At 40.4% G+C, this 116,758-nt stretch overlaps 6 protein-coding genes across 9 annotated transcripts; 5 read left to right on the top strand and 1 right to left on the bottom strand.

Moving 5' to 3' along the window:
• The first annotated feature begins 15,069 nt into the window (after window positions 1–15,069).
• LOC115012404 (prostaglandin E2 receptor EP1 subtype-like) lies at window positions 15,070–20,080 on the top strand. The gene is made up of 3 exons (XM_029438011.1): window positions 15,070–15,280; window positions 16,491–17,413; window positions 19,266–20,080. Exons 2-3 carry the CDS (start codon window positions 16,538–16,540, stop codon window positions 19,539–19,541), a joined length of 1,152 nt encoding a protein of 383 aa, XP_029293871.1. The 5' UTR covers window positions 15,070–15,280; window positions 16,491–16,537; the 3' UTR covers window positions 19,542–20,080.
• A 715-nt stretch (window positions 20,081–20,795) lies between these two features.
• Window positions 20,796–36,635, top strand: LOC115012043 (interleukin enhancer-binding factor 3 homolog). Its single transcript, XM_029437460.1, is given in 19 exon segments — window positions 20,796–20,914; window positions 22,617–22,711; window positions 24,317–24,508; window positions 24,510–24,541; window positions 26,035–26,209; window positions 26,942–27,089; window positions 28,465–28,556; window positions 29,622–29,717; window positions 30,494–30,605; window positions 30,687–30,784; window positions 30,861–30,972; window positions 31,095–31,208; window positions 31,434–31,639; window positions 31,772–31,948; window positions 32,036–32,317; window positions 32,735–32,858; window positions 32,983–33,030; window positions 34,547–34,969; window positions 35,711–36,635. Coding segments are annotated over 18 exon segments (2,661 nt in total). The 5' UTR covers window positions 20,796–20,914; window positions 22,617–22,708; the 3' UTR covers window positions 35,938–36,635.
• A 525-nt stretch (window positions 36,636–37,160) lies between these two features.
• farsa (phenylalanyl-tRNA synthetase subunit alpha) lies at window positions 37,161–46,217 on the top strand. The gene is made up of 13 exons (XM_029438598.1): window positions 37,161–37,368; window positions 37,611–37,748; window positions 39,826–39,924; window positions 40,021–40,139; window positions 41,680–41,772; window positions 42,528–42,656; window positions 42,740–42,855; window positions 42,970–43,054; window positions 43,135–43,231; window positions 43,916–44,084; window positions 44,257–44,334; window positions 44,798–44,912; window positions 45,774–46,217. The coding sequence occupies exons 1-13, from the start codon at window positions 37,222–37,224 to the stop codon at window positions 45,877–45,879; spliced, it is 1,491 nt and encodes a 496-aa protein (XP_029294458.1). The 5' UTR covers window positions 37,161–37,221; the 3' UTR covers window positions 45,880–46,217.
• A 5,489-nt stretch (window positions 46,218–51,706) lies between these two features.
• Window positions 51,707–56,725, bottom strand: LOC115012461 (glutaryl-CoA dehydrogenase, mitochondrial-like). Its single transcript, XM_029438086.1, has 10 exons — window positions 56,601–56,725; window positions 55,913–56,028; window positions 55,114–55,146; window positions 54,877–55,017; window positions 54,566–54,628; window positions 54,011–54,181; window positions 53,748–53,877; window positions 52,701–52,918; window positions 52,406–52,509; window positions 51,707–51,839 (listed from the first exon to the last, which is right to left on the bottom strand). The coding sequence occupies exons 2-10, from the start codon at window positions 56,013–56,015 to the stop codon at window positions 51,717–51,719; spliced, it is 1,086 nt and encodes a 361-aa protein (XP_029293946.1). The 5' UTR covers window positions 56,016–56,028; window positions 56,601–56,725; the 3' UTR covers window positions 51,707–51,716.
• A 1,937-nt stretch (window positions 56,726–58,662) lies between these two features.
• Window positions 58,663–80,783, top strand: LOC115012345 (choline transporter-like protein 2). Of its 3 annotated transcripts, none has more exons than XM_029437916.1 (22): window positions 58,663–58,818; window positions 68,890–68,938; window positions 69,032–69,105; window positions 69,219–69,303; window positions 70,504–70,588; window positions 70,751–70,864; window positions 70,997–71,057; window positions 71,166–71,289; window positions 71,420–71,503; window positions 71,612–71,724; window positions 72,827–72,958; window positions 73,051–73,150; window positions 73,370–73,462; window positions 74,431–74,515; window positions 74,628–74,890; window positions 74,969–75,063; window positions 75,329–75,432; window positions 75,518–75,591; window positions 75,696–75,766; window positions 76,273–76,361; window positions 77,185–77,269; window positions 77,740–78,353. In XM_029437916.1, exons 1-22 carry the CDS (start codon window positions 58,791–58,793, stop codon window positions 77,916–77,918), a joined length of 2,187 nt encoding a protein of 728 aa, XP_029293776.1. In that variant the 5' UTR covers window positions 58,663–58,790; the 3' UTR covers window positions 77,919–78,353. The 3 variants fall into 3 exon arrangements, with proteins under 3 accessions (XP_029293776.1, XP_029293775.1, XP_029293777.1); XM_029437915.1 differs by lacking the exon at window positions 58,663–58,818 and adding an exon at window positions 66,641–67,002; XM_029437917.1 differs by lacking the exons at window positions 58,663–58,818; window positions 77,740–78,353 and adding exons at window positions 66,671–67,002; window positions 80,042–80,783.
• Window positions 80,784–89,341: 8,558 nt separating this feature from the next.
• Window positions 89,342–107,426, top strand: LOC115012491 (ral guanine nucleotide dissociation stimulator-like 1). 2 transcript variants are annotated; one of them, XM_029438126.1, is made up of 17 exons: window positions 89,342–89,713; window positions 92,389–92,678; window positions 93,694–93,738; window positions 93,865–94,064; window positions 94,176–94,333; window positions 94,423–94,671; window positions 94,825–94,928; window positions 95,297–95,381; window positions 99,187–99,258; window positions 99,859–99,945; window positions 101,821–101,853; window positions 102,111–102,232; window positions 103,423–103,512; window positions 104,081–104,210; window positions 104,684–105,016; window positions 105,188–105,302; window positions 105,389–107,426. In XM_029438126.1, the coding sequence occupies exons 1-17, from the start codon at window positions 89,690–89,692 to the stop codon at window positions 105,526–105,528; spliced, it is 2,277 nt and encodes a 758-aa protein (XP_029293986.1). In that variant the 5' UTR covers window positions 89,342–89,689; the 3' UTR covers window positions 105,529–107,426. The 2 variants fall into 2 exon arrangements, with proteins under 2 accessions (XP_029293986.1, XP_029293987.1); XM_029438127.1 differs by lacking the exon at window positions 89,342–89,713 and having other exon boundaries at window positions 92,543–92,678; window positions 93,887–94,064.
• Window positions 107,427–116,758: the final 9,332 nt, after the last annotated feature.

Consider the following 116,758-nt stretch of genomic DNA (forward strand, 5'->3'; position numbering starts at 1 on the left):
TGGGTGGATGTGCTTATTTGTCATTTGATGCTAAAACATGTTGAGGCTACAACCGATTACTTTTTGGGACGAGAAGCAGCTAATACCATGACACATATTTTTCAGATTGAGTTTGTCTCAGTTCAAATCAAATCAAATCAAATCAAATGTATTTGTATAGCCCAATATCACAAATTATACATTTGTCTCAGTGTGCTTTACAGACTGTACAGGTTACGACATCCTCTGTCCTTAGACCCTCACATCGCACAAGGAAAAACTTCCTAAAAGAAACCCCAAAATTAAAGGGGAAAAAATGGAAGAAACCTCAGGGAGACACAATTTCTTTGGAAAATGGAAATTTTTTATCGTGGGAGCTAATCAAAAATACATTGGCTCCCACGATTGGCTCCCCGATGTAATCAAGAGAGTCACTAATTTATATACAACTTCGATTCTTAAAGGGATATCATGTTTTTAGCCATGCAAACTCTGAGGCTCTATGGATGGCAATGTCGGTCGGTCCAGCACTTTGGTCCAGACTGAAATATCTCAACAACTATTGGATGCATTGCCATGACGTTTTGTAAATTCCTGGTCCCCAGAGGATTCATCCTAATGACTTTGGTGATCCCTGACTGCTATCAGCATGTTGACACACACAACTATTGCATGGGTTGGCATGAAATTTGGTTCAGACCTTCATGATCCCCTCAGGATGAATGCAAAACCTTTGGTGATCACTTAAAGGTCCCATGTTGTAAAAACTGAGATTTAAATGTCTTTTTTGATGATAGTAGGTGCTATATAAATATTGTGAAATAGCGTTTAGCTCAAAGCACCACTGTGCATATATGGCCTCAAGAGCTGCTAGCACAACTACCCTTAGCCTACCTTAGCCTTGTGAAATAATTCAACAAGAGTACATATTCTGATACACACTCGAAGCTGCTGCTGTGTTAATGATCTGAAGGGACCCAAGTGTTAAATGACATCCTTGTGAGGTGCAGAAGCTTTTGGCACTATATTGCAAACCTGAATCTGAGCCAAGGGGAAACAACTTATCAGTTGATAGAATGCAATTATCCATTTGCCAATACACGGATAGTGATGTACTTTATGGTGTGTTTTTATCCTCACACATACAAAGCTGCGTTGTTTGGTCATTCACATCTGCGCTGCAAGGTTAAACATCTTAAAACATTATGAGTGACAAATGAAATCCCTGCAGCTGCGGACAACCTTGTATCCTAAACTGGAACAACAATTGCTCAGTCTGTGAGTATGTGAGCTCTGAGCTACTCTTACGGGTGCATTATAGATCAAGAGATACTAACAGAGCAACGAGAGAGAACAGAGCTCGTCCTCTTCTCTCATGCTATTTTGATCAGCCTTCTGTAAATAAAACTATGCAAATAGGACATACGGGAAGTGTCTCAGTATGTTGCGTGGACCACGGTACTCAAATATTAGAGCACCCCCTGAGGAGGGCCTATTATATTTGGAGGTCAAGAGGATATCGCAGCAAATACTTAGATGAATGATACAGAAATAAGTGATCACAAATCAAACTGTTTGACATTTCAAGGAGAGATTGTGGTATTGTATTATTTTGTGTCAGCGGGGACTTTGTGCCAGATATGGACAAACAATGGCCGCACGTCACACCAGCTATTTGTCATGTGAGTTTCACAAACTGGCCTTCATAATGCACATAATGTATACCATTTCATAAGTGTGATAAAGTACTACGTTCATCACCTGTCATGCACAAATATTCGTATTGCATTTTATATACGCACTTGATCTATGGCCTGTGTTAGAATATTTGCTGTGCATTATTTATTGTGGTTCCAGATGTGTGGTCAACTCATGCAGTACAAAGAGGATTGTTTGTGGGTACGTTAAATCCTTCAATTACATATTTCAGTAGTAAGGGTCTCTTACTTTGATCAAATTGTGCCAAGACATATTGATGTTAACCCAAGTGCACTTAAGAGTTGGGCAAAGAGATCCACAATGAAACTGAAAATCTTAAAAGTGTATATAAATGTTTAATTACCTCCAGACACAATCTTGTACAACTCCAAAAACAGATTACACAAGAGGACATCCACACATTCTCTCTGGACATGTCAGAAAGTGTTGACTTACTGGAAGAGTGTATTTGAATGTTTCTCTAAAGCCTTAGAGAAGGACTGGAAACCAAACCCACTAGTCATTGTCTTATGTGCCATGAGTGTGCTACCTGTGGCAAAACAAATATGAAACTCAAGCCATTTCATTTGGTATGGTATATACAAATTCTACTTATCTGGAAGTCAGACTGCACACGTACATAAGATAGTTGATGTATATGTTGCACTAAGAAAGGTTGAGTTTCTCTAATAAGATCAAGACTCAAATATTTGTCAGAATTTGAAGGCCTGTACTCAAGGGGAGTGGACTGACGATGTTAAAGTGTACCATCTATCACAGGGGTGGGGAACCTTTTTCCTATCAAGGGCCAATTTTTTTTTACAACATCCTTCGAGGGCCATACTAATTATTGAACTCATAACCCGTCAATCTAAGCCTATAGCAGCTTAACTAGGGGCTTAGATCAAGGCAAGCCTGAGCCAGCCCTAACTATAAGCTTTATTATTATTTTCTTGTCTTTGTATTTGTGAAGATAATTGTTGCTGAGTTGCTCAAATGATGTACTGAGTGTTTGTGTCGTATTAAAAATCAGAGATAAAGATTTAAAATGTATATACAGTATGTTTCAGCCGGTCTATATCTGTTATTGTTATTAGTTAGTTGTGCAAGGTTAAGTTTGGTGATGGGACACAACCATTGAAATGATTCAGATCACAGAATGGCTTGAAATATTATCAAAAATGATTATTCAAAACACATTAGGAATATAACATTGGACTCAAATTGGGTTATTAAACTTAGCAAATTTGGCACAGCAAGTCAACCTTTGGATTTTTCCACGGATGAACCGAGGTAGTATGAGCAATGTTCCAGATATAAAAAGTGTGTTTTCTCTTTTGCCCTTCCCAAAACCAAAAATACAAGTACAAGCATAAGGCATAGAATGAACAGTGTGTTGTGCCAACAAGTCTTGTTTTCAATGCAGCATATCTGGACCAAATCTGATTTCTTAACTCAAGTAAGGTGAAATGCAAAAGTTCATCCGAGTCTTCAACTACACCAGGAAGTGAGAGAAGTGATTGAGGCTGTGTTGGGCTGATGTACTGCAGAGGGAAAAAGCATCTGGTCTCAATCTGGAAAGCCACAGGCAGGACCATTACTCTCTGGCTGGCACGTTGTGAATGAGGCCTTTATGAGAGGTTTGAACACGACTCTTTGAACCAAAAAAAACAGCCAGTTCAAGCCACACTGACATTTAAATTAGCTTTTGGACTAGAACATGTAATGCTGCCACACATACACACATTTAGGTAGGTAAGTGAGTGTGGCTTTAAAAAAAACATTCCAGTGTATATTTAGTGAAGAACCTACCATTCGTCCCTTGAACATCGGTAAACATGCTGAATCAGCAGGCTGGCACTGAATGTGTGATTATATTTAATTACTAGCCGGTTTTCTTTTTACACCCCTTGCTGTTTCAGCAAAGAGTTGTGTCACAGATAGAATACATTCATGCAACGAAGAGAATTATTTTTTTGAAAAGTAAAAAAAAATGAATAAAGTCAGAATTTTGAGAACTTACTAAATCATAATTATTTGATCATCCAAAATAAACTATGCTATATTATAATTGTATGATATATATATATATATATATAAAATGTAAATTATAATAATATTAGCTTTGACTTTCAGGTCAAAATTAATTAATTGTGGAGTTTTTAAGTCATTATGGAATCATAATTCAAAACATATTAGGTCATTTTTATGAGAAATTAAGTCAAATATTAGTTATTAAATTGGAATTATTCAACACCAAGCCATTCTTAAAAGATACAAATTCTAAATGTTGACATTTTAGGTTTAAAAAATATATTTTTAAAGTCATAATTTTGTAATTATGTCTAATTTTGTCTTTTTGGGTCAAAATCATGACTTCTTCTTACCATACAGATGGTGCTGTCATAACATGCTATACATGGTCAAATGATTCACTAGAAGTTTTCTTTTTTGACAGATCTGAACCAGTAGCTTTGCTCTGTAACTACTCACGCTCGTCGCTGTGTGTGCTCTTCATCAGTGTGTTTGTACATTTGAACATATTTCACAGTTTGAAGGAGTGACACACATTTCAGATGAAGAGGTGTGGTGTCTGAGTCCCTGTTTTGTGGGGAAATTATTAGGAAGCTCCCTCAGGGTGAACACTGTAAATGGCTCACAGTGAGAACCTTCTACAGTATATAATCATACAGCATTTCAATGAGGACACCAATAAAAGCACGCACTTGTATACACGTTGCTGCCTGGGGGTGTTTGCATGAAATTCACTGGATATTTATCTAGGGGCATAAACACATGAGCTAATATTATGGAATTTATAGACTAACTGTAAACCAGATAATTACACAAAATTGACTTCATTAGCTTGATTTATGGTGCAGGGTAGACAAACGGGCTGACTTTGGAGGAATAAGCATACCTTTCCTGTTTCCTACAATTCACATATACTGTATATTATGTTACTGCTGTCTGCTGTCCAAATCATGCTACAGTAATTGTGTTCCTTCTGACTTCCAGGCAGCAATTGTGGTATGAAAATCAACTTTTAATACAAACCAAAGACGACCAGGGAGGTATTCAGGAAAGTTTTTCAAAAATCCAAAACACTGATATGTTTGGAAAACGGCCGGCAGGATTGTTAAGTATATGTGATATGTGGCCTTTAAACATTCACAAACACTCAGTCACAAATTTAACTGTTTAACAAACATGCAATGCATCTGCTTGTGAGTTAAAGGTATGAATTCAGTTTATGATACAAAATAATTTGTTGTAAATTTTCCCATTAAGTGTAATGAAATGGGACAAAGAGGAGGCGGATTCACATTTTTCCAAGACATTCTAATCTTAGTCAAAACAAACAATTTAAGAGTTGATAAGCAGAACAAGCACTGCAGCTTTTTGCAAAAACTCTGTGTCCACCTCACTGGGCGAGGTTTACTCTACGGGACACGCTAAGTGTGTTTCCATCAACTATGAAAGACCAGATTGATCTCAAGACCAGATTTCAACAAAGGAACCTTTAGCGCTCAGAGAACATGTTGTTCAGGAGTCATATGTACAGTTTGTTAGATTAACAGGGGCTCACACTAACACACACATTTGCAGTGACACAAGGCAAAGATACCAACATATGAAGAAAAATGTAATGTAACCAAAATGGCTTTTTATAAACAAGATTTCTGATTTATAAATGACTCATTTCATTTTCAGTTTGGATAAAACAAATAAAAAAAATTAGATTCTAAGAAATTGTGCTGAATAACTTGTATGACTTTTCATAGACGATCTCTAAACATGTCGGGCTAACACAGACGGTAATTGGGTATTACATAATGTAACACCTTGTCCAAAGACCATTTTACCAAACTTTCCCCTGCGTGTCCTGAGCAACTCGTAGCACGCTTTGCCTCTATGTTGACTTGTGTTGGCGAGCTCCGGGGCGCTGAAAGGTTTCTGTGTTCAGAGAAAAAAACGATTTGGACTTCACACTCCAGTGAAAGTCTTCCCATGACTTCCTAAAGGTCTCTTTTCAGCTGTGATGGCAAGTTGTCACGACGCTGGATTTGCGTTTCCTGTTTTATTTTGAAATGTTCTCTTCTCCTTGTGTCATGTCTTGTATTACTTTCTGCCCTTGGGTTTTTGCCTTTCTCCCCCAGGTGTGTCTCTCCCTCATTTAGTGTCTGTGTAAATATCCCTGTCTGTCTCAGTGTTCTTTGTCGGTTCGTCTTTCTCGTTACACCCATGTTGTCTTGTGCTACTCGTGCAGTCTTGCGCTTCCCTCGTGTATCATCGTGCCTCTTTGTGCTATCTCTTGTCAACCCTGGTTCATGTTTTTGACATTTATTGTTGCCTTGATTTTGTATTTGATTAGCTTTTTAGAATAAAGCTCTTTTTTTGTTAAACCTCATCTGGCATTCTGCATTTGGGTCCACCTTTTCACCTAGTCGTAACACAAGTCTGATGAAAAATGGCGGCATAATCGGAGGATCTGATGTTGAGATGTAGAAGCTAATATGCTTTATGGAGCATGTTTCTTTTTCTGTTTTGTTTCACGTTTCTCACGTTTAACACTGGTGCAGTGTCTGTTCAGAACGGGCCGATTGCTGGTCCTTCTGTGTTGCCTCTAGCAGTTTTGTGGAGAACCGCTCATCCAAAGAACTTCACACTTGAATAACATTCAGGTACATTTATTACACATATTACAAGTAGTTAACCGACCAAGTCATGATGTCCTATGATTTGATTGATTATGAAAGAGCTCTGGTAATTAAAAGTTGCTTTCCTGGCGGAGTCGACCTCCATTCATAACCGAGGAGACGCTGAGCGAAATGAACCATCCAGCGCCTCACATTCAGTACAATGTGAAGTTAAGGGCAAGGACAAGTAGAAACAAGATTAATGTAGCTGCCTAGAGCAGAGACTGAAAATGGGACCAGCAGGGAAGTTTAAAATAGCTCAGACTCACCACATGTTGTAGAATTGGAAAAGAAAGCTGTTAGAAAACCCAGTGAAGGAAAAATGTTCCTTTAAAAGAGTAAAAATACTGATGACTCCACCAGCGAGCTTTTATTGTGAAGCTTTGTAATAGCATGTGATAATTCTAACAATGTCTTAAAAGTGTAATATGTAACATTTCGGCATTAAAATGTCTATAAATAACTACACCTATGAAATATATTTTGTTGAGTTATGTTCTTATATTATCCCAAATGTTTCCAACAATTTTATAACCTAGAGAAATCTTTAAATGTAATCATGGTCATTTTGGTGTGTAAAGACGTTCTTCCCCCTCAGCGATGTAGCTGTCTGCCAGAAGCAAACATTTACTTTTCATCCAGTTTTAAGCCACTTTTTTAAAATACATACATTACAATACTTGGCCGTTTTAATTATATATTTTAAGGATTTTAGTCGTCGGGCATGTGAAACTTAAATTATCAAAGAAACAAGCTGAACAAACGTTAGCGTACGCTCGCAGCGCGATGGTTACCCGCAGGAAACACTGATTTCTAATGTAAAACTGCTTTAATCAGTGTTTTAAGCACTTCTTTTGTTTGTTATGGAAAGGAGGAAACCTCTACGGATAATTCGTCTCTCAGGTAAAAACCTGAATGATGAACACTGAAGGAATCCTAACCGGCAGAAGCTGACTGCATGAAATTCCGTCTTTTGTTATTGTTTTGAATGAGAGACGCCTAGTGGGAGAAAATTACATATTCTGCGTTTGAATAAATAAAGAATCCATCCATAAGGTAATATTTTTCAAGAACTAACTATTTCTCAGTAAACTTGAACTTTGTGTGTCAGAGTAGGACATTTAGGAGTCATTCCCTTTGATGATGCACATGTCCTACAGGCTAACATTACATAACACACACATCACCAGTATCTCCCTCAACCAACTTTATTTATCACTGCAGAAGGAAATCAGACAGGCTGATGGAGTAATGCATCTGCAATGGTGACTTGTCTCTTTGTGCGTCTGACCTGTTCAGACTGATGTGGTCTCTCTCACACACTCGATGGAGCCTTTTTTTAAAATACATATTCAGTACTGGAGATTTATACAGTAACTGAATGATAAGCAGCCTCTTCTCCTACGCTATTTCACACTTCAGTGAGTCAAGGAAGCGGCCATTTATTAAGTACGCCTGATGAAAGACAGGAATGTTAATGTGTGCAGCTCAGTGAACTGTTCATTCAAACAGCAGAGATTATATTGGCACAGCCAGGCAGACACGGGTGGACAGGAAACAGAACAGAAGTCATAAGAGTGTGTTCGAATGTGTACACGCTTTGATAACAAACCAAATATGCCAATTTATATTTATATGGCAAGTGTGTCACCATGCAATGAATAATGGTGGAGGTTTAATTCTGCAATGACTATGGCAGTGATGCATGTAGCACCCTGAGGAGCCTAAATCCACTCCCCGAGTGCCTGAGCGAGACATCTCTTCTTCCAAAGGAGTTTCTCTCCAGCCTGCAACCCCCTGGGTGACCAACTTTGCTGCTTGTGTCACGTATTTCAGAGGGACTCTTGTGTATGTGGTTTCTGTATTCAGGAATACATTGCAATTGAAGCCATTAATCATTACGACAGTTTGACTTTTCTGGGAAAACAGGCGGGTTAGGGTGGGAAGGTCTTGGAAGTTAAATGTTTTTTTTAATCCTAAATTGATATTTTATTTTAGCCCCTCTTTGATATTGGTAACACTTACGTAAATGCAGTAGATACACCAAGGTTATGGTACTCAGGCATTGTGTGTACTCGCTGCTTCCGTTGTTTGTATTTGTGTTATATCACTTGACTGAAGCAGGTATTATGTGGCGCTCAATAACAAGCATACGGTGCAGACATGCAGCAGTATGCCAGTATTCGATTTTCTCATAAACTGGACAAGGGCTTATCTCCATCCAACCATCCATCGTCTACCGCTTATCCGGGGTCGGGTCGCGGGGGAAGCAGCTCCAGTAAGGAACCCCAAACTTCCCTTCTTCGAGCCACATCCGCCAGCTCCAACTGGGGGATCCTGAGGCGTTCCCAGGCCAGTGAGGAGATATAATCTCTCCACCGAGTCCTGGGTCTTCCCTGGGGTCTCTTCCCAGCTGGACGTGCCTGGAACACCTCCCTAGGGAGGCGGCCAGGTGGCATCCTTACTAGATGCCCGAACCACCTCAACTGGCAAAGGAGCAGCAGCTCTACTCGGAGTCTCTCACCCTATCTCTAAGGGAGACGCCAGCCACCCGTCTGAGAAAACCCATTTTGGCCGCTTGTACCCGTGATCTCGTTCTATCGGTCATGACCCAGCCTTCATGACCATAGGTCAGGGCAGGAACGAAGATCGCCTGGAAGATCGAGAGCTTTGCCTTCTGGCTCAGCTCTCTTTTCGTCACAACGGTGCGGTAAAGCGAATGTAATACCGCCCCCGCTGCTCCGATTCTCCGGCCAATCTCCGAGGTACTTGAACTCCTTCACTTGGGGTAAGGGCTCATTCCCTACCCGGAGTAGGCAATCCACCGGTTTCCTGCTGAGAGCCATGGCCTCAGATTTTGAGGTACTGATCCTCATCCCAACCGCTTCACTCGGCTGCGAACCGATCCAGTGACTGCTGAAGGTCACAGACCGATGACGCCATCAGGACCACATCATCTGCAAAGAGCAGCGATGAGATCCTCAGGCCACCAAACTGCAAGCCCTCTCCTCCACGACTGCGCCTCGATATCCTGTCCATGAAAATTACAAACAGGATTGGTGATAAAGCGCAGCCCTGGCGGAGGCCAACATTCACTGGGAACGAGTCCGACTTACTGCCGAGTATCCGGACACAACTCTCGCTTTGGGTGTACAGGGATTGGATGGCCCTCAGAAGTGACCCCCTCACCCCATACTCCCACAGCACCTCCCACAATATCACCCAGTGGACCCGGTCATACGCCTTCTCCAGATCCACAAAACACATGTAGACCAGTTGGGCGTACTCCCAGGCCCCCTCCAGGATCCTTGCGAGAGTGAAGAGTTGGTCCGTTGTTCCACGACCAGGACGGAATCCGCATTGTTCCTCTTCAATCAGAGGTTCGACTATCGGCCGAACCCTCCTTTCCAGCACCTTGGAGTAGACTTTACCAGAGAGGCTGAGAAGTGTGATACCCCTGTAGTTGGCACACACTCTCTGGTCCCCCTTTTTGAATAGGGGAACCACCACCCCGGTCTGCCACCCCCTAGGCACTGTCCCAGACTTCCACGCAATGTTGACGAGGCGTGTCAACCAAGACAGCCCCTCAACACCCAAAGCCTTCAGCATTTCTGGACGGATCTCATCAACCCCTGCGGCTTTGCCACTGTGGAGTTGTTTGACTACCTCAGTGACTTCAGTCAGGGAAATTGACGATGGTCCCCCATCAGCTTCCAGCTCTGCCTCTAGAGGGCGTGTTAGTCGGATTCAGGAGTTCCTCAAAGTGCTCCTTCCGCCGCCTGATAACCTTCTCAGTCGAAGTCAGCAGGTTCCCACCCTTGCTGTGCACAGCTTGGATGGTTCCCCGCTTCCCCCTCCTGAGGTTCCGGACAGTTTTTCCAGTAGCACCTTGGTGCCGACCGAAAATCCTTCTCCATAGCTTCTCCGAACTTCTGTCACACACGGACCTTGAGACCACAGCTCCTCACTGCAGCTTCAGCAATAGAGGTTTTGAACATTGCCCACTCAGGTTCAATGCCCTCAACCTCCACATGGATATCTGAAAAGCTCCGCCGGAGGTGTGAGTTGAAGATCTCCCGAACAGGGTCTTCCTCCAGACGTTCCCAGTTAACCCGCACTACCCGTTTGGGTTTACCAGGTCCGTCCAGAGTCTTCCCCACCCCTTGATCCACCTCACCACCAGATGGTGATCAGTTGACAGCTCCGCCCCTCTCTTCACCCGAGTGTCCAAAACATGCGGCCTCAGATCAGATGATACGATCACAAAATCGATCATTAACCTTTGGCCTAGGGTGCTCTGGTACCACGTACACTTATGAGCATCCTTATGTTCGAACATAGTGTTTGTTATGGCCATTCCATGACTAGCACAGAAGTCCAACAACAAACAACCGTAAGGGCTTATCTGGGATTCTGAAATCTGCATATGGTGCTTATGTGCTCAAACATATAAACAGGATACTTCAAAAACCCTCTTTATCCAATAATGCATAAGAGAAGCTGGAATATTCCCCATCTTCTTATGTTTGCATTAATCTGGTGGCTATTGTTATTGTTCCAAAGAGGTTTAAATTGAGGTAACAATTAAAACTGTTGTGCCAGTGCTGCTGAGATATTGTTGGGAGGGTGTAAGTCAAGGGAAGAGTCCAAAGAAAATATTAATAATGCTGGGGAGGGTCTTGCTTTGTGAAACATGAGGTCCAGCTCCCCTCCACACTCCAGTTATCTGTGTACAGTCCCTTCTTAACCCACATGCATTTTAGTTATTATTTTTAATGACATACAGTTTATCAGATAAATTAGTTTAGTTTGAAAAAACTAAAAAGTTAAGCGTCGCCATGTAAGTTTATCTTACCAATGATGATAATCACTGTTGGAATACTAAAAAAGAGCAACAAAAAATGCCTTAACTTTTCTCATCTCCTCTACATTTATGTGTCAAGTCCTGCTTTACGTATGGTTTCCCCATCCAAATATACACAGCACAATTTGTTTTCTTCTAAGACACGCGAGTCTTGAAAACGTCACACAAATCCAGCTCATAAAGATAGAACATTCAAGACGAATGCCGGAGACTTTAGAACAAGAGGTAATCTCATATCATTAGCACCTACTTTAATTTTCCCTGAGACAGTTAACAATTGACCCTAAATAAAAACCAACGACATGCATAATTATACAAAAATGTCTGGACTAAATGCCCGGTAATTATGAGGTTTTCAACAAATGAATCCTAGGAATATTTTGTGGCAGTTTTCCTTATTTTATTTTTTTTACAGAAATGCAGAGAATGGTGCGACAAACAAACTGCAGCCAGCCATATCTGAGCAGGCGGCCGTGATCTGCTGCTGCTTACTTAGTCTTAGACAAACATTATGACTCAGTCTAAAGTGAAAATTTAAGATGGCTTTTCCTGCAAACCCAGTGTCTTTGTATAGTTCTGTTTTTACTGAGAAAAGGGCAGTGCCATTCAGCCAGCAGATTCCTGTGTAACGAAGTGAAGCATTCACAGTCCGAAGCACAACCTCGGACAGTGTGCTGCTACTCACGTCTGATGCCTCTCGGTCAGTTTGGGGTGGTTGTCAGAAAAGTAAGAATCATTGTTGAATTGATGTTTGTTGTTGAATTGATGCAGCGTACAACATTAAACTTCTCTTCCAGACTTATTTACAGCTTGTTTTGCCGTGTGGTTTCCTGTTTTATGGGGTGTCCCTTTGGTGCAAATAAATATATGCAATTAACACGGCTGCACAAGTAAATAGCATCCATGTGGAGTTAAGATGCAGCAGCAAAGACTGAACATCTCAAAAAGACACTTTTTCTCTGCCACACTGTGTGAGTGAGCTGTTGATTCTGTCTACAGACAAACGATGGCCCACACAGAAGCGGGAGAAGTTCTTCAAAGCCAAGTGAATCAGATGTTATAAAACCCTTAAACAAATATATGAAACATATTTCACCTTTTACATTGATTTAAACGAGCTGGTTTTGGAGTCTCTCCTGTGTTTACGACTCAAATACTACAAGGAGCTTTTATTTTGGGTGGATTTTGGTGGCCAGTGTGGACAGAAGCGGTAGTGTTTCTACCAGAGTGCCGGAGCTGAAGGAGTTTCTGGTGAACCTGCCAAAATCCGACCCGGTGGTGCCGATGACAGGCATTAAGAATAAATATATAGATAGAAATAGTCAATGTTCTCCCTGATGGTCTTGTTTACTTATGTAGCTCGTATAGAGGAATCGGTTTACATTGAGACTTTAACAGGTGAAAAGCTACTCTTTTTTTTGTCAGAATAATTATTTCAGTTTGGAGTCCGGTGTTCCACCCTCTTTACACTTTTGTTTGGGCATTCATGCCCTAATTCTTTGAACTTTTCAATTTCTGTGTGCACATGGCCCTGGAGTCTCACACCGCTTTATGTGGAACGAACAATTCTGCAGTTTAAGAACATGCCATGAATCTGACGTAGACCTTTCTAAGTACCTTTCTCAAGAACACATTTCAGAACAATCTTGGGTAGATTTTGGTGATGTGGCCCAATATTTTGCTCTATTGTGTTTTATAAAATGGCCCATGATAAGCATGCCTGCCCATCTTGCTTTGCTTTTTTGCAGAGCAGACTTGCTTCCTGCCTCCTCATCCTAATGGCCTGTCCTCTGAGTAGATCACTCTCCTGTGCTGTCTCCTTCCCATTCATGGTGAGTTCTTCCATTTAGCCATCTCAGGTGTTAATCACAGGTTTTATAGGACAGCAGACGGACACGGACGCATTAACCCCGGCTTATACTGTTGCAGCTGCACCTGTCTCTAATGGCGTGCTGTCTGAGTGTTTGGCAGGCCTGACCTGCACAGACAGGCACAGGCGATGTGCTATTCAGACTCAGACTGTGCTTTTAAAACACAATATTAAAGCAACTGTCTATTAAAATGTACTGGCACACGTTTGTCATGCCGCACTGCCTGCCAAAGAGGACATTTTCTCCACACACAGCTGCAGTTTGTGTATGAACAAGGAGCTGTATTTTGTACATTAGCACATCAGTTTAAAGCAGGGTCCTTCTACTGTTTTGACACAAGGTGACAGTGGCACAAGGTAGACCTCTCGCTGGAGGAGGAATTTCAGATGTGTGCAAAGATATGCCTGACTGGTGATGATGGGAATCTGAGAAGCAAAAAAGCAAAGAAGCAAAGCAGAAATGTATTTCTCTCCTTTCCTCCGCTCTGTCTAGGAAATGTGAATGCGCAAAGCAAAAAAGCAAAATATATATATAAAAAAAAAATAATAATAATAATAATAAATTGCTTTATCTACAAACTATTTTGCGACCCCCTGCAGTACCTCCGCGGACCCCCTGTACAACTGAATGCTGAACAAGAAATTTGTAGGCCACCAAAATATTACAATTAACTTTCATGAACAGGAAACACTATGAAAGGGTTAAAGGTCTAAGACAAAACCACCAGACAACACTGTTCTAAAATGAACATCATGCTGTTTTGAAGAAGACTTGTAACTAACGATTAAGACCATAAACTTATCGGGAAAATGTTTACTGAGGTAATAAATCAAGTGAGAAGTAGGGTAATTTCCTCATAGACTTATATACAATCTGACTGTATTTTGCAACCAGTGGAGTCCCCCCCTGCTGGCCATTAATGCAGGTTTAAGTCACTTCAGCATTGGTTTCACTTGTCAGACCCGGAGGATGCCGCTAGGGATGAACTGATTAGATATTGGTGGTCAAAGGTCTCTGTGACCTCACGTCCATCTCAATCTGTAACACCTTGAGGGACTTTATAGAAATTTGACACTTGGATTCAAGGATGAACTGGTTAGAATTTGGTGGTCAAAGGCCAAGTGTCACTGTAAACCTCACAAAAATCGTTTTTGGCCATAAAATGTCTAATTGGACGATATGATGTAATTTGACATTTTGACAACTTGACTGGACTGGTTAGCGGAGGCATACAACAACCGTGACAAGGTAATTATAGTTCCTCCCTAGGGTGAGGCTCAGAGCATTAAATCCTCACGTCCCCAGCAGCCTGGCCAGTCTCCTGGAGAACTGGGAAACCATTTGCAGTCACAGCTGCAGCAACAGATTCTGACATTGCTGTTTGTAGAGAGGCGAGCACAGCTGGTTTGCATTGATGAGAGCTGACCACAGGGATGTTGAGGTTGTTCAGATGAGGCTCGGTAGAGCACGGGAGTGTTCTAATTTCTGTAGAATTAACAAACAAGTCTCTGAAGCTGCAACAGCAAGTCATGCAGGTTCTACCTGAAATCAATACAGCCAGTTTTTACTTTCAAGAGTCTAATCTGGCATGAATTCGATTTTTGTTTAAACTGCTGTGATATGAAGTCATGTTTCTTTTAGTGAAAAACTACATTACTGCTTATAAAAGTGATACTTGAAAGGAGATTTTTCCTGCAGCCTCAGGCAGGTCTACAATTCTTCAGGTTGTTGTTGTCGTCGTTGTAGAATTAAGCCTCATCATTTTCTGGAGAGGTGGAGTGAGGAGTGAGTCAGCTGTAAATATTCATATATGTCTTTGAGATTTCTCTGAGTGGCCAATTCATTCTGTCCGCTGCAGGGAGTCACTGCTGGGTTTTAACCGACTGAGACACCCAGAGGCGATGTGAGCATGGTGCAGAGCCGCCGTATAAAAGCAGCCAGCGGCAGTTGGAGTAACAGAAGACATGCTTGTGCAACGTTACAGGGAGGCTGCTTGTTCTGAGATGTTGTTCAGAATGAGGAAACACTTCAGGTGAGGAAGTCCACTGACTTTGCAACAACACAAGAAGATATCAAGAACAACCTGGATTAATTTCTTTTAAATTGCTTCAGTTATGAGTAATTGTCAAAATCAGAGTTATCATCTCCATGGATTTATTATTTCAAAGGTAGGTTACATTTATTTCATGTAAAGGACAAATGGTATGCACTGAGGCTGATATTTCAATTTCAATTTGTTTTATCGTGTTAAAATGTTTGGTTGAAAAAAATAAAAATCATATTTTACAGCAACATTCAGTTTGGATGTATTAAAACTATTTAGAGGACGTCCACTTTAAAACAAAAAATCAACTGTTGGAAGGGAAGCTCCTTTAAGCTGTAACGGCTGTAACCATTATGCGTGTATCATCATGTATTATCATCAATTTGTGCATTTCTTTGGTAATTACAAATAACAGTTCTAAGCTGCATAACGTATGGACTCAATGATCTAATGCAGTGACAGTGTTATTACTGCGGCTGCATGATAACTGCACTTTTAAAGGAATGTGTGCAGGAGTTCTTCGTGTCAACAAAAAGTGCCAGAACTTGTTCAGACTTCCCGGGTTGCGATCGTGTGTAAAGAGAAAAATGCTTTTTGCAGAGTGTGCTGAGAACTAATTTGTTGTGTGTTAAAGTTGAGTCACTTTGCCTTGAGGAAATGTGCTTGTCATAGAGACAACAGTTTTGAAATACCTTATTCAAAGTTATCCCCCAGTGCGACGTTGATATAATATTTGAAAACCTATAAGGGATTTCATGACAATTATGAGGGTGCGAAAGGGAGGCATAAAGGGGGGAGTGTGTTTTAAAAGGGATATGGGCTGTAGTCTGTCTTCTCTCAATATAATGCAACTAGATGCACTCGGCTTGTGGTGCTTAACGTCAAACAAATACATTTGAAAACCTCAACAGCAATGTCTCTTCATAGAAATCATGACCCGGTTACTCAAGATAATCCACAGATCTTGTTGTGAGCAGTTTCATGAAGGAACTATTTTCTTTATACCGAACTACACCTGTAAACCATTGAACAGATGTAATCATTAATGTGTTTCTCCTCGACTCAGATGTAACATTAGCTAGTTTAGGAGAGCCTTGAGAAGATGCACGCTTCCTTCTGTGTGGTGATACGGTTAGCAGGTGTAGGTTGGTAGAAAAAAAATAGTTCCTACATGAAACTTCTGCCATTTAGTTCCATTATATTGGAGAAAAGGCAGGCAGCCGATATCTCACACCGAAACAATCTAGATTGATAAATAGCACTACATGTATTTTTCATTTTTAGCTGTCCCTTTAAGTTTCAACATACTGACCCACATTGGTTTTTCTTTTCAGCATCTTCTCAACCAGAGGAACCACATCAGGCCCACAGCTAAGCGGTGATGCTGGCCATGCAACATTACAACTCCTCAGGCGTTATTGCCCCCTTTCCCCTCTCTAACCACAACCCCACGGTGCAGGAGCCTGAGGTGGAGACTGTAGCACATAATGTCACCCATCCACCAAACAATCCCACAGCCGCCGGCCTTACCATGACTCTGGGCATCCTGTTCAACGTGGTGGCCCTCGCCATTCTCGCCAAGGCTTACAATCGCTTCCGGCGGAGGTCAAAGGCCACTTTTCTGCTCTTTGCCAGCTCCCTGGTGGCGACAGATCTGGCTGGACATGTTATCCCTGGAGCTCTCGTACTGAGGAGGTACTCAGTGCACACTGGGTCCACAGCTGATTCTGTCTCCAGCTTTCGAGGTGACCCGGCAAATCCGGACGCGTCTTGTCTGTTTCTGGGAGGTTGCATGGTGTTCTTTGGCCTATGCCCTCTCTTCCTGGGCTGTGCGATGGCTGCTGAGCGCTGCCTGGGCGTCACCAGGCCTTTGCTACACGCTCGTCTGGTGACCACAGCACGGACAAAGATGGCACTGGCCCTGATCTGGCTGCTGGCTTTATCTGTGGCCCTTCTACCTTACTTCAGACTGGGTGCCTACACCTACCAGTACCCGGGGACGTGGTGCTTCATCAGGGTGACGGAGGAAACTCAAGTGACAGATCTGGCCTTTGTGATGTTGTTCTCCGGACTGGCGTTGAGCTCTCTGGCCTCGGCCTTTGTGTGCAACACCATCAGTGGGATCACACTGGTGAGAGCCCGGCTAAAGAAAAGGTCCTGCTCCCAGCGCAGCTCAGCAGGGTCCCAGGACACGGAGATGGTGGTCCAGCTGGTTGGCATCATGGTTACTTCCTGCATCTGCTGGAGCCCTCTCCTGGTGAGTGTCGGTTAAATCATTTTCATTCAATCTTAAAGAGGCAGATTTGTATATGGCTAAATGTCATTATGTTGACATGGGTCTGATTTATCAAAGGTTGCATGGGGGGGGGGGGGGAACACAACACGAGCGGAACGTGTCATCACGTGGTCATCACGTGGTCACGTCATGTCAAAAAACTTAGATTTTAAACGAGACTGTCGTTGACATCAGTGAACGCAGCATGGCGAGTGTAAAACAGAGAAAGCTGGATGCAGAATGTCGCACTTTCCAGGAGAAATGGACGAACGAATATTTCTCTGTGGAAGTAAAAGGCCAGTGTGTCTAGTTTGTGTGGACACGCTTGCGGTGATGAAAAATAATCTCTAGTGTCATTATTGCACGAAACATGCCGAACTGCACGAGCTGAAAGAACGAGTGAGTGTGGATAAAGTTAACGCTCTTCGGCGGAGTTTGGCCCAACAAGCAGCTCTCTGCAGAGCGTAACATACAAACATAGACAGATAGAGAGGTAGACCACCACACCAAGAACAGACTGTTCCACCACTGCTGTGCAGTTATCACTGCCATTTACAATACTCACTTTATTTTCTATCAACCACTTGGTACTTACATTATTTTTTATTCTATTTAATTATTGTTTACTGCCTTTTTACTTCATATGTTCTTTTGCTGTGACAAGATAAATGTCCTCGTTGTGGGACTAATAAAGGATTGTTTTCTGATCAAACAGAAAGATACATGGATAAAAAAAGTAGCTTTTTTTCACAGCATAAAAGAAAAGTGAAATGAATGGCTGCGTCTTAAAAACATTTGCAGAGGTCATGAGTTCAATAATTAGTGTGGCCCTCGAAGGATGTTGTAAAAAACAAAATGGCCCTTGATAGGAAAAAGGTTCCCCACCCCTGATTTAGCAGCTGCACGAGAAATCATTTTTAAATAATTTTTAAACTGAACAATATTTTAAAACTCTTTAACATAAACCCTTTTCGATTCCCCTATCATCTGTATGGTCAGAAAAATCACGTTATTCCACACTGTCTCATATTTGTATATTTGGTATCTTTTTCTTTTTTTAATCTGAGCTATATGATGTATATATTTATTCTACATGTTTGTGCATCATTTTATTCTCATTTCCACAAATTTCAGGCTGTCACATAGGGGACTTTATTAAATAGATAATGTAAAGTTCAAGACTTGATGAGAGGATTTACAGATTGCACTTTCATCTATTATTGTGACACTAAAAGAGAGTGACATGTGAATGTAAATGCAATAGACTGGGGGCGATGTCTTGCTTATGCAATTTAAATATTGTCCACCAGCAGTTTAAGTCTTTGAAAATGAAATGTCAAATTTTGTTGGCATTTTAAATTGTAAGAAAATTGCATTTCCTTTTTTACATAAATATTGCTTGCATAAATTGATAATCAGGGTACATTGTTTACATTGCATTTTCATTTTCTAATTTTTATTCACATTCAAATATTGTCCATTCAAATTAAGGGTCCACTTTTTAATTTTAATTTGAACGTCTTCATAAAATACAAGTATGTGAAAATGAGAATGCGAAATTGGAATTAGAATTTTTATTCAAATAACACAACATTTCTATTGTAGAATAAAACATTTTAGGTTTACATTATTATTTAAATAAAGTCCCCAATGGGCTTGGATCGCCACCAAGGTTTGAACAATGTTAGGCTGCACTGTAACTGTTGTAATGACTGTAACTGTAATGAATGATGAGGTGTAGAAGCTATTATCGTGTTTCAACACATGTAAGATCTTAGTAAGAGTTTATTAGATGGTACAAGATGAGCCTAAACTTGTTTTTGTTTTTTTGTAGGTTTTTGGCCTGATGTCAGCCACACAGTCCTACAGTGGCTTCATGGACAGTGATAGAGACACTTATAAGCGGCTGATGGTGACGGGTGTCAGGATGGCAACCTGTAACCAGATCCTTGACCCATGGGTCTACATCCTGCTGCGACGCGCTGTCCTCAGAAAAATCTACCGCATCACCAAAAGAAGCGCCAGTTTCAGGCGCAGCAAATTTCGCTCTGTTCGCTGGGATGTCAGCTCCTTTCAGAACTCAGAAAAAAACAGTGTTAATAACATTTAAATGGACTTACAGAGGAAGAAAGAGGATCCGTCATCGATCACTTTTTAATGGATGAGCTGTTTCGTATGGCCCATAAACAGAACATGTTTGCATGGCAGCCTGTCCTCTACAAAAACAGACAAAGTAAATAAATAAAGATTTTGTGGGTTGGAGTAGAATGTGTTAACTTTTTGCTGAAGTGAAGACTGTATGTAGTTTTAAAGCAGACATCTCAACTCAAAGGTTTTCATTCGTTATGTTCTCTGACACAATGTAAAGTCAATGACTTGTATAGATGCTCACATAAGAGCCAAAGAAAATGCTGTGCTTTTACCTCAGCTTGAAGATGTGAAAAACACCATGTGTGTGTGTGTCCAATGTTGTGCTGTGACATGAATGTGAATGTGTTTCTGTTTCTATCGTGTGTTTGTTAATGTGTGTGAAGTATTTTCCCCAAGTGTCTGGGGACTGAAGTGAAGCTATGTGTTACAAAAGCTAATTGAATGTGATATTGTTATCAAAAAGGAATGTAAATTTGGATAATAAATGGTTACTTGTTACTGTGTGATGATCATCTGGTTCATAAGTGATTGACATATTTTGTTTCCTATATTCTATTCTGACTGAGTAATAAAGCGAAGCACTTATACTATGGAAGCCCCTTTCCGCCAATGTCATGGAAAAAAATGATACTGTAAGACATTATACCCAGAAACTTTCTCAAAATTAATTAATTAATACACAAATTACTGATACATTTCACTAGATACACTAATTGTTCTTTATTTTAAGTTTTAGTAATTCTGATTTATGTTAGTTATTTGCAGCTCCCTCAAAACCAAACAAATAATGTTAGTTATGCCATCATATTATGCTTTTACGTTCTGGATCAGGATAAGAATCTGAGTCTTTTCTCTCTCTCAAGACTCACATTTAATTGCCAGTGATTTTCATTGAACCCAAAGCAAATGGTCAATCAACTGTGGGTTAAAACGTCCAGTAGCCTATACATATTCTAGGGGGCCACACTGGAGAACTCCCACAGTAATGCTCAAAACGTGTGGGAAATCAGAATAGACTGATATAATACAATAGTTACACCTGTGTCGTGATCGTGTTTTAATCGATATGATCATCAAGGCAGGCCCAAAAGAACATTGACTGAATCAACCAGCTGTTGTGGTTAAACAATTCAGTTCAAAGCCATCCGTACTAGCCACGCCCCTCGCTTTATACTTCCTTTTCCCCAATTGGCTACAATCGGAGTCCGGTGTAATTTCTGTCCAATGAGCATCCTCACTTTTCAGATCGTGGGCGTTTCCGTGTCCACTCCTCCTGCCGACACCGGGAGCTAGCGTGTGCAGCAGCCGTCCATTAGCAGTAACGCCACCACGGTAAGTAAGGAAAATAACTAATTTCCACCCTTAACACAGACGGGATTAGGTGTTGGTCAACGCCAAGAAAACCAACGAAGCGTGTTACTGTATTCTAAGGTGTTTGTTTAAACGCGCTTCCGAAAGCGATACCTTTGGCTTTGTTCGGCTAAGCTATCCTGCTACATGCTAACTGTGGCTGAGCATTCAATGGGGTCTCGACCATTTTGGTGTCTGATAGGCAACAGACTAATATCCAAACACAATTTCACATTACGTGTTTGTACTGCTATTTAGTCATTCAGTTGACAAACACAATATGTAGTTGATGTTTTTTGTGGTTCAGTGAGCTTGTCGTCACGTCGCAGCTTTAATCGATAGGTGATCTGGTTTGTGTGGGGGTTGATAGCTAGCTGCCGTCGCCAGTCAGGCTCTGCACTGAGTTAAAATGGCGTCTGTTTTTAAATTCCCTGATGGAGCTGCGGGTTCTGGGTCCAATAACTGCTGCGCTCCTTCTTCACAACGCACTCTTCCTCCTGTAGTAAAACATGTGCGGCAATGCAGGTTTAACAAGTGCAACATTAGCTTGTAAGTCGTGTGCCACACGTCAGTAACTTGTTGACACTAAAATAGGGGCAATGTTTAAGCACGTTACAGTTTCACCTCATTTGCTTAAATTGGAAACTAAATCATCCCTGTAATGCTGTAAATTATCCCAAAACGAGTTTGCATGTGAGCACTGTCGGTGTGTCACGATAAATAAATGTCCTGCCTGCACACTTCACCACATGTATCCCACTATAGCACCATGATGGTGATAACCTAGTGGTCTGGTGGTACGCCTTCCAAACCAGAAGGTTGTGAGTTCAATACCAGTGCTGCCACCATTGTACCCCTGAGCAGGGAGTCCCTGTAAGTCTCTCTGGATAGCGTCTGCTAAATTACCTTTAATGTAATGAGCACATCATCTCATTGTTGTCACACTCGTCATTTGGATCATCCGTGAACTACGCTTGACCTCTACTCAAAGAGCAATCAATACCTTCTATCAGCACTGCCCATTTAGAAAACCACACCTATTTTATGATCTAGGTCATCGTCGCCTCCTAGACTAAGGTTTCTCAATTCGGTTTTTATTGTGCTATTTCATGCTGAATTACTTATTTCCAAGACATTTATGAGCACTCCTCTGGTAAACAAACAATTTCAAGTGTTTTTGTTTTTTGCATGATCCTGTGGAGAAACCCAGTTTTACGATCAGTCGATTAATTCAACTAATCCTTTTGTACACAAAATCGATGTTAGTTGACCAATAATTTCTTTAGTCAAGGACAGCCCTATTAAAATCCTGTCCCTGCCTGCTGGAAATGTCTGCGCCTTGCGCACATGAAGTAGCGTGTTTTTGAGTGTGATCATTACTATGAACTGCATTTCATCCTGGGAAAGTAAGACATTTAATCCCGAGGCACCAACATTTCTCTTTAGTTGCTACAGTTGTTACCAACTTTATTTTACTGATAGATAAGAGAGAAACTCCTTCAGTGCAATGTGTTTTACCCTGTTCAGTGTTATTGTGCTCAGGAATACTTCTTCTGTCAACAGAAATGTATTTGACAATGTGCCATCCATCTATTCTTAGTGGCTCAATGTTTTTCCCTCTGACATTTGAGTAACTCCCTATAAAGTTATGTTAAAACGTGTGCATGTTTCCCCCCTTGTACAGACGGACTGCAACATTGTCATTGCTGCCGTGAAGACATTTCTCAGCTCGGTCATTCACTGGATATAGGAGTCACCACGGCATCTGGAACAACAATGGTAATGACTCTATTTCAGTCTTTATTTAATCTAAAGTTACGCATCGCTGTATCATTTGTTTTTATCTCTTGCAATAGGCAGGCAGCCAAAGCACAGGACGCACTGGCCTTTTCGTAATGAAATATTACTCCTAATGTGAGGAATAAATGTGTCTCGTCTAATTTAAGTCACACGACTGGTGCCAGCGCTCACTCCAGTCTGCCCGAGGCTTTACGAACACATGCTGCAGCTTCCACATCACCGCTCCCTCTAAATTGGCTCTGGCTGCCTGTGCAGCACTCTGCTTGTGTAATCACTGGTGCTAGAAGCTTGGCCTACACATGAGACCGTGTTACGCAATAAAAATTTGGATTCAGATTTATGGTTCACCTGGGCTCTGTGTGTGTGTGTGTGTGTGTGTGTGTGTGTGTAACCTGCACAATCAAGTATTATACATCTTATTTTCAGGAGCAACTAGGCTATCAGAATATGTATCTTACAGGGATGCCACATTAATGTATAAATGGTTATATGACCATAAAGAAAAAACTAAACAGAAATTGAAACTCACTTAAATGTATTCGAACCAAACAAAGGACAATAAGTTCCCAAACTTTGGGCTTCAGAACATTTTCTCAAGTCTTGGGAACCATGGAGGGGGAAACATTCTAACTAACGCACGTCAAAAACAATGTCATATTTTACACATAACATTCCTGTCGTGCTCTCATCTGTTTTCTACAAGAAGTTAAAGTAGATCCGGTCTGCTACGAGACAGACACTCTGTTCACAGTTCAAATATTTTGTTTATTTCTGTAGATAATTTTGAGATGGAATAATTGTTTGGAATAACTTCTTTACACCTTGATAAAATCCTAAAAGTCACACTGGCTCACTACGTCCTGGGAACAAGCCTTGCAGTAATGTAGTGTGCATAACCTACACACTCAGAAGACTTTGCATCATGGGACGCATATTTAGCTAACGACAACTAAATCTGTCGACACAGATAAATGATCATGGAAGACGCCCATAGGCAGATATATAAGCTTTATGAAGTCTCTAAACGCACTGTTGTTCCAAGGAAAAGGGTGCAGCCACGGTTCACCCTATATAAGAAAGTCATGGCGCTGATGCAAAAGAGGCAGAGAGGGAGTCACTAGCCCGCACATATATTTTGGAAGTGGTAGAGAGGGTATTTTATCAACCTCCAAGGGAGACGAGTACAAAGTGAGACCAAATAAGGTTCTTTTTTAATCTTGATAAATGCATTTTCCATGTTGGCCAAGAGCCTGTCCCATTAAACAGGATTAATGAAGTTAGTTGAATAATTGTTCTGAATAAAACCTGGAACATTTTCAAGCTGCTCTGTTTTATTTTGTCCAGTTATTCCGGTCCAATTTAGTAATCCTGCTTTTGTGAGACGGGTCTCTCTGTATAATCTCTCTCTAAATATAATGTTCTGTTCATGCATTATCAAAAGTAGATGTCACAGTCTTGCTGTGCACTATAACCAAGTAAATAACTTCCTTCCTGGAAGTGTCTTCCTACAATAAATGAGTCTTTGCTAACCCAGTCACAGCGTGAACCTCCTTTATTAATGCTCTGGTGTCTTCTCACCCGTAGCCTCCTCCAATGCGCCACCGGTCCATGCGCGTCTTCATGAACGATGACCGCCATGTCATGGCCAAACACTCTGTCATCTACCCGACGCAGGAGGAACTGGAGAGTGTACAGAACATGGTATCCCACACAGAACGGGCCCTCAAGGCTGTCTCTGACTGGCTGGATAAGCAGGAGAAGGGAACGTCCAAGTCCTGACTCTGATAGCGCGGACACCGATAAGGAAAGGTGAGGAGACGTCGGGGATTTCATTCCTCATGTTCAGTTAGTAAGAAATGCTTCAATTCCTCTTTAACCACGGTTCACTTTTTTTCTGCCACATATCTGCCCGTGTAGGAAATAAAATAAAAAATGTCGGAGGCAACTTTGTCCCCACTGTCTAACAGATTGGTGTAGCAGCAACATTATGTGCGGGAGCCTGTACAGCGAAGCCGCTTGTTATTGTGGAATGAGCCCTTGGGGTTCATTCCACAATAATGATCCGCTTATTACACGGCTACTTACTTAATTAAATAATAATTTAATTAATTCATGCAAAAAATAGACCTATTACATGCGAGTTAAGCCATCCCACGTGATGCTACTCAGCCAATCAAATCTGTGCATTCCAATCGGCAAACACTGAGACTCTGAATACAAACAGATGAGAGGCGAGTGACAGACTGAAAGAGGAGTTAGCATACAGGGAGAGAAGACGAAGAAAGGGAGAGAAACACAGACGAAGAGGCGAGTGAGCGGCAGACAGGGAGAGAAAAAATAACTACTCATGGCGCTCTCCAAGAAGAGAAAAGTCAACAGAGCTTTCAACCCAGAATGGACTCATTCATGTTCATCCTTCCCACTGGAGCACAACACCAGCGTCTCATATGCTCAGAGACCGTGGTGCTCAGAGCCCAATATGTTTTTGATTTGTGACAAAATAAAGCAAATAGTCCACCTGTCAGCATCATCAGCCACAGAGAACAGTTTAACCCAGGATGTGCTAGTCGGGGTTAAACTGTTCAATTGTTAAAATGTGTTGAGACTGATTTATTCTAACATTGGTTGAGAGTTAAATCAAGATGTGAAACAGTTAAAGAAAAAGGGAAACTCAAGCTGCTGCTACACTTTATTCTATTCTTCTAAGATTAAGCACTTTATTTTAAGATGCACAATTTTTCAAAAGCTATTTTATTTTCTCAATTGTATTTTTAAATGAGAAGACCATTATACATATCTACAGTAATATATATATATATATATATATATATATATATATATATATATATATATATATATATATATATATATATATATATATATATATATATATATATATATATATATATATATATATCTATCTATCTATCTATATCTGTATAGTTCAATGTTAAGTGACAATAAATATTGTCTAAATGTTTTTAATGGTACTTTCTTTATTAGATTTGACAGTCAGTTGTTGATGACGTGCAGACGTTGATACAGCTACTAGGCTACTTCAATATATATCACACTAATTCATAAAGTTAGACGTTATGATGCTCCGGACCTTTGCTCGTGGAAATTTTCTCTAACTGGACCTCTTAGAATTTTAGTTGAATACCCCTGCTGTAGACTGTTAAATATAAAACATTTAAACCTGGAGTTTAACATTTCTTTCCATTCTGAGCTTTCTTGGGTCATTTTTGTCCTTTGCCTGCTTCTTATTTCTGACACTCATATCTTCTGTGTCTTTTCGATAGTGAGCACAGAGATCAGGCCACCCGCTCTCTGCGTGGCGTAATGAGGGTGGGCCTGGTTGCCAAAGGTCTGCTGCTGAAGGGGGACCTGGACCTGGAGCTGGTGCTCCTCTGTAAGGAGAAGCCGACCACCAATCTGCTGAAGAAAGTGTCTGAAAACCTTCTTGCGCAGCTCAAGGTGAGAACATGGCACAGCTAATTCAGTGCACTCATGATGTGATTACACTTTCATTAGTGCCCAACTGATTTTTTTTAATACAGATATTTATATTTGAGAGTATGAAAAACTATATTTTCAGACACTTCCTGTCTGGTCTAATGGCACATTCTGTTTCTATATAAGCAGGAAACCATCAGTGATGTGTGTATTTACTTCAGTAAACAATACTCGATGCAATAAAACTGTGATGGGATAATGTGCCTGCTCATTTATCTGTCTGGCTTCAACCACAGTCTCTTATATTACACCAGATCTAATATAAATATATTTCCACTCCATTGAAAGCAGTTGCAGTAATCTTGACCGTGACCACTTTTAATGGCATGACGGTGGTTGTTGCATTAATTTATGAAAAGTAAATTATTCTCTTAAATCATGTATCATGCATCTTCTTGACTTAGAGCAGTATTAATGGCCGGTTAAGCTCGAGGGTTCAAGTTCAAATATCTCATCTGAATATCAAACAACCAGTTTAATGTAAATCATTTTTACTTTGCATTGTATCGTTAAATGGTGCTGTTGACATAACATGAGTTTATTAATAAGCGATTTGTGTATGCCAATTTTGGTCTTGGGAACCATGAAGGGAATTTTCCACAATTGTTACTACAACAGGTTATAGGCACAACAATTAATACATTTTAATTGAGTCTTCTAATAAAGAGTCTTAAACACTTTGCACGCTCACAGGTGATCACAGAAGACAAGTATGTGGTGACCCAGCACATCTGTGAGGCCAGCATTGTCATCAAGAACACCAAGGAGCCCCCTCTCACCCTCACCATTCACCTGACCTCCCCTTTGGTTCGTGAGGAGATCGAGAGGGCCGCTACTGGAGGTAAGCTCCGACCCGAGGGCCTCAGTGTTTTTTAGCGCCGTCCCTCCTCCAACAGGGAGGCCAGGCTGACAACCAGGCTAGATAGATATTGTTTATTGGGCCTTCAATGGAGCGACGGGACAAGAATGCACTGTCATATAATGAAGCTGCTATGTTTATAGCTCTCTAGACTCTCAAAGTTCCATGTAATGTAATTGTACATTTTTGATGGCCCAATATACAGTATAGGGCAGGTAGTTTACTGACTGCTGAAGACATGGCTTTCTCTTCCCCCTTTTTTAATGATGAAGGTCACCAAAGAAATGAAGGCTTACTGAGAATTTAACCAAAAAGAGAGACCACTTTGTTTGCATGTGTTTTATCATTGATGATGAACGGTTTGCATTGCAGCAAAAATGAGTAGCAAAACGTGGTGAAACTGTCCTTGGACGTTAGACCCAACAGTGAGCTTTTGACTGTCTCTGATGTTCATTAGCAGGGAAGGCTCGGGGTTACAGATGATGTCAAGGGACACTTGGATTCTGCATGTATGTTCAACCAACCAAAATCCTGAGGATCGGCCCCAGTAGTTGGGCAGCGATTGACAAAGGAATCATGAAATGTTTATATAATATAATCGACGAAGCTTTCCAATAGTTGACTTTCTTTTTGAGAGCACCCAACAGTAGTGAGCATCTCAGTTTTAGCAGGTGTTGAACCTTGACCTGATCTGTAGCCCCATGCTCACAGTGATGCCCAGTTTGGGTCTCCTTTTTATTTTATTCATTTTCAAGCCATCAGTTTTGCTGCAGTGTGGACTTGTTTTGATACCCACTTTTTGTGCATCTGATAACTTCTGCCTGTGGTTCCAATTCTGATTCTCTCTGTCAAGCCTTCTAGTTTGTCAATTTTTAGGGACGCTGGACCTTTGACCAACTGGCCGCTCTCTGTCTCGGAAGGGGCAAAGTGCAGTGTACCCAGTATATGGGCAAAGGGGAGGGGCTCTACCTCCTGTTAAGGGCAGAAAAGAAAAGCAGACCTTTTTTAATTAAGCACTAAGTTAAAGTAACAATGGAGAGACAACCTCCCATTTTATACAACCAATTAGCACCTAATAATAAATGCACTTTTATTATGACGGGGATTTTTACTTTTTAAATGAGCACAACCCACTTCACAAGACTGTCGTTCTTGTGGGTTTTAAGTCTAATCATTGTTTGCAAAACTCTATTTACTGGGAGGTTGAGAGTGTTTGGTGGTTCTGCAATGGAGGGGTCCCCCTCCCCTTCCCCCTCCTGCCTGTGGTCTGGGAAAGCTGCCTGTGTTCCCCCTGGCCGGCTGACAGAACTCCCCTTGGTCAAACTGTACCTTGTCTTCTTATTCCACCTGCCAATAGAATCGCATTCAGTCAACGATCCCCCGGAAGTTCTGGACAGGCAGAAATGCCTAACTGCCTTGGCGTCTCTCCGCCACGCTAAGTGGTTCCAGGTTTGGATCTTGTCTTTATTTGTCTCTAAAACAGAAGTAGTTTTGAGTTTGGTTTTATGCTGTTTGTTCTTTTGTCTTTTTATTTGGGCGTTCCATGTGTTTTTTTCTTTATTTACTCTTTTGAAGTGTACTTCCTGTAGTAATACTTGACGATCTGAATGCTTGTTTCTTAGGAAACCTTTGTCATTACACTGTTGTAGAGTTGCTTTGCTCACTTAACAGGTTCTACTGCGGTGCCCGTTTTAATTTTTTAAGAAGTTCAATGCTGCTTTTTAGTCCCTGAGTTCCTTAGTCTCCCTCACAGCTGCTTAACTCAATCAGCAGAAACAAATGTGGGACTAATGCACCATGTATCCAGGTGCAATATTTCTATAATGTTGGTGTGAGTGAGTTGTTGTTTTCACATTTATGCAAGCTCCTTGTAGTTTTGGAGAGAAATGTTTTTGTTGTAGTGAACCATGTTGATAATAACTCATTATAGTACTGTGGCGTGTCATCTTTGGCTTTCACACGATAACAATCATCTCTGCAGCTTTTGTAGAGTATGTAGTCTCAACTTTTCCTGCTCTCTGGCTTTTCTGTCACTCTGTGCCACAAATCAACAGGAATATTGCACCTCGAGTAGTTTTCTTTTTTTCTACCGTCACTGACTTAACCACCCCCACTTTCAATGACGGCACACGTAAGCACTCCCTTTTGTAAATAGTTCTCCTGCTTCTCACGTTAAAGCTGGTTTTGACCTTTTTGAGGTGGCTTTGTTTACACTTTGAACACAAACAAATGTCATATCTGATAACCACACCATCAACCACGTTGGCTATATTGACTTACAGCCATGAATGTGAATGATCATGAGAAGGGATGTGAACAAAGTGATCAAACATTTTTCTATTATCCAATATTTCCATAATGACAAAGCTAAGCTGTAGTCTGTGTGGCTTCATTTCTATTTACTTTGATTTATTTGGACTTTTATGTTGCTTTATGCCTCACATATTCTTCCGCTTTGACTAAGGCTACTTGTCCTCCTCATGCCCCCCCCCCCCCCCCTGCTTGTGTCCCCAGGCCAGAGCTAACGGGCTGCGCTCCTGCGTCATCGTCATCCGGACCCTAAGGGACCTCTGCGCTCGCGTCCCCACATGGGCCCCGCTTCGTGGCTGGGTGAGTGAAAGCCTCCGGTCTACAGCCTTAATTTACCAAAGCGAGGCTTCTGAGAACTGTTGAATATGTAGGAGGTCGGGCTGCACAATGTTTGGCCGCCCACAATTAAATAAACACAATCGACTGCGTTATTGACGTTTTTAAAAACTCATACAAAACTTGCAGCTTATTTAAATCCAGTGCTTCCTAACAGCAAGCCGGCAATCGGGATGTTTTGGTATAACTCTTAAGGAGCTGTCATCCCGCTGCGAGTGCTCCCTGCAGCGGAAACACTTCCCTGAATGTTGTGGCTGCAGTCCACAGTAGACGAGTAAAGACTTGTCAAATGAAAATGTACTGACTTCAGGTGAAGAAGAACCTTATTTTGATGCAAACATTTAAAATCGGCAGGAATGCACAACGTGGAAGTAAAAGCCGTGCTTTTTATTTTAAATGTGAAAGTGCAATTAAAATATTTTGCCCCTAAAAACAATGAATAATCGTGATCTCAATATCTATCAAATGATCCTGATTATCATTTTGACCATAACCATGCAGCCCGAGTAGAAAGTATTTTATTTTTCTAAGGCTGAGATGGCTGCTCAAAACCCCAAAGCTCTTTCCTTTTGATAAAGCTTTGTCCGCCTGGATACAAAAAAAAAAGACGTCACCATCACAGGTGTTAAATACTCAGAGATCCTATTTAAGGCAGTGACCCAAAGTCTCTGTTACTGCCCGAACTTAAAATAGCATCCTCATATCCTCAATGGTCTCCCTCTCTCTCTCCTGCTTTGCAGCCACTGGAGTTGATCTGTGAAAAAGCCATCGGCACAGGGAACCGGCCCATGGGGGCAGGAGAAGCTCTGCGGAGAGTTTTAGAGTGTCTGGCTTCAGGAATCCTCATGTCTGGTATGTATGCATGTTATTTAACTGAGCTTTAAATTGCACTTTTCATTTTGAGAGCCATTCAGTCATTGCCTTGTGTTGTAGAAGGTGCTGGAATTTCCGATCCATGTGAGAAAGAGCCCACAGATGCTATCGGTCACTTGGACCACCAGCAGAGAGAAGACATCACAGCGAGTGCACAAGTGAGTGAGAGAATTCTGTGTGTGCTTATTCCCATGTTAGTGGATGTGTAATTCACACTACTTCTTGTATCTTCAGCATGCCTTAAGGCTGTCAGCTTTCGGACAGCTTCACAAAGTGCTTGGAATGGATCCCCTTCCCTCAAAGATGCCCAAGAAACCTCGTAGTGAGACTCCTATTGATTACACAGGTAAACCACGCCAGCGTACAGTAGAGACTGTTGGTTATTTCATTTATGGGATCTTTCTTTATAGATGCAATGACATAAGCTTCCTTGCACGTTCGTATGTTATAACTTTTGTGTGTGTGCAGTGCAAATCCCACCCAGTACGGCGTACGCCCCACCAATGAAGAGGCCCATTGAGGAAGAGGAGGGAATCGATGACAAGAGTCCAAATAAGAAGAAGAAAAAGCTGCAGAAGAAATGTCAGTGCTCTTTAAGCTCCTGTATTTGTTAAACGCAGGTTATCAATCATTCCTGCATCGAAAGCAACCTGATAATGTGCATGATCAAAACAAGTTTTGATCATGCATCAATCATTGTAAATGTAAACCTTTTTTTATGGTTTTGGTATTTTGAAAATGTCATCTCTTCAGAACTTATTGACTCTGGATGAGATGTGTTTCTTACTGTATGTCCTGCTGTTGCAGCTCCAGAGGAGAAGGCCGAGCCTCCCCAGGCTATGAACGCTCTGATGAGGCTAAATCAGCTGAAGCCTGGTCTCCAGTACAAACTGGTTTCTCAGACCGGCCCAGTTCATGTCCCAGTCTTCACTATGGCTGTAGAAGTGGATGGCAAGACCTTTGAGGCTTCTGGTCCATCCAAACGCACTGCCAAGCTGCACGTAGCTGTAAAGGTGAGCACAGCAAACTTCTTAAAGAAGAAAAAAATAAAACATTTTGATAACTCATCATACCGTTTTATATTTGGCATTTCTTTGAGTTTTAATTTATTTTTTAAACTACAATGAATGTGTGGACAATTGCAGGTCCTCCAGGACATGGGCCTGCCCACAGGAGTGGAACTGAAGACTGCTGAGATGATAAAATCGGAGGAGGCGGTCGTAGCTGTCACTGTGGAAGAATTGAAGCCAGTCATAGCGCCCATTGAAACGACCACCACTGCCACAGGAGCAGCCAATGCAGACATCAGTGATGCTGTAGAGGTACACCATTTGTGTGCATGAAGATGGGCTTTTTTTGGGGGTGGGGGGGTTGCACATTTTTTACTGACCATGTCTCTAAACTGTCAGACTGCTCGCCAACAGGGACCAATACTGACTAAACATGGCAAAAACCCCGTGATGGAGCTGAACGAGAAGCGCCGCGGCCTGAAGTACGAGCTCATCTCGGAGACCGGCGGCAGCCACGACAAACGCTTTGTCATGGAGGTGGAGATCGACGGTCAGAAGTTTCAGGGGACAGGATCCAATAAGAAGGTGGCCAAGGCTTACGCTGCACTGGCTGCACTGGAGCGACTCTTCCCTGAGGGCTCTATGGTCGAGGCCCCGAAGAAGAAGAAAGGACCACCCATGGTAAGCACCCAGTAAAAGTAATAAGATATCATTTATTGTGACATCATATTAAGAAGGTGTGTATCATGTGATACGGTAGGTAATTGAAGTAGTGGGGAGTAAATGATAACTATACAACCAGAGACGTGCACTCAGTGGAGTCCAGACCTCCGCAGGCGTCTCCCTCCGATAGCGAAAACGGGAATTCAAAAAATATCAGTTGAGATCAATAAATGTGGAATGTATAATAAAAAAAACTATGCAAAGCAAAAGAATAAAAGTTCCTTTTCTTTATGACAAGTTTCAATAATCACTTCAGTGTTAAGGGTTTAATTTTGTGATCATTATTTAATGTGACATGGTTAAATGTTGGTCCTCAGGGAGAGGAGATGGCTGTTCAGTGATAAAGTACAAACCAAATATTTGTTTCCTCTTTAGCACACTCAAGGCTTCGGCATGATGGGAGCCGGAGACTCTGCGCCGTCCAGGGGCCGAGGGAGAGGAGGGCGAGGTCGTGGAAGGGGCAGGAGCTTCAATAATGGAGGAGGCTATGGCCAAGGAGGTAAAAGGCACTTTTACTTTAGCAGACATACTCTGCTGTATGTACCGGTGACAAGTTAGTAAGTAGTATTGAGAATATTGACAGGGTGTCAAATCAGCATATTAAATGTGTTTCATCCCGCCAGGTGGCTTCGGAACATATGGTTACGGGAACAATGCTAACTCCGGATACAGTGAGTATTCAGTTATAATCCTGGTTGTCTTGGCTGCAGTTAGGTTTTTATTTACCAGGTAAAACAATAAGAGTTGTTGTATCCTGGGGCAGGATGGTGCATCTGACCAGGACTGTGGAAAAACAACTTTTACCTGTGTTTATATCAACTCAACTAGGAAATGTGGACAATTATAGAAAACATTTTCACTCCAGCAAACAAGACCATATATTGATAAACGTGTGGGGATGTTCCCAGTTCAATGATTTTACATTTCTCTGCTTTAAGCCACAGGATTGAATCTGTTCTTTTGACAAGCCCCCTCTTATGAGAAGCCCTTTTCTTCCCTCTGGCAGCCTGTTCTGAGGACTGACCTACCTGAGCGTGACAGGAGCAGAGAAATCTAAAAAAAATAAAAATAAAAAAAAACTCAGTTTAAACGCAATCTGACCAAATGAATCATTCAACTGCCTCCTTTACGGCAGATAAAAAAACCAAAACAGATAAACAAATCTAATTTTGATATTTTTCCCCCCTTCTCTGCCCTGTCTCACTCTTTAGGTGACTTTGTCTCAGACTGCTATGGCTACCACGAGTTTGCGACATAGATCTTCCCCAGTCTTAGAAAGTCAAAAACAGTCCTGTAGAGAGCATAAACAAATGGACAAAAGTAGTGTTCCAGCAGCATCATGAACTCCCTTCACCATCAAGTCCGCAACCCTGGGATTAAAGTGACAACAACCCCCTCCGCCCTGTTTTGCCAATCCACTTGTCATGTCCTGACACCTTGGGGAGACGATCTGACACTGCATGCATGTAGCCATAAGTCACCTTCTGTGGATGTACCTGAGCGGCCGGACCTCCCCAAACCGCAGGGCTGAGTAATTGTTGATGGCCTCCATGCGTCGGCCCGGGGACGGGGCTTTTGTGTCTTTTTATTTGGATCATGATTAAGTGAAGGCCTGTGGGAGCTGGACAACAAACTGCCTTTTGGATTATTGTCAAGACTGCAACAGTCTGGTCTCTCTCTGTCTACTTACTGTTTACTTAGATGAGGATACTGAGATAATCTTAACATTTTTTTTTTTAATTCTGTTTTGCTTTTGAAAAATGTCCACATTGTTTTATATATAATCTGCTGTTTCTGTGTTCTATCAGCAACACTGTTGTCATGGCTACACTGAATGCATGATGGTCTTACTTTGGGCAGTGTTTGGTAGTTGCAGTATCCCCTCTGTAACTGTTGGGCATTGATGAACTGAGGCTGTTGGCACGAAGTTTGCACACACAGACTGTTGCTGATTTTAGGAAATCTGATGAATGTTTGAGAAGGGAAGACTTCTTGCTCCAGCTGTTTTTTTTTATTTTATATGTTTTGTTTTTTTAAATAAATGTGACGTCACCATTACCATTACTGTGTTACTCCCAGGGTCTGATTTAAATTTCTGATTGCATGACAATGATGTGTTGCACAGCCTATCTTACAATGTATCAAGTTGTGCCCATTTTAAGATTGTGCCATGCTGTTATTTCCCAGATTACTACAACAATGGTGGCACAAATGGAGGAGCCGGGGCCTCAAGCAGCCCATCCGGAGGCCCTCCAGCATGCACAGCGCCAGGATCCTCTCAGAGCTCCTATGGTTCATACTACCATAATGATGGAGCCTACACTGCCCCTTCTGCTCCGAAACTCCTCAAAAAGAAACCCCCCATGCACAAGGCAGGGAATATAATATTTCCAGGTCCACCATGCGCGAACATTGGATCTGCAGACGGGTACCAGCAGTCCAGCAGCCCCCCAGGGCTGGGCTCCTATAACCCGTATGGCCAGGGCTATGGGCAGGTAAAGAAGAGTTTCAACCTGAACCAGGGAGGGGCAGGTGGATACCCGTACAGCACTGCTTATCCAAGCCAGGTGACGGGGGGTGCTGGAGGTAGCCAGGACTACAGTTATGAAGGTGAGTTAAGGTGTGATTAGGTTCCTTGACAAAAATGTCCTTGTAAATTTGTGACTTTAATCTCAGAGAATTTCTGAGTTGTTTCTCACAAATGTACGATTTTAATAATCTCAGAACATTCAAAGTTTCTTTCTCGTAAATGTACCACTTCAATCTCAGAGATTATCCGTGCTTTCTTCTTTTTAAATGTACAACTTTCATCTAGGATTTTTTTCTCTCAAAAATATTAGCTCCAGCTGACTCAGTAATATTGTTTTATTTATTTTTTACCTACCCTGGCCGTTGTAGTTTTGAAACCCTGTTTTATAAAGAATTAGATTTTTACATTTCTTGTATTAAATGTTTTGGCATTCTGTCGCTGCTACATGACAAATATTCTCAGTTTTTTGTTAAAATGCATTTCCCGTTGGAACAGGAGATTTTCCTCTGGTATTACACAAAACCAATGTATCATTAAAACAAACTTTTAAAACCTTTCATGCTAATATGTTATAACAATTTTACATTGCGCTGAAATGAGAACTCAAGAAAAGACTCTTCACTTCACTACAGCCACCATGACTTGAGATGTGTTCACTTCTCTTGTTACAACAGATCACAAAGTGGCCCAAAAAAATATTTATTGCCGTTTTAAATTCTATAACATAGAATAAAGAAACTTTTTTTTTTATTTAAATATTAAATTATATAAAACTTATGTTGGAACATAGTTTCACTAACTATCGCACACTTTCCTTGTAGGTTTCAACAACCAGTCGAATTACAACTCACCGGGATGTGGCGGTGGTGGTGGAGGAGGAGGAGGAGGAGGAGGTGGTGGTGGTGGTGGTGGTATTGGTATTGGAGGAGGCGGCGGCGGTGGCAACAACAACAATAACAACCAGGGCTTTGGCACCAACAACTCTCAGTACCACAACCCAGTGGGCTACGGCAGGGGAGACTGCAGCATGAATTACCAGTACAGATAAACTCTATCACTCGGTCTGTGAATCATCGGCACTAAGCACCCTGCATCAGTGTCTCGAGCCTTCTCCAAAGAAAGTGATTGACGGCTTGCCTGTGCTCTCGGCCTTTTCCATGTTTGCTTCTAATGTGCTTTTGGATTTATATGTAGCACATGTGGGCACAAATTGAGTTGTCTGGACTCTGTAAGTGTCAGAGCAGAGTTGCGGCTAAATTTAGTGGTCTGTTTCGGTGGTCTGGTCAGTGCTTAGTCTTGTGTTTTTTAGTTCTTTTATTTTATTTTTATTTATGCTACCAGTCCTCATCACTAAATGGGAAGGCTGATTCTCGCTCACTAACTCTGACTTGATTTCCCTTCTTATGAAGAGTTGTGTGGCGACAGCCTTTTTTTCTTCTTTTTTCTTCTTCCAGTAACATCTTGTGGTTTTAAACTACGAAGGTTGTTGTATTTTTTGTAATGATTGAATAGACCCGACTAGCTTGTTTTCTGCATTGCTTGTAATTTCGGCTTATTTTGTAATTTACCTAATGTGATGTAGTTATTTTAATAAATGGTTTTGGAGGTTACTGGAAAACACCCTTACATTCTGATGTTAAATCCACATTTCTGCTCAATGTAGCTTTATCATTGGGTGAGATTTGGTCCTGTTAATGTATAACAAAGTGTGTTTGTATTAATAAATGATTTTTATTTTGAATGGAATTCTTTTATTAGAGTTTTGACTTAACATACTTGTACAATTGATACCATTTATAGAAAGTGGGAAATGCATCACCTATTAATGACCTGCTTAAGTAGTCATTATTTGACTATTAAGGGCTCAACAGTGAGATTTCTTTTCACAAAACTTTCATTCTAAGTAATGGCCAATAATTGATCTTTAAAGCATGGGTAAAGTTTTTTTATTTTTTTTTAAAGCATTAATTAATTTCATTACAAAGAATAAAACATTTTTACAGTTAAAATAGGGAGGAGCAATAACAAATACAAGTCATTGCATTTTTATTTATACATAAATGATCAATGTACTCGTCATTTCATATTTCACTGTATATTTGCATTTATGAATAAAATATTTTTCAAATTTAATCGAAAGATCCGAAATGTACAGGTGAAAACTGAAATTATTATATTCTAAAGATACTAAAGTACATTTCCAATCTAAAACTAAAAGGGTACTACAGTATTTACGGTACTCCTCCTTTAGGCGTGACGCTACTCCAGTACATTCGGTCTTTGGGAACGTGCCGTCACATCCGGTCTCTTTTGAGCTTCCCAGGGCACCAGCATGGCGGACACCGGTGTGGTGGAGACGCTCCTACGGCGGATTGAGAAGGTGGACGATGGTGTGGACAGCCTTGAAGCGGCGAGCAGCCTCGGGGTGGACCACCAGGTCCTCGTCGGAGCCGTGAAGAGTCTGCAGGCTCTCGGTGATGTGAGTTTCCCGGGCTGAGTAGCAGCGGAAGTCAGACTGCCACCGTCAACATTGTTTTATTGTGACTGATGCAACATAAGAGGACTGTCAGTCAGCGCGGTTTGGACAGACCGCTTTAGTAAACTCAGCTCTGTGTGACATACAGTAAAGTACATCACGGTCCATTTGGCTAGTTAGGTTGAATAGTTGCTGTAAAAGTGTCACTCAAATGATCTGACACATGTTTGTTCCCCGCTGTCCAGTTAATCTCAGCCGAGCTGCGCTCCTCCAAGCACTGGGAGCTGTCGGCTGAGGGCACGGAGATAGCCGAGCAGGGCAGCCATGAAGCCCGGGTCTTCAGCGCCATCCCGCCGGAGGGTCTGGCACAGAGTGAGCTCATGGTACGTGGACTGGTCAAGTCGACCACAGTGGGAGTTACACATCACCTGCAGGGCTGAACCCGGTGGGGGACATCCAGCCTGATTTAGGTTCAGATGTATACACAAAGAGGAAAGACAACTTCTAGTCCTAAGTATTTAGCAGACCTCTTATGTAGCCTAATGAGGAATGGCAGCATTAATACAATGTCTATGCTCTTGGAAATCCTGCACTTAAGGGATGTTTCCTGAACTCTATCAAAAGAGAATAATTGATGACCTGCTGCAATTTCTACAGTCAATTAATCAATTGTCAGATGATTAATCGGCAACTATTTTGATAATCAAATAATTGTTTTAGACAGCAATGAGTTGTTTCTAGCTTCTTAAATGTGAGGATTCTTTTTCATAGTATCAGTGGCGGGCCGTGCATTTCACACCTAGGCCTTCAGTGATGTCCTACACAGTCCTACCTGAATTATTCCACCTCTTAATACCATCATTATGACGCCATGGCTCTAGAAACTATACATTTAGACAGAAACGCAGTATAACCGGGCGTTGCATCACCCTAACAACAGAGTTATATTAATATTTACGAAACATTTAGTTGTAAATAGCAGGCATTCCCAGCAGTACAATGTGCAGTGCCTCTCGGAGGCTGTGAGCCGGGGGCACCGCTCGTAGTTAGTGATTTGAAAGTGGCGGACAAACCCGGCGAAGGTCGTCCTCTTCTCACGATGTCTATCTTGTCTTGAAAATGGCGTTGTAATTATATCTGCGACCAAATTGATCTCTTCTCCTCCTTCAGCCATAGTGGGTTGAAAAAAAACAGCTTGTAGAAATCTACACAAATTAGCTCGTTCAAAGTTTGCTAGCTCTGCATAGCTCTGCCTCTCAATAGTGCGTATCCAATCAAAAGACGTGCACGTGCTGAGGTTATCGTACGCCTGCTAGCTGGCCCCGGTGTCCCCAACTCGACATCTGATTGGTTAACGACACAGTTTTGTCTCCGTTCACTTTAAGCTACAGGCGCCCGCACTGTTGATTCTGAAGGCCTCAGGGCAGATCTCTTGGACCCTGGCAACACATCATGGCTGAAATATGATTGGATAAAAGCTCTAACATAAAGGCCAGACCTCCAAATCTCCATCTGAGGCTGGAAGCAGCGCAACCAAGAGGAAAGCTATGAAATGAAGAGAATAGACTATGGGGAATAATTGAATACATATTTGTGGGAAAAATATATCAAAATGAAATGTATATTCTGATGATGTTTAGGCCAGCAGAGAAGGCCTTGCTGGCCCTGACGGCCCACCACTGCATAGTATACTAAATATATTTGGATTTGGGAACGTTGGTCAGACAAAACAAGACATTTGAAGAATTCACCTCAATCTGTGGGAAATTATAACAGGACTTTTTTGCTGTTTTCTGGCATTTTATAGGCAAAAAGGATTAATCAGAATAAATAATCTGCAGATTATTTGATAATGAAAATAATTTTAAATGGCAGCCCTGATTATATGTCCACTTTGCTCCAGATTAATCTTACCCTCCTATGATTCATCAGAAAGTACAAGACTAGCATGGATTTATGACACTGGAGAAGAAACATTAAAGGCAAAGTGGAAACATATGTTTACAGTCACAAGTTTAACTATTTATACCAGGTTCAAATTTTTACAATACGAGAGTTTAATGTGAGTCTATCACTCCACTCCAACTTTGAAAAGATGTGGACATGTTACATTACAGTTCATTTAGCTGACGCTTTTGTCCAAAGCAAAAAGTGCAAACAATCATGAGGATACAACTCCGAACAGCAAGATTCTTGCAAGTACATCAGCTTCAAATAGGTGAAATCCTTTAAATGCAGAACAAAAGCTTCAAATAAGACAAATAAAAGTGCAACATACAGAAACAATAGAATACAAATTCAACCATTAGCTACAAATAAACCAAATCAATGTAAGTGCTACACACAAAGAACATAGTATTTTTTTTATTTTGTCATTTTACTTGTATAAACATTGTAATTGTTGTCAGTGTTTTATTTTCTCAGTGATATTGTTGTACCTCTGTGTCTGTCCCCGAGCAGAAACTGTCCTTTGGGAAGATCGGCTTCAGCAAGGCCATGTCCAACAAGTGGATCAGAGTGGACAAGACACACGAGGGCGGCCCGAGGATATTCAAGGCTGTAAGTTTATATCTACTCTGATGTCGTGGCCTTTTATGATCGGTAGTCCCCATTTTGAACAAAGGCGTGTATGTGTGGTTGTGTGTCGGTCCCCAGGTGGAGAGCATAGAGGACCAGGTCAGAGAGAAGCTGCTTTTTGTACAGAAAGGCAACACTGCTCAGCTGGAAGAGAAGGAGAAAAATGAGCTGAAGAAGAGGAAACTGCTCTCTGAAGTGTAAGTCCTCCACACCTTTATACACAAGTGGTGAGTGTGCACCTTCACGTCTGCCAGTATGTGGCAGTAGAAGGTTTGTTGTGGCTCAGTGGCTGCGTTCCACATCTCAGCATGAGGTTGGGATCATGTTGGAAACAGCAATTAAACTAACAACAGTGTGTTGGTGGGAACAGAGAAGTGATTGTAAGTCGTTTGATACGTCCATACGGGATTACTTCTTGTCCTCTGCGAGCGCTGTGGCTCACCATCAATTCATCAGACGCTTTGTGAATTTACATTGTAACCCTTCCAGTTATATTTATACTCAATCAGTAAAATAGTTTTTGTTGTTGAGAGAAGCAGATACACTGGGACAATGCAGAGAGTAAGATGATCAACTGGATAGTTAGTGTTGCTCAAGACGGGATTTAGTGAGATACTGAAATATTAATACATTTTAATAGTTCAACAGGTTTGAAACTGTCCTTTTGTGCGTCTTTCCCCCCGTTCACTAACCAGGGAGATGTCCACATTAAGGCTCAGGGCAGAGCCATAGTGATAAACCTGACGTAACACTTCGTCCCAATAGTCAAAAGCTCCTCAGAGACCTCAGCTTGTCATTTTAGAGTGAATGTGAAAGTAGAAAGATGTAGATGATGTTATGATGTGTTTGTGGCGCTCAGGGGAAGCTATAGTCTTTGTCATTAAAGACGAAACCATTAGTTCATTAATCGATTAGTAGGTCGTCACATAACGAATCGGCAACTAATTTGATAATCGAGTAATCCTTTCAGTCACGCAAAACCTGTGAGTTCAGCTTCTCAAATGTGAGGACGTTTGTTGTTAATAACAAACGTTTGTTTTAGATTGTTGGTCAGACTAAACAAACGATGGAAACAAAGGAAGATTGGGATATTTTTATATCGGATTGGACCGTTTGGCGGGCCGGTTTTGGTGCACGGTCCGCATGTTTGACACCCCTGTCTTTAGAGTATAATTTAATTTGGCAGAGTATCTGTGTGCATTTCAAATGTATTTATAAAGCCTAATATCACAAATGACACATTTGTCTCAGGGGGCTTCACAGACTGTACAGCAGACGACCCCCTCTGTCCTCAGACCCTCGCACCGCACAAGGAAAAACTCCCCAAAAGAAACCTCAGAGAGAGACTAAGGAAGACATCCCTCTCCCAGGACGGACAGACGTCGTGTGTTGAGAACATAGTGACAGAAATGATGATGTGATTGTATATGGAAAAAGATGGATCCAGGAGGATGGGTGCCTCTTACTCAGAAAGCAATCTCTTATACAGATGTTCTAACCTCGTGTAACTAAGCGTCCTTCTCCTGAGAGGAAATATTGACCACTGAGAATAAACCAAATCCGGTTAAAGTTTGTGATACATTAGGAAGGACAACGGGCTTATTGCACTTCAATACAAACTCTTCTCTGCAGTTGAGTCATTTGTCTTTCTGGTCCCTCACAGGCGATCACTTCTAATATTAAGCCACCCACATTATCTTAAGTGTCTTTATGGTTGATTTGTATTTCTGTGTTCAGGACGGTGAAGTCGTACTGGATCACTAAGGGCAGCTCCTTCAGCACCACCATCACCAAACAGGAGACGGAGCTCACTCCGGAGATGATCGCCAAGTGAGTCCAGTTGACATTTATTTAGTCTGATGACGTTTTCTGGAAAATGTGTCCCGTCTGCCCTCCTCTGTGTGTCAGTGACAGTGTGCAGGGCCTCAGACAGGGACACAGAGAAACCTCAGCCCATAACAGGGGACAAGTCCAAAGATGTGGACTTTGTCCTAAAGGCCGGGCAGGACAAAATGATTGCGACCAAAAAACTGAATCGAATGATTTATTTCGACACACAAGGCTGATTTCCTGGAAAATGTTAATTATCTCTGAAATTCTGTTATTTAAATTCAAGTTTCTTAATGTTCTCGGGACTGTTGAACATTATCTTTCTCTCTTTTTTAGATGCTTTTAATTGCTAATATTCTTTTCATTGACAAAGCTGGCCTTATTTTCCATTATATATTGGCATCCAATGATGTCACTATGTATGTTAATTAAACTTTTGGGCAACCTGAAATGTTTCTGAAATAAAGGAATTAAGGAGACATCCATAATGGACTTGTTTATAATAGAATCTTGTAGTATTTGAGGCATTAAAATGTTTGCAGAATGAGATTTTTTACATGAAATCATATCATAGAGGGGATTTAGCTAAAAGCAGCTTCCAGATGTTCGTTCTTCCCCTGCCCAAATATTTCCAATGAAAGCTGCTTGCACTTCTCTGTTATGTATTGTTACGTAATACAGTCAGGGATGCTGTAGTTCATTAAAGCGACAGTCCGTCCGGGCTCTTCTTCACTCTTGCGCGTGCTGTGTTGCAGTGGCAGCTGGAAAGAGAAGGACTTTAAGCCCTACAACTTCGAGGCCATGGGCGTGGCCCCCGACTGTGGCCACCTGCACCCACTGATGAAGGTGCGAACACAGTTCAGGCAGATCTTCCTGGAGATGGGGTGAGTAAATTATCACAGTGGGGGGGGGGGGAACAAAAACATTTCACACACCCATAAAAACAGACCAAATGTTCTTCCTGTAGCTTCACGGAGATGCCGACAAACAACTTCATCGAGAGCTCTTTCTGGAACTTTGACTGCCTGTTCCAGCCCCAGCAGCACCCGGCCAGAGACCAGCACGACACCTTCTTCCTGTCTGGTGAGGCCGCGAGCGAGCGAGTGTGTGTCGTACATGTCTTGCTCGGAGTCCTGTCGCACTGAGCTGTAACCAAGTCACTTTTGGTGATCATTGACTCTAAACTTTATGTTCCAGACCCAGCACTCGCCCATGAGTTCCCGCAGGACTACCTGGAGAGAGTGAAGAAGGTGCACTCAGAGGGGGGCTTTGGCTCGCAAGGGTGAGACATCATCACAAGTCAAATGAATCAGCTTTCAACAAAGCCTGTGACTAGATCATCTGATATCCGGCTGTGTTTAGGTACAAATATGACTGGAAGATAGAGGAGGCTCAGAAGAACATCCTCCGCACTCACACTACAGCAGTCAGCGCACGCATGCTGTATAAACTGGCACAGGTGAGTTGCACATGTCGTACACACACTTGTTCAAATGTTGAGGAACTAACGGTGGATAAACCAGAGCCACTGCTGTTGCGACAATAACTATCCGAGGCTGGTAACCCTTCCTCGCATACACGGCTTGGCAAGTTCCCAAACTGCAATAAGACGACCCAGTCAGTGTTTGTGGACTACCTCGCTCAGAAAACATTCAACAAGCCGCTCAGATTTGGCTCCTCTTCCCATGTCACATGCAGGCTCGTTAGAAAACACCGGATCCCCATCTGAGTATCGGGGGGGCTTAAAGAGACAGGAGCGTTTGAGACACATGTGAATACAGGAATATTCAGACAGTATGAGAAAAATAAAATAAAGCATGTAAACATGATCTTATAGAAACACAAAATACAAATATGAACCTGAAAATGAGCGTCATATGTCCCCTTTAAAAGACAACATCCACCCCAGCAGCAGCCCGTTCACCCGGCTGCTGTAGAGTAAGAGATGCAGAAGTAAATCCCTGCAGCCATGTTCAAAGTCGTATTAAAAGCCTTCCTATAAGAGTGGAGGCTGTTACAGAAGCAGACTCCTTTGGACTGAGACATCATTCACATGGGTGTACTTTTGACCATGTACACCAGTGTATGTACTGCACATGTGTTGTTAGTAACCAGGAATCTCTTCTTCCCCCCCCCCCCCCAGGAGAAGTTCACCCCCGTCAAGTATTTCTCCATCGACCGGGTGTTCAGGAACGAGACTTTAGACGCCACCCATCTGGCCGAGTTCCACCAGATAGAGGGCGTGGTGGCCGACTACGGACTCACTCTGGGAGACCTCATGGGCATCCTGCATCAGTTCTTCACTAAACTAGGTCAGCAGGGCCAAAGCTACGTGTGAAGAACGCAGATGATGGGCCTTATAAGTGTTGTCAGTGTTGCCGCACACTAGATTAGTTTACCAGAGGCACGAAACACCGATGGTGAAAATGTGCAGTGTTTTATTTCTGACCTCACAAATCTGACCTTTTCTTGGTTCTTTTCTAGGAATTACCAAACTACGCTTCAAGCCGGCCTACAACCCTTACACGGAGCCCAGCATGGAAATCTTCAGCTACCACGAAGGTAAAGTGCAAACCCTCGAGATGATCTACTCCCACTGACGCTCTTTGTTTAACTGGCTGCACACTACAGAACATACATAATGTATAATCTTTGATCTACTTTTTTATGCGGTAGCTACAGAATGAATGAAATAACTGTACGGGTGGCATGCCCAATGTTTATTTTAATAAAACATGTTTTCTGCTCTACAAAGACAAACGGCAGTAACTACTTCAAACATAGTAGATGGACAGAAGGAGATCTAGCCCAACAGAACTACATGTAATCCCTATAAACTATGGACTCTGTCATCAATATATATTTATTTTCTCCAACACAAGTTGCATGCACAAGAGAGCTGGAACATATTTCAGTTATTTGGTGTGTTTGAATAATCAACCTAAAGAAGAGCCAAGATGCAGATATTACAACTGTTTTGTGGTTTTTGTAGTTCACTGTGTGTATTTGGTGTCCGTGCGTACAGGACTAAAAAAGTGGGTGGAAGTGGGAAACTCGGGCGTGTTCAGACCGGAGATGCTGCTGCCCATGGGTCTCCCTGAGGACGTGTCCGTCATCGCCTGGGGACTGTCTCTGGAAAGGTGAAAACACTAACCTGAACATGAAATACTCAGAGAATACAAACTGACATTTTATTTTACAGCAGTGCAAACTACTTTGTTAATCTCTTTCCATTTACGGATTAAAGGTGTGTGACTGAGTCGGTCTATAGACGTCATCAGGCCTCTCTCACACTGAGCTCACATCTGACCCACATTTTAGATTTTTAGTTTTATTGTCCCAAGAGGATTATCCCTCTTTAGAAATTATTTTAAGGTACTGTAGCCTTAGATCCCAGTGCTCTTAAGGCTTCTGAGTCGTGTGATCCAAACGCCTGCAAAACTCCGTCGTTTCACTCACTTTTGCAGCCAGCCTCAAGTGGTCATTCAAGGAACTGCAGTTTTGCCACATCCTTGTTTCAGCACCGGAGGTTGTCGCCTGGGTCTAACAGAAATTCGCTCCACGTGAAAAACAACCCCTATTGCCTGTAAACGATATATAATAAATTAAAATATATTTACATGATCACAATAACATTCTAACATTGACAAGACGTATAAATGTTTTAGATATATATTCACCAGGCATTTTGTTTTACTTTACTTCCACAAAACTCCCAAGTTTTGTTCTCAGTTTTCTTTTTTTAAGTAAACCTCACCATAGAGGTCATTGATGTGGTCACATTACTGAATACTTTGGGTTTAAATGTAGTTATATTTGAGTTTTAACTGACTGTCATAGCTGATGGCTGTAAAGCAAGTGAGCTGGATTTATAATCCTCCTTTTTCCTCCCAACGCTGTGTTGTTTTGGAATAGACGCACAAACACTTTGCCCTCAGTTCTGGCTGCATTCTGCTCCACAACAACTTCTGCTCACTCAGCGTTCTCCTCTGACCCCGCAGGCCCACCATGATTAAATACGGCATCAACAACATCAGAGAGCTGGTGGGACACAAGGTGAACCTGCAGATGGTCTACGACGGCCCCATATGTCGACTGGAGTCCTGAGGTCCACCCAACCTTCATCTTCTCCCTCACCTTCACCCTGGGACACCTCCTTTCTACTAAATATGTTTCTCACTCTACTTATTCTTGCTAGGCCGAGGTTGGCTGGTAAAACCAGTTGGTCTGAAAGCGACTGTAGCAAAAAATAAGAGGGTCTGCTTCTCTCCTTACACCTCTTCAGACAGAGCACAGGAGCACAGGAGCTGCCTCTGGATGAACTCAGTACCCTGTCTTTACATCACCCTGGCCTAGTTACTACACAAAATGAAATGCTGTACAGGAAAACTTTTGGACTGTGGCAAATGTTCAATAAAAAGCTTTTTTTCCAGGTGCCAATACAACCTGACTTGTGTTTGTCGTAAACATGACTCATTATAACCTAAGGTTTTATCTGACACTGATATTGATAAATTAAGATTTTAATGCATTAATAGCCCTAAAATGCCAAATCTTCAAACTCCTAACTTGCTCCTGAAAACCTCATAATTGTACCGGTGCCGACTCAGTGTTTTTTAAATCTTGTTTGAGCTTGGTGAAAAGCAAATGTCTGCGATGATAGATGGATAGTTTGCTCAATTTTCTTTCACAGATTATACTAATATCTGTTCGCATAATTAATATTGTTCTATAGCTTTTTCCAGGCAGACATGTTGACCCAGGTGCGTTTAATAAAGTTAATGATGTATTCCACTTCATGGAGGTCCTGGTCTTGTCCATGCGACTGGAAGATCTCACTGAGACACTTGAGATCAGACTTCGGTAATGTTACCTGTTCAAACACTGTTCAGTATGATGAGGACAAATGCCACAACACTTGTTACAACCAGAGGAAGTATAATCGCTAAGTCGGGAAACATTTCTTTGTTTTGAATTATTTAGTAAGTAATAGTTTAACTTGAAAATATAATTTTATTATTAGTGAAATATTTGATGCAACCACATTTTAGATTAAAGCATGTTTCTAGTTCTATCAACAAAACTCAATTCAATAATATGATGGGACTTATATATTTAGATTATCTTTAAGCTACTTTATATCTAAGATGTTAAACTTTTGAACCTCAAAACCAGTCAGATCAAAGGTACATTTGTATATCCTGTTGGGCTGTAGAGGTAATCCGCTGCGGCTGTTTGTAATTTAAAGTGGATTACGTTGGACCTGTGAAGACGTTTCTAAGATTGCGTGGCACCTTAAAATAAAGATATGTTAAAAAAAATACTTTAGTTGTATTTGATTTGCTGTAATGACTAATTTTAACGAAACGTACCAATCTCATCTTAAAACACGTTAAATATAGTTTATCTCATATCCAATGAAAGCACTCGGTGAAGCTTTGCTTTTAATGTCCCTGCTCCAGACGCAGATTCAGACAGGTCAGTGATTCATTTAACCCACTAAGCTCTTGCTGCGACAACTGACCACATGACATTGCTTAGACAAGAGTTGTAAATGAAACGTTTTATTGGATCTTTTTTACTTCACTTTTGTTCTTCCCAACAGTGTGGGCAAAACATACTGAATGCAAGTAGAACGCTGACAGTTTTAGATTTTGAATAATTTATGATTTCAAACGTTATTTATTAAGAACATGTTGTCTAAGAATAAAAGCTGCTGTGCGCTGGTATTAAAGGAAAACTTAGCTGACTTTCCCAGCATGCTACACACTTACACACACTTTTATGCTATAAACTGCGCTTGTATAGGCTCTGCTTTACCACACGGGGAATCCACAAGTGCATGTGACACCTGCAGTAAAGGCTGCAGGATTAAGTTGTGTTGTGTACATGTTGAGCATTGCTGGAACTCTGTTAAGTCTTCTTCTTAAGATAATCCCTCCGTGTCTTGAAATAACATTTAGCTAAAGTGTGCGGCACAGCCAGCTGGTTTGCAGGTTGGAAGCAGCTTTGTTGACTACAAATACTGTAGTAACCTCCACCAAGAGTCTGATCTCCAGTTTGCAGAACATTTAGTGCAACAACAAAACAGAAACACCACCAGTGAGTTCCACTAATAAGACACACTTTATAGTCAGAAAGGAACAACAATGTCTTGCTGCCAGTACAAACATCAGTCCCTCACACTGAACATACAGTAGCTCCACTTTCATACTGTCACACTTGTTAGGCTTTATTAACGAAGACAATATCCAGTGAACTTCTCCAGTAATTCCTTTTGTCCTTGGGTTCCCCTTCTCAGGGATTTTCCGTATATATGATGTGTGAAGGGCACAGCGTTCAACACAAGACTGGGTTTCTACACGTATGACAACCATCTCTTCATTGATACGCAACACAAATCTGCATGTGTCTTGTGTGTGCTGGTGTCCTAACACTTGGTTACCAAGTCATCAAGGCTGATCATGATCATGGTCTTTGTGAAACATCAGGTCTCCCTCGGGATGTTGATCACTCTGGTTGTTACTGGGCTGTTGGAAAAAGCCAGAGAGCAGTGACTTGTTGGGCTGTGTGAGTGTGGGAAGAACGAGGGGATGTAGGGGATGGTAGCCATCAGCAGCGGGCTGCTCAGGGAGCTCTCTTCGTGGGGCAGAGAGATGACCACCTCGTCCTGGTCCCACACATGGAAGGCATTGTGGGCAAATGGATGCACAGCAGGGGGATGGCTGGCGGCCACGTGCTGCTGGTTGTTTTCCCTGTCCTTCTCTTCATCACTAGTCGGACCCAACAAACACTCTAAACAAGGGAGACAGGGGTTAGACATTTAATACCACCAATAATAACAGGATATGAGGTCAGTGGCTGCTGAAGCGTAATATTCTAAAGCTAATGAAACCAATATATTTGAAAAATAAAAAGCATATATTGATATATTGAGTCAGCTGTAACACCTGAACACCACTGGTTACGATTGATATTGGTGAAAAACAATTAGCAAGCTAACATAACAATCTAAACAGTTAGTTAGCTAAAAGTAATGAACAAATGGTTGAAATAGTATAAAAGTATTAAGTGTATAAAGTATAAAATGAACGGTGGAGTAGCTCAAATTGAAAAGCTGAATAGTTAGCTAACAATCAATGAATAAACCGTTAACGTTAGTAGGTTAGGATAACGCTAGCCAAACGATGAAATACCGTTACCGTTAGAAATGGATAAAGAGTTGACATAGTTAAGGATAGCTACTGTAAAGGTAACAGATAAATGCTTCTACCACTAGACCCAGTAGTACACATGCAAACACAAAGCAACCTAAACACTGGCAGGTCAATTCTATCAATAAATATTGTAACAATATCCACCTAAAACAATGTAACACAATTGTTCCTTTATGCAAGCAATATTTAGGTAAACATTTGAATGCAATTTTCTAAATATTTGAAAGAAATAATTTAAATGGAATTTGACTTTTTTTTTTACTTTAAAACTTTAACTTTAGACTTAACCTGATGTACAGTGGACAATTTTGTTTTTCACTTGACTTAAATATTGTTTGCATAAATAAATACAAATCAGGTTATATTGTTTATATTGCATTTTAATTTTCAAATTTCAATTAACATTTTAATAGTGTCAACTGTACAGGAGGGTACGGCTTTTAAAATGAAATGTTAGCTTTAACCTTTTCATCATAGGACATGTTAATGTTTCTATTGTGGAATTACATTTAAATTTTCAAGTGTAAATTATCATTTTAATAAAGTCCTCAATGGGCTTCCATACATTCGCCTTGCCATGACATTATTATGCAGCCAGGTTAGCATCATTTGTCTCATTGACCACCAACAATTTACTACTGAAGTTCCGTATAGAGATATTAGCATGATAATCCATACATTTTGCTCTACATATGTTTGTTAAATAATAGTTGGTTGACTCAAATTAAACTGTAAACTTAACATTTTTAGAAGGCAATACCTGCAATGTCAATGGCCAGATCCTTGATGAGATGTCCAACAATAGCATAGGCAACTCCAACAACTACCAGGACAGCCATGAGCAGGTACAACACTGCCTTTGGCAGGGGCACGAGGTCCCTCGGGAGGGGCTTGTACTGCCTGTACAGAGGGTCCTCTGTGGGCGGTGAATACGGGTGAGTTTTGTTTCCTCTGTTGATATTATTCACATTCATGATGAGGGTCTTATTATTCCAACTGAGAGTGAATTCTTCTTTTAGACTTCTTCCTCCTTACTCAGAACTGGACATAACAGGGATATTCCTCATGTGACGCAAAATCCCAAGTAACTGAAAAGAGCAAGAAAATTCTGCAAAGAAAAAAAGCAAGTTTAAGGAAAAACGTGCATTTATTACAAAACAGCATTTATTATTGAGCATTTCACTTCCAACCTTAGTTTGAAGCTCCAAATCCATCCAAGTGTTTGAGTGAATAATTCCTCTTGATTAACAGAATCACACAAGTTCAGCAGAGCAATTGCTCGCGTCCTTCCTCTCTGTCCTTGGTGCTGAAATGAAGCGCTCCCGCTGCCAGCAGGTAGACACTAAACTCTCCGGTCCGCCCACTTGGGCCGCTCGTTTCCACTCACCCACGCAGGCTTACGTATGACGCTGTGTCGTCGTGTTCACATAATTCCCTCAAGTTACCGAGAAGTCCCTTCGTAGGAAATCAATCAAGCACTCTCCGATTCGTAGAAGGTTATTAGCGCTGAACCAAGGTGCTGCTGGGGAGAGGTATAACAGGAATACACTGCTTTATAAAGATAATATAATAGTCAAGTATAACCACACCAAACACTACTTCAGGTATAACTCAATTGATCGTGAGCATGTGACGTCACGCTTATTTCCCAACTCGGAGAATAGAAATACCTGGCATTGAAGGTGACGCAAACGCACCTTGTCTTAAAGGTGCAGGTGTCAAAAATAGATTCTTGACCCCGACGACCATGAAGAGCAATTTAACAGCAAATATTGTGTCTGCTGATCTCCTTAGTCTTGATTATGAACTTATTTTGCTTTATCATTTAAATTTCATTTTTGTGAGTTAATGCATATAGCATACATTTTGGGAATTGTGTGAGGCTTTCTTCTCCGACTTTCTTTTATTAACCCCCAGCCATTACAGCATACAATCATGCTTTTTATTAAATCAGGCTTTTAATCTTATTCTATTTTCTCATGTTTGCTCTATGCGGAAAATACATACTATTTCCCTGGTTTACTGCACACAAAAAAAATACATGCAAATGAATGTTGCAAATCATTAACATATCACAGACCAAAAAGGTTTTTTCTCTCATAAAACACAACAGTGGCATTACATAAACTAGCTGGCATGTAAATGGTAAACATTCTGAATTAATATTTGGTCAGGACTGTTGTTTTTTGACACAGACATTTTTGTCTTCTAATGACATCAGAGTATTTTTTCACAAGGCTTGAAGGTGCATTGTGGAGTTATATTTACATTCAGTATTTATCACCAAAAAACCTTGCGTGTATCTTTGAGGCCTAAAATATGCTTTGACGTTGTTTGCAGTTGGACGTGCCGAATCAAAAGTTACATTTATTTAGTCTCTTTTATTATGGAAACCTGTTAGAACGAAAGGGATTGTTTTCATTGCTGTTGGTTCCTGGGACAAAAGGCAGCGATACATCCAGGAATTGTTTTTATTTGGACTTGAAAGCATCATGCCAGCCTCCATTACCCCCAAACAGAGAGGACACAAAACAAACAATTACTCACACTAAGTCATATCTTCACATGCACGACAGATGAAAGGAAATAATGTAAAAGCAATTTCCTTATGTAAGCGCTGTGTAGACCGCGTCTGGGCTTCGTGTACGGCCAGGGATTTGCCAGTTCTCTAATTCCCTCCACTTCAAAGTAGCCGTCTAATACACTTTGTGAAGTTGTCTTTACCTTTTAGCATCGATTAGTCTCCCCAGCTGCAGACAGGACTGGAGGCCGATGGTGATCTCTGTCAGCATGTCGGCCATTTTCTTCTGCATCAGCTGATTCCTTGCTAGTGGCACGCCAAACTGGAATCTGTTAAAACAACAACAACATGGTGTTATACTCAGGTTTATCAAAACATTCTTCTTTTTAATTTTCAACATGTGTCAGCGCTATCTGAGAGAAACAATTTGTGAGGATTAACACAAAATATCACCATATTACAGTCGAAGGAGTTCATTTATGGAACCAAGGAAAAGAAAACATGTAGAAACTTTAACAGGTTCAAACGATTATTAAAAACAATATGTTGAATGGATATGAGATGGATGAACTGTTCTTAAAAGGCGTTTGTGTCGAAAACTGGGGCGGAAAGTTGGAATCTTTACGTTACATATGTTACATTAAGTGCATTAATGTAAATAAATGATAAGATATAAAAATGGGGCAGGACTTGATAAGTATTCACTTCTTCCTACTACTTGTTTTGTTTTCTTAGTAATAGTTTTATTATTTTCGAACTAAATGATTACTTAACTTAATTCACGCAACACCTATGCAAAGAGCATAATGCTCATATAATTCCAAATCTAGCACCGAGCATAGCAATGACACAACACACATTTAAGTTAAGACATTAGACAACCGGGACGTCTGACCTGTCCAGCGTGTACTGTCGAGCTGCATGGAAACAGAACTCTGCAGCACCCAGAGCGCCCCACGCAATACCGTAACGAGCGTTGTTCAAGCAGCCAAAAGGACCCTGAAGGCAGCAGAAGGAGTGTGAATTTAAAACACTGAGTCTCACGCTGTAACTTCACATGAAGCTACAACCTTATTAGAAAGTGCACAATAACAAAGTCTGAGTCACAAACTGTATTTCATTACGAGTGTAACACAGGTTCCTTTAAATGTCTTGCTGTTTTTTTATGTTCCTGGTTTCAGTCCACTCACCGCGAGGGCCGGAGACGTTAGGCAGCAGGTTCTCCTCAGGAACCTCCACCTCGTCCATGACGATCATTCCGGTGGCCGAAGCTCTCAGGGAGAACTTTCCCTCAATCTTAGGCGTCGAGAGGCCCTTCATGCCACGCTCCAAGATGAAGCCGCGCACCTTCCCATCGTCACATTTGGCCCAAACTATAGCAATATCTGCCACTGGGGAGTTGGTGATCCTGAGGGTGCAAGCAAAGGGAACGTCAGGGAGACGCACTGGGAGGCCTAATGTTTACTATAAAGAGTAAACAACATAGATCTGAACTGTATCTATGCAGTATGATGTGGGTACTTTTATGGTGCACTGTAATATAACTTGTATTGCCTTGGATCAATAATAATAATAAAAAGTGTACACATCGATTCATTCAAATGTGGCCCGAGATAACCCCAGAAACATCTCTGAGTTTCATACGGAGCTTTAACTATGAAGAGCTCCACCATGTGGACAACTAATGTCATGTCGAGCCCTGTGCCGCAACAAAAACATTTATCTTGGGCTAAAAGAAACTGGGCTCACACACATATTTCTGCTCTTGCAGTGAAGTGTAATAAATAGATTTATAATCCTTCATGGCTTTTCTAAAAACATAAGCTTTGGTGTTAATATTACTAAAGTCATCAGAGTCTGTAGTGGGTTAACAGACAAACCAGGGGGAAAGCAACACACTGGAATATATATCTTTGTATTTATTATTTTAATAGAGTAGTTAGGATAAGTGCAAAATATAAACCCTCAAATGATTCAATCTGTCTCTGATTGTTGCTGAGAACTTTACTTCAAGGAGCACTTTACCCCAAAATCAAAAATACATATTTACCTGTCGCGCTATTTATAAATCTAGATTGTTTTGGTGTGAGTTACGCGTTTCAAATGGGTTTTTTTTGTCGCTTTGACACCACAAGCCAAGTGCCATCTAGTTCCAATAGATTGAAGAGAAGGCAGACATCTCTACGGCCGATTATTATTACTTATTGTATATATTTTTTCACATATGCACTACTCACCAGGTCTTTGAGCCAGTGACCGTGTAGGTGCGACTGGATGGATTAAACTTGGCTCTGGTTTCCATGCCGCTTGGGTCACTGCCATGGTTAGGCTCCGTCAAGCCAAAGCAACCCAGGATCTCTCCCCGAGCTGGGAGTGACAGAGCTCAGTCACTCATTCTTGTTTTGTTTTATGGTTAATGCATTAAGATCCTCACTGTGAGCCATTAAAAGAATTCCACCCATCTATTGTTGATAGCTGAGCCGACAGAAAATAAACTTACCCAGTTTGGGGAGATATTTCTGTTTCTGCTCCTCTGTGCCATATGCATTAATGGGGTGCATGACCAGTGACGACTGCACACTCATGACTGAGCGATAGCCGCTGTCCACTCTCTCTACTTCTCTGGCGATCAAACCATAAGCCACATAGCTCGTCCCAGCACAGCCAAAACCTTGATATCAAACACAGGAAGAGGAGTTATTGTCAGTGTTATTAAAAAGTATAATGTAAAGTGTCAAATTAATTAAAGTTAGGAAATAAAGTAGGGTTTAATGGGCTAAAACTATTTTTCCATTGACATACTTCTCAAAAACAAACAAAACCCACAGGTCCAGTGTACACATGGCCAAAGTCCATTTCGGACATTTTATTAGAGAGAAATTTGAAGTACAATTATGGTGAAACTGTATAGTTCACATTGAAATGCTACAATGAACACACATCTTTGGTCCATTCTGTCAAGGACATGAGAATATAAAGGGTACACACTGTACGTGGGTTTGCCTCTGTAACAAACATACTGCGTGTAGTGAACTGTCAAATCAAGCAGACTCACCTTTAATGGTCGGGCCCAGCACACCCATCTCTCCCATCTCGGACACAATTTCTCTGTGGAACACTGGATGAAAATGACACAACCAGCTGTCACATGACACGAGGTGTTAGAGCAGCTACGCTCCTTAACAATCAAAACAAAGTGCCAATATTGCTGCAAACATTACACATCACGAGCTCATTAAGAGTCTGTGTTCAGCATAAACACTAGCGGACATTATGCATGTGAAGGCAACATGGGAACTTATTAGAGCTGAATTAAAAACAAGTAATGAAGACTCATGCATGTAGACAAATGAATGAGTCTCTCACCTTCATTTCGGTTTGCCATAACGATGCGAGGCATGAGTTTCTCTTGGCAGTAAGTCCGGAAGGAGTCTCTGATCATGATCTCCTCCTCCGTCAGCTGGCCCTCCAGGTCCAGGGCATCACGCCAGTTGAACTGAACCTTTGCTGTCAGACATTTAGAAGAGGAACTATTCAAAAACCTTAAAACCATAGTTAAACATATGTTCTGGTGAGAGCCTCACATTCAAAGTTTACACCTACGTGCTTTAGACTTCTGCTCAGTCTTCTCTGCATCTGTGGAAAATTCAAACCAGAAAAATGATTGATATTATGCAAGAAGCGAAAGAACACTGTTTTAATCTAAATAGTTAGAGGAAAACACAAGTGTCAGTTTGAATAATTAAAGCACATTTACTAATATCTAAGGTGAATTTAGTTACACTTCCTTTATCTTTTTCAATTAACTATTGAAATAAAGCTTCAACTGAAATGCTACCATTGGTCTCCTTGTGTATATGTATGTAAAACAAATATTTAAACCACATGAGCCTCTTTCAAAATATACGCAACTTCGAAAATATCTTATTGTGAACGGCTTCCTCCTTCTGCATTAATATAAAACAGCTGGTACATCAGCAGAAAACGGTTGTCACATCTTTTGCTATGAGTAACCTCCTCATCATAATTGAGAAATTGCTGTTCAGTTTTTGAGATGTTCTGAACACCACACACAGATGTCACTTCTCTGATGTCTGCTATTTTATCTGCTATTTTAGACTATTTTATTTCTGCTATTTTTATAATGGTACTTCAGACTCATTTACATCAACACTGTGATTGTAGTGTAAATGCTCTTATTCTGTCTAATCTTGTACTAATTGTTATGTTTTAGCTGTGAAGCACTTTGGGCTGCAATTCTTGTATGAAAGGTGCTATACAAATAAAACTTATTATTATTATTATTATTATTATTATTACTTACTCTGCAAATGACACTGAAACCAAGACCAAGATTCAACAGTGGGTGGTGAAACATCCCTTTAAACAATGCTATCATTACCCCAACTGGCAGCTGCTGCAGTTCCTTGTGCCCTGGAAGCTGCGATGATGGCACATCTGTGAGGGTTGAACAAGAGACGGCACACAGCGCTTCTCAAAGCCATGACGGAGATGAGCCTATAAAATAAACAGTGTTGTACATTTAGTTCTCATTCATTAAAGTTTCACTTAAATTGCAATGTACTAAAGATTCAACCATGTAGCTTGCAGTGAAAGTAATGGCAGTAACGTTAACAACTGTCATCCTAAACTGAGAATTAAGAGCAACAAGAGTTAAATCTATTAACCCTGAAACAGTGCGTACATCAGAACCCTTTTATACATAGAAATGCAGTTTAATGAACGCAGGGCTTAAGTTACAGCTGTGGGTGAGAAATTATAATATTAGCTGCTGTAGCTAACTATCAGAAATTAAAGTATAATAGCGGTTTGATTCTCTCTGACCTATTCTTCACTGCAATGTCTAATGAAGCAATCTGTCACAGTGCCAAACTATACTAGCTCAGTTCTGTGGCCTTAAGTGACCTTATTGTAGCTACGAGCTAACAGCGCTAGCTTACGATAGCTAGCGAGTTACTTGGGTGTTAACAACATCATTTACAAATGACAATGGTAACAACGTAGAGTACGGGTGCTGTGTGTTCAGAAAAGCAGTAAAAACGGTAGGTAGTTGTATAAGGAGCATTTACCTGTGTTAAGTGGGACAACAATCCTTATTCTGCTTTCCCTTTTCTGCCACTGAGAATGATGGCGCGCAGTGACAAGTCAAAACACAACTCAACGTCATCACGTAAAGCACGCCAAACTGGACGTGCCATGAGCGTGGCGTCATCATTGAAACGTTTGTCAGAGATTATACCATGATCAACTTTTCTTTTACAAAATCAATAATTTTGACTGTGTGAAGACAGTACAGTCTGAGACCAAGACAAACATAAGAAGGAACTCTGTGTTTGTGGCCATCCATTGTCATCGAAGATGGCAGCCTTTAGGGGACAGTTCATCAACCGCAAACAACTCTGATTGGCCCATTAGCAGAGGCGTGGATGTTGGAGGAGTGGATATCTGTGGCTGTAGTCATATTTCAGTTCCCAGAATAACAGTAGCTCAGTAGCCATTTCCCAATGGGTTCAGCCCTCTCTACTCCTGAGAGCAGACACAAGAAGCAGGCTACTTCATTTGTTCTCATAGCAGTACTCCTGCTGCTCAGTGACGTGACCTACACATTCTTTAGATTATCATGAACAGAGCTACTCATGGACAAGTTGTCTGAGAGTTTTTAAAAGTCAGGAGCAGGAGGCCAGTAAAATTATTTAATTTGAATGAGATTTGAATGTAACAATTTTCCATAACTGCAATCATGACATACTAGTACCAGAAGAGTGCAGCCTTGAATATAATAAACCTGCTTTAGTAGCCGACACCTTTGCTTTTTTAATTATTACTACTATATAGGCAGCTATATGATAAGACAGCATGTCAGGTGTGCAGCATTTAAGTCCAAGACAAATGACAAAGTCCATTGTATCTTATTGTAAAACAATGGTCAAAATCAAAGCAGCAGAGCCTTGACTTTTAGTGTCAAATATTGGTCAAGCCCAAAAAACACTGGATCCTACATTTCCAATAATGCAACAACCCAAAATATTTTTTTGTTACACACCTACTACCTGGTAAATGCTTATGTCTTTCAAGCTCCATGACCTAAGTTTGTAACAGCTTAAACTTTTGTCGTCTCCAAGCCCACTCCAAAATCATCAGGGTAACAGTCCTGCGACATCCACAGATACCGGATTTTATTATTTGTTTTGTTATAGGATTTTATATTTTGATTGCTGTTGGGATGCAAAGAGTATTTTCTTTCTCAAATACATTACCCAGCCTAGCATAAAAGATGAATTTAAATGATAGCATTATTTATTTTTAAATGTTCTATACATATCGTGATAATATCCTTATTGTAAATTATTTTATCCACAATAATTTTGTAATAAAAATCTGATATTGTGACAGCCCCACTGTGAAATATTGGTGTATTGCCCCTTTAATGCACTACATAAACCTGTAATCATCTGAAAGGGTCCATCCTGCATTGCGAATGATTTTACTTTATGTTACATTTTGCTCATCATAGTATGTATTATAACTATTGAGTAAGATTTAGATTTGTACTTGTGATGGAATATTTTTTGCATCTTGGAACAATGTTTCTTATTTTACTTGTCTACATTTGGGTCTTACCCCTTCAACCTCTGCAGCCGACTAGCAGCTGTCGTGACTCACAGAGTGCAGTCAGACCAGGCAATGTTGAAGCAGTAAGTTGAATTATGAATGAATAGATTGCTTTTTATAATTAATGCAGTCTTGAATTCCATCAGACGAATAAAAGTTATGCTATGCCATTGATTTGCTGGCACTCTTGGCTGATGAAGACACATTTTCGCTGTGAATGTGTCACGATGGACAAACACAAGTGACGTAGACCTCGTTATATTTGATTAAATATTGAGATGAAATGTTTTCAGTGAATTGCCACTGCTTATTAGACATTTATATAGAAACTAATTGGACTGCTACGTCTGTGTTCAGTTAACGGTAATAGAAACGAAACCAGTCCCGGACTATAAACTCCCGCCTTCGCTCAGTGATTGGTTTAGCACCTTATCAATCACGGGGTGCTGTGTTTTCATTGGCCAGTGCTCTGCTCTAAGGAATACCCCTTTAAATGTTTGCAGGACCGTCAAGATTTTGGAACGGATTTCTACTGAAGTGTTGAAACTGACAGAAGCGCCACACTATAACCTCTCAAAGGCTGGGAATATGCTGTAGTTAGTCGTCGCCTGTAAGCACCTTTGGTCCAGAAGAAACTCTCTGTAGTCATGGAACTGGAGGAGAAACCGAAATATGGTAATAATTATTTAAAGTCCAACACGGGCACGCTTCACTTCATTTTGCCACTCAATTGAACGTTAGCCACAACTATAAACAAGGTTTGCTAGGTTTGTTTTGGCGCAATAATACAATTTGTGATACGGTAAATAGTTCTTGAAATGGTTTCGGTATTTACAATAAGACGTGTTTTTATGTTTTGCTTGTTACTTTTTTAAATTGTTTTATTAGCTAGTACTTGTGGACAACTTTATCTTGTGAACTTAAATATTAACTTGTAACGTTACTTAACATTGCGGGTTCACTTTGTACATACAGATACACTGCATGCAGACACACCTTTTTAGTGTTTTAGATAAAGCCCCGGTCGCATGTGAGTAAGCTGGTGGTACAGTATATTGTCAGGGTGTACAATGCCCCAGTTTATCTTCTGCTTGTCCAGTTGCTGCCACATTCCTCAGACTGGTATGGCAGGCAGGCAACAGGACCCGAGCTGACGCCCGGCTATGGATAGAGCTCATTAGAAAATACCTCAAACATGTGAAGAGGGTCTCTGTTTGTCAACTACATGCCTTCAGTCTTGGTGGTGTCATATTATAAATATTATGCCCAGTTTCACATGCTGGGTGTGATATGCAGCTCTTTGCTTCTTACAAGGGAAGTGCATTTCACAGAGAGAAGTAAAGCTATAAATGTTTAGGAAGCATGTTTACACTTGAATGGACACTTTTAGTTTTGAAAAAGAGATTTTGCTATTCACATGTTGAGCATATTTACCTTTTGCAGGGTGTTAACAAGTAGGAATAAAAACAATGACAGACACTTCTTCTGTCTGCTGGCTTTCATGATGTCACTTTAAGTAGTGTTTTCCTCCTCTTCTCTGAACACACCCTTTTCCCCTCTGCTTGCCACACGATGGCTAATTGACTCACATTACCAACCAAGAAGGCAGAACCTTATGTTTTGTGCTGTAATAACTAGAATACTTAAGAGTGTGACTTAGAAACTGAACTTGGCTGCAAATTCACTTAAGAAATGACTGTGGTTTGAGATAACAGCCTCAAGAAACCCACATTAATATTTATCAGTGCATCTCAAGACTTTAGGAAAACCAGCTAAAAAAAGGAGACGAGAACAATATTCTAAACATGCCATTTCACAGCATACTGTAGGATCCACTATAGTTTCACATGTTGAGTAATTTTAGGCTGAGATATAACAAGAAACCTCAATGACAGGATTTGAAGCAGCCAGGCAGCCGAACCCTGCTGCAGATTAGATGTAATTATAAGCCATATTTAGGAGAGTGGTTTGAAACCCGATGCTAAGCTTCTCTGGTCTCTCTTTCATGTTCGAGTAGTTTTGTTAAATCTTGCTTGAGCTACATTTGCAGATTTAGTCTTATTTCAGTTGTAAGTTCAGTTCCTGTATGCTACAGTATTTCCTCCCTACTATAAACAAAAAGTCGAAAACATCTCTGTCATTGAAGCCACCCACTTCCACTTAAATGTGCTTCATCCCACCGCAACAACCCTAACCAGATCATGTGACTCCGCTAACTGTGTAGTGGTTCTGCCAACGTGCCTACATTCTAAATTACAAAGGCATGTTCAGAGCAGTGGGAGACTGGTTATTAGGCTCTGGGAAAATGAGTTTCGGGGAGAGGAAGAGCAACAGCGCAGAGATATTTGGATGTGGAAGTGGGACCACCCCAGTGAGCTGTGTTTATCGGCTGCCTTAGTCAGTTTCTTCTACCATCAGTAGGAGTGTTTGTTGGTCTTGGCTGATCGCGCTGACCCTCCTTATTGATGAGGAATGTTTCTCTTTGTTAATAGAAAAGCAACACATTTGTTAGAACAACTTTAAAAGCTATTATTTTCCTTAAATGTTCCTTGAAATGTCTCTTATACTGTAGTCAGGACTGTGCATAAGGAATGTGGTCACATTAAGATAATATTTAGACTAGAAAATGTATTTTTGTCTTTTCCTCTGTTTTGCAACTTGGATCTTGGTTTCACTTTCTGTCATCTGTGTGAGTTACAGAAATAGCATTATGATTTCAGTTGAAATGGAAGCAGGTGTTTCACCCAGACACTGTTGTGTGGTCAGTAGGGTCACACGTGACGACACAGGAAAGGCAGGTGAGAGAGGGAGAGTTAGTACAGCTAAGGGAATGGAATTGAACCCGGGCCGCTGCAGTAAGGACTCAGCCTCGATACATGGTGACAGATGACACATTTTAAAGGTTAACTTTGTTAGAGGATTATTTAGGAGAAGAGGTTAGAGATCAAGTGCAGATAAAATACTGTTCCATATTCCTGCTGTTGTGGGATAATATGAGAAGGGTCTAACTGCAGAGCTCCAGGCTTGGACCCACCTCCTCAGATGGAGCCTTTCGTTATTTATTGATAAGAAATGATTTTCAACCTTAAGAGACGTTATTACATTACAGTTCATTTAGCTGACGCTTTTGTCCAAAGCGACTTAAGATAAGTGCAAACAATCATGAGGATACAACTCCGAACAGCAAGAATCTTGCAAGTACATTAGCTTCAAATAGGTGAAATCCTTTAAGTGCAGAACACTAGCTTCAAATAAGACAAACAAAACACCGAACGTTAGAATGGTACAGAAGTACCTCGAATTCAGAGCCCATTTCCTTACACAGCTTTTTGAAGATGCAGTGCTTCATAGCACTATTTCGCACATAGTTCACACATTCAACTATAATTATAATAATACTTCTGCCAGTTTTGGAGGCAAGGTTTTTGTTGCCAACGCATGCCTGTGCAGAACACAGTGCGTAACGATGATGTGTGGTGCATCGGATTTCACCAGCGCTCCAAAACCAGAGTGTCGTCCCAGCATGGCTGGAGCTCCGGCCGAACAAACTGCAGAAACCATATTCCACGAAAGATCGTTGTCTCTGAAGAAGTCATCCACGAGTTTCTTCACATCGAGTGCCTTGGTTGTTGTTGTAAGAGGCTTACAAAATAAAAGAATCTTCCTTTATCACGTCGTCTTTCACATCGCGCACGAATACAACAAGCTGGCTTAGATTGGAAACGTCGGTGGTCTCGTCGAGTTGGAGGCTGAATTTTGCTGGGCTTGAAATCAGATCTGCAACTACTTGAGCCAAGATGTCAGTCGCTCATGTCGTCTATTCTGCTGCTGATAGTGTCATTTGAAAGAGGAATTTGGGATAACTTATCTTCAGCAGCTTGTGCCAGCATGATATTCGGCATCTTCAACGCAGCTGGTTTTACGAGTGTTTCACCAATGGTGTGTGGTTTGCCCTGCTTTGCGATCAGGTACGCAACTTCGTACGATGCTGTGAGGATCGGTTTCTCGATGGGTACAAAGCCGAGAACAGGCAGAGTAGCCTTTTCATCGAATCTGGCTCTCTTCACCTTGAATTCAGCGAGCGTTCTTGTTCTTGTATTTCCCATGCAGCTTTAGGAAGTGTTCCTTTAGTTTTGCCGGTGCTAGACTAGAATTGCTCAACTATTGCAAATCATGCATTGAGGACGCTGACTCCCATCACGTTCCTTTATACACGTGAATCCATATTATACGTATTCGCCCAACCACTTTCTTTTTTTGCTCGACATAGTTAGTATGAAGGGATTCAAAGATTAAAAGAAAATCACAAATGACGTACAATCACAACAGCCACAAGTCGACAACTGTCTTTGGGGGGTGTTTGTGTGTACGGCCCGCGAGGTAATTCATAAACATACACAAAAAATCTACTCCAAAATGTTTTATCCAAATCTAGTCAGATATAGAATATAACCGGCGTTTACTGTTTTTCCTGGCCAAGGTCAGGGTCCTTGAACACAACACGAGTGGAACGTGTCATCAAGTGGTCACATCATGTCAAAAACTTCAATATTAAACGAGACGGTCATTGACATCAGCGAACGCAGCAGGTGGATGCGGAATGTTCCAGGAGAAATGGACGAACGATTATTTCTTTGTGGAAGTAAAAGGCCAGTGTTTGTGTGGACGCGCTTGCGGTCATGAAAAAGGCTCTTGAGCTGCATTACAGCACGAAACATGCCAAACTGCACAAGCTGAAATGATGAGTCGAGTGCGTTTGAATAAAGTTAACATTGTGTGTTTTTAGACTTTTATTTTGCTGAGCGATAAAGTGCTGCTTGAAAAACAAGCGCCGTCCCCTCAGCCACCACTGCTCGAAAGCATTAATGTTAGTCCAAAGATACACCATGAATAAAACTAATCTGAATTAATGATAAAACACTAACCCTCTGGTCGGGACTTGGACTAGCAGCAGACGAGCTGCACTCTGGCTGCTCGTAGTAGCAGAGCTAACACCAGCAGAGCTAACATCTGCATCACTGCCTCAGACTTGTTGCTTTGTGCTCGTTTATCGTTGGATCACTTAAGAGTGCAAATTGTTTCACATTTCTGAGGCTGCTGTGTTTAACACCGGTTGCAGTTTGAATGTCTGACCCGTCTGATTGGCTGCAGTCTATGACACAGCTTAAAGTTTGAATCTTCTTAATTAGAATAATACAAACAGAATAATAATCAACATTAGAATTCAGGGGAGAGAAACAGGAAGCCTACATTTTATTTGATGGGGGGCGGTAAGGGACCTGGATAATGGATAGGGGGGCGCTGGCCCAAAAAAGGTTGAGAACCACTGGTTTAGATAGAGCCATTGGATATCTAGAATTGCTTTCTTTAGCTATTCTTAGCTATTTATTTTTTACCTTTACTTGACAGCTACATCAGTATAAATGCTTTACAGCCTCGCCAGTTTGTTACAGCAGACACGTTGACCTGTCAAACACAAGTGTAACAAATAACATCATTAATTGCTGCAGTGCAGTAATTCCCTGGATGGTGTCATCGTTAACATTATAATGCTGCGTTCCAGACAACTCGGAGGTCGAAATTTTCCCTGTTTCCAACGTCCAGGTGCACGACGCAACATGTAAACAAAAAACATGTCTGACTGACAAACTAAAGTTTCTTTGGCAGGTGTACACACAATTGAACTCTCAGCAGTACGCCTTCACGTTTCTTTTTTGGCATTTGTAACGTTTTCCGAATAGTTTTTGTGCAGATAAGATACAGTAGTTGTTCAGAAATGGTTTACTGTAACCAGCTACCTAATAACATTGGAAAATCAGTTTACATGCAGAACAGGTTTTACTACATGATAGTATGCAGTTATTTTAAAAATACAGTCCAATATACTTTTTAATTGATGATTTACCATTTACGATGTGCGCTTGCTTTGCTGTGTAACTGCAGACAACTGCTTCACAAGTAGGAACTCCTACTGAGCGGCGCTTCCTTGTACTTTCATTAGTCACAGCTGTGCTTTTCTTGCTTTGATAGATCACAATGTCTGCGGTTAAATAAGTATTGTTATTGTTGTATAAAATGCCACTTGTTACTAGCATACCCAATATTGTTACTATTATTGCTAAAAATATAATAAAGTTTACGCATCTAGGGGCGTGACAAAAAAAGTATAAAACATTTAGGAACCATGGGGCTAGATTCTGTTTAGTGTGCTTTACAATATGCAAAATAATTTTTCACAGCAGATAATCACATTTTGACTTGTCATAGTAGGAAAAGCACAGGTGTTACTAATAAAAACGATGATGATCTATTCAAGCGTCCCATTAAGCCGTGAGAGACTGAGAGCCAGCATGAACCCTGAAACTGAAGCAGCTAAATGGAATTCAGTTTTGGTTTTGTTTCTGTGAAAACAGAACTCTCCTATGAACTATGATAACCCAGGTGTTATTTGAAAGTTTGTGTTTTTCTTCCTTTCTAATAGTGATTAATTGTAATCATTAATGTATATATTCAATGTGTAAATAAATAACACAATGAATATATACATTAATACTTTACATCAAAACACACACAAGCACAATACGAAGACGATGTAGACGGGTGCCCTTGTAAAGATTTGTGTGGCATTTCATAATTAAATCAAAGCTCTTACACATGTAGCAAATGCCATTTGTATTTTTTTAATGATTTTAGTGAATGCTCAAGGGTTGTCTGGTTGCACAGTGGTCGCTCATTGGAATTAGATTAGATCCCTTGGAGAGCTTTTAACAGATTAAAACAGTTGCTCAATGCCACCAAAGAAAAAAGATTAACAATAATTAATTTAAGCCTGTGTAAAAAACAGGACGTTGGTTCGCATACATACGTCCCTCAATGCTCTGTCCCACATGTCAAACTAGCTGTCAGCCAGTCCAAGCTACAGGCTCTGGATTATTGCACATGGATGTTAAACCTGTAGCATCACTTGCCAAAGTTAAATAGTGAAAGGACAATAGACGGAAGCAAGTACTATTTTTGTTCCTGGTATCGTCATCCAAGAAATCAAATTCCCCAGAAACTTATGACCTCTGTTTCAGAGGCACTTGTTCAGAGAGCGTTTTTGTTATGGAAATTGCAGCGAGGCCGGCGCTCCTTAAGGGAATCTCCATGAGCAGTAACATTGGCCTTAAAAACAAGAACAGTGGATGGAAACTTTCAGTCGTTTCAGCTGAAATGAAAGTTTCTGTCAGCTTCCATTAAAAACATCTGCGGCATTTAGTCAGTCTGTGGACTCTTTGTTAGAACCATGAACTTTTCTAATACTCTGATCGCCTTTGGCGGTTGAATACCGAACAAAGAGCCATCCAACATTTTTTACTGAATGAAAAAACTGGATTTGTGTTTGCTCTCATTTGGTCTTAGTGCAATACTTCCGTGTCCCCACAAGATGGGAGAAAACACAGGTTGGAGTGGATTGAGCTGCTTCACCAGGAAGTTTAATGTACAGATGGGTCAATGATACCAAAGCTCGTTTCTCTCCTGTGAAGCGCACTGTTTCAATACATTGTGCTGGAGCTTGTGTCAAGGGAGGAACAACACGTGACTGATGACGTCCAACACTTCTGTCACTGCTGCTTCAGAAAGCGCCTCATTCAGCTTTATAAGTCTTGCAGCTAAACTTTGTGACACATATCAGTGTGACAAGAAGAGAGGAGAATAACTGAGAACTATGGCGGTGTACACTAGACATAATCATAAGTATGAGAACATTTCCAAGTAATAGTGTTATAAATAATGACATCACATTGCAACTCATATGAAATGTTACATAAAGATCAACCAGGAAGTTAAACAGAGTCTGCAGTGGACACTGGGCCTCCATTACACCAATAAGGTACATTAAGGTTTTGTGTCAGTAATAATATTGTTTATGTAGGATTTTTGAATTAGTAATTAATTATATTTACAGATACAGATTTAATAATACACGCAGGCTTGTTGAACTTTTGTTGCACACATGAGACTAAAACCATTAAAAACAAAGAAGTTGTTGTGCTCTGGCCCGTCTTTAAGGGATTTTATATATTTTGAAAACGATGTCACTGTGTTTACTGCATCTCAGGCCCCGAAGCTTAAAATCTTTTTTGGCACAAATAGAAAGAAAGCCCCAAAGCTTCATAAGGCGTCAATCACCCATCACTAGTTTAATGGCAATTATTCAATATCACACAATGATGGATCCTTGAGCTTAATATTGTCACTTTAATTGCCCAAAATATCCCGCACACCTGAATCTAATCATGCCTCTTCCTCTGCAGCGACATTAAAACACCACTGGGGGCAATGGTGCAGGCGGAATTTCCCCTTGTTGTCTCCAAACACATGGTTTTGATAACATCTAAGCAACAAACTTGTACAACAAACAGCCCTCACACGTCCATGCCTCTTCTTTGTCACTCGCAGCCTCCCTGTGGATTAGTTAATTTGTTTGGTCGGATGGCTTTTTGTAGGCAGAACCAAAAAAAAAGAGGTCTTTTGGAAGTGGGAGGAGATTTAGGGAGATGCACAGGTGGTGCACAGATTGGGAAGTGGCAGTTGTTTTAGAATAAACACAGAGGGAAGTCTGAGGTGAGGTGGAGCGTTGCTGGCTGCACAGACTCACTGCTATTCAGGGACAGGTTGGACTGGTTTCTCCCTCCACCATACCCGTGTTTCCCCCGCTCTCTCGCTCATTTATACCAGCACAGAGGGAGGAAGAAGTGACCCAGATAAAGTGGCTGTGGAAAGAGTAAAAGGGTTCTCTGTACATTTCAACATTTGGCCCAGAGAGGAATTACAACATGCCTGAGGAAGGAGAAGGAGAATTTTATGGAAAGAATGGTAACTTTTCTCTTTTTGCTTCAGTTGTTTGTTTGTTTTTACTGATTCTCAACTCTTTGTATTCTGTATTCATCTAAGAAAAGTCAAATGACCGGAGGATTATCGGTTAATCTTTAAACCATGCTTTTCTTACTGCTTAAAAAATGAATCTCATGAAGTGTCTAAATCGTGTTGAGTGAAACTTGAGCGGCGGTATCAGCATGTCAACATTGTGGGGAAGGACTGGGTGTGTGCTTGTGTGGAACCTTGTACTGCTGATTGTGTGAGTGTGAGTGTGAGTGTGAGAGTGAGTGTGAGAGTCAGAGTCAGAGTGAGAAAAGAGAAGTAATTCAAACACTGGTACCTACAGCTACATAATGAAGTTAACAAGTCCTCCCTTTTCTTTGTTGAGTCTGTAATAGTTGTGATTATATGAAAAAATGACTGCTCAGGTAATGCGATTTATATTATGGCAGTTTAACTTGTCTGTGAAATTTGTTAACAAATGCCACCTGCACCATGTACATGAAGTGCAGCGCTCATGCTCATCCAAACAGGAAGCTGTGGCTTCTCTAAGAGCTCGTCTGGTAAATGCTTGCAGCAGCATTATCCTCCACACTACATGCATAATTAATATGCAAAGACTCCACGGAAAATATCATACCCCATGTCTAGACTCAAGATCCATACATAATATACATGCTGTGGTAGTTTGGGATTGATGACAGGACTTTCAGAGATTTAAAGTCGTAACAATGTCAAAACATGATTTTTGTGTTAATCTGTATCTTTTAATTGATGCTTTGTGTTTTGATCTTAATAATGTGGAACATTGCTTTCTGGAGCCCTGCTAAGTGAAGCTAATGTTACCTGATGATTTTACTTTAGAGCCGCAACATGAATTTGCTTAGATAATAGATGCTCTGCCTCCTGCTTCTGACATGCTGGCCTCAGATAACCTGCTGCAAACATAACTAAATGCCTGAGTCTGCAATAATGATCAGAACCCATAGAACATCTGTTGATCGCTCAGAATCTCTGATGACATCCAGGCATGGCTGTTCTGATGGTAAACTATTCGTATCAACGCTTCAAAGTCATGCATTGCACTCGCATGGATGCATCTTGGACTATTAAATGTGTTTTGCTTTGCCCGTGGCAGTCCATTTGGAAGAAGTCTTGTTATTTTCACATCCCAAACTAGGAGAGTGCACACCTCTGCCAAGGCTGTTTCCATAAGTGAAAAATAATGTGTGTATCTGCTCCATGATTCGGATCTGCTCCACAACGTAATGGGTTCTTCCTTGGCCCATGCTGCACGCTTCCACTGAAGGGTTTCATGAAAATCATGTTTATAGTTTTTCCGTAATCCTGACAAACAAACCGAAGCAAAAACGTAACCTGCTTGGCGAAGGTAATAATAACACAATTATTTACAGAAAACAAAAGTGACACCGTCTCATTCTGAGAGATTTATTGATTGGACGAAGTTGCTTTAAATTCAAGGTTTACCTTTTAAAAAGTGTGCACAATTAAAATAATTCTTGGTTTTGGCATAACTGGTATCACCAGGACATTATTGCCTTGTATAAATAATGAACTGCAATAAATGATTTAGGCCCCCTCTCGTGGCTCTACAAGTTATGTTGGCTCTGTCTTTCTCGTGGGTTTGCTTCTGCTTAGTCACCAGGGAGGAATTTGTTGTGTTGCCAGGCGTGTCTGCCTGGAGGGAAAAGTCATCTGAATGGGAGGAAGAGGAGGTGGGAGGGCGGGAGCAGTCTGGGTACAAGGTTCATCTGTTTTTAACATGTTATATTACACGTACGGTTGTAGACTTCTCACCATGTCATGCCCTCAGTATTAAAAATCCTAACGGTGATAAATGCACTTCTTTTTTCTTCTACGTAGGCGAGCCCAGGAAGTATGACCCGACCTTCAAGGGCCCGATCCACAAAAGGTGAGATAGATGTGATTTTACTTCTGGTTTTTACTGTGTAAGTTGCTAAAAATACTTTTCTTTCAACCCTTCAATCGTCCTCTCCCTCCCCAGGGGCTGCACAGACATTGTGTGCTGCATCCTCTTTGTTATTGCCATACTGGGTTATATTGCAGTGGGAATACTGGGTAAGGAAACGGCTCTGCAATTTTGGTATAGCTATAAAAACACAATCTAAAACTTACCAATAAAAATACAAACTGATTTTGTTTGAACCTTGTACCTATTTTTGTGCTTCCAGCCTGGTCCCAGGGTGACCCCAGGAAGGTGATCTACCCCACAGACAGTCGAGGCCAATTCTGTGGGCAGATGGGCACCCCACTTGCGTGAGTTGCTTTCCAATTATAGATTATAAATAGTGTGTGTGTGTGGGTGTGGATTTTTGTCAACGCGATAGCATCACAACAAGATGCTGTCACAAAACTTTACAGGTGTGTCGTTGATGACGTTGATATCGAAATGAAGGCCGAGTTCGAAGATAGGTGTGGTCCGAGCAAGGGCGCGGGAAGTGGGGATGGGGTTATTGGGTGTGTGAGATGACACGCATAGGCGACTGTTTGTGCAAAACAACAATGAACTATCTCTGTTTCCCTGGTGGTCTGATGTCCTAATATAAGGACAGGTGGGATGAGGGAGAAAAACTAAACGAACAATAACTCTCCTCCCACATGGAACAGGCTCACTCCCAATGGGTCTGTTCAGGATGGGCAAAGGGGCGGCAGAATCAGACCTCCGACAGTCAGCTGCCTCCTCACGGCGGCTAAAGGAGGGTAACCTCCGCCTCATGAAGCAAAGCAAATCTGGGAATGGGCAAAAAGGAAAGCGAGAAAAAAACAGACTCTAATACATAAACTGAAAAGAACAGTTGAACCAAGGGATGAGCCACTGCACCCTCGGTAATGCTCATACCCCGAACCATAAGATCGAACACTTGACGTATTAGTTTGTTTTGCCCTGTCATGTTAATCCTGTCACTTTACCCAATGTATTAAGCTATGTCTTGAACTCTTGAACTCGCTGTTGCGTCTGTCAGGGAGTGACAGCCAATGAGAACACGGGTTGAGGGGAAACCTGGTGGAGGGGTCGTCTGTAACTGCGTGCTCTTTTGTGTCGCACCGACCAAAGATGTTAAGGCACCTGGGTGCTGAACACAGAGACTTGTGGAAACAGGCTATTTGTGAACATGTTTGTGTCAACGACAACATCCAAAAGCATGACTGCCTGTGTCACTTCTTGCGTTTTCGTGACAAAACGTAGTTTGGAGACCAGACGTACTCATCGGGGATTCCTCTTGGTGAAAGATCTTGTAGTGTGTGACCCACTGTCAGACGTATAGTGTGAAAAACACTCAATGTCTGATTTTCAAGACAGCAAGTTGTATAATGTGAACAGTACAGCGACGTGACGATTTTTAAAGTTGTGAACTTGGCCATTGAAATGCTCAGATCTTACATTAACCCCTTCTTTCATGCACTTTCTGTAAGTGTTGTCTTCCTCTGACCATTCTGAACGTGTGTTTTTAACAGAACCAAACCACTGCTGTTCTACTTCAACATCATGAAGTGTGCCAGCCCCATGGTGCTGCTGGAGTTCCAGTGTCCCACCACACAGGTGTGAAATCCTCTTCTCTCATCATGTGTTCTTCTCTGGTGATTGCAAAAAAATCATCAAGTTTGTCTTGGTATTTTATCCTCCAGCTGTGCGGCATTTTCTATCCACAATCCTGATGAGTAAATGCTTCTTCCTGCTCTAAATGTTGCTCCTCCTTCTCAGATGTGTGTTGCGAAGTGCCCCGAAAAGTTCATGACGTTAATCAAAGCCTACAGCAACAAAGGGGACTTTAACTACTACAAGACCTTCTGCAAGGAAGGCGTGACTAATACGATGGTGAGTATAACGCCATGTTGTCGAGTCTCTGAGTTTAATCTTCGTCCCAATGCCACTCTGTACTGCCTCAATTATTTAGATTGTCCAAAGGTTTCCACACGCCTTATCTGTTTTGGATATACTGTGTTTCAGGGTATACCAGAAATCCTTAGGTTAGGTCTCTGTCCTGCCATGCTGACCCCCAGCAGACCCTGTGAGTTGGATCCAAAATATATTATATTATGTATAACATTTTGCATACATCCAGAGAGCCAGTCTTTTTTATTTTTAATTGACCAGCCTTTCGTCTACTCTCTTTCAGTCACTCAAAGGTGTTTCCCTGCTCTGGGCGAGAAAGGAGGGTTGATAACTGTGGGGAACAACTCTCACTTTGATGACGGAAGCGGAAAAATGAGAGATGCCAAGGATCTTATTGATGGAGTCAAGTGAGTACATCGCAGGATGGTTACCGCTCTGTCATCGCTCAGTCCCAACCTGCCACATTACATTACAAACAGTACCCGACATGAGGTCCATAGTGGTTAAACAGATAAACACACAGGAATCTCCCCACAGGAACGCCACTGTGGTTATTGAGGCTCGTCAGGTGGTCATGAAAATCTTTGAGGATTACACAAAGTCCTGGTACTGGATCCTGCTGTAAGTCATACATTTGTAAATCTGCTTCTCTTTTGATCCCATGTGTTTACAAAGAATGAAACCGCTCGCTCACTCTCTGTGTTTACCTTCCCTCCTCACACCACACAGAGGGTTGGTTATTGCTATGCTCACCAGCCTGCTCTTCATCGTCCTCCTGCGCTTCCTGGCGGGGATCATGGTCTGGGTCATGATTGTCCTGGTGATACTGGTCATAGCATATGGTAAGAGCCGAAGCACATGCGATTTAAACATTAGTCATTATGTTTGTCTCTCCTCAAACTTCACTTGACTTCAGGGGCTTGTTTCAGGAAGCAGGTTTAACAAACTGACTAACGTGGTGATCGGAGTTCGTTAAATAAACTTGAAGCCAACTCTGATGCTGTGTCCCAATCCAATAGTGCATACTAGCTGTAAACAGGTTATACTATATACTAATCTCTGTATGTCCTGCTTTGGCAGTTTGCATATGAAGAGCATCTACATGTTACTGTTCCATACAAAAAGGAAATGATTCATTACTTCAGCAGCTCCTTCTGTAAATGTGCCGTCATGTCTGAATCAAGCCGTAGGGAACATTTAAAGCCATCATTTTTAACGGATATATATATATGAAGCTGAATATATATGTCTGAAAAGGACTCGAGTCAAAGATCGTGGATAAAAGGAACTTGAGTAAAGATGGTGACGAGAAACAGCCAGCAAGCAGGTTACTGTAGGGTGTAGGCTGTAGGCTGTAGCCTCGGGTTAATGTCTGTGTTTTAGGTTTCTACTAGAACATGTTTACATGCTTTAATGTTCAAAAACCTCTGTCTGAATATAACTGTCTATCCAGTCAGTGTTTCTGGGTCTTCCACATCCGCGGGGAGTCTGCACCGTCATATAGTATAGCTGTGACATCACAACCTTCCAGAAGTCTAGGCGGCTCTGTAAAGGTGCAGTTTCTGAATAAGGGCTGTGTGCATTTCTCAGTTGATTAAGCGTATGAGACTGTCACAGTATTTATTTAACACCTTTCATATATGCTTTTATAATCAAAAAAGACATGGAAATCTCAGTTGTTGTTTTTTTACAATAGTGGACTCTTCATAACAACTCAAGAGTTTTCACTGAATTTGCTCACTGGAAAAGAGCCCGTCTTCTTCCAGCGACACCCCTGATGTTTGCTGTCTATTTTATATATTTGAGGTGTTTTTATCCCTCAAGCATACACATTAGAATTCCTGTTACTTCTCTTTTCTTCTGTTTGGATCGCACACTGCTTCCATTATTATTGTTTTGTTAAGAAATCCAGTTGCTTACTATTTCCATTTATTTGCTGTTTAGGTATCTTCCACTGCTACATGGAGTACGCTGCTCTGAAAGGAGAAGCCGGCTCTGATGTGACCTTCCAGCAGCTGGGCTTCCAGACAGACTTCGCAGTCTACCTGCAGATTCGACAGACCTGGCTGGCCTTCAGTCAGTACACCTGATCTACATGTTCATAGACTCTGACTTGTTGCTCTGAAGTGGGGACACTCGTATGACCCTCTGCTACCCTTCTCCTTTAGTGATTATCCTGGCCATTGTGGAGGTCATTATCATCCTACTGCTCATCTTCCTCAGGAAGAGGATCCTCATCGCCATTGCTCTCATCAAAGAAGCCAGCAGGTCAGACTTCACGTTGGAGCTGTGGGCACTTTTAGAGGAGAGGATGACAGGAGTGGGGAAAAGATCCGTGGCTGTTAGGATGTTAAATTGTTGTTGTACATAATAATGTATGAAAGTGTCAGACTAATGGCACAGGCACCGTTGAAGTCATAACTCATAGTGATGCTCGTTGTTGTTCTTGGCTTGGTTGTGATGTTGTTGTTGTTGTTGTGTTTACAGAACCATCGGGCATGTGATGTGTTCCCTTCTCTACCCTCTGTTCACTTTCGTCCTCCTGGCCATGGTCATCGCCTACTGGGCAGTTACTGCTGTGTATCCTTTCAGAAGGTCCCCTTCCTTAAACTGCTACAGAAATACTATAATATTATTTTCCACTTTAAACCGAGTTACATTTCATAATCATCACTAGTCCTAAACTACCAAATATTCATTAAGTTTCGATATTATTTTCTGTATACTGAAAGCTAGGGAGATGTTTTTTCAGTCTGACGTACGTCAGTGATTGAAGTGCGTTTTAATGGAGACATGTTTGTCCTTCAGGCTCTGAGTGTCTGTATTTGGGCTAAACAGTTTACAGTAAGAGCTGAGGTTTTTTACATTTGTATAAAACGCCCTTGCCAAAATGTACGTAATTGCTTTCAAAGAAAATAACTTTGTGTCCATAGATTATTTCAAATAGCTCATTAAAGATAAGTAGCAGCTTGAACTTTTGATATTTGAGACATTTTGTAACACAGAGGCACATCTGCAACAATACAGATGAACATTGATCACTGCCTTGGCAAACCACAGTATAGTATGTGTATATAGTATATAGTATGTGGTAACTGGAAGCTCCATTTGAGTAATTAAAAATGTTTTCAGGCTAACGATTGAGGGAGAGAGAGAGAGAGAGAGAGAGCGAGAGAGACAGAGAGAGAGAGCGAGCGAGAGTGAGGAGCAGCAGCAGCAACAACAACAGCAAATGGCTGCAGGTCAGATTTGAATCCCAGGCTGCTGCGGTAAGGACTCAGCCTGAGTGCATGCCCCTTGTGAACTTGATGAGCGTTGCATTTGAACAGGTTGCAGCACTTCCCTGGAACACGCCTGTGTGGTGAAGTCCAGACATTTTGACTCTGCCTTAGTTTTCCTCGACGTGTGTGTGACACTGTGTTAAGCAGACATCAATTTAAAAAGCTTAGGTGGTAATGTTGACAAAAGTGTGCCAAATTGAATGTGATGTCATAATAGTGTGACGTTGATGGGATTTGTAGTCATTTGTCCTTCATAAAACTGATCAGCTTCCTGTCTACCTCTAATGAACCCATCTACAAAGTTTTCAATGAGACAGCATGCGACCACTCAAGAAAAACCTGCGAACCCGCAGTAAGTTATCCTTATGTTAACCTTTTGAACGGTAAATGTGTTTTTATATAGTTCCATGACATAAACCAAAGTGTGTTCACGACGTCTCTATATAACCCGTTTCTGTGCTCAGAACTACACGACCAGTCTTGAGAAAGCGCAGTGCCCTGACTCCGAGTGCCTTTTCGCCTTCTACGGCGGAGAGACTGTTTACCACAAGTACCTGATCGGCCTGCAGTTCTACAACGTCTTCCTCTTCTTCTGGTGTGCCAACTTTGTCACGGCGCTGGGACAGATGACGCTGGCCGGGGCCTTTGCCTCGTATTACTGGGCCTTCGTCAAGCCGGACGACATGCCCGCCTTCCCCATCTTTTCTTCCCTCGGGAGATCTCTCAGGTGCGTGTGGAGGAAGTTTCAAGTTTGACGCATGCTATTTTTGTAGCTAGCTTTAAAGTCACTTGTCTCTTGTTTTAGGTATCACACAGGGACTCTGGCGTTCGGCTCCCTTATCCTCTCAGTCATTCAGCTCATCAGGGTTTTGCTGGAGTATCTGGACCACAAGCTGAAAGGTCGGCTCCTGTTTTTGACTACGATTTTAGATGTTAGCTGGAGGCAACAATCCATAGTTTGTACAGCACACAGTCCTCAATCGAGATATAAGCTTTGATCAAACTAGCTTACAGGAAGTCGAATGATTTACCTGGGAAGTAATGTCGGTGCTGTAGAAGTGTATAGTTTGTTGCCCAGTATATTTCTACTCTGTATTCAAGTACATTACCATAACCTGTCTGTTTTAGATGTTTACTCATCTGTCAATCATGATGTCATTCACAGATGCCCAAAATAAGTTTGCCAAGTTCCTGTTTTGCTGTCTGAAGTGTTGCTTCTGGTGTCTGGAGAAATGTGTCAAGTTCATTAACAGAAACGCCTACATTATGGTATTAGTTAATTTCACTGTTAAAATGGAAACTTATTATTGTGATGTTGAAGTATGTGAATGTAATGACTGTGTTTGGCCTCTAGACGGCGATTTATGGCAACAACTTTTGCACCTCTGCCAAAAATGCCTTCTTCCTCCTCATGAGGAACATGATCAGGTGAGCGGACGTGGGGTCTGACATTGTATCTTTTTTAATCTTAATTCCAAATGATTGGCAGTCTCTGGTTATGATAAATATAATTGCTTCTCTTTAATCCCCAGGGTGGCTGTCTTGGACAAAGTGACAGATTTCCTCCTGTTTTTGGGCAAACTGCTCATTGTTGGACTCGTGGGTGAGTCCTAATTTCACCCTTATTAATTTTTCATTCAGTATTTTATTCTGGAGATGTATTTCCTGAATGTGTGTGTGTGTGTGTGTGATGTATCTGCACATCGATGCTGATTGGCATGCTCTTTGGATTTATAATCATACTTTATAATATGAAAACACAGTGAGCTCTGAAACATGTTGGCATACCTCATGTTACAGTTTAACTCAACTGTGCAGATCATCATAATGAGCTTATTCACAGTACAAAGGTTCTGCATTACAAATGCAGTGGGACTGAATAGGCTTTCACATAAATCCAAAATGTAACTCGTAAATGATTAATGCCTTCATAATGAACTTATTTGCATTTGATCAGTGGGAAAAACTCTGCTTGAATACCAAAAATTTGGTGTGTGTGTGTCAGAGCATTTTAAAGATAATAATATGGTAATATAATGTCAATACAATGGCGGTCTTTGTGGATTGTAACTCATCAAAGTGACTTTATGGTCTTTTTCTCTTCCGCAGGGATCTTTGCCTTCTTTTTCTTCTCTGGGAGAGTGAAGGCCTTTGAGGATACCGCTCCACATCTGCACTACTACTGGGTTCCCATCCTGGTGAGTGTGCTGCTCCTTCCTTTTTCCAGGAAGAACATTGTTAGTTAATCAAAAACTCAGCGCTGTAATCAAACAGTTCAAAGCTTTATTCATAACGTTGATATTCAAATTCCAAATAAACATTTGAATACTGCGCAGCTTTTTTCTTTTCTCTTTTGCACGTCTATTCATTGTGTTTAAAGCCGCTGTTTCTGCACAGTTGTAGATACAGATCAGACTACACTAATATTATTAGTATTATTATACTATTTGAAAAATTAGATTCCAGTGGTGGCTGTGAAGGATTGTTTCAGACTCGTGTGATCCAAACATTTCCAATAACTCCAGAGCGTTGTAAAGTCTAAATTTAGTGAAACGAGCAAATTCACAACATCTGCGACCTCGTACGTGTATGAATCCACACGCACACACACACAGAAATCTTTATGTACCGACTGACGCAGCTCGCTGGTCGCAGCTAAAGAAATGGATGTAATCATTTCCTAAACTCACAACATGTTTCTAGCTAATGAAATATTTAGATTCAATCCATATTTGTTGGTGGTCTTTCAAAAACAACATTTTGCTCTCCCTCCTGGGAGGAACGCAGCTGTATTAACGGGGCGGTCTAACGGCACCATTAATTACATTTATACTTGACTACAATAACGAAATCCCAAAAATGTTTTTGCGTGATGAGAACAGACATTCAAAGCCTTAAACAGAAGTTTCAAATGTAAAAGAAAATTCATCAGGTATTATTTTTTAGAATATAGGTTCTGATCCTTGACGTTTGTGTGTTGTGAATGAAATGTGTATTTGTGCTTCTTGTTGTCCTCCGCAGACGGTGGTGGTCGGCTCCTACCTCATTGCACATGGGTTCTTCAGTGTGTACGCCATGTGTGTGGACACTCTTTTCCTCTGTTTCTGTAAGTAGCACCTCCTCGCTCATTGTTGCTTTTTATGTATTCGATTGTCCAGTGTCAGATGAAAGAGACCAGCATTGTAGAGGTGTTGTTTAATTATCAGCTGAATCCAAACGTTCCTCACTTTCTTCAACATTGCTTTTGGTGTTGAGCTGTCACTAATTCTAAATTGCATGAATATGGTGTGCCACACTTTAAAACATTTCACCATTTCTGTGGCTGTGGCTTACAGTCTGTTAATCTGAAATGTGCTGCTGCTGGTGTTGGAACTGTTAACTTTCAAAATCTGAAATGCCTGTGGGTACCTTTTGCTTGCTTGCTGTTTGACTTTCTTTCTCTTTTTGTCTCCTTCCCCTTCCTACTGGCCCTATAAACACCTCTTTTTTTTGTTCCCCCTTGATTTCAATACTAATTCCCTGTTCCACTCATTAACACATGCAAATACACACGCATACATACACACACACTATAAGGTGAAGACCTGGAGCGCAATGACGGTTCAGCCTCAAGGCCTTATTACATGTCCTCAACCCTTCATGAGATTCTGTGGAAGGACAAGGCTGAGGATCCGTCTTCGTCTTCTGCTCAGCAACCGGACGATGAAGACGTCCAGTTGAAACAGCAGCAGGCTCAGGAGGAGGAAGCTGCTTAGAGAAGAGGCGTTCTGTGGGCAAAGATGCTGAACCATGGACATAACAAAACCAATGCAACACTTTTGAATTATTAAAGTTAAAGACTATCTTAAATTGTAATGGCAAGGAGCTGAAACTTTGTTGTTGCCCATCGGGAAATTCTCCTCAGCACTTTACCCGCTCCTCTCACAGAGGCAGATTGTAGTGCAGCTACAGAACACCACGCCTTAAGTGGTTCAGTGTTTCCTTTATTAACAGCTGACTGGTGCGTATTTCCTTTGCTCTATCGATCCTTCAACACAAGGAAACAAGATGTGAAAGATTTGATTTCTTAAAGGTTCAATGTGTAAGATCTGGCAGAATTTAACATTAAAACAATGAACTAACATTATCAACATAATGTGAAGAGGTAACTGTGTTGACGTTATGTCAAAGTGTTGTGTCGCAGAGATATCTACTGAAGTTAGCATGCTAACAGCTAGCTGCGCTCCGTCCAGTCTGTAATACCACTTGTTCCTCTAGAGGTGATAGTGAGTCACTGTAGCTCCAGTCTGCCTCAGTACAGAGGGAGAAGAAGAACAGCTGTCTGCCCCTGGGTGTATTGTGCCTGTCTCGACCCCTTTTAGAGGTGAAATACTGCCCCCTATTTTCTTTGGCTAAAACCCTGATTGATTGTCCAATTATAGATTGGTAACCTCATTTCTCATTTAAGTTTAGGATATGTCATCAGATGGATGGAGCTGTTGTTGGCTTAATTAGCTAGCTAGCTACAGCTGATTCAAATTTGCCAGTGATTAGTCATTTCAGACGGGAAATTGTCTAGAAAGCAAAAGCCTGCTTCTGTCTTCCTGTCAGAAATCAAGGTCCCAAGGAAAGCTAAACAGGCTCGGGCTGCGGTCGAATAGTCCTTTTCTCTTGGGAATGTACATAACTGATTGAAATGACCCTGAAGTATCTAAGACTTAGTTCCTTTAGCAAAGGGAACACTGGACCATCCTTTACCAAAGTAAAGGAGATAATGCCGTCCCACAATTCCTTGAGGCAGTAACATTTAAAGCGATAGGACAAATTGAAAACATCTTTCTTAGGAGGAGTGATTGCGTTTGGGAGAAGAATCCGCATTTGAATTGTACAGCATTGAGTTTCTAACTAATTTTCTATGCGTTTTATAAATAATTTTGCTAAAAAACAATCATCTGTCCGCTGCCGTGTAAGTGCAGTAGGATTCTCTTAGCACCGCGGTTGTCGTTTCCTAATTTCTAATGAGTTCATCTTTTACATCTTTCCTTGACTTCATGACAATTTCCATCGAGGTCAAGAAAAAGTTGTTGGAAGACACGGGACGTTTTTTTTCTATTCGACCGCAGCTATAGCATATGTAGCAAAAGGGGCGGGGCTTAGCAAGGGGTCAATTGAACATCAAGCATCAGTCTCTAGGAATGAGTGCTTTTAAAATGTGGGTAATTTGTTGCATGGTCTCATTGGTGGTGATGAGATTTAGTTTAGAAAGCTTCTCTTGTTAACAGACAGGTCGTCCTCACTTTTAATGATGTGGTGTGTGAAATGTTTGAAGTTGGTTTCTGGTACATTTGAACGTGTTTAGAAGCGCTGCCCAACTGAATGTCTGGAAATTATGTAAATGACTTACTCTGGGGTAAACTGACATGATAAAACAGTTTTAGCCTCCTACTGCAGCTGGACAATAGAAACTTAAAGCAGTTTTTGTGCCTAATTTATAGTATTAACTTAAGTCTTCACACCTTTTTGACTTACATTTTTAAGGATATCTAATTGTTTACAGTTTATGCAATCAGAAACACATGATATTCAGTGTTGCTTCTTTAGTATGCTGCACTATCCATGCACTTTAAGTTCTGTTCACAGTACGTCTTAATATGTGCTTGCCAGTAAAGTTGGTTTAATAAACAGTATTTAAGTATTTTTGTCTCAAACAAAGTCATTTTAAACTATTGCAATGGATGCATACTGTTGGTTATTGATCAATTAATCCGAACTATATACGTTTTTGTTTTTTTTAACTTCTTCAGATTTGTTAGTGATGAATATTAATTGTGAAGCTTGACCCTCATTTTAAAGTTCCAAAGACTTTAGTTTAATGTCATGTTATTGAATCTCTTTCCAGTGGAGGATCTTGAGAGGAACGATGGCAGTGCAGAGAGACCCTACCTGATGCCCGAGAGCCTCCGCAAAGTCCTGAATAAGAAGAACAAGACGGAGCCGGCTCAGTGACCGTCGAGTCCTGAGTGAGGCTGAACTGGACTGTGTGTTTTGTTCAGTAGAAAACAGACTTGGACAAAAAGACCTAATGCCATCAGTCACCAGGAGCCTGCAGGTGACTTCAGTCATCCTTTGTATTTTGTTACTACCAAATGTGTAACTCCCGCGTTCCTCATGGATCCGACACTTTCTCATGATGTCTGCGATACAATTCAGAGCGTTGTGGATTTTAAACATCCAAACACATTTGTCTGTTGTAAACATTTGTTATCGAAGCCTTATTTGAGCATGCTTTGCTTTTTTAATATTTGTTATATGAACGTCTGCTTAAATGTAATCTACTAAAGTTGTTTGATATGTCTCTGCACGTTTTATCATTGAGTAATCTTATGTTATATTTGAATACATATTTAACCTTGTTACCAAAGCCGTTGCACTGCCACTCGTGCATATTGAAGGTCATTTCCATCTCTTGCATCAAGCACCTGATGCTGTCGTGCAACTTCTATCACCATGTGTATGGAGAGAAATATATTAAAGCTCAATTCATATTGTAAGTGATGTATAGAGTTATCCTTTGCTATTCATTTCATTATTGTGGAGTTTAATTGAGAACATTTTTGAAATAAACATAGTTTTGTACATAATTGTATGAGACCGCCTCTTCTTTTAACCAACTTTTCGTTTCCTTCTCATGCTTGTGCATCATAATATTTGCTGATTGGGTAACTTTCAGTCTGCTTTGTTTCCTTGAGATGGTCATGTGTATACGTATAATCCATGTCTTTAAGTTTGGAAAAAAGCTCCTCTTGATGCCCCTGGATTGCTTCTCTACCATGTCAAGTAATCCCCTTGTTGAAAACTAATGTTTTAAAAAAGCTGAACTAATGACCTTCAAGGAGCCCCTGCTCGCTCTGAAGGTCGTGTCTGGCAGGGTCAACCCTTTACTTTTAATCCAGTAACAGTCTCAGAGGTGCATAAAGCCCTTAAGGTTTAGACACAAGAAAATCAGCAGGTCTGGACAACCTGGAGCCATACTTTTTAAAGTTAGCAGCTGAGTTCCTCGCCTCGCCCCTGCCTTATCTTTTCAATCTGTCCCTGGAGACAAACAAAATTCCCCTTATTTGGAAATCTGCTTTTGTTCTCCTACTGTTGAAAAGGGGTGACCCCACTCTCCTAAAGAATTACAGACCCATCTACAAATTGTCTGTCTTAAATAAAGTGCTGGAATCATTGATAAGTCAACAACTACTTTTTAACGACTAATAATATTTTATCTGACCTTCAATCTGGTTTTACAAAAACACAACACTACAACGATCGCCTTAAAAGTAGTAAATGATTTTATACATTTCTTAGACAATAGAGAACATTGTGCAGCACTTTTTATTGACTTATTAAAGGCTTTTGATACAGTGGATCATGCCTTATTGTCACAAAGACTCTACAGTATAGGTCTCTCAGATTGGTTTGAAAACTATTTATCAGGCAGATCACTGTGTGTGCGGGCAGAAGGTATAACTTCTAGTTCTCTTAATGTATCCAAGGGTGTACCACAGGGATCGGTTGTAGGACCATTGTTGTTTATCATTTATATAAATAATCTTAATCACAATGTTTTAAATGCAAATTTCCATCTTTATGCTGATGACACAGTAATTTACTGCTCTGCGGCCTCCCCACATCAGGCTCTTTAACATTGTACAATGTAACTTGTGTGATTTGAAACTTGTTTTAAATGCTGGAAAGATGAAGCTCATGATGATCTCGAAAGCAAAAACCAAACACTTGAACCTCCCTCCTTCACCACTTCACAGGGTTCCCAGATTGAATCTGTGTCTCAGTTCAAGTATCTTGTTATTATCATTGACGATTCTTTCTTTTAAACCTCACATTTTAGAACTTTTGAAAAAAAAAAGAATAAAATGAGGTTTTTACTTTAGAAACAAGTCCTGTTTTTCTTTGGAGGCCAGAAAGAGATGAGTCTCTGCAACGTTTCTGTCTGCTGGACTTTGGAGATGTTGTTTATATGAATGCATCGTCTCAGTGCCTCAGCTCTCTGGATACCGTCGACCACGGGGCACTGAGTCATAACAAACCTCAAAACCCTGACGCACCACTGCACCCTATATGCTCGTGTTGGATGGTCTTCCCTGACCACCCGTAGACTGAAACACTGGCACATCCTTATGTATAAAGCTATTCTTGGTGCTCTTCCTCCATTCTTAAGGATCTACATTAGGAGGAAATGTAGTGGACAGTATCGGCTTCGCTCCGAGGACTTGTTTCTTCTAACTGTCCCAAAAGTCCGTACTGAACTGGCTTTTAGTTACGCTGCTCCGGCTGCCTGGAACCAGCTGCAGAATGAGCTGAAACTCAGAGAGCTGGTCTCTCTGAACAGACTTAAAGCAACTCTTAAAGACATTGAAGCAGACCGCTGTGTCTGTAAAGGTTTTAATTAATGTTGTGATTGTGATTATTGTTTTTTGTCTGGAACTGTGCTGCTGCCTATCTTGGCCAGGACACTCTTGAAAAAGAGATTTTTAATCTCATCCTGGTAAAATAAAGGTTATAAATAGATGAGTTTATACGTCGAGCCCTGTGAGTTGGAGCTGAATCTACCCTGCTGGAAGTAGTGGTTTGAAGCTCTGACCTACTAAAACCTGCAACATTAGATTTCACAAAGATGTAATTGTGATTTAATTACTACTAATGTGCTTAAAATGGTCACAGAAACTTTTGGGATCAATTACTTATTACTTTTGTTTGTATAACGGACCAAAGTGTAATTTATTTTCCTTATATAGGTTTATAGGTTCCTTATAACTATGTTTACAGATGGAGATACTGATCTGTTGACATTTGTTTGTATGTGTGTGTTATTGTTTGAGTGCTGTAATTTATGCCCAATAAGCCACCGATCGATTACATTTTTCCAAATCGATAAATATATTGACTCAAAAATGTTCCGAACCGTGACCCCAAAATTGAGGTAAATTCCAAAACTGGATTTTGTGTATCGATAAACAGAATGATGACTACCATCCGCTGGATTACAAGGCTCTGCATCGTAACCATATAGAAAGTTTGACTCCAGAGTGTGAATAAAAAGTGACCTCCCTGCTCCTTATATTAATGTTTTAAACCCAGATTATTTTCAGTTACTCCCACAGCTGCAGTACGATCCATTGCTTAACACACATATTGCATACACAGGTGCACACATCTACCTCGACAAGGCACACTAACTTTTAACAGTCATAAAACGCTACCTGCTGTTCTATTATTGCCCATGAGATGGAGTGTGTAATCTATATAACGTGTTCAGTTTGTCCCGATCCATTCAGGTCAGCTCTTATCTCCGGAGTGGCTGGCAGTCACCTGACGGCTGCAGGAAAGTGCTGCCCTGCTTAGATTAAAAACTATAAAAACAGTGACAGTGGAACATGAGTTTCACACACACACAGACACACACAGCACAACAGAAAACCAGAAGCCAAATGTGACAAACTACCATCTGCGGATTATGAGACCCCTGTGCACAGACATGCAAAAGACCCCACCACTTCTCCTACATAGGAGCAGGACACACACACTTTATGGTTGTTTAGCTGCTTTTTATCAGCCGTGATGTGTTTTCACCTTGTGAGTGTGTGTGTGTGTGTGTGTGTGTCATCATGGCAAAATGTGCTGCTGGAGACACCTGCTGGAGCAGGAACTAGCACAGAGTAGTTTAAGTACTTTGTTTTGCATCTTATTCTACCTACTTTGTGTCTCTTTATGTTGTTTGTAGCTGTTTTGCATCTCCTTGTAGTCTTGTTGTGTCTCTTTGTAGTCATTTTATATTTCTTTGTGTTCTTTTTGAGACTCTTTCTAATGTCTTTGAGTGACATTTTGCAGGTGAAAGCCAGGGGCCCCTGACACTTTGGGCCCCTGTGCCCAGTAGGCCCTATCAGTTACCAATCCATGCATTGCGCTCTAAATCAAAAAATACCACAACACTTTCGACCTTGAAAGCTGACGGGTTTGTTCTATATTTTGTGGTCCAACTCTACTCTTCGTGAACAAAATTGAGAGATTATTTTTCAGTAACATTACCCACTTTCATTGTGTTTTTCTGGACCTAGAAATAATCTCTTTTGTGTATCTTTAGAAAGAACGACTTGATTTGTTTTGCTTTTCATCACATTATGCCACACCTCACCTCTCTCATTCAGCGTAGGTTTTTAACCTTTGCACAATAAACTTCATCGACATAGTAAGCACACACGGTAATTGATCCTTGAATTACAGCCAACTCGTGGGCATCATCGGTGTCCCCAGGCAGTACGACTTCATTTCACTTTGTTTGCAGTCAAACAGTGAGCAATATTTCAGCCGCTGAGTCACAATAGATGCTGTTTTCTTAGCAGTTGCGTCAAAGCACCTGAGTGGTTGACAGGCTTGTCGGCCAGTGAAGGGTTTCTTTCATTGCTGTCTCCATGGAGATCACCTGAACAGCCTGAGTGGTTGACTCATTAGGAGTGGTGGCGTTCTTGAGAGTGCCCGCCCGGTATGCACTTGATATGTGCCACTGTGGCCCTGGCAACCCTATAAAATGTGAAACAGCCTTTTGGTAATCCCTCCGTGTCTTTCCACTTCAAGCATCTTTATGGTAAATAAAGGTTGGTAACGATAAGGTCATGTTTCACCACTTTGCTTTCTTCTGGAGAGTTTTACACTTGGGGAGAGCCAAAGGAAGCCCAAATCCAGAAACGTCTGCTACCACATGTTTTAGCTCGTATAACAGCAATCTAAAGAGGACAGAATCTGATTACGGCCTGTGACAAAAAGTGTTTCATTTCCTTTGCTTAAAGCTGCTTTAATAGTTGTTGTTGTTTAGCTTATTACGTGCATGTAACATTTAAAACATGGCTGCGTAGAACACATTGTTTTGTTTCACTTTAATGTGCGATGAACAAAGTGTCGATGGCAATTCTTTCACGTTTATGCTTTGCCCTAAAGACTCATGCCCCAAAGCCATGAGACTCACGCACGCTAAAGAGGTTTCAAAAGGTATTTGTCTCTTGGGCTGTGTTGATAAAGAACTATCTGTCTGCATTCCTCAGCACTGCTGTAACCACTGTGCGTCAGCCTTCCTCTGAAGTCTTTGAATTCCTAAATCCAAAGACTAAATTCTCTGAATTGAGTTTGTATTCCTTTCTTTTGGGACAAGGGACTCATGTCCCACACTTCTTTGTCCTTCTCATTATTTGATGTCAGATACCAGCTGGAGTCTGTCAGACAATATTTTTGATCATAAATGCTCCTCTTTGGCCCCAATCACTGCAATCATCAGTAGTGGAGATTGTAATGCCTGATGTTCACATGGCACAAATATTCAGTGGACTGCTGCTCAAGTACACAATTTGATCAAAGAGACACCATGAAGAGTTGGGAGTGTGTTCAACACATTGTTTAGTACATAGCCGTTTTGTTTTAGCTATGCTAGTGGCTTAGCATAGAGTGATCCACCACTTTGGTCCAGACTGAAATATCTCACAAACTATTGGATGAAATGTTCACATTCATGGCCCCCAGAGGATGAATCCTACTGACTTTGGTATTCCCCTGATTTTCCTCAAGCGCCACCATGATGTTGACATTTTTTGTTTTATGGGAAATGTTTTAACTATTTGATAGATTGCCATGACCTTTGGTGCAGACATTCACGATCATGACACTCAGTCTCAGCTGTATCTTGTGTTTAGGGCTAATTATAAAAATGTTAGCATGCTAACATGTTAAACTAAGATGGTGAACAAAGTAAACATTGTACCTGCTAAACATCAGCTTGTTAGCATTGTCACATGTTTGCATGCTTACATTAGTATTTAGCTCAAAGCACAGTTGTGCCTCGTACAGCGGGCCTAAAGCCTCACAGAGCCGCTAGCGTGACTGTAACAGATTCTTAGTCGTGTTCATGTGATGTCTAAGTTCTCCTTCAACTCGACTGATAACGTTTTAACGTGGTGGTTAACATTGTAAATTGAAGAGAACATTTTTTATTTGGCTTTGTTTGGTCAAAACAACTAAAAGAGTCACCATTGACGTTGGTGTCACATGGGACCTGAACAGCAGTGTCCTGGAGGGTGAAAGTCCCGATCCACCCCGACCTCCTCCATACACGGACTCCCGGACTTAGATTGCAGATGTATTTTTGATACGTCAAAAACAAACGTGATCTGTGAGAAAATACCCACATTGTATGGTATCAAATTTGTGTTGGCTTATATATGATACCAAAGCTATCAACAATAAAAGGGGGGGAAGAACCGCACCTAAAGGTGTCAAAGCAGCCTTTTAACTGTTCTGGATGGATAGCCTAACGGAAACTAAATATCTGTCGGGATTTGAGGTAATGAGGGACATGAACATGAACGTCACTTGTTTCACTGATATTGTGAATACAAAAGATTTTAAATGTGACCCCGTGGTGTATGATGCATGAGTATACAATACATTACTAACGTTTGACGTTAGTCGTACAACTTTCTTATGTGGGTCAGTGGTTCAGTAATTCACTGAGTGAGACAAGCACATCCATGTCTTTATTTAATAAAGAGCATTTGATGTTTTTGTTTATGTGTTGCATTTAGATAGGAAGGCAAGGACTACACAGCTGGCAGAATATAACATATAGGGAAATGCCACATTCAGGAAATAACAGCCTGCTTTCATAGAAAAGATAAGCATGTCTTCACTTTCTTGGAAAAGCCGGCATCATGTAGGTCAGATTGTGAACACACACGCACGCACACACACACACACACACACACACACACACACACACACACACACACACACACACACACACACACACACACACACACACACACACACACACACACACACACACTAGTACAAGATGCGAGCGAAAACCTGAGCAGTCTAGTGACACACAATTGAAGGGCTACTCCAGTGATTTAGTGCTGCAATTTCTTAAACTTGTGGGACATGTGAGAGACAGATTTGGGATTATCACAGAAAATAAGCTCTGATGCAAACAAAGATTTATGATACTTCCACATTTTGTTAAGCAAGATAATCTTCACAAATGAGCACCACTTTTATGATTTTTGCCAGAAGTAAAAGCTAAACAATATATAAGACTATAAACTACACCATGGTCGCATGACTTCAACACCAACACTAAGCTTCCAACGTTTGCGTGCTTACTTTACCTGTTCAACCACAGCTTTCCTCTTAGCGTGACCTGATCTAGCTTGTGATCATGGCTGTGTCAATTGCCAGTCTCAAATCTATTTTCGAAAACGATAAAAAAAAAAGTAGAATAGAGTTTTTTGTTACTTCACTTGGATGTTTGAGCTTCACTGTGCAGATGTATGTGCAGAATTTGACACTACAGGATTGTTTTCACACTAATCTATTGAAGGATTAAAGTTTCCCTTTGTTCTCTTCAAATTTCAGTTTAGGACTTGTACCTACAAGCATGATTTTATGACTATCTAGCTTGGAAGCTAATATGAAAGCTAAAGCTGATGTGGAAACTCATACTGAGAATGGACTTTTCAGTGAAGTAGAAAACATCTTGTGTCTAGTACAGTGGTGGAAAAAGTATTCAGATAATTGAATTAAGTATAAGGAGCAATACTAGTCCATAAGAAAACTCTATTACAAGTAGAAATCCTGCATTACATTTTTACAAGTACAGAAGTATAGGCAATAATATTTACTTAGCATCAAAAGTAAAAACTCAATATGTTGAATTTCCACTTTCAGTTTTATATTATTACATCAAACTTTAATGTTGCACATGAGGTGGAGAAATGTTTTACCGCCTATAGTTTTGGGTAACGTTTGTTTAATCTAACAATGTGTAGCCTACGCTATATAGGAAGCTACAGCTAGCCGCTAACTAGCATAGCTTGTCAAAAAAAGTGAATCTCTGCTGGTCGACCTCATGTTGACAACAAGTCAATGCGCTTGGCCAAGAAATAGTCCCGCACCTAACCCTCGTGAAATCACAAACAAGATGTAGCGTGTTAATGAATTAATCCGATTTATCCGATGTTACCTTTAGTGAGAGCGAGGCTAGCTCGTTCCGAACTCCAGTTTTTGACTCTTACGTAATAACCAACGGAGGTCTTTTAAAAACACTTACTTTTGTATTATTTCAATTATGTCAGCTGAACGATAAACAATTATTTTAAAACTGTTTTCCAAGTTGGGCAGCCCAGTTACCGGTTAGGAGACTGAGTTGCAACTTGGAAAACGAGAGTCAAATAGTTTGTTTTTTTATGGTACAGGTGATAGAATATTGTAATAAAAATAGGTACAGGAGCCACGCGTTCACTAGAGTTAAATCCATCATTTATCCAATTTACCTTAATGGTACGGTGTTGCCTTTAGGCAACATTAGCATTTTAGCAAGTTTCCATTACTTAATTAGCAAATAAAGTACATTAAACTATTAGAAATTAAGCTTTACTCATCTATTATTGTGAATATATTTTTTTCAAGATTGAAAAAGGGCAGGAAATTACGTTTTCAGAGCATTTTTGTGCTAATAAAGTAATGGTAATAGTAATGTAATAGTAATAGTAAGGTAATAGTAATAGTAAGGTAATAGTAATAGTAATGGCTGAGCTGATCCTTGTGCAACAGACTGCAAAAGAAGTCTTCAGGCCCCCAGAGACTCGTGACAAATTTAAACACTGCTCCTTATGTTCCTGCCTCTTATTAAAAGTATTGCATTATACCTGGGGATGTATTGTGTGAATGTAAAAGGCCAAACAGGGGTATGTTAAATAGAGGCAACAAGGTACCATAGAGGGTTAAAAAAAACTTTTCCAAACATTTCCGGTTAAATATATTTTACAGAATCTGACAGCTAGCATGTAGCCTAGCTCTAAACTGGGGCTAACTGCTGCCAGATCTTTAGGTGAAGCTATGCTAAGCTAACCGGCAGCTGGCTGTAGCTTTGTGGGTACCATATTAACATGAGGGTGGTATCAATATTCAAATATATAACTCATGGCAAGAAAGAGAATAAGATATTTGGCACACATTTGTTTTAAAACCTGAGACAGACTCCCGTCACCAACACCGCCCCCCCACAGCCAGACACACCTCCTCTCACTCCTCCTACAGTCCTCACTAGCAGCAGAAAGTCGCCTCCCACTATAAAGTCCAGTGAGTTTCAGTCAAACTGTCCACAGTCAGAGACACCTCCCAGCAAGTACCGGTGGATACAAACTATTTCAGAGAAAACAAGTCGGTACAGTTCTCATCTTGCCGTCTCGCTGACACTGTGTCATCGGAACAGCCCTGCTATGCTCGCATAAAATGTAGCGAATACTTTGCAGTGAAAGTCGTCTTTTAAATATAATACAGGCGCGTTAATGTAGTTCCAAGCAAGATAATAAACAAATATATTTTATTATATCAAGATGCAGCCCTAAACCTACTGTTTCGCGAGGTGGAAGCTTATTTTCAATTCAACAATTCCTTGTCAAAATGGAAAGCAACGCTCCTTAGGCTACCGGACGAGATGGGAAAATGGGAGTTAACAATGGTAAGAAAAATGCTTATGATACAAATATAAACTGATCCATAAATGAAGTCAACTGTACATTAGAGTCAGACCATTGATTGTAGTGTTATTTCAATCTAGTCTAGTCAGGTTACTCTCTGTAATGTCATATATGTAAATAAATGGTGCTTCTGCTCTGATTAATAGCTGTGTGGAGAGATCCCAAATAATCATCACATCAAAATAAAATACATCTTTTTTTTACAATATCTGTAAAAGTAATGTATTTTACAGCTAATCTGTATCTATTTGTATCTGCAGACCACAGGTTGTTTGTACTAAAGCTTCAAAACGTCTAGCCTCAGTTTGTGCCTCCAATGCATTTGAGACACAGAGCTAAGCACCAGTTGTACCAGAAAACTGAATACTTGGCATGATTGAAACACCCAGAAGTTATTTCAGAAACATGTAATGTACACACACACACACACACACACACACACACACACACACACACACACACACACACACACACACACACACACACACAACTCAATATAAGTGATATTGCAATGTCGTAAGGGTTTTTAAACCACCTTTCAACTGTTTTTTTTTTTAAAGATTAACAGGTTTTTATTATTCTCTGCTCTGCACAAACTGGTTCTGTAAAAAGTCAAGACTATGACTGTGTTTAACTGTGTCACTCAGGACTGATGAGTCCTCCTGCTGCTCCATGATCTGCTTTTTCATTCATATCAAATGCTTTAGACGCCAACATAATCAGATCTGCATAGAGGAGTTTTCTGATTTTAGATCTGGCTGTAAGTAGTGCTTAGTACCGCCATCGCTGACAGCGAGTAACAATAAGACACCATGCACAGTTTCCCATCTGTGTAGCTAACAAACGACCTTAGTTTCTGTGAGGGACAATGGGGTTTATGTATTACTGGTTAGCACTAGCAGACACAGCAGCTAAACATTTGCCTTTACATAAATACATTTAAATGATTTGCATATCAGGATTTCCTCCCATCTACAGTAGATAGACGATTTTAAAATCATTGTTGTGCAGGCAGTTTATTCCATGTCCTCTGCATTGTTTAGTCAGTAATGCTCGCTGTGTGCCCATATTGTCCAAACATGACCTTAACTATAAGTTTAAATAAAACTGTGTTTTTTTAAGATGGAAGAAGATGTGTAGTGTACGGAATAAGTCAGATCAAAAAGCTTGTGAAAAAAAGGTTTTCCACTTTGAATAGAGCATAAGAGCTAATATCTAATGTCGACTTGTGTTCACTGCAGGGCATCTGTATAGATTTGTGAATCATTTGCATGTTAGTTAGATGCATTAGACTGGAGTTATGCAAGACTGGTCTTATTATATAACACTTTGGGCATTTAAAGGAGCACTCCACCGATTTGACTAATGAAGTTTAGTTTACTAAGAGTACTATTGAACCTGTGAAAACAGCAGTGGGTAAATAACCCTGATGGAAACTTCTATATGTATAGTTTTTGGGGGACTGCCTGGGGCCCAAAACCACACTTTTATGCCCTTTTCTTTCCATTTTCAAGGGCAAAAAATGAAGCAATTATTTGTACAGAATTTATTTATTAGGTCTCAATTAAAATATACATAAAGTTTGAACAATGTGGTAATATGGTAAATGTAGGATCCATTTTTTTTGGAGATCTCTCATATTAGAAATATAAAGTCAGGCGCAGCTGTGCTCCATTTAAAAGGAAAGGTAAACCGCCAACACAAAAATGGAAACCAATTTCAAAGAGAAACCATTTTAGTTTTGTATTTATTCGATGTTTGGGCAGTGACCCTTATAATGCAGTTGGTGTTCAGTCTTCATTGGTGGTAGCTTTTACACATATTGTTTGGCGGCTCACTTGTGAACTTTTTTAATTATGCATCACAGCTGTTGTGCTGTTATACTTCACATAATTAGAGCTTGAACAAGACGCAGTGTTCCCATTTGATAAGCCCTGTTCCATTGTGCATGTCGTGTCAAGTGCTATTGAGCATTCTGGAGGAGCCATGGCTCAAACACTGATTAATAGCGCTCACTGAGATCAAACAACGTCTCACCTCTTGTCTGAATATGTAATGAAAAAGACAGCAACAAAATCATGACACTTAAACTAAGCTACAGCTCTTTTTCTATTAGTCACTGAAGGAGGACTGATGCTGATGGAAACTTGCTGGCATTTTGTCAGTGTTTTGCATTTGTTGTGGTATTTTGCTTTCGATGTACTAACCTTTTGATAATCCTGTATTTGTCCATAAACATTCACGTGAACCTTTAACATTCTGGGAAATTTCAGGTTGCTCTGTAATTGTTGAAATGAGACCCAAGCACTGGCTGACACCAGCAGGTAGAGTCGGTGATGATCTGATAATTATTATCATCACACACACAACTGTTTGTGCAGTCATTGGAATGATTTTTCTGAGTAAGCACATTTTGCATAGTTGTTGTGGTTCACATGAGATCAGTGTGAGTCTCAGTGGGAGGTTGTGTCACTTGTTTGTGTTGGTTCACCTGGCTGTTTGGCCATGGTGACTTGCTGTTATTTTTACCTCCTCACGGCCCAACTATATGTACAGTATATTTGTGTATTTCACCGATACTACCATCAGGACATTGGATGGCAGCCACACTAACGTCAAAACCTCAAACATTATTTCCCACCTCTACCATCCCCAGAACCCAGTGCAAGAGTGGGGTGAGGAGATCGAGGATGGCGCAATTTATGGGGTCACACTGCGTCGGGAACCCGTCCCCTCCTGTCCCAACCCCAGTGAGGATAGTCCATGCTGCGCTTTTGTGCAGTACCGAACCTGCAAGGTGCGGCGTCTGAAGGCTGCTACCCTAGATCTCCTTATGAATCACCTCCTCGACCCTGACTGCCAGGAGCAAGACTACAGCAGGATCTTCCTCTCCACATACAGAACCTTCACCAACACTTCAACGCTCATTGAACTGCTCTTTCTGAGGTAAACATCACTTTTTTGTACCACTGTTTGCCTGGTTTTGTCTGTTTTTTCTTTATGGAATAGTTTGGCATTTTGGGAAATACACAACTGTCATGTCTGTACAGCAAATCTGAATCTACTGTGGGCAGCTGGTTAGCTTGGCACAAAGAGTGGAAATTGGGTCTTTGAGCATACAGTTAAGTCCTAAATGTGCACAAACAATATTAGGCTATTGGGTCCAGTAGTATGCGAGATTAGCTACAGACAGGCAGATACAAACACACACGACCAAGGCGTAATCCCTTACGCTTGGCAGAGATAACAAGCGATAAACAACGTCCTTAGGGGATTTGGTATTTGGTTACTGGTAAATTTGCCCCTGTTTCCAGTCTTTACGCTAAGCTAACTGGCTCCTGGCGGTATCTTCATATTTGGCATACAGACGTGAGAGGGGTATCAATCTTTTAATTTAACTCTCCGCAAAGAAGCTAATAAGCTAATTTCCCAAAATGTCAAATTATTCCTTTAATGGTTAGCTGAATGAGATATTTCATGTCAGTTACCCCTCTTTGATATTCAAATTCACATGTCCATTCGTGCTCACTCTGCTAACATTTTAGCATAATTTTAGCCTCTTTGTCTGGTCACCTTCCCCAGATCAGAAACAATAGGCTCATATTTAAACATGCTGAAGAGGCACAGGTGAAGAGCCAGCTCCTTTGTGCTAGATTCTTGGAAAACAACTTGGGTTGTCGCACATGCAAAGTCACCATGTTGCGTCAGGATCTTTTTATATATTGTTTCCCTGACAAAGCAACCAGGTCTTTGATGTAGTAATAAGTACCCAGCAGGTGCTTATCATTTTGAGGCTTTCAACAACAACAATTATGGACAAAGCGGTTTTAGACTGTGGTTGGCATGTATCAAGGTCAGGGTTTAGGATAGCTGCAGAGCAGGGGAAAATAATAATGAAAAAATGTACAGAAAACAGCCGGAAGAGTATTATGGCTTAGTCCTGTTTTTTTTCCCCCCATAGGGACAGCACTGCCTCAGATCTTGACAGCAGTGAATGTTTCAGCAGGTAGGAGGACAAGTTTATAATTTGCTCAAACCTACTGTATATCCAGTTAATCTTCTAATATGTCACTCTGGCTTAAAGTGTCATTTAAATAGTCAAACTGTAATGAATCTCCCGCTGCCTCCTCAGCCCTCTGTTGACCTTTGTCCAGACATGGTTGGATGAGTACAGTGAGGACTTCAGGGATCCTCCCCTGCACACAGCACTCAGGCTGCTGTTGGATCATCTGAGGATCAGCTCTGCAGTCCAGAGCAACATGCGTAGCCAGCCCAACTTTAGCTCCTTGGCTGGGCAAGCTGAGGCACTGCTCCAGAGGTTACAGAGAGAAGGTGACACATAGCGTGAACTAAAATGATAAGGCCTTTGTCCGTGTACCATACCATCATGCCATATGCAAAAAAACATGCTCACTATTTCTTCTACTCCCTGTGTTTCTTCAGAGGCTGATACAAATTTCAGTCCTGCCCAGGCTGATCTCGAGCAGGATGAGGAGGCTTCTGGTGATGAGGATTCAGGATGTGAAAACTCTCTGGATCAAGGTGGCGTCATGGAGTTCTCCGCTGCAGCCATTGCCGAACAGCTCACCCGAATGGACTCTGTACGGGAGAGGATATAGTTTATGTTCCACGTTTCTATTGTTTTACATTGTTGATTAAAGGCTGATGATTGATTTTCATGGAGTTTCAGGCTCTGTTTGTCAAAGTGGTGCCGTACCAGTGTCTGGGTTGTGTATGGTCGCAAAGAGACAAGAAGGAAAACATGTCTCCAACCATACGAGCCACCATTGCGCAGTTCAATGCCATTACCAACCAGGTCATCATGTCCCTGCTCTGCTGGCCAACAGACGCCTCCTCCAGTCCCACTTCCCCCTGTGGGCCTCCCACTACACCAGCTCAAAGGGCCTGCATCATAGAGAAGTGGATCAGAGTAGCACAGGTTAGTCAAAAAAGCCAGAGTGACTAAAGATTAGGCTTCATTTAACTCCAGCTTTCAGCAGGTTTTCAAAGACTTCATTAGAGCTTCATTAAATATTTGATATACAGTATGCAATGAAGTGAATCCACTAAATGCAAGTTGTTTACTCTGCAGGATTGTCGTCGGTTGAAGAACTTCTCCTCTCTCAGGGCGATCTTGTCGGCCCTTCAGTCTAATGCTGTTTACAGGCTGAGAAAGACCTGGGCTGTTGTTAACAGGTAGGGTTGGGTTAAAGCCATTTCAAACGCCACAACCTTTGTCCGTCTCTATGGTTATGTTGATATTGTGGTCTACATAATCGTCCTTTAATGAGGACATTGAACCCTTATCAAGTGCAATTCAAGATCACTGACAGAGCAAGTCAGCAAATGTCTCTCATGTGACACATGTACTTCATGTCAGGTCATGAACAATGCAGTAAGCTATTATAATGTCAAGGATAAGTGAAGCTTAACTTCATGTTGTTGTCATTATGGCGTAAACATCTGAACACAGACTAAGTATTATAATAGTTAATTGTTAAAGTATCTGTTTTTTAAGTGAATAGTTGCATATTTACTACATTCTGTCTCTGTTCTTGTTGTAGGGATAGCATCTCCATGTTTGAAAACCTGTGGGAAACCTTCCCTGATGAGAACTGTGTTCTGACCAACAGAGAGCTCCTGCTGGAGGTGAGAAGGAAACTGCTTGTTGCACAAACAGGCTAGATTTACTTCAGTGTTTACAGTGTTAACCTTTATATGCATAGGTCATTGGAACATAGTCACAAAATAACCTGTAGTATAGGGGTCACTAACAGGCGGACCGCGGTCCGAGTCCGGACCCAGACGCCGACCTATCCGGACCCGGACTTATAATCAATAAATTATTAAGGGATTTTCAATTTTGATGGGGCGCTTCTATTTTAACCGGCGCAGCTTTCCTCGTTTTTACGGCACTGGTTTAGCGGTTCAGGAAACTCACAGACCTATTACATGCGAGTTAAGCCATCCCACGTGATGCTACGCAGCCAATCAAATCTGTGCATTCCAATCGGCAAACACTGAGACTCTGAATACAAACAGATGAGAGGCGAGTGACAGACGGAAAGAGGAGTTAGCATACAGGGAGAGAAGACGAAGAAAGGGAGAGAAACACAGACGAAGAGGCGAGTGAGCGGCAGACAGGGAGAGAAAAAATAACTACTCATGGCGCTCTCCAAGAAGAGAAAAGTCAACAGAGCTTTCAACCCAGAATGGACTCATTCATGTTCATCCTTCCCACTGGAGCACAACACCAGCGTCTCATATGCTCAGAGACCGTGGTGCTCAGAGCCCAATATGTTTTTGATTTGTGACAAAATAAAGCAAATAGTCCACCTGTCAGCATCATCAGCCACAGAGAACAGTTTAACCCAGGATGTGCTAGTCGGGGTTAAACTGTTCAATTGTTAAAATGTGTTGAGACTGATTTATTCTAACATTGGTTGAGAGTTAAATCAAGATGTGAAACAGTTAAAGAAAAAGGGAAACTCAAGCTGCTGCTACACTTTATTTTATTTTTCTAAGATTAAGCACTTTATTTTAAGATGCACAATTTTTCAAAAGCTATTTTATTTATTTTCTCAATTTTATTTTTAAATACAGCCCAAGAAGAACATTATACATATCTACAATATATATATATATATATATATATATGTGTGTGTATATATATATATATATATATATGTATATATATATATATATGTGTGTATATATATATATATATGTATATATATATATATGTGTGTATATATATATATATATATATATATGTATATATGTATATATGTGTATATATGTATATATGTATATATATATATATATATGTGTGTATATATATATATGTATATATGTGTATATATATATATATATATATATATATATATATATATATATATATATATATATATATATATATATATATATATACATATATATATATATGTATGTGTGTATATGTATGTATGTATATATATATATATATATATATATATATATATCTGTATAGTTCAATGTTAAGTGACAATAAATATTGTCAAAATGTTTTAGAATTGTTCTTTATTTATTAGATTTGACAGTCAGTTGTTGATGACGTGCAGACGTTGATACAGCTACTAGGCTACTTCAATATATATCACACTAATTCATAACATTATGATGCTCCGGACCTTTGCTTGCGGAAATTTTCTCTAACTGGACCTCTTAGAATTTTAGTTGAATATCCCTGATGTAGCCTATTAGAATCACGGGTGTTATATGGATGCTAAAAAATACATTATTTTGTATTCCACGCAATCATAATTTAACATTTGATATATTTGTAATTTTCATCATCAAATCAAATATATAGGCCTACTTGCAAATTACTTGTGAGTCTATCTCTAAGTTATGCTACTTTGCTACTAAGATTGCAAAACTACTAAGCTACTTGGTTCATCAAGCAACAGTTTATCCACACATAGGCCTATAGTAAGGTTAGCTAGCAAGCTAATGCTAGAAGCTATAAAGTAGATTAAGCTAACTTAGTTATGCCAACAGTCCATCCACAACAACAGTAATGTAAGCTAGAAAGCTAATGTAAGTAGCCTAAGCGATAAAGTCATTTGATAATGATTGCAGATACTCTTTCACGTAACTGTCTCTCTTGATAGCTACTAAGCTAGCAAAGCTTGCCTCCTTGACCATGGCAACAGTTAATCAACAACTACAGTAATGCTAGTTGCTAACCAATGTTAGCCAGCTTTAAAGTAGAGTAATCAGACTATAATAGCAGACTGTCTTTCACATAATCGTAACCCGCACGTACATGTTATGGGAAAAAGCTATCAATTTAGTAATAGCCTATCACTTTTTCTGAGGTAAAAGGTAGGCTATAGATAATACAGGATTATTGCTTTCTTTGTTCCCAGGGTCCTCTAGTATGTTCCTAGGGTATGTTTATCTCTTGATATAAACTAATATTGTGAGTGATTGGTAAGGGCCATGTTTGCAGTTCATTGCAAACGAATGAAGGGAGATGGATGTTTCAAATTAAGTTTGAATGGTAAAAATCTGTTCAGCCACTGTGGAAATATCAATGTCATTTGAGTTCTTATTGAGGAGTATAACATCAGTATGCTGTAAATTGTGAGTGATTTCAACATATTGACCTATTTGGAAAAAACATTGCTGAAAACATAAAACTTTTTGAAAGGTCCCATTAATGTGTCATATTAAGAGGATATTGAGTTGGAGAACATAGACCATATACTTAATGTAAAATTGTCTCGCTGTGTAAAATGATGTAAGTGATAATAGATGAGATGTGGTCCACAATAAATACTATGTGCCAAAAGTAACTGATAAAACGGAAATTTTCCTGTAAATCTCTAACGGAAATGCATTTAGTTTTTGACCTACCTTTGCAACTAAGGGTTAATGTTTACCAATGCAAACAACCCAGTGCATGTGCTGCATACTTTTAGTCCCAGCAGTCAATTTGGGATGGGGGAAATGGCCTGAATCACTTTTTAGCAGAAGACGCAATACTGGAATTACATATTGTGTTTTTACCACAGGAAATCTTGTGACTAAACGCAACAGGGTACGAACTATACAAAGACCAAAGTACGAAGAATGTTTCACATATTGAAAACATGTTTGTGAATGATTATCCTCCTGAGCACATGGTTTTCTCCCTTTAATCATTGCAAAATATTCATTTTTGAGTTTAATATTTACAGAAATGTTTAACAGGGTGTTAATGGGAAACTAGAGGCCTGAAGCACATTGTGTTCCCTCTTTTTCTTTTCTGAAGTCCTCTTTAGGCAACTGCGTCAGAGGTGACTTGTGTCTAGTTACAATGAAAGGACTCTAAAGTCAGTACATCATAGATAGACTGGTATTCTCTGCACACAAAAACCAAACAACTTGCACAAGTATTTCCCGCTTCACAATAACATTCAAAGATATTCTCTTAACTGGAACGTTCTGTCTCACTTTAGTTAACTTGTTCTCCTTTTCACTTTTCAATGCAGTTGTATTCAGGCGCTGCCTTTTATTAAAGGAGGCTTTTTTCTATGTAAACACAGTGACGCACACATTTGCTTATAGCCTAATCGCTGTTTTTGACAGACATTTCATACAAAGACTTCAGAGAGAATGCTTGAAAGAGGCCTCCCTCCCTCCCTTTCACACGATAATCATCAAACAGGATATCCAAGTTAATGTATAATAAGTGTTATTCTTGTATTGAATAACCTGCTTCATAAGAATATATTGAATCATATTCTGTTTACTTACATCCTTCATTTAAAGCCCCCTTTGTATGTGATTGTGTGTAATATAATTGAATATTTATACACATAAACGCACACTTATGCAGAAGGAAAAAAGCATGCTGAGTTTTTAAAAGTTGAATCGTTTAAAATATAACCTCCAACTGAATATAGCTCTGTCTGACCTACTTTTACAGGACGGAGGCCAGGCGACTTTAAATAACATTTCTCCAAAGATATCGAAGCGGTGTCCGATCTCCAGACAGATGGTAAGCCATACCTCAGGAAGAGAAAAGAGTGAGATGTTTTAAAGACTTGAGATGAAGCCCTGAGCCAGATATCAGCAGCAACCCTCCTTCCTCTGCCACATTAAATGTGCAGTTTCATAGGAGGAATGTTGTTTGTGAACATTTTTCTTGTGATATTGTCTTTTTTTACCTGAGGCTGGGTTTAGTTTCAGCTTTTCATAAACACACATGCCAAATCCCTTCCCTATTATACAACTCTAAAAGCCACATAAGAGCTGATTTCACTGTGGGTGGAGTATCTCTGGCATGGCAGATACCCAAACCTATCTTTAGCTTCGCTCGGTGTTAAACAAGTTTCAAATGGCCCCAGATCACCAGGATTATAGGACAGTAATAATAGACTAGACCAGGGCCCTTTTTATGAGTCATATACACATACTCCTGGGCCGTAACATGAACCCATAGTGCTGCTAACCGTGACTTTCCTTGTGTGAATGTCGTTCGATCTCAACCCATTTAGTAAAATAAAGCAGCATATGACTGACTTCAAAAGACACAAATAACCACGCACAGTGACACAGAAAACTATTGCTGTAACCCTGCTTCCTTGTCCCTCTGCAGAGTACCTCCAGTGGAGTGGTTCCATACCTGGGCACATATCTGACCGTGCTCACCATGCTGGACACCGCTCTGCCAGACACTGTGGAGGTACATAATGTAGCTTGAGTAACAGTGCAGTTAAGCTCTGCTTAATATTTGACAGTGTTTACAATCAATGGTTAGGTATAGGTTAGGTTAGCCTACTGTGTACAGTAAAATATATAATCATATTATGTATTTTGCTCCAGTAGTAGGTAACACTTTAACTTGATCCCCTCTTTTTTGCCTTCATAAGCAGCATAGGCCTATGCAACATAACCTCTGTTTTGCCAGGTGTCTGTCTGCTTTTCTACAATTAATATTGACACTGAGACCAATATGATAAATGAAAGAGCAATTTAATACATTTCAATGTCATCTAAAAGTAGCTTTTCCTCACCAAATTGCATGAATTCCTCGAGAGTCAAAAGCTGAGCTGGTACCTACTGAGTTCTGCTAAGCTAACGTTAGCTGTCTTTAGCAGGAGTTTAGTTAAACACCTTCTAGTTACTGACTCATTTAGTTATGTGAAATTACACAATGACCAAGGTGTAAATTAATCAAAATTGATATTTCTTAATTTACAGAGCTAAAGGAAAATCCACAAGGACATTTAGTTTTGTATTGAACTAAGGCTAACTGTGGCTATCTCACCAGCTAGCTTGATATTAGCTGTCTTGCTTTAGCTGCCTACTTTGTGTCTCCACAAAAATCCATAAATGACCGACTCACTGAACACAGAGTGCATTTACTTTTTTTCTCAGTTTTGTCGGTGCTGCAAATTTAAAAAGCGGTTTTTAAATTATATTTCTATGGCATACTATTTGTAATGAGATAAAACAGATGTCAAAAAGTCAGATTCAGGTCTTAATCAGAATCAAAATCCAGGTTTTCACCCTAGAATGTACAGTATAAGGAATTTGCTTTGGTGTATAATGGTGCATATATAAGGACAGTAGGAGAAATTAAAATGTCAAATAAGAGCAAATTCAGAATTGTTAAAAAAAACTATTGTAAAAACTATTATAACATCAAAAAACGTCTAAAAGAAATATCAATATGCAAACAAAGAATTACAATAAGAATATGACACTTACTGTGAAAACATACAAACATATTTGAATTAAAAGTGGAAAAGCTGTGCAGTTTTCAAGTGGTAGTATTGTGCAGAAATGTGCAAAAATATTCAGAGGAACGTGCAAAGGTTCACAGTACAGAGTATGAGGAAGAGTTTGTAGAGTACAGATATATGATCACAAAGATGTGCGCTTATGTAATGCATTCATTAGTGTAATGTGTAGAAAGGTCTGTTTTCTTTTACGCCTACCCATCCGCTCTAACCTCAATTTGATCCCTAAGAATCCATAACTTGTGGTTAATGAATGATTACACAGTATAACATAGTAACATAATATAACATAATCATATTGATTGATTGCACACATATACAAAAGGTGGGTTCAAAAATGTTGATAATTGGTTTCAAGGTTCATTCTTGACCTTGGAACTAATTTGACAAACAAACTTTCAGCCACATCTCATGGTCGTCATTAATGAATAGATTCTTTGAATAATACTTTAGTAAAATGCATCAATCATTTTAGTAATATATATTACCGGTGTCCCGACCCATTTTTGATAACCGTCATATTTAATATTTCTATATAATGTATAAGAATAATGGAAATAAACATGCAATACATTCATATTAACTGTGTTATTATATTATATTGTCAATATATGCCAGTTGGGGATGATTCACATGAGGTATTATATAGTATGTTTCCTATTTCTGTTTACAACTATATAACAATATTTTATAGACCAATAATGAATCATTGAGATATACGGCTTATAAACACTAAATAGGAGATGTTTTTGTCCTTTTCTTGATCCAATTAATCATTGATATATGCAATAAATAAGTTCTTACTCTGTTGACAGGTTGTGCTCATAAACCTTGAGAAGAGGAGGAGGGTAAGTGCTTCCTCTTTGTGTCATCTTTTATGTATTCCCCTTTTATTTATTAGTTTTTTTTCATAGGAGTCAAAAGTACAAAGTGTCAATGTAGCATTCTGTCGGCACTAAGCTGATGGTGTAGTTAGGTGTGTGCAGTATATTAGCATTCTCAAAGTAAGCCGAGAGGGACATTTTCAGTTGTGGGAAACATTTGCATATCTCTTTGAGGAACACTGTCACTTTGTTTATCCACCGTCATGTCTCTCTCCCTACAGGAGTTTGAGGTTCTGTCACAGATCCGTGTGCTGCAGGTGTCCTGCTCCCAGTACAACCTGCCCCATCACCCCAGAATCTCCGCCTGGCTGCAGGGACACAAGCTGCTCACAGACCAGGAGAGGTGCGTTAAAGAAAGTGTTTTTATTATTCCCATAACATCCCTGTGATCGGATGACAAGCAGACGAAAGCCTGCTGAAGGCTCAATAAAAGTTGAGTTACATAATCTGAAGTATGTGTTGTAAAAATTTCACATTTTCCACTGAAAGATTCGTCACTCGGTGCAGCATTTATTAAAATGTCCCGTCATACTGAGTAATGGCATCTGGTCAGTTGATCAGTTCTTGTTATCAGTGGATATCAGCGGATGAAACCTTGTCATTTAGAAACCACTCCTTTGACATTGATAATGCAATAATTACTTGCTAACTTGTATAACTCTTCCAGTGATGCAGCTCATGGTGTGTAAAATCTGTAAATGTATAAAAAGGCTGAACAGATAACAAGAAGAAGTCTGCTACCTGCAGGAAATACCATAACATGTAATATTTACCATGGCAGGAAGGAACCTCTGGCAAACAGTGGGAGTGTGCATTTACAGTGAAGCTACACCACAATATAATTATTGTGAAATAAAGTCAAATAAAATACATTCTTTAATAGCACATGTCGGACAAGAACAATGTGTGAATGCAAAAAATGTTTTTGCATTCACAGAAACAGGACACATGTAGGTACTGATTGTCAAACAAAAATAACAAAATGCAGTTTTATAACTAGATTCATCCGGTTCATCTGCGTTGTGGTGCAACTGCTTGGCAGTTTTTTCAGCTTCTTGTAGTTTTAACCTCCTCTGCTGACAAGTATTCAAAACTATAAAAAATGGAGTATTTCCTATACATTTCAATGTGGACACACCATTAGGTGGAAGTTGCAGTGGTGACAACCGTTTAAATCAAAATTGTGGGTTAAATGCCTGTACTGTAATGAAAAAGCAGTAACATGTAATATTATATTTACATTAATATTAATAATATTTATTATAAACAATACACTTTATTTATAGAGCACATGTCATACAAGATATGTAGTTTAAAGTGCTTTACAAAATAAAATAATCGATAATTATCGATAATAAAAATAATTAGTTACAGTAAAATTGTTAAAAATAATACAAACGTGAGAATTACACCAGATTAAATAATCAGGTTTCCGGTTGTCTTTGAACAATGTTCACAGTACAAAGTTTCCTCAATACATGAACATCTATCGTAGAGGATGAAGTTTGTCATTTCTTTTTTTTTTTTTTACAGCTATGAACTGTCGAGACAGCTGGAGCCTCCAGTGGACTTGTGTTCGCCAACTTCCTGGAGACACCGCACACTCACAAAGAAACTCTCCTCGTGAGTATTTGAATGTTCAAACACACACAGTATACAGTATTCACATTTTACCTTTACAGGATACTTGGGTGCAAACAATATTTCTTTTGCCAGAACATGAAAGGACCCGTTTGGCGTATTCACAACATGTTCTCATCTAATGAAATATGTTTCTTCAATCCATTTTTGTTGCCGTTTGTCTTTTCAAAAACAACATTTTCACTGCGCTCAGAAATCAGTTTGCTCTCCCACTTGTCGCACCTGAAATCTAACAGCACCATAAATTACATTTATATAACTACAATATCACAATTTCTATTTCGGCTCTAACCATAATATAGTAAATTACTTAAATCATAAAAAATAAAAAGATCATGTATGTTTTTTGACAAAACTATGAGTTATATTCATTAAAGAAAAGTTTATAAATTGAATAATAAACTAAAAAAGATATTTTGTTTAAGGATTTTATAACTATTTTTTGGAAAAAGATATAAGGTCATTATCCTACAGCTGAAAAACAGCATTAATAATGTCATAAAATTAGTTTTGTCTCTGACACAAGCTCAAGTTGGATCTCTGCCTTCAGTCTCCTCACAGTGAGCGATGGATCTAAAAAGATCCCGGCTGACCAGATCAGTGTTTCATCTTCTGGATCCAGTGGATCCGAGATGGAGGATCTCTCCTGCACAAACTCCACCTGCTCCATCAGACTGCAGGTAAACAACTGTGTGTGTATGTGTGTGTGTGTGTGTGTGTGTGTGTGTGTGTGTGTGTGTGTGTGTGTGTGTGTGTGTGTGCCATTGTTTTATGTCTATGCTTTGTCCTCAGTCGTGCACAGTGCTCTCTCTGTTTGTCATGCTGTTATCTCATGTGCCTCTGTGTTCAGCACAACATCCACTATTTACACAAACAAGTCAAACCAACCTCGAAGCATTTCTACTAAGTTCTCTGAATGGCTTTTTAAACTGGGAAAGTTCCTTTTTTAAAGGGGCATCAAAACTTGCGTGAGGCCTCAACAACTGGCATTTCGACTGTCCTCGACTGAGCTGGAACAGCGTTAGTTTAATGCTGCACAATTCTCCATAGTTGGTCTCTGCAGAGGAATCAATTCTGAAACTCTGCACATGCTGTGATCATGTTTGCAGTGGCACTCATCAATATCACTTCTCCTATCTCATTTTCTCCGCAGTCCTTTCACAGCTCTTGCAACAATGTGTCTGAGGCCTTCTCTTCCTGCTCGTCCTGCTCGTCCTCCTCTTCCTCGTCCTCCCCATGCTCCTCCGCTGCCTCCTCTGTAGACTCCCCCACTCCTTCTAGCTCCACCTCCTGCCGGACTGATCTCTGCTCTCCAGCCGCGTCCTGCGGTGGTGCTCGGCCAAAGCCCACTCTGGCCTCCCACCACAAGCGCTCCGTGTCCATGACCTCCCTGCCCCTGTATAACCGTCAGGTGGCTGACTCCTGTATAGTCAGGGTGAGCGTGGACCTCGGCCACAACAACGGCAACATGTACAAAAGCATCCTGGTGAGTTTATCCTCAAGTATTCAAGTGAAGTAACAACAGGAAAACACATTTTTGAGAGGAGGGGGACTAAATGATCTGAATACTTCTACTACTGCGCTGGTTTCAACATTGACTTTCTCAAGCAACAGCTCCATTGAGGTGTGTTTAATGACACTTATTATTCTTTCATAGTTGACGAGCCAGGACAAAACTGCCCAGGTGATTCAAAGGGCTTTGGAGAAGCATCACCTCGAGCACATGAACTGGCAGGACTTCACGCTGACGCAGGTCATCTCCCAGGAAAGAGGTCAGAACAGAAACTCTTCTTTTTTTTTTCAGCAATTCTTTCTCAAGCAAACACCAATTTAGATTTTTTTATTTTTCTGTTTTCAGAGTTGCTCATACCAGACAAGGCCAACGTCTTCTACGCTATGTGCACAATGGCCAACTTCGACTTTGTTTTGCGCCAATTCCCAAAAGGCCAGAAGAAACCACTCAGGGCCACGTCGAGTCTCGGACGATACACAAAATAGCACATACAAATCCTGCACCTGTCCGATGAACAAGATTCTTTCATAGTTTTTTTTATAAGTATGTTCTCCAAGATGGTCCATCCTTTTTTCTTGGACACCAAAGAGGTAAACGTGCAATTTTTATGGTAACTGATGATGATGCAAAAGCACTTTAAGAAGAAGAATGCTCGCCTCAACATAGACGAGCTTAAAAAACATCTGGATCGGACATGCTTTTATTCCCTGTTGGAATAAACTAGGTATGAATCCTATACAAAAAGAAGAAGTACCCATTCTTTGACTTTTTCTCAGCGATGTGTTGGTCACATGGTTCTAAATGTGAGGTTACACATACTGGTTGATTTGATCTCTGAGACTCCTGCTAGATATCAACACATGCCCACATCAGTGACCTGACATGGATGCTGAGAGACGCAGCTGGGTGCCATTATGAAACCTGTGTGTTAAAAAATAAATGGGGGTCAGATGCTGTGTGAAGGGCGTACTGATGTGCCATCTGAGGAGGGGACGTTCTCACCAGGGAGCAGTGTACTCGGGGAGTTTCAGCCCGGCTGCTGCGCCGTTGCTGTGAGACTCATCATGTGAGACTTTAGCAGCCCCGACTGGAAGGATGGCATTCCTGCGCCGGGTAACCGTGGCAGCAGCAAGAGACTTTGATGGACGGGACGGGATGTACATGTGCAAATGTCTACTATATCTAGATGAGACGACACCAAGGGTGAACTTTTGTGTGTGTGTGTGTGTGTGTTTTCAGTGTCAGTACTACGACTAAGTAAGATTATTTTCTAACGTTTTGTATGTGTTTTCACTCTGATTCCACTTTGATTAACACATTGTGACGACTCACTAGGTGGCTTTAAAGGGATAGTTTGGATTATTTGAAGGGCGGTTGTATGAGGTACTTATCTATAGCCAGTGTAAGTGACGGTCGGCACGCTCCGCAGTTTGAAGAAACAGTAGCAAAGCAATATGCTGCATTTTACAACGGGTTCGAAAGCGGCTCAACTCACAATCAAGGACTAAAGGACACCTAAAAGAAAGATCCACCAAAAAAATATCAATGTCAGTTTAAGTGTACGCTATGTCTAGAATATTGTAACTGCTTTACTTTGCCGTCAGAAAGCCCTTTCGGACGGGGAACTTGTGAAGTGAACGTTATCTATGCTCTCTTACAAGCCACCTGACTCCATTGACAAAAACAGTGATTTTACCTCACAGGACACGAGCGTCAGTTCCCCCTCGCATTCAGTACAACCCAACGTCCACACACCCAAACTAACCCTCGTCCCGTTGTCTCTTGACTTGTTGTGACATATTTAGAAAATCTAATCAAACCATGGCTTCTTTTAACATGCTACTGCTTTGATTAGTGAGAATTTTAGAGATGTCTTATTTTCCGATGAATACTGAGAATATTTAAAATGATAATATTTAAAATTTTAAGAAAAATTGTATTTAACAAATTTGATTGAGACTTGTGAAGCCTGGATGTAACTGGTGCTTAAATGGCTTGATTTGAAGCCTTACGGGGAGTTTAGATGTAATCATTTCAATGACGTCAATTGACCCCAAGACTCTGATGACATAGCTGATAATGATCATATTTCTTACAGCTCACACTGCAGGGAGTATTTGCAAAGAGGAAGAGTTGCACTTTGAACAGAAATACTTGCTAAGACCCTTGCTCAAGGGCAAAGATAGCTTTCGAGGAAAGACACAGACGTCTTATTGACCTGCGCTGTCCATACAGATCTGGGGCATGCAGCTTGTTCTTCACTCTTGGGATTATGAAGTAACTGTCACACTTGTAAAACAAAGAGAAATAAAAATCAGATTTGATACGTTGTATGTATATTTCCACATTTTATTGACAACCTCCTAATAAACACTTAATCTGTCCGATTTGTCTGACTAGTTTTTGCTATTAAGCCCAACGTCACAGGTTAAGTGTTTCCTGTATGAATTATAATAAAGTTGATTACTTTTCAAATCTTAAAAGTACAAGTTAGAAGCAACATTAACATTATCTTTGGAATGAGTGTTTGTTAGGCAACAATAAGTTGTTTAAAAAGAGAAATCTTATATTTGATGTAAACCCTTTAAGAGTTTATGAAGAAGGACGCGGCCATCGCAGCGACAGAATTACATCTTTGAACGATTCCTCAAGAGGAGCGAGAAGAAATCTGTGGCCACAAAACTGGAAGCAGTAGCGGACACCTCGTCATATTTTCAATATTTAATTTTCCAATATTGTAATTGTAATGTTGTCTGTTTTGAAAAAGAGGGTAAAAAAGTCCAAACGGGAGAAGAATTCTGTGATTGAGAAGATAACCATAAGAAGGTAGCACATGAGAATATTGTAAACATAACACACAGTATACAGTATATGCATATTCTCCATGTTGTATAAGCAGAAAGGGATTGACCAATAGTTGCTTGGAAAAGATCTATAAATAACATGTTGCCATTTTTTTATTATTAATCTGCAATATATAAGAGTATAACTGCCAGGGTGATGTTAGTCTTAAATCAATGCTCTGTAAATCAGATGACTATTACACAATGAATAAACACTACTACTACTTTAGGAATCCCTTATGATGGTGTTCCTTAAACCTTTTTTAATAACGTACCCCTGAAGAGTACAAAACCTTTTTGGTAGCAAATAAAAGCCTTTACAAAGATGTTTTTGTTAACATGCAACAGCTTATACTTCTGAGACAGAAGGTGGGATCCTGTCATTCATGCTCACATCAGGCGAGGACAGGTGCGTAACAAATCCACATTCAGAAACAAATCCTTGTTCTTTCCTAAATGATTCCAAAAAAGATTCAATCTCAATATTTCTGATGATATGCAGGTTCTATGAATTATTTACTTCTGTGCACACTTTTCCAATTCCTTTCCATTCATTTCATTATTGTTCTATTCAAGAAATATTGATCCAATTTATGAAAAGCTACTTATTATTATAAAACAATAAAACTACAGAGAGGTCATATTTTGAGAACATAAGCCAGGAAAACACTTCTCTTTCACCTTTCAAGTACTGTATTTCAAAGTAAGTACATTTTACATCTATTATACACTGCTATTTATCTTATCGCTAAGTAACAGATATTTATATTTCTTGTGTAAACATAATATAGAATCTCACCATAAAGATATTATATATATATATATATATATATATATATATATATATATATATATGCTATGATAATCCAGATGATGGCGCTCTTGACTATCTGATTAATTTCCATGTTCTGTATGCATTTCTTTTCTTCACAAACACAATATTTATTTAGGTTTTCACTTTTCTCCTAGAATTTAATTCTCTACTCAAATCACTGTTTATATTTATATTTTATTTTCATTATTATATTATTTCACTGATTCTTGAGAATTTGGATAAAACAGGTTTTAAATTGGAGAAATAAAAAGATTTATTGTTAAGAAATCTAAACATATTGTGTTTATAGAACAAGGTCTCAGCAATCGCGCAATATTTCTGGGCAACCTCCTGATTTTGTTATTTTTTCATAAATGGTGTGTTTTTCCTGTCATTGCTTAGTATCATGGAACTTTCATCATTAGCATTAAATAAACTAAATAATAATTGTGGACATAAAAAATAATTCACATTTCTTATTCCAAATAGACATTTACTTCAATATATGCATTGGAGGAACATATTGTAGTCATCTTCATTTAAAACAAAGAAAGTTCCATCTGACGATGGTGACTGAGACCTGACGGAGGTGACACAGACCTGACGGAGGTGACAAAGACCTGAGGGTGGTGACACAGACCTGACGGTGGTGACACAGACCTGACGGAGGTGACACAGACCTGACGGAGGTGACACAGACCTGACGGTGGCGACACAGACCTGATGGTGGTGACAGTGGCCTAATTACAACAAAATATTTGTTATGTACATGTTATCCTTCTGTAAATATTAACAACGGCAAACGGCAAGATAAAAACTACAGTACAACTGCAATGTTTTAAACATGAATAAGACAGAAAACCTGACGGTGTTGACAAAAACTCACTTTTGACATGTCATGCATGAGTTGTATACAGCAGCCATCTTGTTTTCTCTCTGTTGCTAGCTGCCTCTAGCATTTACTTAAAATGCATACGTCATATGCATTTATGTCATAATATAAAGTAACTATTTCTTTACAAAAGAGACAGTGTTGACACATCATGGTTGTAACAGTAGCAACATCAATAAATATGTAAAAATTCTTGAAAAAATAGCAAATTTACAGGAGCCTGAATGCTCTTGTAGCATTTAGCAGATGTGGAGGGTGGACAGCGAGTCCTCAGGAGAACAGTTCATCATGTGGTCGCCTGATTTTATTGCTTTTTTTATAAATATCTGACGGTGTTGACAAAAACCTTGGACACATTTTGAGCAACCATAAAATAAAGTGAACATATTTGAACATTCATTGCTTTTAGTTTTAAAGAAATATTGGACTCTACTCTTTCATTTGATATATATATATATATATATATATATATATATATATTATACATTTTAAATGAGTTGTTCACAATTTTCTATCGAATTAAAACGACAATCTCTTGTCTGGGGACAAATGATTTTCTGGGTATTGGGCGATCATATAATCATATGATTTATAAAATTAAAGACAAACATGTGAAAATATGTTACATTTGTGCAAAAGACCCTCAGATGATCAACCCTGATTATTGGAGAAAATGTTATTGCTTTTCAACGGAATTAGCACTTTCCTTAGTGGGACATGCTTTCGCCGAAGTCTGAAGAATCAGTGCTTTTACTTTTGTTGTTGTTACAGTGGCCACTTATTAAGTACATACTAGAAATTCACATATCGGACAGAACAGTATGATGAGACGACGATACAAGGTCACAAAAAGGATAAAAAACTAAAACTAAATAAAATTCACCTCATGTTTGCAAAACCTTTAAAAGTGAAAGTCAACAACAATTTTGCCGCCAGATGGCGTCAGAGAGCTTTGTGCACCAGTGAACTGTATTGACACCGATACACCACCAGGGTGCAGCAGCATTTTAGCAGCGATAGCTTTAGTTCCTCTACTGAGTCTAAACACATGGTTCCTTAAATATATTTGGCAGTGAAGCGATATTGTTGTTTCAAACAATACGGAGGTATTTTGTGGATAGACAATTTGTGGTTTTGCAAACAACAACATCAGGTGCTTACACAACCTTAAACCCTCAGGGCATAATTTATTGATTTCATAACCCTGTCTCCTATAAATAGAAAACATAATATAATAATGGCCATGATCAGTGCAGTAGAAGACAGACTTAAAGAGAATCTGCCCTTCATTGAGTGCTGCTGGCCCATTTACACACTCAGTGTACTGCGCCACAGTAGACGCACACTCAGCAGGGATATGGGTTTGAATTCATTAGGTTAGAACTTGCCTCTTGTAGTGTGTGTGTGTGTGTGTGTGTGTGTGTGTGTGTGTGTGTGTGTGTGTGTGTGTGTGTGTGTGTGTGTGTGAGAGAGAGATGCGTAGGTCAGCAGTTCTGAAGGAGAAACAGGACACTGCCCCTCATCTCATACTTTCTCATGTATTATGTATGCGTGTGATGTCCGGCTGTGAGCTTGGCTGTGTGTGTGTGTGTGTGTGTGTGTGTGTGTGTGTGTGTGTGTGTGTGTGTGTGTGTGTGTGTGTGTACACATTGCATCAATGCCCTGAGAGATCCATGAACGAGGCGTTCAAGGTCTTATCTGGATTTGTCCGGGAAATGGCTGCAGCAGGTCTCTAATGAGGATTGATGAGACGTGGAGTTTAGTTGTCAATAAGATCGATGGTCTTCACCTCTGTTGACCCCAGATCGTCTGAGGAAGTCGTTTCAGTTCACGGCTGCTTGCATTCTTTAAAGAGAGAGAACTTAAGGTGAAGTCAGAAGTCATGTCAATGTCCATCCCAAACTCTCAAAGTCCAAGGTGATGTCTTTAAATATCTTATTTTGTCGCTTCAAAACCCAACGATATTCACTTTAATATGATATAATGCAGAGAAAAGCAGATGATCTCAATACTTGAGAGTCAGAAAACTGTATTTTGTTTCATTTATTGATTATCAAAGTAGTTGTCGATTATTTTTCAACAGTTGCAGCTCTAGTGTGAGGATGCTTTACTTGCATCGCTAGTAGTTTTTAGAGTAGTTTTAAATAAGGGAATGTTCAATAACTATAAGTACAATATTTTTACTAAGTTCAATAGCAACTTGATATTCCCCTCATTTCTTTATTAATATGACACTTTTACTACTATTTTTGAATCTTTCTTTTTCATTTCTATGGCAGGTGCGTGTGTGTGTGTGTATTGTATGTGATCATGCATGCATGTGTATAATGTTAAATGTACCGTTTCAAGAGCTGCACAGCAAACTTAGTTGTACAATGTGTGCAATGACAATAAAGGCATTGTATTCTATTGTGTTCTATTTTCTTGTGGAGCTCATGATCCTCATGTTTTTCCTGAGCCCAGAATGAAGTTCAGCATGTGAAAGCAGAAGCCCTTACCTTTTATCTCTCTATTGTTCTCATCTGGTCGTTTCATAACCGCGCAGAGTGTGTAGAAGCCATGGAGATGTTAGGCAACAGTTTCCTCTGATCTCTGCTCGATGACAGACAGCGGCCCCTGCCTCACCTGAGTGCCCCCCACTCTGTTGGAGAGAAAGGCATTCCGTCGGCAGCTTACGTGTGTGGAGGTCAGTGAGTTACTGCCATGTTTTCAACATCTATGTGATGTTACACATGTGCTAGTGACTGGAAAAGGTGTAACAAGAGCTGTTTGGCTGTTTTCATGCAGAAATGTCAGAAAATGCATTTTTCAGCCTCTCAAATATGGAGCTTTCCTGCTTTTCTCTGTTTTATATCATATTAAAGTGAATATCTTTTTTTGGAGTAATTTAAAGACTTCACCTTAGACTTAGAGAGAAACTGGGATGGACATTTTTCACTATATAGAGCAAACGATTAATCTAGAACATAATCAGTGATAATGAAAATAACACTGTAACTGTAACAAAGCCAGCTGAAGCCCTGTTTGCACTTATATTACCTTATATTATAACCTTTTATATGGAAGAGGAAGCGTACTGACACACACACACACACACACACACACACACACACACACACACACACACACACACACACACACACACACACACACACAGAAATAAAATCTCAGTATGTATACAAACATTGAATCACTTTGAGTGACAGTCGGGCCTGTTTGCTCTCCCAGATATTCTTGGCAGATTGCTTGTGTCATATGCTCACAGCCTCATGCATATGCATGAAGGGCTAAATATGACTCTCAACCTCAATGCAGACATTTATGCGTTTGCATACCCATTTACATTACAGATGTTTTGCTGCCCACGTGAGTTATTCATGACTCTCCACCTCTGAATGTAGGATGAAGATCAGAATTGTTAACCTTTTTCTTGCAAGACATTGTGTTGCCACATATGTCTGTCTTGTCACACACTGGAAGCTCACATATGGAGCTGGTACAGTTATGTTGCTCTATTTTGAGAAGATCTCTATAATGAGGTGCTGCTGCTTCTCTCTTCATGTTTTATGTCTCCTTTGACTGCTAAGCATCACCCACCCTTATGAAAGTAAGAAGAAGGCTTTCGATAATTTAAATGATGTGTGTAGCTTCAAACTATCGACATCTGGTGTTATAAATACAAAGTGCTCTCTGACAACATGTTGTGGTATTTAGCACACTTACCATCCCAAGCAATATGTGACGCTTAAAATTCTTCATCCCCAAAGTAACCATTTGTATAATGTAAATGGTAAATGGGAGCCGCGTTTAACAACAGCTACTATATCAAACCGTTTACAAACTCTCACATAACTGGTGCAGTATAACCCAAGTGTCAGTTATCCAGCCGTGTTCTCACTACCTCACAAACTAATGCATTTTCACTGAAACTTTACCATTTAAAACACTTTGGACTTGCACAGACGAGTAGCACGCCTGTGCAAGTCCAAGACTGTTTTAAATAGTAAAGTCTTTTCAAAATGGTCAAAGATACGTCATCCCTGCAGCACTTTATTGTATATTTATTTGTTGAATCTATATTTAATATAAAGGTTTGTCACATATGTATGCAGTAGCATGTATTGGCTTGTTTTCTGTAGGTAATGTAAGTAGTTAATTGTAAGATCTTATGTGCTGGGCACCCCCATCAGCGTTACGACAAATAGGCAAAATAACCTGAAGTCAATGAGAAGATATAGTCAGTGTCATACTTCCTTATTAGTAATAATACAAATAAATGCAGTACATGTTTATCCCTTTATGAGAGCTGAAATGTGGCAGTTTTCAGCTCAGCAGCCTCTCACACACTCATTATTTCCTCACTCACTTGGAGGAGAGTTTGATCTCCATGGTTTCTCCTGTTGGTGTGTGTGTTTGTGGCATTTAATGCTTTTGCAAGTGTGTGTCATGTGCATTGTATGTTTCTGCCTGACTGTGTGCTCGTCTATTTTTAGACAGCTGGCGTCCTTGCTCACATTACCTTCATGGGTGGATTTGTGTGTATGTGAATGGAGAACATGTGGAGCCTTAGCCTCCAGTGTGAGTCATCCAGTGACATAAAACACTTTCAGTCACACACGCCTGGCTCAAACACTTGGCTCTCGGAAAACACATTCCCTGCCTTCACATGCTCTGCTTTCCCTTCCTCTCCCTCTTTCTTCCAGCCTTGCCCCCCCCTTTTTTACCACTAACCCACCCATTTCCTCAGCTCTGCATTTAGCTTTACAGACAAAGGCAACCATTATTAATCCCTAGTTTATGTACCTGTTTACAACCCATTTTATCTTGACAAACAATAAGCTGAACAAGCAAGAAATTAGCTGATTTTCTGATGTGTAGTTCTGTTGCTGGAGAATGTTCTTAGTCTCTGTTGCAATGCAGTCTCAAGCTCGAGCTATATGTAAACATGTCTGAACTGCTCATGCTGTAGCTGTCTGTGCACGACCGTTACCATGGATTCCCTAAGGTTGTTTGGAAGCAGGAGTGCTTGATTGATGTTGGAGGTCAAATCAGATTTGGGAAGCTTCTCATCCGGTTCACTCTGATATCATCAGTTGTTACTATTCCATTGAAAACACAAAATGTTCTTTAGTAGTTCCCAGACTAGCAATCCATCGTTTATTTGATCACAGCTGAAGCTGAAGGTCACTCAGCAGTGAAGTGTTTGAACTAACACGGCTGTACAGGTAATGGTCATCGGCAGCGTTAAGAGAGGGTCTGAAAAACCTGGTGTTAAAGGTTCAGTGACCCACATCCTCCAAAGTGAAATCCCAGCTTAACCCGCCTTTCCCACTCGAAGAAGCCTTGTGGAAATGCAGCCTGAGTGTTTATCGATGGTCGAGTCTCTCTTCTGTTTGTCTCCCTGACCTCTGTAACTCCACGAGGTTTCAAATGTAGTCTTCGTCCTTTGTCCAATGTCCTCACAGTCGTTTTTATCATATTTAATAAACCTCATCAGTTTTCTTGGTCAGGTTTTAGTTGACTTAGGCTTTGTCAAAGAAAACCATAACTATTTTAGTCAGCCTGGTCTCCTAAATATTACACAATTACATTTCCTGTGTGAAACCAAAAGTCAACGTTCCCGTCCGTTACATAAATAACGTAACGAACATACTAATTTAAGGTCAAACCAAAACCTAACAAGTAATGCTGTTTCCTAAACATAAAGTACATTTGTTGAGTTTCTGTTTTGTTTCTATTCACACTTTTATCCCTCCGCTCCGCTCCACTCACATGCCGTAGAGTAAAGGCGTCGCTTAAACGCGTGTGGCACGTTCGTGCGCTGTGAGATGTGCATGTTTCTCCCACTGTACAGGAGAAACATGCAATACAGCCGTTGAAAAGTTCTGTGTGAAACTCCTTGGGGGTTGGGGGTGTCTTTGAATAATGGTTGAATATTTCCCAGTGATTATCAAATAGTATTTTTGCATGAAATGGCGATGCCCAGTCACAGTTAGTGTCTTAGTCATGGGAAAAACGTTTGTTGCCGAACATATTTAGTGAGAGTTTTCGTTAACAAAATTAACACTGCACTGTCTAATATAAAATATATCTCAGTCCTTGTTGTGCTCTACAATTCATTTTTATTTTGTGCTAAATTCTTGCAATCACACTTTGGGATTTGTCACCTCCTCTGCAACCGTCTCACGTCCAATAAACCTGTTGAATGTAAACTACTCACACATTATGTTGCTTTGGCAGCCAGTGTGACGTGTTGACAATGAGGCAGCTTATGGTGGCACACTTTAACAGCTGATACTGCAAATCTCCTCCTTCCAAATTACTCAAATACCGACCTGCTAACTTAACCACCGCATTCCGTGTCCTTGACACCGCACGTCTGTATGTGTGTCTATGTAAGTCTGCTTTATGCAACCGCCCGCCTTTGCCCCAGTAAAGGTGTTACTGTAACACGTTGTGAGCTGACTGCATGTGAGCAACCACTCACATGGGGCCTGCTGTTCGCTCTCCTCCCTCCCCTCTCCAGGTGTTTGGATGAGTGGAGGAAGGATTGAGTGTTGGGGAGCAGGGAGGCCCTTACTGTAAACGGACTCCTCTGCTGTCACTGTGTAAACTTACAGCACGCTTCGGCCTCTTTCATAACTTCTGCCTCCCGGTCTCAATCTCAAGACTCTGAGTTTTATGTGCAGATTGCAGACTGCGATGACTTAATTTCTTCTGCTTCTGTAAATCTTACCTCGAGTGTTTTTTCTTTCAGTGAGCTCTCGAGCATGCTCCAGCTTTTCCTGACAGTGAGACTCATGATGTGAGATGCATGAACATGTATGCAGGCAGCTAACAGTGCTTCAGCTGTTCATTGCAAACATGTGGTAACATCTGCTCATTTGAAAGATGAACACTTTAATCTTTAAAGTTATGTAATGGCTGGGGTGGAATTCTGTTGTAAAGACATGAAGGTAATCTCCAGACGTTACTCTCGAAGAAATAATTTACCAGCTGGTGAAACTCCAGACTTTAGTAGACAATGTAACAGCTATTATACACCTGTACCACTTTCTAATAAGGCACCCTTTATAAAGGGTTTCTAATGATATCATATATATTCTAATGGCTGTGTTAGCACAATAAATCATTCACTCTCACAGCTCTCATCAGCAATTTCGAGC

Source organism: Cottoperca gobio, chromosome 8, assembly GCF_900634415.1.
Source record: "Cottoperca gobio chromosome 8, fCotGob3.1, whole genome shotgun sequence".
Lineage (NCBI taxonomy): Eukaryota > Metazoa > Chordata > Actinopteri > Perciformes > Bovichtidae > Cottoperca > Cottoperca gobio.

Bases quoted from the DNA above. Each gene is read 5' to 3' on its own strand.
- farsa (XM_029438598.1), top strand. From the start codon at position 37,222: ATGGCGGACACCGGTGTGGTGGAGACGCTCCTACGGCGGATTGAGAAG. The intron at 43,055-43,134 runs GTGAGACATCAT...GGCTGTGTTTAG, and splicing joins GGGGGCTTTGGCTCGCAAGG to GTACAAATATGACTGGAAGA. The intron at 44,335-44,797 runs GTAAAGTGCAAA...CCGTGCGTACAG, and splicing joins AATCTTCAGCTACCACGAAG to GACTAAAAAAGTGGGTGGAA.
- LOC115012461 (XM_029438086.1), bottom strand. From the start codon at position 56,015: ATGGCTTTGAGAAGCGCTGTGTGCCGTCTCTTGTTCAACCCTCACAGA. The intron at 53,878-54,010 runs GTAAGTTTATTT...TGTCACTCCCAG, and splicing joins GAAATATCTCCCCAAACTGG to CTCGGGGAGAGATCCTGGGT. The intron at 51,840-52,405 runs GTCAGACGTCCC...TTGTTTTAACAG, and splicing joins CGACAGTACACGCTGGACAG to ATTCCAGTTTGGCGTGCCAC.
- LOC115012491 (XM_029438126.1), top strand. From the start codon at position 89,690: ATGGGAAAATGGGAGTTAACAATG. The intron at 93,739-93,864 runs GTAGGAGGACAA...CTGCCTCCTCAG, and splicing joins AGCAGTGAATGTTTCAGCAG to CCCTCTGTTGACCTTTGTCC. The intron at 95,382-99,186 runs GTGAGAAGGAAA...CTACTTTTACAG, and splicing joins ACAGAGAGCTCCTGCTGGAG to GACGGAGGCCAGGCGACTTT.
- LOC115012345 (XM_029437915.1), top strand. From the start codon at position 66,963: ATGCCTGAGGAAGGAGAAGGAGAATTTTATGGAAAGAATG. The intron at 72,959-73,050 runs GTCAGTACACCT...CTTCTCCTTTAG, and splicing joins ACAGACCTGGCTGGCCTTCA to TGATTATCCTGGCCATTGTG. The intron at 74,891-74,968 runs GTGCGTGTGGAG...CTCTTGTTTTAG, and splicing joins TCCCTCGGGAGATCTCTCAG to GTATCACACAGGGACTCTGG.
- LOC115012404 (XM_029438011.1), top strand. From the start codon at position 16,538: ATGCTGGCCATGCAACATTACAACTCCTCAGGCGTTATTGCCCCCTTT. The intron at 17,414-19,265 runs GTGAGTGTCGGT...GTTTTTTTGTAG, and splicing joins TCTGCTGGAGCCCTCTCCTG to GTTTTTGGCCTGATGTCAGC.